This window comes from Podarcis melisellensis, assembly GCF_964234715.1.
Source record: "Podarcis melisellensis genome assembly, chromosome: 2".
Lineage (NCBI taxonomy): Eukaryota > Metazoa > Chordata > Lepidosauria > Squamata > Lacertidae > Podarcis > Podarcis melisellensis.
The window spans coordinates 4050434-4194069 of record NC_138529.1 but is presented as its reverse complement, the minus strand read 5'-3'; the positions used below and the strand labels follow the sequence as shown (position 1 = coordinate 4194069).

Sequence of the window (143636 nt, the reverse complement as noted above, 5' to 3'; positions counted from 1 at the left end):
TTCAGGTTACAGACTCCGCTAACCCAGAAATACCTTGGGTCAAGAACTTTGCTTCAGGATGAGAACAGAAATCATGCTCCGGCGGCATGGCAGAACCCATTAGCTAAAGTGGTACCTCAGGTTAAGAACAGTTTCAGGTTAAGAATGGACCTCCAGAACGAATTAAGTTCTTAACCCGAGGTACCATTGTATATTTTTCACTAGCCAACTTGTTAAGTGCAGGTGACTAGTAATTTTACAAACCTTTATCATGCCTACTCAAAACTACTAGTTGCAACCTTGCAAGTCTTGCTTCATGAGGAAAATGTTCCACATGCTATCTCACCTCTCTGATCACCCCTCTGGAAGACAGCAAGGTATATCCAAAAAGAAGAAAGTGGTTGAGCACAAACCTTGAAGATGGGGAAACACGAAACTCTGTCCTTATTCTGAGAAGGGTAGAAACAGGATGGATTATTAACCTTCCGTTTGCTGCAGCTCTTAATGTTCTTGTAAACCATTGTGAGATTTACTTGACATACAGATACGGTTGTCATTTCAGTGCTGACCTCAGCCAAGCTCTCAGCAAATCCACTCTAAATCAGGGATGTGGCTCCACAATGGGGAAATAATTTCCCTACAAATGAGGCCTGAGAGTTTTAAACAATGTAGAAAATTCATTAGTCAAAGATTGAGATGGGAGGGGGGGGATCCACTTACAGCTGATCCCTAGTGGAAATGTATTCTCTTCTGATAACATTGTAGTGAATAGTTGATTCAGTGTGTTTAAGAGGATTCCCCAAACAATAGATAACTCTACTGGTGTCTTTTAATCTGGGGAACCCCATACCTTCGTCATTAAATAAAGGCCATAGCCATAAAATTGGTTAACAGCAGGGAAGTTAACTGATTGTGTCAGATGTTGGCAATGAGGACCCCTGTATCTGGCTTCTCAAGGCTCTCTCTGCCCCCCCCCCCAAGTGGTGGCATCCAGATCAGTTGTCACGGAGAATGGGCCAATCTGTCCAATCCAGTTCTCTGTCTTTCTCGTTTCCCCCCATTATTAAATTCAGTTCTCCAAAAATCCTCATGATTTTTCATCAGCATGTCAGTGCAGATTCCTCCTAATACGCATGTACACTGGTACCTCAGGTTAAGTACTTAATTCGTTCCGGAGGTCTGTTCTTAACCTGAAACTGTTCTTAATCTGAAGCACCACTTTAGCTAATGGGGCCTCCTGCTGCGCCGACGGAGCACAATTTCTGTTCTCATCCTGAAGCAAAGTTCTTAACCTGAAGCACTATTTCTGGGTTAGCGGAGTCTGTAACCTGAAGCATATGTAACCTGAGGTACCACTGTAGTCATATGCAGCTTTGTCCAACAGATACATTTTTGCAAGCAGTTTCCCCTAATAGAATACTTTTTTGTATGTTATTTTCATAAATATATTTGTGTTTTTAGGCATGTTTCCCCACCTCATATTTATGCATTTTGTACATAGCATTTGCTTTGAGAACTACATCGTAAAATTTGGAGAAGTGTGAATTTCAAAAGATACCTGTTTCACTTCGTGAAGTGCAAATTAGACGGTTGCTCATTAAAATGTAAACAAAATCCCTAGTCCTGCCAAAGTATATGTGGAACAGTCATCACCTTCACCAACTTGCCTGTTTAGCTCAATCTACCTTTGTGAAAAGGAGACCTGTTGAGCAATGCTGTGGCCAATACCTAACTTTTCTCAAGAACTGTGCCCCACAGCTCAGGGACAGAGCACACCTTTTTACATCCTTGGTTTAATCTCTGGCATCTTCAGACAAAAGATCTAAGACTTCAGGGCTGGGCTGGAGAGAACATGGGCCTGAGTCAGTATCAGGCAGGTACAACTTCTCTCAAAGCTCCTAGCAAGAGGCACATTTTTGGATGTTTCTAGTATTTACAGGGGCCTGAAGCCAAACACAAAGCCCTGCCCCCTCCCAATCCATGAATAAAATCTGACTGGGACAGCAGTAAAATCTTTCTTCAATGCTGGTGATGGAATAGCATCCTCCACCACACCTGAGGGTATCTGGCAAGCTTGAGGGATAAAGGGCAGGCCATGGGGCAGACACAGCTCTGCCCTCCAACCAGTGGCGTAGCGTGGGTTGTCAGCACCCGGGGCAAGTAATTTGCGCCCCCTAACCCGTGGATTTGCGCCCCCTAACCCTAACCCCCAGATGTTGCGCCCGGTGCGGCCGGCCCCCCCCTGCACCCCCACCCTACGCCACTGCCTCCAACACCTCACAGTTGCTCCTTGCCCACCAGCCTCTACTGCATGGAGCAGCCATACATTTAAAGCACATGACTTTCCCTCAAGAATCCTGGGAACAGTAGTTTGTTAAGGGTGCTGGGAACTGAAGTTCTGTGAGAAGGAGGAAACTACAGTTCCCAGGATTCTTTGGGGAAAGCCAAGCCTGTTAAATGTTCGGTGTGTATGCTGGGTCTGCATAATGTAGGCCAGCCCTGTGTTAAAATTCATGTGTATCAAAATGGTGATATATAACATCATTGGGTGGAACCAGAGCCAATAGCGGGTCTTTTTCTTGCTTTCTCCCACTTTGTTTCTGTCTCCCCTCTTGCTTCCCTATGCTGCTGGGCGATGGACTTGCAGGGGCTTCTTCCTCCTGCTAGCCTTCCATATGTTTTGGGTCCCCCCCCAGGTTCTCCCTTTCTTTCCCCTGTGCCTTTGGCCTCTCCCTCTGGCTCTCTCCACCCCCTTGAAAATAAGTTTGAGGGCCACATAAAATTAAGCTAAGGGCCACACACAGACTCTGAGTTGCAGGTTCCCCTGAGGTACCACTAATGCCTTTGCAGTTTTGCTGTCAGGTGTCAGTGAGAGAGTGAGTCCCAAGTATCTTTCTCTAGAGCAGGGATGGAGATCTGTGGCCCTCTAGAAGTTGTTGGGCTCCAACTCCTAGCAGCCCCAGAGAGCGTGGCCAATGGTCAGGGGCAATGGGCGTTGGGGTCCAGCGGCACCTGCGGGGCCACCGATGTTCCCCATCCCTGCTGTCGAGGGTTAGGGTCACTTGGCGCATCTTTTTCCTGACTTCTGTGGGCTGCCACACCCCACCTGCGGAATGTAGCTGTTTGAAGGAAGGAAGCGCTCCAAGCGGTGTGTTCCCACCCTCTGTCCTGCCCTGAGGAGCAACATGCTGATAAGCAGGAGGCTGTGCTGTGCGCACGTACAATCCTGCTGGCCCTCCAGTTCAGCAGGAAGCCCACACCTTTTGTCTGCCACGGGGCCCACTGCATTCCTGGTTTATCACAAAGGCATCAGATGGAGAGACATGGCCCTACACCAAGACACCCACATCTCCCCCCCCCCGCTCTGTTCACCTTTTGTAGGGGCAAAACTGCCAATTGTCCCTGGAGTACAAAAGGTCACAGGCCAATACACTCAGTTCCTTGCATGCAGGGGTGAGCCACTCAGGTCTCATCTTCAGGGATCGTTGTGGGTGCACTGTGAGACTGTGAGGTCGCTTCACAAGGCACTTCTGGGCTGATTGCAAACTCCAGCCCATTCCTGCTCCAGGGGCTGGTTACCTCCTTAGCTGTCTCTTTGATCTCTTCTGTGGAGGAGGTATTAGGGCCATCAGTTCAAAATGACAGGCAGAAGCATCACCTCCAGCTTTTGCAGCAGTATTTATTTACCATGTCCTCCCTCAAACAGCAAACCTTGAGGCCCTATGCTGAGCCTTCAAACAGGGCCACTCCCAGGCAAAGTAGGGTTTTTTCTTGCATAATCGAGGGACTCCCCAGGTATGTGTGGAATAAAAGAAAAGGAAGAAAAAATGAAACCAAATTAGCTCATTGGCCTCTAGGAGCCATGGGCAGTTGAATGTCAGGTTAGCAGGGAAGGCAACCAGGGGAGCAATATCTTTTGGAGTGAATACTGTGGATCCCCATCATATGCTCAGCCTGTATATATGTGTAAATCAGGAGTGAGGCATCTGTGGTCCTTCAGGTCTTGGTGGACTCCAGCTCCCATTAGCCTTGGCCAGCTTGGCCAATGGTTAGGGATGATGGGAGATGAAGTCCAGCAACATCTGAAGGGTGACAAGTTCCCCACCCCTGGTATATATAAACCTTTTAATATAAGGTTTATATACACCAGAGGTGGAGAACACCCTGGGCTCTTTTGGGAGGAAGGGTGGAGTATAAATTTAATTAACATATTACCCAAATGCCATAAGTCACCAGTGATCGCATTCAAAGGGAACCAACCCAGGATATGCATTGGAACTCCTGAGGTCCCGTTAGATATTAGCTTGCTTGTAACCGTATCATTATCTTCATCTTCTTAACACAAAGTGGGCAGGCATTAGATATCTCAGTTTGGGTGCCAAAATGTCTTGGGCTGGGGTGAGGATGTGCTACTCAGGAGAAGGACAGGAACTGGCAGCAAAACCATTGTTGTAATGTGGAGGCTGGTGTTTTATGTATTGATTTGATTGTTCCCATTTTTATTGGTTGCACGTTTTTCGACTGGGTTGCAAGTCACTCAGAGATTGCCCTGTGATAGGCAACTGACTGACGATATTGTGGTTTCACAATTTTCTGATTCTTTTTGAGTATTTATTGCTGTCATCTGCACTGAGCTCACTTGACAACGAAAATAAGCAAGCAAGCAAGCAAGCAAACAAAAACCCCTCGGATTTGCTAAGCCCTCTCCAAGGTGACCTGGCTGGGGTAGAACTGGTTTTCTTCTTTGGGACGCAAGAACTGAGACACATGAAGCAATAAGGAAGAAAAGTTAACACCTGAGTGTGTGCAGAATGCTTTCCCCTCACCATCAAGTCATCAAAGACATTTTCATACATTTATTTACTTATTTTCATTTATTATTGCATTTGAATCCCAGCTTTCCTCTAAGGAGTTCAAGGTGGTGTACATTAAGGTTGCCAGATGTCCCTGTTCCCCGGGGACAGTCCCCGGATTTACAAACCAGTTCCCATACAAAACCCATTGAAGTTGAAAAATGTCCCCAGATTCATTGGAAAAAGTCTGGTAACCTCAGTGTACATGCTTCTCCTCCTCCTCATCTTCTCCTCACAACAACCTTGCAAGGTAGTTTAGGCTGAGGCACATCCCCAGTCTTCCCTGGCTGGATTTTTTTGTCCAACATCATCTGGAGGGCCGATAGTGAACTACCCCTTCCTTGCCTCTACATTTTAGACCTTTTGCCTCTCCTTTTAGAGACTGAGCACAGCAGGGCTCTATATTGCATAAGGTGCTCCACCATGAGAACCAACACAGGAAGCAGAAGCTGATAAGCTTATCAGTTATGACATACTAGATGGGAGAACTCACCTTGAGGGTGCGCCCCATAGAAAGGGACTAGAGCTGAAAGGAGGGTTTGTGAATGGGGCCTTAATTTTGTGCGCGCCTGGGTGTGGACTTGCACTCCAGTCGGAGTGGGTGGCTGGGGGGGGGGAGGAGTGGGGAGTGGTTGTCAGAGTTGGCAAGCGGAGCAAGCAGGGGCAACAACCCCTAGTAACGCACAAAAATAAAGCCCAACCAATCAAGAAAACACAGCAAGAATAATAAGCACAACAGCATCAAAACATACAAAATTGTCCAGCGCTAGAGAACAACAAAATGAGAAAAATTTAAGGGCAGCATCCAATATCACTAAAAAGCACAGTCCAGAGGAGTGGTCTTTACCTTCTGCCTGGAAAGTAGAGCCAAAGCAATCTGGGTCCCATCACTGAGGAGGCCTCTGCACACGTCCTTGCGCCCTGCACTTCACACGACAAGTGCGAAAAGTCTCCTGAAGTTCTCAGAAGTTCATACGGGAGGGAGTGGAAACAAATCAGGGGGATTTTAAATTACACAAATCTTTGGGAAGGGCCGAGGCTCAGGAGTGGAGAATCTGCTTTGTGTGTAGAAGGTTCCAGGTTCAGTTGCTGGGTTGGGCTGGGAGAGTGACCCCTGCCTGAAACCTAGGAGAGCCCTTGCAGACAATACTGAGCTAGGGGGACCAGCTTCCTATGTTCCTGTAAGTTTAACATACCAGGCCAGCTTCCATGGGCCAGACTCCTCTTTGCCTCATGCATGAAGTGGTTGTCCTAATGGACAGTAGGGCTGGTTCTAAGTTAACCCCCCCCCATGTTCCCCTTGTATTATTGGCCCTCTCCAATGTTGGTGTCCTTACCTGGTGGTGATGGAGGAATCAGTAGGGGCAGTGCTGTGATTTGTGCCAGCTTGCTGCAAGCCGCCTGCCATTTTAAATTTCCCACAATGCATCTGAAGTAGCCTCTCTCCAAGGCGTGTGGGGACTTTGAATGGCAGGGGCTGCAGATGTCAGCAGCAGGTTCTTCTGGCACACTGGGGCTTCCACCAGCAGCTCCCTGAGAATACTGCTTGTTGATGCAGGTCCTGGCGAGTGTACATATACATATATATCTCCTGAGTACAGAGATTAGAAGGGGAGTGGAAAATGTATGTGTGCATTTCTAAGCCAAGTAAAGCCAAAAGGTCGAGCAATACAAGTCATAGCAATAGGTGTGTCACACTACTGTGCAGAGCATTCCATGCTAGTGGCCTCTGAAGATGAATAGGCAAGCAAGATCAATATTGTAAATACATACCTAAAAAGGGACAATGACTTTCCATTGGGAGCTGGCCACTCCCAGGATTTGTTGAGCCCCAAAACCAGAATATATGACTTGCTGGCAAGTTCCAATGTGACACTTTTTTGAGGTGTAGTGTGGGTTAAAGTACGACAAGGTTAAGACCTTGGCTTCTCTCCCCCACTCCCAATTTCTGAGTGCTACCATTTTTAGATCCCTATAGTGTCCACTAATCCTCTTCCTTGCAGACAGTTCCATTTAGCCGCTGGCAAGACAAGATGAGAATTGTAGTCCAGCAACATATGGTAGGCCATAAGTTCTCCATGTCCTAAAATAGGTGTTTGTTCAGATTTTTAAAAGAAATGGGTCCCCAAATCCATATTTGGATTAAAGGCGGTTTCTGGGCCTGAAATGGTTTGAGGATGTAGAGCAGGGTTTCCCAACCTTGGGTCTCCAGCTGTTTTTGGACTACAACTCCCATCACCCTTAGCTAGCAGGACCAGTGGTCAAGGAATTGTAGTCCCAAAACATGGGAAACTCTGATTTAGAGGGCCACAGGCTCCTCACTTCAGCTGTATGGGAACCTTGCCTGGTATCAGGCTCTTTACCCTCAGTAGTAACCCGCACTGCCTTCTGCAGCTAGGATAATATCCTGCTGCCGCATTCCTCTCTTCGTTGTGAGATGGTCTACTTTGCTCTCCCCTGCTGGATTTTGCAGTCTCATCACAGATCTTCTCCACCACTTCCCTCACCACACCCATCACGGCCAGCTCCACTCCTTTCTGAGTGTTTATACTGCAAATATTTGCAATCTCTCTCTCCCTGGTCAGCTCCTTTGTGCAACCGGACAGATTTGTTTCTTGATCTTCTCATCCTTTGAGCATTTAAAAATGCATGTTAAGCTGTTCTTCTTTTGGATAGCCCTACAGGTTTCAGAGAGGTCAAAGAGTTGCTGAGAATAATGCATAGTATTCTGGGGTGCGTCCACAAGCAATGTAAAGAATAAGGCTTGACCTCTTGTTTCTGGACAGCACAAATAATGGAAAGTGCCCAGAACTGTATTGTTTTGTTATATTTGTTCTCTTCTTAAAAGGCCACGAGAATTGCCTTGCCGTTTATCCAGCAGCTCTTTTCCAACAACAGCCCAGCCAGGTGCCCTTGGGAAGCCTCATGGCCCCTCTCCAGGTGTTGTTTTTTTGCCCCCAACAGCTGGCATTTAGAGGCATTCTGTGTGTGGTACATGATGGGTCATTGTAGTTTTCTTTTTTTAAAATAATAATAATAATATTTATTAACAGTTTAAAGATTACAAAAAAGAAGAAAAATTAAACAAGACAAAACAATACATTACGAAACATAAAACACTACAAAAGACATTAAATTAACAAAACAAAACAAAACAATTAAAAACACATCCAGTAATTTCAATATCTTATCTTTCATCACTTGTTTCAGCGACCTCCTCACACCTCCCTTTTTGTATTCCACTTCAATTAACTGTTTCAGCAATTCCTTCCTCTATTTTATGTACTATATTTATCTTAACATATTCTAACCTTATTCTTCCCTTTAATGCATTAACAATCTATTTGTACTTAGTTCCTTATAACATTTCTGCTAAAGCCATATAACTTCATTCCAACATTTTTCGATTTTACATTATTTCTGTAAATAATCTTTAATTTTTTTCCAGTCTTCTTCCACCAACTCTTCTCCCTGGTCTCGGATTCTGCCAGTCATTTCCGCCAATTCCATATAGTCCATCAACTTCATCTGCCATTCTTCCCGTGTGGGTACATCTTGTGTCTTCCAATGCTTCGCAATGAGTATTCTTGCTGCTGTTGTCGCATACATAAAGAAAGTTCTGTCCTTCTTTGGCACCAATTGGCCAACCATGCCCAGGAGAAAGGCCTCTGGTTTCTTCAGGAAGGTATATTTAAATACCTTTTTCATTTCATTATAAATCATCTCCCAGAATGTCTTAATCCTTGGGCATGTCCACCAAAGGTGAAAGAATGTACCTTCAGTCTCATTACATTTCCAACATTTATTGTCAGGTAAATTATAAATTTTTGCAAGCTTGACTGGTGTCATGTACCACCTGTAAATCATTTTCATTAGATTCTCTCTTAAGGCATTACATGCAGTAAATTCCATACCTGCGGTCCATAACTGTTCCTAGTCAGCCATCATAATGTTATGTCCAACATCCTGTGCCCATTTGATCATAGCAGATTTCACCGTTTCATCCTGAGTGTTCCATTTCAACAGCAAGTTATACATTCTTGACAAGTTCTTAATTTTGGGATCTAACAATTCTGTTTCCAATTTTGATTTTTCCACCTGGAAGCCAACTTTTTTAGCCAAGTTATATGCCTCCATTATTTGATAATAATGGAGCCAATCTCGCACTCTATTTTTTAATTTTTCAAAACTCTGCAGTTTTATTCTGTCTCCATCTTGTTCCAAAACTTCTCAATATTTTGGCCATATGGCCTCCATATTGAGCTTTTTCTGTGCCTTCGCTTCCATTGGTGACAACCATCTTGGGGTTTTATTTTCTAACAAATCCTTATATCTTATCCAAACATTAAACAGTGCTTTTCTAACAATATGGTTTTAAACGCTTTATGTGCTTTTACCTTATCATACCACAAGTATGCATGCCAACCAAATACGTTGTTGAAACCTTCCAAATCCAACACATCAGTGTTTTCAAGAAGCAGCCATTCTTTCAGCCAGCAAAAAGCAGCTGATTCATAGTAAAGTTTAAGGTCTGGCAGGGCAAATCCACCTCTTTCTTTAGCATCAGTTAATATCTTAAATTTTATTCGAGGCTTCTTGCCCTGCTAGACAAATCTAGAGATATCTCTCTGCCACTTCTTGAAACAATCCATCTTGTCCAAAATTTGCAATGTTTGAAACAAAAACAACATCCTTGGCAATACATTCATTTTTATCACAGCAATTTGACCTAGCAATGATAACTTCAGATTTGACCATATTTCTAGATCCTTTTTCACTTCAATCCAACATTTTTCATAGTTATTCTTAAACAAGTTCACATTCTTAGCAGTCATGTTAACCCCTAAATATTTCACTTTCTTAACCAGAGTTAATCCTGTCTCCTCCTGAAACTTCTCTCTCTCATTCACAGTTAAGTTTTTCTCTAAGACCTTAGTTTTTGTCTTGTTCAACTTAAAACCTGCTACCTGTCCAAATTCTTGAATCAGTTCTAGTACCCTTTTGGTACTAGATTCTGGCTCCTGTAAAGTCAATACTAAATCATCAGCAAATGCTATCAGTTTGTACTGTTTAGCTCCCACTTGTATACCTTTAACCAATTGGTCCTTTCTAATCATATTTAGCAGAACCTCCAGGACCGGGGTCATTGTAGTTTTCAGTGGGATAAGCTTCCGTCTCCCCAAGCCTAATTGCTCCATGGGAAGATGGCAGAATCTTCCTGGATATTGCAGCTGGGAAGTCAGTCTGGATGTGTGTGTATTGTGAGTGAATGAATAAATGGGAATGGATGTGGATAAATGGATGTTTATATGCCTGTGTGTGGTTGTGTATGAATGGGGGGGGGGGAGCGGTCGCTGGCCACTTTGCTTTGGCCCTGCTTCCTATTGTCATGTGGCCTCTAGCAGGTTAGCCATGAGGGAATTGAGCTCTCAAGCAGAAATAAGAGATTGCTCATTCCAGTTCCAGGAAATCTCTCTCTCTCTCTCTCAAATCTGCCACCAATCCATCTTGCAGTAATGAGTTCCCCAAATTAACCATGTATTACAGGAAGAAGTACTTTTTTTGGTCTGTCCTGAATCTATTGCCTATGGTCTTCATTGGGCTATATTATTATGAGAGAAGCAGAAAATGGCCTTCTCTCCATACTGTACAGTCATACCTTGGAAGTCGAACACCTTGCAAGTTGAATGTTTTGGCTCCTGAACACTTCTGCAGCTTCCAATTGGCTGCAGGAGCTTCCTGCAACCAATCGGAAGCCACGCCTTGGTTTCCGAACATTTTGGAAGTCAAACGGACTTCTGGAGCAGATTCTGTTCGACTTCTGAGGCATGACTGTAATTTTATAAACTTCTAGCATACCCCCTCCCCCACCATGTTTGTATTCAAATGATACTCATAATCATTCCCCAAATGGCAACTTACCATGTTGTATATTAGGGATGCAATCATATACAGTTTCCTGGGAGTAAATCCCATTGAACTCAATGGACTTATTTATGAGTAGACATTCATAGCATTGTGCAGTAAATCACTTAGCAAAATGGCAGCATTGTCCCAAGTGGTGAGGAGCGTTTGCCCTAGTTGCTTGCTTCTTTAGATTTCTGCCAGTGTCTTTATATGGTGAAATTGCTCTGCTTACACGGCAATGTATCACTGACCACGCACATTCCACAACAGTGCTGAAGTCTGCTCTTAGTTCTTTGTTTGCACAGAAGCCTGAAACACAGCACCATCAGATAAATTCCAAAAGAACTCAAGTGTATATGCCCTTGAACTTATTTTATACGTCAAAACAAGCATTAGGCTATTTCATATCATATATCTGCATGACTGCAGGGCTGTCCTCTTCAGGATTCAAAAATATTTTCTCTACACTTGGTAATTTGTCATTTGAGTTCAGCAGGGATGACCAGTTATTCACCATTTTCTGGTTAATCGTCACATCTGTCTTGGTGTTAAACTCTTTCCTACATTACCCATCAGCCATCACAAAGTTTCTCCCTCTCATTCAGTGGCAGCCCACCAGTCTTGAGTGCTGGATGAGTGAACCTGTATGGTACAAACTTCTTCAAGCATTGGTACATCATATTTATGCTTTACATTTTGAGGTAAATACATTTACAATACACTTACATATTGCCTTAGAGACAAAAACAAGGCACAGTTCCCTTAATTTCCCCCCAGACACACACATTTATTTGGGTCAAGGCAGTTGGTGGAAGGGAGCTGTTTGCTTGTGTTTTAATTATGGGGCGGCTATATAAATGAAGTGAGTAAATAAATAAATAAATAATCCCACCAACCACATTATTTCCCTGATCGTTGAAACCTCCCTCCCAGAATCTGCTGCTAGCCTGGCAAATACCTGTATGGTGCCATACTTTTTAAAATCTGCTGTGTGTATAATATCAGCTTCAGAGGGGCAATTTTGATCAGGGAGCCAGTGTGAGGGCATGGGTTGTTTTGTTTATTTCATTTCATGGATTTAGGGTGGCCTTGTAAGCAAGTCAACTGATATCATTGAGTCTACTCTTAACTTAGGTGGACACCACACTTCTATTCCACCCTTCATCAAGTTCTGGGGTGAAATGCTCCCTTCCCCAGTGCTCTGATACTGAGCCCCTGCAACCCACACGCTGCTTTAACTGGAGGCCAGGAAGGGAGCTCTGATCACGGACCTCCAGACTTGCATCACTTTTAGCCCTCAGGTGTGCATGAAATAGCTTTCACTCAGACATCCCTCCCCGGAGAAGATCTCTGGCAGATGCCTCTGGGGTTAATTCTCTACATTTCCTTCCTTGTAGCTTTGCACAACCAGTGACTGTGGTTCTCCCTGATTTATGGTCTGAGTGGAAGCTGGGACTTCTCACTCTCATTCCTGGGTGAAGTCATGAAGCATTCCAGAGAGAAAGCTTTATCAGTTCAGCAACCAGCCCCCAAATTCTACAAACCCCTAGATGGAAATGGCAGAATCTCACCTCAGTGAATACTGTCAAGAGGCAGCATCTGGCCATAGCAGTGGGGGTGCAGGGTGAAGCCTCCCTCCCAGCGTGGGTGGTTTTGCTGCAGAGGCTGAGGCGGTTGCAAGGTTGGGCCGTTGGGCCATTGGGCTTTTGCTAGTGGGATCATGGCCAGTCTGGCACTCCCTCTGGGGCTCACTGCCATCCCTCCCCATCCCAACAGGCAGCAGCAGATTATTTCTTTATATAATTTACTCAAAACATTAATAGGTAAAGGTAAAGGTACCCCTGCCCGTACGGGCCAGTCGTGACCGACTCTGGGGTTGCGCGCCCATCTCGCTTAAGAGGCCGGGGGCCAGCGCTGTCCAGAGACACTTCCGGGTCACGTGGCCAGCCTGATGAAGCTGCTCTGGCGAGCCAGCACGAGCGCAGCACACGGAAACGCCGTTTACTTTCCCGCTATAAAGCGCTACCTATTTATCTACTTGCACTTAGGGGTGCTTTTGAACTGCTAGGTGGGCAGGAGCTGGGACCGAAGACGGGAGCTCACCCCGCCGCAGGGATTCGAACCGCCGACCATGCGATCGGCAAGCCCTAGGCACTGAGGTTTAACCCACAGCGCCACCCGCGTCCCAAACATTAATACCCTGGCTTTAAAGACCCAAGAACGACTCCCACTGGATCAAACCAGAGGCCCATCTAGTCCAGCATCCTGTTCCCACAGGGACCAAACCACAAGCAGCACCTGAGGGCAACAACACTTTCCACGTTCCCTGAGCAACTGGTGAGGTCACTCCCACGCCACCTGTTTGAAGCACATGACTTACAACCCTGGGAACTGCGGTTTACCCCTCACAGAGCTTCAATTCCCAGCACCCTTAACAAACTTACATTTCTCATGATTCTTTGTGGGAAGCCATGTGCTTTGCATGTAGGATGTGGATGTGGGCCCACTGCCTCCGGTGGTGAAGACATCACTGTTAGCCAACAATCCTTCTCCTCCATGAATCTGTCTCATCGTATTTTAAAGCTGTCCAGTCTTTGCTGCACGGCAGCTTACAGCATCAGTTAAATATAGATCTATATGATAGAATAATGGTAACATATAAGAAAAGAACAATAGCTTCCATAACTTCATCCAAGCTGCTGCCCTTTTCTGATAGGAGCGCACAGAGCAAGAGCTTGCAGAGGAAGGAGTTGTTGGTCGCAGCACCACGGAGAGCTCCAAAGGTCAGAAGCAAACCAGTCCCTTCTGAGTCCCTGCCTTCAATTTCCCTCTCCTAGGCTGTGCCCTGGGGAGCCAGCCCTCTGGGCACTTGTCAAGAAAGGGCATTTGTCCTGCATTCCAGGGCCTCCTGGCTGGTGCGTTCTCTGCCTAGGTGGACTAATTGTGGGAGGCACACAGTTCCTCTGGTCCAGGGGACGGCACCCACCGGGACCCTGGCTCCGGCTCTATGGGTCCTGGTGTTGTAGGAGGTGGTTCAAAGGGCTCCTCATCTTCCAGTTTCAGTACTCTCCTGATGCTATTTGCTCATTTGCTTAGAAGCCATTGTACTTCTGCAAATTTGCACTGTTCTCTGCTTTGACTGCCCTATTTAACTCTAAGTAGGCTGCTGTCCGTGTTCCCCCACCCTCTTTCTCTCTGTATTTTTGTTGGAAGCCACTCAGAGTGGCTGGAGCAACCTAGGCAGATAGGTGGAGTATAAGAAATATGTTGCTGTTGTTATGTCAGGAGGACTGGGTAAAAGATTGGCCACCCTGTCTAGAGTCTCTGATTATTATTATTTTTAGTTTCCCATCTGGTGTACAGAACCAGAGAGATTGTAGAACCTGAACTTTCTTTGATCTTTGTCGCAATGGGTGGGGCAGAATCTCTCTCTCCGATCTAGCCTCCTTTGTTTGCACATTCCTGTCTCTTTGTTGCCTCAGCCTCAGATTGCAGCAGGCTGCCAAATAAAACAAAACAATAATAACAATTATATTTAGAAAGTCTTTCCCAAACTAGAAAACCAAAAAACTTGAATGTGATCAATCCAGAATGCCCTGCTGGTTGACGAGGGGAAGGGAGACTCTTGGCTCCTTAGCCTTTCTCTTTTGTGTGTGATTTGAATGTTTCAGCTTCTGGTTTTGAATGTGGCTTTTTTAGGAGTTCAAAGAGTCTTTATGTACCCACGGATGCTGCTAATACATTGCTAGCAGATGCATCACCCTTATCCCAAAGCTTTCATAGTGAAATACAAGTTTCCTTTTCGTTTTCTTCTTTGCAAGTTACTTTGCTTCCCCTACCACGTTTTCTCCAAGGAGCAGGTAGTTTGCCTGTCTTCCATTTTATCCCAACAACAACCCTGTGAAGTAGGTTAGGCTGACTTGCCCAAGGTCAACACAGGAAGCTTCACAACTGAATAAAGATTGAATGATAGTCTCAGTTCTAGTCTCTCAATCCACTCTAATGTGTCTCCTGATCTACCTGATTTGGGCTTCATTGAAAGGGGAGCAAATGGCTACTATTTAAATTTCATATTAGTGTATTTTTACTGCTCCAGAGGGGCACATGTTGGATTTTTTGTCAAAGGTGCCAAAATAATTTAACTGGTCCCTGGGGGAGGACACAATTTGTTGCTTTACCTCAAGCTCTGATCACTCTGTGGCCACATTTCACACCATACATTTAAAGGACTATGATACCTCTTTGAACAGTCATGGCTCACGGCTTCCCCCAAAGAATTCTGGGAGCTGTAGTTTGAATTTCTTGGGGGAGGCATGAGTGTTCCAAGTGGTCCAAGTGAATCCAGGCTCTACCCAGCATTGCCTCTTTCCCATCTGGTCACCGTGTATGTTGTAGTCTACCATTTGTGGTTGTCAGATGCTGTCCAGAGGGACGTGATGGAGATGCCAGACCTACTGGTATATGGCAGAGAGTGTCACATTTAGTCCATTGACAGCATTGTGCCATATGGTGGACTAGGCCACTAGGCCAAGTGTTGGGAGGGTGGTGGAAAACTGAAGGGGGGATCCATAAATCACAGGCGGCCCATCCCAGCTTGTTAAGAGGAATGTTTCCATTCTTCATGTCACCCATAAAGTTTATCTCTACACTCTCCAGGTCACTGGAATTTATTTAGAGGAAGGGTGATAAGTCTTAGAGAATTTTTTTTCTTTAAAAAATTGCCTGAACTCAGCATTGTTCCCCTAGGTGTGGCTGGAATGCATGGAGGGGGGTAGCCAGGGGCTGTTTCGAGAGAGAAAATGTGCTCTGCTGAAATGCAATGCTTGGCTCAAAGACTAGTCTTTGCTGGTTGGTGTGGAGAGGAAACAGGATCCATTCCCCAGCTCTTCTAGCCTGCAAGGTTCCTCTCTGGGACCTGTGTGAGCAGGATGAGAAACAGATGCAGGTGATGCAGCACGTAGCTTTGGCTCAAACCATTTAAGGCTTTAAATCAGAGATGGGGATCCTGTTGTTGTAAGATGCTGTTGGACTCCAGCTCCCACCATCCCTAACAATGACTGAGACTGATGGGAACTGGAGTCCAGCAAAATCTGGAAGGTCACAGGTTTGCCATCCATTCTTTAACTTTTAAAACCAGCACTTTAAACTGGGCTGGAAACCATCGTGGCTTGTGCAGCAAAGGCATTCACAAAACTGCCCACCTCACCTCCACCATCGCGGCCACATTCTGCACCAAATGAAGTTTCTGAACTGTCTGTAAAGGTAGTCCCAGGTTGGGTGAATTACAATAGCCAAGCCTGAATGAACATTCTACGGACTAAAGATCTGCAAGACAATCAGCCAACACACACACACACACACACACACACACACACACACACACACACACACACAGAGGATTATAGGGGGGGGGTAGTAAGAAGGCAATAACCAACATGACTGCAAAATGTTGATGACATGTCCACCCCCAACCCTGTCTTTGCACATAGAAAACTATGTTAGGTAGAAAGCTAAAGCAGACCAGTGTAAGAACTAAATAGTGGACTAGATGAGCCTTTGGTCTCTTTTCCCCTTCTTCTGTTCTTATATGCATGCCGGCTCAGAAGTAAGTTCCATTGCATGTAATAGGGCTTATTCTAGGTAAGTGTATATAAATTGCAGCCAAAGCTGAGTTCCCACACAGAATTGTGTGTTGTTGTTTTTTTTTTAAAAAAAAAACACTAGGATTTTTTATTCTGTTGGGCTGATAACTGCCTTTTTGGGTGTTTCATGGACTAAAGACAGTATATCAAATCAATAAATCAACTTACTCAACAAAATGTGGAGTGATTGGTCTTGCTTTCTGGAATGTATGTTCTAATGAAAATGTCTCTTTGTTGAGTCTTGACTTTTGAGATATATAAAATAAGTACATTGTTGTACTCAGTTATAAACCTGGCATGGAATTTTCTGCAATCCAAGAAACTTTCTTCCCAAGTGTGCATTGGGATTGCAGCCATATAAACACAAAAATAAGTCTCAGTAAATAGCCAGGATAATTTTCTATCCTTACCTGCTGCTTCTCCTGGATCTCCCACTCTAAGGGATGCCAACAGAGGCAGGGGAGTGGACAGAGGCTCCATAGGGTGAGTGCTGCAGAACAGCAATAAAATATGGATGGAGAAAGAGGCCAAGTAGGCACCTGGGAAGTCAGAATCTGACTTCAGTCCCATATGCACCCACAACAATGAACATGCACCATGGATTATGCTGAATGCTGTAGGGCAGTTTGCTAGTGTGGTGTGCACGTGCAAGAATTCAGTAATTTGCAAAAACTCTGCTAATTTAATGCACCTTCTAAGCATCAACACTAAAAAGTATAGAACAAGGATGTGGTCCTCTAGATGTTGCTGGGTTCCAGCTCCCATCAGCCCTGCCTCAGCCAGGGGAGAACTGCAGACCAGAGAAGCGGGTATAAGTTGCAATTTCAGCTGAATTTGGGGGGACCACTTGAGGCATCTGTTGTGTTGAGCTATTTCAGTTGCTTTTGTTTGATTTGCAAACAGCTGAAAGTCTGGAAATTTTGATAATAGACCCGATTTGCAATGGGGGTTGAATAATATTGATTGCAACTGTATATATATGTTGTGTCTGTGCGTGCGCGTGCGTGTGCTCTGATTTTGGTTTCCATTTCTTGTCACTTTGCTGTTTGCCATCCTGGGTTCCTTTGGGAGGAAGGGTGAGATACAAATTCAACAAACAGACATGTACACTTACCTGGGAATAAGTCCCACTGAACTCAATGAGACTTAACTTCTGAGCATAGGCTTGCACATTAATGGTCCTGCTGCTCTAGAGCATCTCTATGCCAACCAGGCATTTTGCAAAGACATTTGTTTTTCATTTGTATAAATAAATGCTTACGCTACCACAGTGTCATGTCACACTCAAATGAAGTCAAATAACCTTCTGGGTGAGTGCAGAATAAAAACTCAAGTTTTTAAGACAATATTGACAATACCGGAATAATCAACATCAAAATGCCCTGCTGAAGGACTGACATTTTGGAACTATTTGCAACAGTTCTTTAGCCTAACTGCAGAGTGTCCATGTTGATGGATTAGACAGTGAGCCCGTTAAAAGGCCTGCCTGGCTATGGGCATGAATGAAAGGGTGTGACCTTGGCTGGGATGCATGTTGACTGGGCGAGGCAGGTAAGTAAACCGTCTTTTGCCAAGCTGAAAGTTGATCTGTCAACACGGCACGTTCCAGTATTTTGCATTTGCTTTTGCTTAAGCAAATGAATGAGCTACCTATGAGAAGCCAATAAACCATATATTACTCATGAAATGACATTATTCAGTGTCTCAGGAATAGGGATTGCCACTGGGGTACTTTGCATTTTCTATGTTGGTTTCATCAGCTGGAGTTATATTAAAAATTAACAAGTCACTGGGTCTGGGTACATACCCCCACGTCTAGCACCAGCCCTTGGTCAGATTGGGCACTAGCCAAGGGCCCCAGGACTCAGAAGGGGGCCTCACCAGCTCAACCTGCCACTCCCTTGCTCATTGCCAGCTCCTTCCTCTCAGAGCCTGGCATCCAGGGTGAGGTGGCTGAGGTCCAAGTTACATGAAATACCATATTCCCTCATACGAGTATGTTTCTATCTAGAGTCTGAGATGCTCCGGAGAGGCCCTTCTCTTGGTCCTACCACCTCTCAGTCATGCTTGGTAGGAATGCAGGAGAGGGCCTTCTCAGTGGCTGCTCCCAGACTTTGGAACTTCCTCCCTAGAGAAGCTAGACTGGCTCCTTCTTTGTCTTGCTGCCAGCAGCTAATGACTTTCTTGGTAACTGATTGTTTTTCATGAAAGGTCTGGTGCCATGCTGTTTCACATTGGTATGTGTCAGAGATACCATCAGCTCAGAGGCGAGAGGTGGAAGGGTTACAGGGAGCCTCCAAAGATCATGAGAAGCAGGACGTCCTCTGTGGAGGAGGGAAGCCACGCCTCTAGTTGGGAAGGGGTGCAGGGCTTGGAAGATGCAAGGGAGAGACAGAGCACCGTGCATGAGCAAAGCAGGGGAGGAGGCAGGTCCCCCTTTGGCCATGCCCTCTCTGTGCAGTCGGTTTACGTGCAAAGAGGGGAGGCGTAGGATTGGGGTCAAGAGACTACTCTGCTGGCGAAAGTTTAAGGACAGCCCACTCTCAGATTCTGCTAGTGACTGAGCAAGACATGGAATTGGAACGCTCTGCACTGTGAATGTTTTTGCACTGATAATAAAGCCTTTGAAAAGACCAGTGGGAGTCTTGCCTGTTCGCCCTCGAGCAACCACGCCAGCAGGCATTACAGTATGGTTTTAATAGATTTTATACAGTGGTACCTCAAATTACAGACACTTCAGGTTACAAATGCTTCAGGTTACAGACTCTGCTAACCCAGAAATATTACCTCGGGTTAAGAACTTTGCTTCAGGATGAGAACAGAAATTGCACGGTGGTGGCAGCGGGAGGCCCCATTAGCTAAAGTGGTGCTTCAGGTGAAGAACAGTTTAAGGTTAAGAACAGACCTTCAGAATGAATTAAGTTCTTAACCCGAGGTACCACTGCATATGTATACAGTTTTAATTCTAGCAGTTTTATAATGATTGTTTTTTCTTATGTTTTTAGCGGTTCTTATTTTTATCTGTAAATTGTCTTGAGTTCTGTCAGAGGGAAAAGGTGGATATTAATCATTCCCTGTGCCACTACGGCAGTTTAGTGTGCTGGCTGGAAAGACTTAAAACAGGTATGAACATATACATTCTAATTAAAAAGTCCTCCTCGGCTCTGCAGAAAACCCTGGTGCCAACCCAGGCGCTCTCCTGGCCACCTTAACACCTGGCTTCTAAAAGCCTACTGCCTTGGCCCTTTCTCAGAGTCCAGGTGCTGAGGGAAGTGGCAGAAAAGTCACCATGGGAGGAGGAAGAAGAGGAAGAGGATTGGTGGTGCTGCCACCACAGATATGACAGTTGTTGGCTGGGGGTTAAGTGGTGGGACCCCATTGGCTGGACCATGCACGGGCCTCATGTGGTCTGGTGCTGGGCCTGAGGTGGCAGCCTGTGGCATCAGGTGCTAGGAGCCAGCAGCGGCCACCCCTAATTCCTCCCGAGCCACCCAGGCATTACCCTCTGTTCCCACATAACCTGTCCTGAGCCCCCTAACGTGCCCAGATGCCTCCCTTCATGTGTGGCGGAGGACCCCATTCCATCCCCTGTGTTGACCTAAGATTCAGCTGCCAGTGCAGAGGGCTTCTCTACAGGAAACATGAGAGAGAGGAGGGATTGTGTTCTTTGTTGCCTCAGGCTAGTTCTGAAACAAATGCTGTTCTCATTTGTAGTCCTTTGCCAATTATTCATGGGGTGGAGAGCGGGCTCACCTTCCTTTGGTGGTGGAGGTGACGGGCGGCGACAGCAGGACTCATTCTGACGGCTGCTCTGGGTGGCGGCTTTTTCATTTCCCCAGAATTTATTTGATTTGATTATCTGCCTCTGTTGGTTGAGGCAATATGCTAGTTACTGGGAATTGCCAGTGGGGAAACCCCCCCTCTCCTTCTCCCTTCTTTCCCAGTGGTATTCTGGTGGAACTATGTTAAACTAGGACCTGGGATGTCAGGGTTTGAACTCCCCCTCGGCCGTGAAGCTCACTGGGTGCCCAGGGGCCAGTTGCTCTCTCTCTCAGCCTCACCTTCCTCACAAGGTTCTTGTGAGGATGACATGGGGAGGAGGACAATTTTCTACACCACCTTGAGCTCCTTGGAAGAAAATTGGGTATATAAATGTAGGAAGTAAGTAAGTAACCCAAAGGCCTGCTGCTACCCAGCTGAGGGGAACTGCAAGTGGGGAGTGCATTGGTGCACTTGCATCCTGCTTGGGGTCTCCCCACAGGCATCTGGGTGGCCTCTGGGAAAATGAGGTGCTGGGCTGGGCTGGGCTGTTGGCCTGATCCTGCAGGGCTCTCCTTATGTTCTTACCTATATCCCACTTTTCAAGGCACAAGCAGTATAGCAAGGCAATACAGATACAGTTTGCAAAAACAAAAATCAGTAAAAATAATCAGTAAAAATAAGGGCAAATGCATGATCTTGCTTTGCACCTTCCTTGCCTGGATGGAATGAGTCCTTGAACTCTGATCATGTCTTTGGCTTGCCAGGATGGAGGACAGAGGCGTGTGTGTAGAAACTAGCCTAGTGTCCAAAAGTAAATTTTACATTCATTCTGCAGCCTGCTTTTCCCTCTAACCCTACCCACCACTGGTATGAGGCCCCCAACAGAGAGAAGAGAATGTGGCCCTAGGGATGGAAATGATGACCCCCTCCTGCATTAGAGGCCAAAATATTAACTGGATAATTCCATTTCATTTTTAGTTGCAAAGAATATTGGAGCATATATGGGGAACACTCCTCCAGTCCCGCAATGCACACCTATTCTGAAGGGCTGCTTGGAGTAAATGTTGTGTAAGAGATCTTTGTTAGGGGCAAGGACGGGAGCAGTGATCCTGATGACTGCAGGACAAATCAGATGTGACAGTGCTGGTGTTTTCCTCAAGGGAAGTTTTTATACAGAGGGAAAGACCCTATTGGGGGCCTTCACTGCTGCTACACTTAAGTCAGTGATAACGATTAGGAGTTGTCAGCTGATTAAAACAATTTTAGTGGGCTCACCTTCTTTATAATTAGGGCTGAAACCCTTTCCTCACCAGTTTTCAGACCCATTTGTGTGTGGTGAAATGGGATGGTGGCAGCGGTGGCGATGGTGTCACTGAGTTTCAGAGTAACTCAAAATCCAGGGCTGCGGAGGCAAAGCACACCCACTGTCTCTGGATCTCCTTCTGGTGGCTGCCATTTCCCCCCATCTCAAAAAACTTCTGTGACCAATACTGATCAAAATTTGACCCCCCCAGCTGATATTTCCTTCCTATCAATTCATCAGCAAAAGCTTTCTGCTCCTTTCTGTGACTATCTAGTGCAGAACAACTTACTGACAATATAAGCAAACATATGGAAATAATTGGCTTTGCATAATTGATTTGCATAATGTCAGCACACAGCAGGACCCATCGTTCCTTGGTGCAGAACTTGTAGTATGTTGGCCAAAGTCTGGAGGTGAGCCGCTAAAGCCTGACTCATTGCACTGTATCACCAGAAGACACTCCAAAACAGTGGCATGGGCTGTGCATGCTGCCCTCAGATGTGGTGGGTGCTGTGTTGACGTAAAATTCTGGTTTCTGTGTGTGGAATAGAGGAAGGCATCACTTTTTCCTCCGACAGGCTCAAGCGGCAAAATGCCTTGGACCAGCCCTGCTTTCATGATACCCTAAAATCAAGAGCCAGAGGCAGCTACTCCACTCTACCTAATGACAGGACTGGCTCAGAGCCATTGTTGGACAAGTTTGGAGAAAGGAAGAATTAATAAAGCAAAGAGGGTTGGCCATGGTGGTTTCTAGCATGGAGGCCATTGGGCTCTGTCTATTTCACAGGGACATCCTTAAGAGCATGATAGGGTTTGATTCTGGAATCAAGTCAAAAGTCCCTCTCCAGTAGTCACTGAATATTCTTGAAAATCAAATCAGTTGATTTTACTAAAGAAGACCAATCCAAATCAGGCGAGGCGGGGTTCACCTATCACTGCTTACAGGAACATAGGAAGAAGCTACCTTGCAGCTTGTCAGACAGCTGGTCCATCTAGGTCAGTACTGTCCACAGTGTAGACTCCACACACTGACTGACAGTGGCTCTCCAGCGCTTCAGGCAGGGGACACTCCCAGTCCCACCAGGAGATGCCAGGGATGGAAGCTGGGGCCTTTGGTAATGCAAAGTGGATGCTCTACCCACTGAACTTGTGGCCTTCCCAAAAATGGAGCTGGTGAGGAACACCTCCTTACAGAGGCCCATTAAAAACCATGAGCCTAACGCAAACATGGGGGTATTTTGAGAGAAGTCCTTGTCAGTATATCCAACTTCACAACAGTATAACGAAGCCCCCAAAGAAACAGGGGAATGTATTCAGCAGCCAGCCCTTCCCAAGTTCCCATCACCTCTCTCACAATGCAGAACATTCCTCTGTCCGCCCTGCCTCACTCCTAACTGCCAAGAGAGCCTGTCTGACTATGTCAAGAATAACAGGCACTGTCTTTATCCCTCCTAATAGCCGCTGTGTAAATATTGCTTCTCCTCATATCTTAATGTCTTCAGACTAAGCACTGTTAAATTTGACAAGCTTTATGAAATCTTGGAAAAACAATTGGAGGAAAATCCCAGAGCGATGGTCAACAAGGATAGTCTAATCTACAGAGCTATAAGGGATACTATAGCTGATAGCAAGTTGCAAGTCCATAGAAGCGTCTCTGTATCTTCTGGGTCAGAATGCTGTGGACGTGATTTTAGGCTGAGAGCTACTTGAACAGAAGCTGCTGTGTTGGAGTCTTTAGTGCACCTTCATTTAAAAAACCTCAAAAGAAAGGTCAGAGAACCTTCATCTGCCAACAGGGCTGTTCTGTTGCAGGAGTCACTCACCAGGCTCATGTGAGGGGCAGGGCTGGGAGGCAGCTTCTGAAATGTTGATGTGTGTGCCTGTCTGCTTGAGGCAAGCTGATCAGTTTTTTAAACTCTTGAATTTTATTCAAGTAATTTATATACCACTGTATATTTCAAAGAAAATTTCAAAATGGTTTACAACATCCTAAAAAAGACCATGAATAAAAGCCTTTAAAATTAAAAAACCCACATTCTGGAACACCACAGTTAGACAAGATCAATTTAAACTGAAACAACTGGCATAGGAGGAGCATAAAACTACTAGCAGATCCAAATTACAAGAGACTTTCAGCCCCACCCACCAAATATACAAGCATGCATTTTTAGGTAGTGGCAGGGCTTTTTGTGCAGAATGCACAAAAAAGTATACACAACCACACCAAAGTCCAAACGTTGCAGTGTGACAACATTCAGATTGCTGCACCAGCAAGATGGTCTTGCATGGCACTGGCCCAACTGCCCTACCAGGAGGGAAGAGGTCTTAGGAGAGTTAACAGCACCCCCAGATCCTTCCTGTTCATGCCCCGCTTCTATGGAAGGCTTTTCTCATCATTGGCCAGAGCAGGACGCCTCCACTGTGAAGTTTCACCACCAAGTTTGATCCCGGGTGGCTACACAGGCTGGTTAATTAGGCAGTGAACTACCAGGGTGATGTGGCTATACTTCTGCACACCATGTTCTGTCGGTAGGAGGGATTCAAGCAGGGCCTGCCCAAGACATTTTGTGACCTGAGGGGAAGGACAAGATGGCATCCTCCCCCAGGGCACATACAGAAGCCAATTGGATTGGCACTCACAGCTGGGTTCATTCACTGCACTTCAACACCTGCAGCCTGAGGCAGCTGCCTCGGTCTGCCTCATTGCAGGACTGGCCCTGATTCAAGTTCCTTGGGTTTGCTTGGCCTGCCAAAGCTCCTCATTCCCAGAAGGGCAAATTGCCCCTCTGTTGTAAGTCTCTCTCTGTTTATATTGTTCTTCAGGGAACAGAATCGGGAGAGTGCAGTCTCTGCAGCTGGCTTGCCCTGCCTTTCTCTTGCCCTTCATTGTGTGTTGTGGCTATCATAGTTGAACGGCAATTCCGAAATGCTCCTGCATCACCCCACCCAATATGGTAGAATGAATGAATGAGACATGTTTTCCTTTTGTGCAAAGTGGAGAATGTCTCTAAAGCTTTGCATACACCACCAATTTAAAGCACATTTAAAATATTCCCCCAAAGAATCATTGGAAATTTAGATTACTCCGATATAGCTACAATTTCCAGCACCCTAAAAACACCACTAGTCCCAGGATTCTTGGGGGGGGGAGGGGGAGGGATGTGCTTTAAATGTTTGGTGTGTATGCAGTCAATTTAAGCAAGAATGGGGAACCTGTGGGTCTTTAGATGTTGTCAGACTCCAACTCCCACCATCCCTGATCACTGGCCATACTGGCACCCTGAGCACATCCAGCCCGAGGAGGACAAATGGCCGGTTTCATCCTTAATTGACAAAGCAAAGTGCTTACAGTAGCTCCTAAGGTGCACTGAACACACACACATGCAGTTGGCAAGTAAGTAGCTGGCATCTTCTCGCCAGGCTTGCACTCTGAACTGGATTGTTGAAGCAACAGCACGACCACGTTGCCCCCACCCAAAATTAAGTGCCCTTGTCTAAACCTGCGACTTCTCCACAGAAGGTGCTGTTGTGCCTGCCTCCTCAAGACCCCCCTGGTCCTTGGAAACAGCAGGAAAGAGGATGGCAGAGATTTTATGGAACTGCCCCTGGATCAGCCTCTAACCCCCCTGCCTCTGCCACCCGCTCCTCAGAGCCCTGCCAGACCCTGACAACTGGCCAGCGCTGAAAGGAGTTGAAATCCAACAAATATATGGAGGACCACAAGTTGCCCCTCCAGCCTTAGACACTGCTCGGACCTTTAATTTATGGGAGATAATGGGGATTGCTGTTCTATCAACTTGGAATACATATCACACCTTCTTGCTAGCATGGGGGACAGGATCTGTTTTTGTCTTGAGAGTGGACACAAAAAAGCAGCAGGGTGAATTTGGGCTCCAGTGTGTTGAGGTTGCTTTGAGGCAGTATGGCTGCCTGCCCATGTGCTTGCCTCTCCACTCCCATAATTCCTGCTCAAACTGGTAGATTTGTAAATAAACAGAAATCAAATTCACCCTGCTGGTGGGAAATGCACCAGAACTCTAATGCAGCCTAACAGCCTTGCCTGCTGTTTGCTAAACACAAGTTAGACCACACCTTAATCCACATCTAGTAGCAGAAAACCAGGGGTGGCTGCCCTCTTCTCGTTCTTCCTACTTACTCTTCTGCCAGGTGAATAGTTATCTGCACAGAAGGACAGAATTCTCACTCCAGGGAAGCTGGAGCTGCTTCATAAGCTTTGGCTGAGAAGTGGAGAATACATTCCACAAATAAGCTGAGTTCCTTGTTTCGACCATTTGCCACCAAGTGTACGCTCAGAGTAGAGCTGCAGACAGACCTGCCTGACAAGTGTGCAGCTGTGTACACAAATGGCAGTTTCAGGTGGACTTGATGCATCCCAGGTGGGCATGTTTTTCCATCCACAGCTGCTGCCCTCATCCAAGTGGCAGATTGTACTTTCCCTCCAGTTAATTTTCCCAGTCCAAGGATAATCAAAGGTCCATCTCCCCTTCCTTGCACTTCATAGCATCTGCCCTGGCATTCTCCACAGCTGCTCATTAGCGTTATCACCATTGCCTGCTGAGCAATGCTATTTGGCAAAACACAGGCCTAGGGGAGCTGCTTTTATCCAGCTGGTGCCAGGCTCCTGTTTGGTTTGGTTGAAAAGCAGCCCCACGCCTCCTCTGCACTCCATCTCTCTTAACAAAGAGATGAGGAAACTGATGGACTTTAAGAGCAAGCAGTTCAAAGCAGGCTGATCAAAGCAGCATTCCTTTTGAAAACATAGAAATAAATCTTAGCTGAAGCTGGAAATTCCCTCTCCATTAATCCAAGGCTGGTTCAAGTTTGTGAAGGGAGCATCCCCCCCCACCTGCTAGTACAGAATTAATTTGGGGTGTGGAGAAAGTGGGGAGTAGATTTGTTTAATGGGGCACAGAAGCTTCTTGGTCCCAATTTGATGCAGGATTGTGATGTTATTTGTAAATTGAGTTCTTTTTCTTTTTAATGGCTGCTCATGTGAATTACATTTTCCATGCCTGTGGAGCTATGTTGCTGCCATTGGTGTGGACTGAACGTAGCAGGATGTGTCCATCAAAAAAGTGCATTACCTCCAACAGTGTGGGAAGTCCACTGCAATTCCACTTGCAGTTCACAGCAGGAGAACAATTCTTAGGAAGTTCTAGGAGCTGCCTCTCTGGAAGCATTCCTAGCTGCAAATTGTTCAAGGAGATGTACAACTCAACACAGCTCACCTAAGAAGGCTGTTGGTGCTCTACAAAATAGTCAATGGGATGAATGAAGTTGGTTTAGTTCTGTACATGACACTACATAAAACTATGGCTTAGCATGAATGAGTAAACGTGCAGGTTCACAGAGTGAAGATTGCAGCCACAGTGCCCCTATTCTGCTCCTGCTGCTGCTATCCTCCCCAGGGATAAGCCATGGTTTGGCTTAGCATGTACATCCCAACCTGGGCCCATGCAAATAATGAGCTTTAAGAAAGGTTTGTGTTTGGTTTACTGCTCATGATTTGTCTGGAGGAGACAAACCATAAGCCTTGGTTCAGCTATAGTTATGTATACTTGACTTGCAAAGGAACTATGGTTTGCCCTCTTAACCGGAGTCTGTGCCAGTGCATGATTAATTATTAACATTTAGAAGAGAGGGGAGAATTGCTCTAGATAGAGTGGGAGGACGGGGTGTGCATCCATAGGTTGGCTCCATGATTTATAGGGAATAGCGATGTGGGATAGATTTGTTCATTTGCATTTATTGTGAACCTGTCTAGTTTGCACTTCTGGAACCAGCCTGCAAATTGAAATGGAGCTAATCTTTGAAATTTTCAGTTCTCCAAATTTTGTGATGGTTATGATTACCGGTAGTTACATTTATTAACTGCCCTTCACCAGCAGGTTGCAGGGCAGGTTACAACAATTTAAAATTCAGAATTAAAAAGAGTTAAAAACAAATTCCAGTCACAGGAATCGGGTGGGTCTTGAAAACACACAGTGGTTACAAAAAAGTTTATAGGGACACAAAAATGTGTATATTAGTTAAAATAACATACAAATTTGCATCATATTATGACAGTGTTTGTGCTCAGTGTAGCATATGAACAAATTTGCTGAAATGGACAGATCCGTCCATCTATTCCAGTGAACCAGAATGACAACTACGTCAGGCCAAAATGTCATCATGACCAAACCGGCCCTCAGCTTCACCTTGAAAGCATGCCTCAGTCAGATCAGGGTGCAGGCTTAATCCTGCTTTATTTTCTTCAGATGTAATCTGGATTAGCAAATCAAGATTCACTCAACACAACCCAAATGTTATTGCAGATGAGCACTGGCTCCTTCCCGGCTGGGACAACCCTGGTCTGATTAGGTGCTCATTTATGAGCGAAGGCTGCACAGTCCTGCTTCCTTTTATTGGCCTGTCAAGCCTAAACTGCTGGGACCCATCAACTGGATGAAACCCAAACATCAGATAAACCTCAGTGAATCTCTTCTGGGTCTGCTTCTGCTTCAGTGAGCCATTTGCAAAGTCAAACAAGTATGTCCCCAAACAAGAAGAAAGGCAGGTTGAGAGTGAGTAAAGCCACCCTAGAATGAATTTATTGGACCTTTGTTTTTATTGCCAGGATGTGACTGAAGTGGTTTGAATGTTTGAGTAACATCCCATCTCATATGTTTCATAGAGAGGAAAGCCCTGTGCAGATAATTAGATCTATTTTATTTTATTTACTTAAGAAAATGATAGTGATCTTTGGTCTTAACAAGCTCCCAGCCCTGGCAAAAAAGTGGTTTATATAAAACCGCAATGTAGCCTTACCTGTAAATCTTGCAGGAGCTGCTGCTTAGGAGGCCTGGAGACAATGGGGATTGTTTAGGAATTTCTCCCAGGTTCAATTTTTTTTACTCTATTGGTATAAAATTTTGTACCTTTATTGTTGAACCCTATTGTGAATTATGTGAGGATTGCTTAATTTTATTGCTTATTCAGATGTTTTTGTTCATTGCTTATGACTACTTAAACTTGGTTCTGTTTTTGTAATCATGTAGATCTTTCCATGTTGTGAGCTGCCTTGAGCAGTTTAACTATGGAAAAGTAGCATACAAATAAATAAGGATGGTGGTGATGATTACATTGACAAAACCAAACTCCATCAAGAAACAAAAACTAAACCTTAAACAAATGGAGCAGAGTTCAAGACAATGACAAGAATCGACCAATGATGTAAGACTGGGAAAATGAGAAACAGAGTGAACCACACAGATCCTTCACAGCAAGCAATCTGGCTGGTGCATTTTGCAGCAGCTGCAGTCAGTGGCGTAGGAAGGGGGGTGTGGCGGGTGTGGGCCACCCCGGGTGTCATCGCTGAGGGGGGTGACCGTGGGGCCTGACCTGCAACGCACCTGAGCCACATGTCTCTCATGGGGAGCGATGAGGTGGCTCAGGTACCTGCAGGCTCCGCACTGCCCGAAATGGCAACATGGGGATTGCGGACTCCGTGGAGGTTCTGCGCAGCATGCTCTGCCCCGGCTTGCCCCACCCCTGGGTGCAGGGCATTTGCACCACCCCAGGCGCTTGAGCAGCTAGCTACGCCCCATGTCAAGCTCATCACAGTAATCAAATTGGAAGTTGACCAAGGCATGTATCACTGTGACCAGATCTGCCATTTTAGGAAGGAGCACAGACTGATGCACCAGTCAAAGCTTTTGATCTCTATGCATTGATGAGGTTTTAGGCACACATGCAGGTTTATGTACATGCAAGTTATATGTACACAAACTCACTCTGCATGATCCTTACTGTGCACACTCCTCTTGTTGATTATCTCCCAAAATATTTGTGCAGGGAGCCAGTGCATATTGAACAAGTTTAATGGAAACTTGAAATTGAGAATATAGACCCTCCCCCAAGAATCTACTGTTGCTGCCTGGCCAGATCCAGCCTATGAGATTAAGCAATTGCCAAAATTTGGCCTCTTCTTTCTCCAGATTCTGGCATATCCAAATAATTATGGAACATTGGAGCGGGACTCCATTGGGGCAGTCTTAGACACATTTATGATCCATGTCTCATGGAGTTTTTTGGTTAAAGGTTTTGAACATTTGTTACTCCCACTGACTTTATTAGCAGCTAGGTTCTAAAACTTTTGCATTTTCCCTGCACTCATATAGCAGGTATCAGGGAGGCCCTAAGCTTGCATTCCGTGGCCATACTTCTTTCCAGCTTAGTGTGAATCAATTAAACATAGCTGCCAAAGAGCATCTGAGCAAGTGGAGATCAGTAAAAGGTGTCATACAGGGTTCTAACACAAGAGAAAGTGTAGGGTGTCTTCAGAATGTTGCAGCTACTTGATAGGTTTTTGAGTCATCCCAAGAAAGGGGCCTTCTTACTTGGGCTTTGAAAAGTTCTCTGTTCGCAGGGAGATGGCTTTGCAGGTGGTTTTCTGGAGGCAATTTCCATGTTGACATGCCCACTGAAGAATCTTTACATGTATGCCATGGAGCTTATGTCCATTGCTGGATTTGGGGTGGGAGGAGATAGATGCATATCCTAAGGCAGGGATGGGAAGACATCACATTTCTTTGATCTACTTGGTTCCCACCCCCACCCCCGAATCTACCCACCACTGTGTAGAACCAAATGGTGAAAATGTTCCAGGAGGCCTGTAAACGCCATCTTGGTAGTCAATTTAACCCCAAGACTAATTGGTAGTTGCTGCAAGAATGAGCTCACATATCTTTATGCCCTTGCTTTGATATATGCTAATTGGCTTGCTTTGATGTGGTGCCTATCTGTGGGCTTGGGATGCTTGGTTATTGGCATAGGGAGGGGAGCTATCCATTAGCAGGTGGACTAATGAGAGGCTCTGGCCAAACTGATTTAGCTGTTTTTGGCATAAGTAATGCCTAAATGCTTTCCCAGGTGTGGACAAGTCATGACAACTACTTGCTGTTTTGGTGTTCACACTGAGTCTGTAACTACAGCAAGACTTTGCAGGTTCTGTTGTAAGATGATTCTTCTAATTAAGCACTAGAACTGATCACTCTGGTGTTTTTGACATCCTTCTTTGGTTTCCCTGCATGAAACCACTCGCATGGGGCCTGTGGATCAGGACAACCAGGAGAAATAAAGAGCAGGGTGCTTCTGAGCACATTCAGAGCCTAGGGCTTTGTTTTCAATCCCAGAAGTGCACTGACTACTGCTCACCACCTTTTCACACAAAAGTCCACTCCTGGCAAGTGTTCCTCATTTCAGCAGCCTAACTTAGGTGTGAAAGGTCATTTTGTTCTTGCTGTTCTTAAGCAGTTGCTTTTATTCTGATTTTCTACTATTGTTTTTTAAAAAATGATTTTTATTAAAGATTTTCTTGGTTTACAGAAGTACTGTATGTGCACTGTCTCTTTTTTCAGGTTGTAAAGTTTTTTACAGATCAGTTACATTTGTTATGAGTCATTAGTGTTGAGTACAGTACAAGGTCGGGGAAGAAGGGGAGAGGAGGGGTGGTACTGAAATTTATACTATTTTTTACAGTGTATGTGTGGGGATTATCTACTATTGTTGAAAGCTACCCTTTGCTCTATGCTGTGGAGTGAGGGTGGGATTTAAATCTATTTTTAAAAACAATATAATAAAACAAATAATCTAAACAACTGGGAGTCAGACACCTTTTCCGACCAGCCTTGCAAATCACCTAGAGCGCCAGTAGACCCCAATCCCCTACCTGCCTGAGAACGCTGTGTGCTCTGATGTGCATGTCATGTGCAGTTTCAAACCTACCATTCTAAGCAACTCCTTGCTCTTTGTTTGTTTGTTTCATCTATTAGGAATTGCTTCCTATGAAGCATCTTGAAGCGACTTCAATGGCTGTGCTCAACCTACACTATCGGAGGCAGTGTGCTCCTGAATGCCAGAGGCTGGGGATCCCAAGTGGGGCAGAGTGTGGTTGTACTCAGGTCCTGATTGCGAGCTTCCCCTAGGGGCATCTGGTTGGTCACTGTGAGAACAGGATCCAGCAGGGCTCCTCTGATGGAATTTTGCAGTGCAATGAACACATACACAAAACACCATACCTGAGTATGGATGCCAAGTGATGGACGATTCCACCCAACCTAATTACATCGTCAGTGGGTTTTGGGCAAATCATGCCCACCTTTCCTTTGCCTGATGCCATATCTGATGTCCAGCATGGGAAACTTGGCTTGGAATTTCAAGCTGTGGCTAAAATGAAGAAGCCTACAATATGTGTGCTCCTGATTCTTTGCATCAAAAAGATGTGCTTAGAGTCCGCTCTTGATTCTTCCTTTGAAGTGCTAGTTTGAATTCAAGCTGACAATATAAAGGATCTACCTTTGCAAGCATATCTTGAGCAGCATCTATAAAGGATCGCCCCCCCCCCCAAATTAGGAACTCAAAGTCAGACTTGTTGTGTCACCTGACATCATGGTGACACCAGGTGATTGACAGGGGGGCAGCCCTGCCCACTTGTCAAAATGGCCCCAGGGGGAGCTCAGGATCTAACCTGCTAGCTGGTTCCTATTCTCCATCTTGGCTGCCTACACTTACCTTGGAGTAAACTTCATTGAACTTGGCAGGACCTACTTCTGAGAAGACACTGGTTGTATTTTCAAAGAGTTAAAAAATCAGCTCACTTTAAATCAATTATTGCATTACCAGCATCATAATAGAGGCCCCTTTTTGAGATACTGAATGATACCCAACGTAGCTTAAAATGTTATAAATGAAAGCTATGGCTCATTGCTAGACTGTAACATTTTGTTCATCTCAACATTTTGAGTTTCATCTGGGATCCCCAGATGAAGGACGGTCTAGAAACTTAATAAATAAGAAAATAAAATCTGAAACAAAAACATTCCTTAAAAAATGGGCGCTGAATATGTAGCTCTCCTATTTACAATTTGCCATCAATGATTAAAACTGAACCTTGCCAATGAATCAACTAAAGCTGTAGTTGGTTGATCTACAGGTTAAAATTCCCGCAAGCTTTAATTTAGCTTTGAGATATGTTTCCTAAACCCAAGTGTTCAGTGAGGTTTACTCACATAGAAGTGTGAATAGGATTGGCAGCCTCAAACTTTGTGGCTATGAGGTCAGTCTTTCTACATCTCACCCCCCTGGTTCCCACCTTCTGAATACAGTCTTGAGAGATTAGTCACATATGGATGGCCTCCTGTAAGTTTGTTCATAGTTGCAGGTGTGGTCGGGGTCACCTTTTAAGGCCTTTATTACAGACTGATTCTTTTCGCAAGAAATTTGGCTTTGGAAGTGGTGAGACGGACCTTATCTGGACTCATTCCATTCAGACAAATAAAATGGTGATTAATTCATTTACAGAAGTACAGATGTAAGCCGTCTACAAAGGCACCAAACTGCAAAAAAATATATAAAATCTTTTTGAGATAGGACTTAGGAAAAGTCAGCAAAGGTTTAACTTTCTCCCCCGCCCCTTGAGGCATGAATTAGGGAGAGCTAAGGAGGATCCCAAAAGAGATCAAGGGTGACTTGTTCCAAGAGTAAGAGTCTTTCACTGCAGTGAGCAGAGAAGTGAGCATTGTCAGAATCTCAGCTTTCATTTAAAAAACAGTCGCATTTTTAGCCCTTAAGGGTGCAAAGACCAGCTTTTATAGGCAATCCCTTGGAAAATCTTAGAATGAGGGTTCAGCATGACTTCAAAGGGCAGGAAACCAGAGTTTTCAGTAACTCCTTTCCTACCCCTTCCATTGCCAAGCAGAAGAAATATTGTGTCAAAGGATATATGCAAATTTGCACCAATTATGTAAGTCACAGATTCCAGCCATTTGGGGGTAAATTTAGAGCAAAGGTGCGTGCGCGTTTGCATGGAGTAAACCCTGCTCCAGTTATGATCTGTCTGTGATCAACAGTCAGTCCTTCATTTGCAACTAAAACCTTTGCTTCTTACCAAATGGTTCTCTGTGCACACAGAGTCCTATTAGGAGGCAGGCTGCAAAAGGCCTTCTGCACTTGTGGAGAGGGAAATCTCCGTATGGAAACCTAGTTCACACCCACACTATACATTTGAAGCACCCTTAAAAGGGCGCTGAGAGTTCTCCAGAGAGCCCACCTCTTCAAGCTACAATTCCCAGCATCCTTAACGAACTACAGTTCCCATGATTCTTTTGGGGAAGCCATGTCTGTTAAAGTGATATAAATGAGTGCTTTAAATGCGTGATCCTATTTTTTCATTTAGATCTTGCGAAATCCAAGTCAGTGGCCAAAGGACCACTTTAAAGCCAGACATGATAACAGGCTGTCCATATATAGCATTCTAATGTGTATACACCTTTGTACATGAAAACTGCACTGTGGTACTTAGGAGTATTATTAGAAATCGCCACTATGATTATTGGTTGTGTTTATACTCTCAGAAGACATTGGAGATATTCCAGCTTTATTGATAATACCCACCCAGGACATATTTCCTTCTATTCTTGTACAGTAGTTTCTCCAACCTCTCTTTACAATCACAGTGTAGGCTAGACTATTTTAGCATTTTTTTCAGGCTTAGCCTTGCACATCTAGCTGATGATTTGGGAAGGTCTTTCACTCCCAGCAAATGAGGCTGCTGCTTGCACTGCACGGCCAGCCAAGTCATGGACCTTGACAGGCTGGGTACAATCCAGGTTCTTTTGTCCAGAGAACTATTGTGGCACAAAAGCTTAATTACCCCATTCGTTCATTCTCTGGCTCAGTTGCTCAGTTTTACAAGGGAAAAATGGATCACATAAGCTCTGCATTGTGGTTGCTTTAGTTATAAGCGTTACTGACCTGGCTCCATAATTCCAGAGGGGTAACCCTGTCAAGTCCATTGCTACAGCCAAATCTACAAAGAGTCCTGCAGGCAACACCTTAAAACTGAATGTGGGACAGGAATAGCATAGAGTTAAAAATGGTTCAGATCTAGGGATTAATTTTTCCTGTTACCCACAGTGGGAAGGAGCAGTGGTTTCCCAAAAGGCCTGTGAGGCTGCCTGTAAATTATTCGACTACATGGGCATTGGGTCTTTCCCATTCTAATTGGGTTTTAATTGCACTGCTAGGTTTTAGATTTGTTTTGTGAGCCACCTGGAGAACGGATGTTACCGGATAGCTATATAAATTCAACTATTCACAAATTGGCTCCCTACCCATCTGTCCCCCTCCAATGTGCTTAAGTCCTTTCCCATGCAACACACAGTCATACTGGATTGGACCACATGAGTGTCTCCCATGCTGCAGAAGACACACAAAGCTATGCAAAGTGGGGTGCTGGGCCCAGAAGCCCTGTCCTGTGAATTAGATTTGTGTTGGGAGTCATGTATCCAGAGTCAGTCTAATAGGAGACTAAGCCAGGGGGAAGAGCTCTACTACGCATACCGATCTAGAGTGACTTTGGGTCACATCAACAACAAACATTTGAAGGGCACAGTCCCCACCCCCACAAGAATCTTGAGAACCAATGTTTGCTAAGGGAACTGGGAATTGTAGCTCTGTGAGAGGTAAACTACAGTTCCCAAGCTCCTGGGGGGGGGGGAGACCATGTGCTGTGAAGGTGCTTTAAAGATATGTGTGTCTGTTTATTTGCCACATGCATGCAGTGTGTGTGTGTGTGTGTGTGTGTGTTTGATGAATTGAGTTTATGAATCTACTGTACTTGTTGTGCATGATGCATTTTAAATATTCATCTGGACTAATCAGAAAGATTTTTGCCAGAACAAAGACACATTACCTAATTTATGGCCTTGTGCATTTCAATTTGACTGCAGTTCCTTTCCTTCTGCTTCTTCTTTTTCCTAGTGGCATCAAGTTCCCCTTTTTGCTAGTGGATAAGAGAGAACAAACAGCAAATAGTGTCTTCATGTGTTTGAGGAGAGGGAAGGTGCTGAAATGGTAATGTTCTATCAACCATCACCCTTTATACTCAGGGCTTTAGATTCTGCAATGGAATCCTAGAACCTGAAGGGATAGGGGAACCTCTAATCTTGACTCCCTAAAATACATTTTAGTCCAAGAGATTTTGCTACCTGTGCTACCCTGGGCTCTTTTAGGAGGAAGGATAAGAGAGAAATGTGGTTATCAACAAATAAAGGCATCCCCTCTCATTAGTTCACATGGGGCACAACAGAAAGTTTGAATGTGGAGTTTTAACCCCCACGGGCCACAGATGCACATGCTTTGCGGTTGTTTGGTGACCTGGTGCTGGAACATTAACTGCCAGTCAGGTAATTGGCCCAAGGCAAGTGAAATTTGAAGGTGGTACTTGTAGGCCCCAATCCACCCTCCTTTCACTCAAAGGTAGTTCAACTCTGGAGCTGAAAATCTGAGGGGTGTAATGGCAGTGGCTCCTTTAAAAAGGGTCTGTGTGGTGTTGCAACCTATTTGCTCTTGGCAGAGCTCCCCTTTGCACTGAAGCCTTCTGAGCTAACGTATTAGATTTTAGGATCTTTCTGCTAACATAATTTGCGTGCTTAGGAGTTAAGCACTGCTGTCAGTTCTGACACAGAAGTGACATATTGCACACTTGGTTGAGAGCAAGCAGGAGAATTTGGTACAGCTTGCTTCCAAAGTGTTTGCTGATGCTTTGAAAGTAAATGAGGCGTGGGAAGCAAAGCAAAACCTTCATGGTACAGGGCAGTAGACAGTTGCTTCACAACTCAGGAATGCCGAGGGGCACACAGGTTGAGGTGCATTTTTCCCTCACTCAGGTCCTTAACCCCTTGGAAACCTCCCGCACTAGGCATAGGTTGATGCCTGACAATAGACAGACTCCAACATGTCTGCATTTCCAAGCCTCCCCCCCCCCACACACTTGGTATCTGGGTCCTGGGATCCATAAAGATTAAGCCAGAAGGGGCCTCCCCCATTGCAGTGGTCCATGACTTGCAAAACATGTCCCAACCACCACTAGTATGTGTGTTTTGTCTTGGGTGTGATCCTCCTGCAAGCTCTTCTAATTCTACAGACAGATCACGCTGACAGAACATAGGTGAAATAATGCCTTTCTCAGGACTGCGCTAAACTTTGGGAGCTCCCAGTCCTGAGTTGTCTTGTAAGGGAAATGCAGAGGCAGGAGTATTTTCAGGGGAGAATCAGTGGGCCTGGGTGGGTCCTCAATCTGCAGACCATTTTAGACCCAGGTGGGAGGTAGTGAGAATGGCCCATGGTGGGGTGGGGGGTGAGTTGTAGGGAAAAAATGGTTGGTGTAGGAGGTGAAGGGTCTTGCTTGCAGGCTTCATAGAGGCATCTGAGTGGCCAACTGTGAGAACAGGATGCTAAACCAGATGGGCCTCATCCAGCAGGGCGCCCCTTATGTTCTAATGTTGCTTATATTTGCATTTCCTAGGACTATAGAATGCCACCTTAAGCCAAGTCAGACAATTGTTCCATCTTGGTCAGAACTGTCTCCATCCCTAGGGTTTCGGACTCAGCGACATTCTCCATTTTACCTGAACTTTCTGCATGTGAAGCACATAGATCAAGGCTGGGGAGCTTGTGGCTCTCCTGCTGCGGTTGGACTCCAACTCCTATCAGACCCAGCCAGCATGGCCATGGTCAGGAATGATGGGAGCTGGAGTCCAGCTACCTCTGGAGGGGCACAGGTTCCCCAGCCCTGTGTTAAATGTACATTTCTGCTGGAGTATCTCAAAGTCACAATCTCTACCAAACATGAACAATTGTAAAACTTTTTTTTCCTTTAAGAACAGAACTTTTTTAAAAAAATGTTCAAAATCAATCTGGGCAAGGAACATATTGTGCACACTCAGCTGAGTGCTGGCATTAAAAGCAGATTCTTTCAACCTGTGATAGATCAACAGCTAATTTTGATATCTACATTGTGGTGGAACAGACACCCCCACCACCAACCAAAGACCTCCTAACCCTTGAAACCTGCTTCATTTATTTCTTTTCATGAACCTGCTGCTGTTGGCTTGGCATGAATGTCACATTGACTTTGCAGACGCTAGGGGTACGTGCCAATTCACATTCCGATGCCTAAAATACTTTCTTTTCTTAGGAACATAGGAAAAGACTTGTGTCCAGCTAGTCAAGTATTTTCTGCATCCAGCTCCCCCAGCCTAGTGCCTTGGATATTGTTGGGCTACAATTTCCACTGACCATCTGCCATTGGTGGCGAGGGCTGATGGGAGTTGTGGTCCAAATGGCTGGTCTGCACTGGCTGCCAAACAGCTCTCCAGGTTTTCAAATGGGAAGCCTTTCCCAGTCCTGCCTGAAGATAGCAGGGACCCCCTCCACAAAGAAACAGGTGCCCCAGGTTCTGCCATGTGCTTGCATCCCTCCCACAAAACCATGGCATGGTACAGAGAGCTCCCTATCCTGACACTGTATCTCCCACTTTATTCTTTCACATGGCAAACCTGCCAGCTTGGAAGTAGGCCCAGATTGCTGCTTCAAGAAGCCACCTGGAGCCCTCCTCAGCTAGCAGACCTGGAAATGGACAGGGCTCCTGGTTATATCTGCTCTTCAGGGCTGACCCTCCTGTTTCAGAGCGTGAGGCAGCAACCTCAGGTGGCAGGTGCTGAGGGGTGCAGAGCTGTGCATGCCTCCCTCCAACTTTTTCTGACCAAAATCCGGGACATCTTCCCCCACAACACCCCCCACTATGCTGCTGCCATGGCCCACCACTCCCCCCTGCCTGCCCAGGCCACCTTGGTCCACTCGCACGCATGCTGCTGCCGCACTTGTTGTGGCAGAAGGAAGCCACTTTCTCCACTCCAGGTGAGACCTACTTACGGAGTTTAACACCAAGTAGTTTGTGGAGGAAGCTGTGTTGGGCCATTGGCAGCTGAGGCTCCTCCACTTTGCACGTGCACACAGACCCCTCTCCTGGGGGCTGATGTAGGAAAGAGAAAGGGTGCCGTCTTGGTAGGCACCAATGCCACTGCTGCTCCAGGAACTGCTTCTGTGACCCCCCCTCTGCAGGCTGTGCAAAATCAGGTGCCCAGAGACAAAGGCAGACCCCATGGTGCCTTCAAAGAAAGGGGAGACGTCCCGCTTAAAACGGGGCACTTGGCAGGCATGCTACCAGCCTTGCAACCTCTACACCAGCCAGATGCCCTCAGGGTCAGCGGAAGAGGCCCCAGGCACAGTGCCAGTGTTGAAGGGAGATTCAGCTACCAGTCCAGGCAGCTTCGGCAGGTGGCATGAGGTGGCACAAACCATCCTGCCCTTTGATTCAGACAGCAAAATGTCTTGGGCCAGTCCTGCTGCTTTTGCATTCTGCACAGAACAAGTGTGAGGAACAGTTTCCAGCCTGAGGGTCACACTCCCTTCTGAGCAACATCCTGGGAGCCACAAGTGGGTCGAACAGCAAAGGTCCAATTTGTCTTTCTGTTGCAAGCTGGCTTCTACTCATGTTCACACACACCTCTCCATTCTCCATCCTGGCAAGCAAAAGGTATTGTCAGAGTTCAAGAAAGCAAGTAGCTTGTGCTATTAAATATGTTTACAGATGATAACATGGACCTGGCAGATAAACCCCTGATAGGATACGTATTGATATCCTAGCTGCACATATAGCTATTGCCACTTTGGGAGGAATTTTAAGGAGCTAATTTAACAGCATAGAATAAAAGGGTTTGGCAGGCAGACCTAGCAGAGAAAGTTACACGCCAACTAAGAGTTACTAGAGGAAATGAGCACAAAGATACCTTTGCGAGAAACTGGTGAGGATTTATTGCTTATGCAAATAGTTCAGGCATCAAAGGGAAATCCCTAGGGTGGACTCCAGTAAGCGGATTTTTGAAAGATTTTCTTTTTTTATTAATTTAAATACTGTATCTCTGCATTTTGTGTGGGGTCTGCACATAGATGCCTCTTGGTGGTTTAGTTTCTGGTTTTGTCCAGTTGGTTATGTTCTAGCTTTTGTAACAATCTTTTCTCCTTTATTAATTTTTTTAATTGGTTATATTAGTTATATTGGTTATACAACTTAAGACAATAGTATAAAGCAGTGTTTCCCAACCGGTGTTCCGCGGCACACTAGTGTGCCGCGAGACGTTGCCTGGTGTGCCGTGGGAGGGAGGCGGGCGAGTCGGATCTCCCCCCAAGAGCGCAAGGCTTGCGGGCGGCAGCTGGCAGCGCGGAGCACGGGGCGCCCTTCGGAGGACGCCCCGTGCTCCGCGCTGGTGTCAGCAAGCCTTGCGCACCCGGCGGATCTCCCCCCAGGAGCGCAAGGCTTGCGGGCGGCAGCTGGCAACGCGGAGCACGGGGCGCCCTTCGGAGGACGCCCCGTGCTCCGCGCTGGTGTCGGCAAGCCTTGCGCACCCGGCGGATCTCCCCCCAGGAGCGCAAGGCTTGCGGGCGCCAGCTGGGAGCACGGGGCGCCCTTCGGAGGACGCCCCGTGCTCCGCGCTGGTGTCGGCAAGCCTTGCGCACCCGGGGGGTCTCCCCCCGGGACGCAAGGCTTGCGGGCGCCAGCTGGCAGCGCGGAGCACGGGGCGCCCTTCGGAGGACGCCCCGTGCTTCGCGCTGGTGTCGGCAAGCCTTGCGCACCCGGGGGATCTCCCCCCGGGAGCGCAAGGCTTGCGGGCGGCAGCTGGCAGCGCGGAGCACGGGGCGCCCTTCGGAGGACACCCCGTGCTCCGCGCTGGTGTTGGCCAGCCTTGCGCACCCGGGGGATCTCCCCCCAGGAGCGCAAGGCTTGCGGGCGGCAGCTGGCAGCGCGGAGCATGGGGCGCCCTTCGGAGGACGCCCCGTGCTCCGCGCTCGTGTTGGCAAGCCTTGCGCACCCGGGGGGCGCGTGGGGCGCCCTGAAACAGAGGGTTCCCCATGCTGCGGACTGTAGCCTGCCGCCCGACGCCGGGGCGCCCTGAAGCAGAGCGCCCCTTGCGCCAGGCAGACATGGGCCAGCCCCACAAGCTCGGGGGACAGCGGGGAGGTGCAGTTCCCCGACCTGGTTTGGGGGGGGGGGAAATAAAGGAAAAAAATTTTTCCTTTATTTCCCCCCCCCCAAAAAAAAGTAGGTGCGTCCTATGGGACGGAGCGTCCTATGGGACGAAAAATATGGTACTCACTATTTCATAATAAAGTAATTATAAAATACTTTCTTTGTGTTTATTTGAGGCCTATTAAAGAGAGTTACTTTATATATAGTCAATATAGGGACAGAGTTAATTTTTTAAACATTTTCTAATGGTGGTGTGCCTCGAGATTTTTTTCATGAAACAAGTGTGCCTTTGCCCAAAAAAGGTTGGGAAACACTGGTATAAAGTATTTTTTTGTGTGTGTTTTAAGGAGACATTCCAGTCAGGCAAAAGTATTCAAGGAGTATGCAAAGCAAGGCTGTTGAGGGGTGTGGCCTGGCAAGGAGAGGCTCAAGGACCAGGTAGGAGGCCTGCAGGCCTGCAGACGTTCCTCACCTGACATAGAATACCATGGGGCAGTGAGTCCCCCTTAAAAAAGGACCTGCCACATTAAAGACCAAAAGTGCAGCATTGACACTATAGTAGGTTTGCAATGAAATTGCAGCAGCGTTTATGGGGACATATCCTGCAAAAACAGCTGGAGTGAATACACCCCAGGATCTTTTTTTCCTCACCCCAGACTTTACAGGACCCCTCTGATTCACACAACACAGCTGATAAGGGGCAGATACATAATGTGGCATGTTTTGATCTCAACTTCCAGAAAGCTTGTGGCAGGCTGGAATGCAGATCTAGTCTATCAGAACCTCTTGCCTGGACCTGCATAAGGACACAACTCACAATAAATCTGGCTCAGGGGACATATCTTTACCATTTTATGATTCACCATTTTAGCAACCTTCAAAGCTCTGAAATGTTGTCCTGGTCTTGCTCAGCACATATTTTATTTTCCCTCTTTCCTTCCTGCACATTTTACTCAAGGCAATTACACAATGCATGGCCAACCTCAAGCAGTGCTGAAGAAGTTCCACCAACGTCCAGCACTTCAGTGAAACCATCTGTGTGGATACAAAGATGCCCGTGTTGGAAGGAACTGCATATGCAGCAGCTGCAACTTCATAGGCTGTTCGTGGTGCAGCAGCTTGAAGAGCCAAGCCACCATTCGCTTGTTTGTAAACAGCTAATTTCTTCCATGTTGGGCAGCGCTGCAAAGAAACCAAACCACAAGACTCCACTTCTGTGTGCATTGTTCCCACCTGTGTGTATGCGCATCCTTTGGAGCCCAGCATCTTGCTCAGAGTCAAGCCCAAATAGATTTTCACATAGCAACCAGATGAATTTGGCCCTGAAATAATCATATCTTCTCCCAACAAAATCTAAGAGGTTGAGCCTTAAATAGAACAGAACAGTCATTAAAAGAACAGAAAAGTCAGTTGCTGTCTTTGGGCTTCCATATCTACTGAACTACCACCACCCCAAGCCCATTTTACCTGGGCAAGGGGAGCATTCCTTCTTCCCCACAAAGCCTAATTCCCTATGGGGAGGGGAGTAGTATGGGCCACATACTGGTGGTAGGCGGGGCTTACACACACTCACATTAGGAAGAGAGGCAGGGCCAAATTCAGGGGTCTGGTGGGTCAGATTATGCCCATATTCTAGAGGTCTCTCACCCCTGTCTTAGAGAACCCACCCCCTGGAGTCTGAGGAAGCTTCTAGGCTGGGTACACACTATAACTTTGCAAAGCACATTGTTTCTTTCAAAAATTCTGAGCACAGAGGGTCTACCAGTGTGTGTCATGGTTTGACTTGATCATGCCTACTACTGGCATGAGGGTTGGCCAAGTAGTCTCTGGCTGAAAAAAGGTTTCCCATCTGTGCTCTTCACCTCCAGCTGCTCTTTAAGACAGTGGCCAGTTGAGATGCAACTCTGTGCTATACAAATGGTAGACACATCTCTGCAACAGCTGCTTGAGGCTGAAGACTATGGCTGTGTACTATAGGTGTGTATTATAGGTGTTCAAAGCTATTTATCCCTGCAGAGAATTCTGGGCACCATAGTTTACCCCTCACAGAGTTACAACTCCCAGCACCCCTTAAAAGACTACAGTCTTTGGGGGGGGGGAGAAATGGGTTTTGAATGTGCTTTTAATTTAAGGTATAGTGTGCATGCAGCATTAATATAGAAACATGCAAGAAGGAAACATTTAATTGTCATGCAATAATCTGAGTACAGGGGAAAACAGCCCTCCACCCCAGTAACAGAACATACCCCTTGTTCCCAGGTGTTGCAATTAGAGCCTTTGCAACCATCAATGTTTGCAGAGTGAGCTGTTGTTTGTGTGGACACCCAGCTTTGCGTGTGTGTTGCATTCTTTCCCACACTGAGCCTGCATTGGACTCACAATCTTTCTTGCTGTTTGCAGAGACTTTTCCTAGTCATGGCAAGAGATAAGCACATTCCTATCTTCTGTGCTCAAGTTCCCAATAGCAAGGGGTTCTGGGCGTGGCAGAAAACAGCAAAGGAGTGAAGGTGGAGTGGCAGAACCCCCAGTGGTAGGCCCACCCCATTTATTTTTTCTTCACCACTGTTGTTTTAAATGGGGAACCTGAGGAGGGAGGGGTGTCCTAAGGGAACCTCATTCCTCACTTTTGGAATTTTCTGCCACAAGGCAGATCAGTGGTTCAGGTGCAGAAGTGGCTGGTACCTGATGCTGGGGCTGATAGGGCAGAAGGCAGGGAGACCAACAGTAGGTGGTGTCAGAGCCAATGACAGGCAAGGCCACCTCTTGGCCTGGTTGTAAATATGAATGCAGGCAGGTGGCAGGCTGGCTGAGAGCAGACTGAGGTTGCTGTCCTTAAGGCGACAAAGGGAGTGGCTCTGTGCCTCTCTCCCCCAGCTGTCTGTTAGCTGGAAAGACAAAAGGCCAACAAGGAGACTTATGTGAGCTGGAAGCTGGATGGCAGGCTGGAAAGGCAAAGAGAGCGTCATGCTTCCCTTCTGCTGGAATCCAAGGCTTTGGCTATGGGATAAGCAGGACCCTCTTGGGGTTTTGATGCTGTGAACACCTCCATCATAGGCTCAGGTTGTATATATGTGCAAATAAACCATATATCATAAAAACACCAGAGTCTCTGCTGTGCCACATTCCGAAGGAAACACGGACCCTGGAACCCCTGGAATCTTGCCCTGCTTGGAGACTGGGGTGGTTTGCAACATTATATACATCACATGACTGTTATATACAAGCACATCTGTTATTATATGCAATAACAGAAATCAGGAATTCAAGTAATACTGTATATGGTCATACCCACTCATTCAAGAATCACACTCTCATTGCACACAGCGCTGCACCCCCTCCACTCTATTCTCACTTCAGCAAAATACTCAAAACAGCCAACAACCCCAAATCATGGGCAAATCCTACAGCTGAAAAAACAAAAAGACCAGCCATTTCCTCCCCATCTTTCACCTGAAGCAATGCAAATGCCCTCCCACTATCCCTCACCTACCAACAGAATCAAAGCTGATTCCCAAAACCTCATAGGGAGCATCCCAGTTCATCAAGTAAAACAAAACAAGTCTCCCTAAAAAGAACAAGTATGCCCCAAGAACAACACATTGAAAAAAGGACAAATCATAGCAGGACTTATCTGCATGCCATTTGGCTAAAGACCATATTAGATATCACTTTGCATTTTGTTGCTTAACATTGCTCAAGATAGAGCATCTGATGCAGTTTCAGGGTTGAGGGACTGGAGCTCCTTGTTTAGCTTATACCCTTGGGATACAAAGAGAGATGACTGCATGCAAATAGCACAGATCAGTGAGTTAAAGAAAACTAGATATCTAGATGCCTTAATTGGCTAGATGTTGGTCATTTGCAAAAATCCCCTTTCATTCCAAGGCTCCTACATGTGTTTAAAGTAACAGATTACTCCTTTCAGATTAGCTTTCTTGTCTGGTTTTGGAGGAAATGGTTTCCAGAACAAGGGGTCCAAACACAGCTGGTTAACTGCTTGCATTTAAAAGGCATACCAGGAGCGATGCCTGGAGGTAACCAGCCTCAGCCACTGTTTCACCTCCTCCTGCTGCCACCAGATAAACAGACCATTAGCATTTGTAGCCTCTAATGGGTTTGTGGATTGTGTTGTTATTGTTTTTATTATGTATTTTGTGTTTTTATCTTGTATTTTTATGTTATGAACTGTCCTGAGATCTACTGATGAAGAGTGGTATATAAATTTTAAGAGCAATAATAATAATAATAATAATTATACACAGAGCCCAAATAACATGGGCCTCTTCCTTCCTCTGTACTTCCTCTAGCACTTGCTAAGTTTAAAAACTGATGGTGAAGGCAGAAGTAATATTTGCACAAAGAAAGGGGCCAAGTTCACTGCATGTATGATGTTAAAGGAAAATATAATGAAAATGCTGTATAGATGGTATTTGACTCCTGTAAAATTAGCAAAGGTATACCACAACAGTGATAATTTATGTTGGAAATGTAAAGAAAAAGAGGGTACTTTTTATCATATGTGGTGGGCCTGTCCCAAAGTGAAAGACTTCTGGGAGAACATTTATAATGAACTGAAAAAAATGTTGAAATATACATTTATTAAGAAACCAGAGGCCTTTCTTCTTGGAATAACAGGTTTGGAATTTCCCAAGAAAGATGTTAAATTATTTTTGTATGCCACAACTGCTGCTAGAATTTTGATAGCAAAGAAATGGAAAACACAAGAAGTACCAATAGTGGAAGAATGGCAGATGAAGATGATGGACTTTTTGGAGCTGGCCGACCTGACTGGAAAAGTCCGCGACCAGAAGGAGGAGGAGTACCAGGAAGAATGGATAAAATTTAAAGACTATTTAGCTAAATATGTTAAGATAACCTAATTGGAAAAGCTTGCAAATACAAGATCGGCCTAAGATTTAAAAATGTAAGGATAGGAATTAAGATGTCTTAAGCCAGACAGAAGGAATGAAAGATGTTAAGTGACAAAGATAATTTTTCTTTGAGAAGATAGATTTGGGAAAACTGTTAAAATGATATATAATGAAATTCAATCAGGGGGATTTGAGGAAGTCACTTAAAAATGTTACCAAGTTTGGTTTAATTACAAACAGGATGTATGTATGTATGTATGTATGTTTGTTGGGTGTGTTTTTTTGGAAAAGTAATTAAAAAATTGGAAAATTGGAAAAAAGAAGTAATATTTGCACAGAACGATTGAAACTATGAGACTGCGCCACCTTGCATAGCTGCTAGGAATCCAAAAAGCACTGCACTCAAACCCCATTCAGGGGCAGCTTGGAGGGGTGTTAGCCGGCCGACAGCTCCCACATGAGTACTTGCCCTATACTTATGGGGAGCTGCTGCTGCTGTTAACATCTGCCCACCAAAGCTGGCGGTGGACTGTGGCTCTGATGTGCACTAGTGATACTCAGTGTAGAGTTACAGAAACACCATGTTAGAACCTTTCAGACTCTGGACTTAGTAGTTTAGGTAAGATGCAAAGCTGCCCCATAGTGAGTCTGACCACTTTTCCACCTAGCTCAGTCCTGACTGCCAGCATTTCTCCAGGGCTCCAGAGAGGGAATCTATCGCAGACTTACCTGGAGATGCCTGGGATTTGAAACCCATACTGGAGGAGGGGGCTCTTTAGCTAGTAATGTGTTACATCAAAATGTGGTGAGCTGGCCCACTCCCTGCTCACTCTGCTGGGTCTCTGCCCCCCAAATCTTGCCCTGATGGCTCCACTGATAGGAACTATACATTTGTGCCATAAATAAGAATCTTTAGCATTTGTACAGTGCTTTCAGCTGTAAGAATCAAATGTGCTACATGGTCACTAAGTCAGCTTCACAGACTATGACTGTACAGTGGTACCTCGGTACAGGCACCAGTGGTACTGTAATTCGTTCCCACTGCCACTGCGCTGCTGCTACACAATTTCTGTTCTCACCCTGAAGCAAAGTTCTTAACCCAAGGTACTATTTCTGGGTTAGCGGAGTCTGTAACCTGAAGCGTACTTAACCCGAGGTACCACTGTATACTGTACATGCCATGCATTTACAGCATAATTAAAGTCCATGACTCCCCCTGCCAAAGAATCCTTAGAACAGTAGTTTACCCCCCACAGAGCTACAGCCTCCAGCACCCTTAGCAAACTGCAGTTCCCAGGAGTCTTTAAAGGAAGTCATGTGCTCTAAGTGCTCTAAGTGGATGGTGTGTATGCAACCGTGATCTCAGTCATCCTCATGACTGCTCTGTGAAGTGGGTTCCCCATGCAACCTGGGGACCCCATGTAATCTGCAGGGGGAATTCTCCCATCAGTGACTTCAGCAGGGAAGGGAGGCGTCGGCTTCCTTCAGCCCTTTACAGTGATCCCTGGCAGGGCTGGCCCACTCATGAGGCAAGGTGAGGCAGCCTCAGGTGGCAGGAGCCACAGGGGCAGCAGATCCCAAGGTTGGTCTTTCTTCCCTGGCAGGAAGCGGGTTGCTGTTTGGGGGTCTGCCTCAGAGGCCCAAATGCCTTGTGACCACTGCGGAAAGGGACTGAGGCTCTGCAGTGTTTCTAAGCCCATGTTTGCCACAATCTCTGGTTGCTTAAGGGGGCAAGGGGCATTCAGCCAACCTCTGGCACCTGTGTTTGTGTTGTCAATGCAGCCATTTTGTATTGGCACCCTCAGCATGTTTATCAAAATATTAGTATCAGCACCTCAGTTTTTACAAAAAGCAAATGCTGCTTACAGGTAAATCTGCAAAGGATTGTGTTGTAAATCTGCAATGCTGCCTATGCTCTTACAAGGTACATTTGTCAGAGCTGGTAATTAGCAGCTAGATTTGCACATCAAAGAACTTTCTGGACCATCAGTTTGTAGCACAAAAGACAAGCGGGTCTCTGCATTGAAATAAATTTGAAGAACTAACAAGGGAAGATCTGCATACAGAAATCCCACCTCATATCTGTTTTAGCCCCTAATTGGCTCTTTAAAGGCAGTAGCTGGCGATCTGAAATTGTGTTTGTCCCCTCAGTAATTTTTGGGGGTATTATTATTAACGTCAACTTTACTGTAATACAGAAAGTATGGTGATTACAAGGAGTTACTTCCATGAAGAACAAGAATGGGGAGAAAACCAGGATAAAAGCAGAGACAAATATCAAAGCTTTAACTAAAATTGTCTTCCTTCCTTCTAATATGGTCTTTATGGGGGGGGGGTCTTTTGTACTTGTATGGCTATTAACACCGGCAAGATATGCCTTTTTTATCTTGAACAGGTGTTTTGCTTTGCTGTTCAGGAGCTTATTCCTTTTAAGTTGTTATTTTACTTCCCAGTGGAAGTTGAATATTGACAGTCTTGCCTTGCTCCCCTTTGCAAGTCCGCGCAGACACCCCCCCCCCCCGGTCTCCACTTAACACAGCGGGGCCACGCCTGAAAACGTTCCTCGCAGGTGTCGAAATGTCCGGGGAAAGCCGCGTTCAAGAGCTCCAGCTGCAGAGGCCCTTTTTGTGCAATTCCCCAAGAGCGAGAAGGGAGGGTCCCCTGGACAAACTTGGGCAACTGCTGCCCTCTTTGGGCGTCTCGGCCGCAGGGAAGCCTCGAGCGGGGGGAGAGGGCTCTCTTTTCTGCTCTCCAGCGAGAGAAGGGTTAAAACAGGTGCGCCCCCGCCGTGGCGCTCCGCCCCTTTGCTTTCTCAAAAGCCACTCAGGTGCTGCGAGTCCGCCCTCGGCCGGGACCGCGCCCGCCCCCTCGCCCGCCAGCGCATATAAGGAGGTGCGCGCCCGCCGCCGCCCGAACCGCCTTCCTTCCTTCCTCCCGCTCCGCTCGACCCCGACGGCGCCACGATGAGGAGAGCAACCACGACGTCCACCTCGTCCTTCCGCAGCGCCTCCGCCGGCCCCGCGCGCTCCTTCAGCAGCCGCTCCTACACGGCGGGCCCCGTCGGCGCCTCGCGAGTCAGCACCTCCTATGCCTCCTCCAGCTACGGGGGAAGCCGCTTCGGCGGCGGCGGCGGCGGGGGCTTCCGAAGCAGCTCGTCCTTGGGCGGCGGCGGCGGCGGCATCACGGCCGTCAGCGTCAACCAGAGTCTGCTGGCGCCGCTCAACTTGGAGATCGACCCCAACATCCAGCAAGTGCGGACCAAGGAGAAGGAGGAGATCAAGACCCTCAACAACAAGTTCGCCAACTTGATTGACAAGGTGGGGCCGCGGGCGGGAGAGACCCGCTGGAAGCAGGGGGCGCGCGGAAGAAGTGAGGCCCAGTGGTTTCAGCGGGGGGGGGGGGGAGGCGGGACTAGAGGACTCCCTGACTTGGTTGTGTGTTATTGGGGGGTTAATTGCCGCGGCTCCACCAGCGCCTTACACAGGGAAAAGGGGTCCCTGGCTCCGAGGAGCACACAATCCCAGATAAGATGGGGGAAATTAAATGGTGCATGGGGAGAATGGAGGTGGAAAGCGGTAGGGGGGCAGCCCAAGCAGTCGGTTAGAGTCGACCTGTGAGGGAACCTCTGTAAAAGTTCGCATCTCTCTTCTGTCAGCTGATCTGTCCTTAATGCAGGAGGGTGTGTGTGCCCAGGTGCGAGATGGAGGAAAGGGAGTTCGGCAAATGGCAGTCATTACAGTGAAGGAGAAGCACGAGAGAGGCCTTTGCTGTGCAGGCAAAGAAAGTGAAACCTGGATTCTACTCCTGGGTGGTGCGCAGGAATCTGTGTTGGAAACGAGAGGCTAAAGATCGCTTTTAAAGAGCACATTCATGGGCTGAAAGTTTCCTGGACTTTGCTCACCCCCATGGTGGGGGAATCGGAGCTGGTCCGGTGTGTGATCAGACCAGTTGAACAAGCGAAGGCTCCTCCTACAGGTGTGAGAGCCGACTACACACAAAAAGTTCTGTCTACTTTCCTGGTTAAAAAGGACGTGGGTAGGGAAAGAGAGGAAACCGTAAGGTCCTCGATCACATTTTCTATCAATGACTCACCATGTATCATTGAATGCCCTCCCTGGATGGAAGGGCAAGCTGCCCCCTTCTGCAGAGACCTTAGTCAAAGGTTATGAGCAATTTTGTTTGCCAACAGATGGGGCTTTCCTAAAGGAGCCTTTTGAGGCTGCAAACCTTTATGCAACCACCTGGGAGTAAGCTCCGTTTAACTCTGTGCTGCTTACTTCTCAGGAGCTATTTTGCCAGGTGCTGCCATAATGTTTCCACTCTCTAATTATAGTCTATCTGTCAGGAGTGGTTGCAGGATTGGGCTGTCTCCCGCTGCTGCCATTCACAATTCCCTCTGTGCTCCCAACCTTGATCAAAAGTTTCATTCTCACTGACCCTGACCCTGGGCTGACACTGAGCAGGCTAATCATTAGAAGCAAGCTTTGAAAGGCTGCCTGCTAACCAGTGGTGAGGGTCCCCTTTAGACATCCATTCCCCTGTGGATTTTTCTTTGGCTGTTTGCAGTCTTGGGGACCCCAGCATGCACTCTAGGTAGTGGGATTCCTGTTTACCCTCCCCTGGTGCTTTCTCCTTTTGGGAGTGAAAATGTAAGAGGACTGCCCTTGGTCCTGCCCTGGGGTCTGACTCCTATTGGGCAGCTTCCTGTGAGCTGGGTTTCCGAATGTCTGTTTTGAATACTAGTGGGTAGAAGCCCTCAGACTTCCTCAAAGGAGGAAGAGTAAAAGCATTTTCCCTAGTATTAACTATCCTCAGCCTGATGGAACCAATTGCCAAAGTCAGGGCCGTTGCAGGAGCAGGTAGGAGGTAGGAGCAGGTAGGAGGTATGAGAGGTGAAGCTGAGGAGAGGGAGCTTACAAACTTTGGTCCTGCAGCCAGCTTCTGAACTCTTATAAGCAGAGTTAGAAAGTGGAAGCCTTATTTCTGTATGGCACCACTTACGTTAAAGCAGAATGGGAAGGGGGAGAGAACCACCAACTTGAATTCCATGTGCATTCCTGGCTATGCCAAGTTTTTAGTATAGAATATCAGAGACTGGATTGCAAAATTTGGAAGTCCTCCTTGCCTATAATAGTTTTCTGCAAAAGTTCCTGCATGGAGTCTGTGGCAGGCTCCTTGATACACCTGGACAGGGCCCTTCCAATTTTTGCATTGTCTCTGAATTTCCAGGAATGCTTTCAGTTAATTGGATTCCTTTGCATTCAGTTCATGTCAGGCCTCTGTTTCCTACAAAAAGATGCAGAGTTTGAAATCGGGTGTATTAAGAGACCAGGTGTGGTGTTTGAATGTGCACCAGATGGTACCTGAGTCGAGCCAGACAGGACTCGGGTAATTATTAGTGTTAATAATAAATCATACAGGAGTCACCAATTGGCTCCACACCTTTCTAGCTCGAACACTGCTGCAGCTTCTCATGTCTGGAACCTACAGAGATGAAGGGCTCCATAAGGTTAGACATGAGGGCTTATCCACACTTCCTCTAGTCCCACTGCTCCCCCCCCCCGAAAATATCTCTTTAGCACTCAGAGCAAAAGGTAATTTCCCCCAGATTGAAGTTTGGTGTAATTTAGAGCAAGAGAGTGGATTTTCCCTGAGAAGGGAGCAGGAAAACCACTTGAACCTGTTTTCTAGGAAGGGCTCAAGCGGAAGTGTGGATGAGCTCAAATACAACTCTCTCCACACTGAGGGCTGGACTGTTTGTGGTTAGAAGGTATACACAAAGACACTCACTCCATTGTTGTTACTTCCCATCTGACGGGGCTTCTGCATTCTGCCTGTAAAAATGGCTTCCAGGTCTAAGTCTTAGTTAGCGCTGCCTCAGATTAAGTACACAACCTAAACACCAGCAATGCCAACTCACCTGTACGTCTTATCACCTGGGGTAGTCTTATATGCTTAAATCTGGCTTTAATAAGCATTTTGCCACAATAGCCATGGAACTGTAGTTCTTTGACGTCGGGGCAATGAACCTCTAATTGAGAATTGATTACTCTCAACAAACTACAACTCCCAGAATCTTTTGTGCATGTTAGGGCTGCTGGAATTTCCCAAACATAGCCAGGATTTTGCTGTTGGAAACGGTGCCTGCGCGTAAATCGCTTTAATGTCCGGGAGAATCTGGACATATGGCATCCCATGTTGGAAGTGTAGATTTTGACCAATTTCCTTTAAAATAGCTCAAAAACTTTTTTTAAGATTTTGCAGAAAAAGCCCAACAACTTTTGTGTCTAGATTTTCACTTTTTGAAATATGGAAACCCTAATGGTGGTGGGGAAAGAAAGCGAGGCTTGTAGAAGTGGTGTAGAACAAATAGGAAGTTTGCCATTCTTCCTTTGCTGGAGAGTATGAAAATGGTTGCCAAGTGGCAGTTGCTTTTAATTGTTTCCTCTGGCAGTTGTTGCTATGTGGCTTTGTAGCTTCTAATATTGATCAGATCCCCCCCCCCCTTGTTGGGGCTGCTGCAAAGTCTGCCTTCATAAAGTTCTCTGATACATGATAGTGGGCTGAACTTTTGTTGTGTGGAAAAAAACTTTTCACAGGGAGCTTTGAAAGTGGTCTCCATTGGTAGTTCTATTATGGGCCCACACTCTTCCCTGCAGGAGGATGGGGTGAGGGAAAAGGAATGATAAATGCAAAGCCGAAGGTATAAAAGGGGGAAGACCTCTGGCAAACAGTAGGCACTCTGAACTAAAAAGCTTTCTCCTGTATCCTGGACAACCTTTATTAACGCACACATCTTAGGCTGAAATTAGGCTGCTTTTATCGTCCATCTGTTTATAGTGTTTGTTGAACCTGGGCAACAGCTGTCAAACAAGCTCCTAACCAGAAGCCTGCTGGTAGTATAAAGGTCTTTTATTTGGCCCGAGGCCTTTTAAGAATGTGCCCTTCAGTCATTTCTGACCTGCAGAAGCAGCAAGATCCTCTGAGTCACTGGTGTTTCAACAACGGCTAGTAGCCATTGGTGGTCTTCCTTCCCCCTGCAAAAAAGAATATTGGGAACCGAAATTTATTTAGTGTGGTTGGTAGCTCTGTATTGGGGGTAAACTTCCAGGATTCCTTGGGAAGCCATTGCTTTAAATATATGGTGGGGGTGTGCCAACTGTGAGATGATAGAAGATTGCACCATTTTGGCATCTGATGAAACAGAAGTGAGCTTTCTATGTTGAGTATTTAACTGGATGGAATCCCTTCTGTTCTCCCCCCTTGCCTCCAGGTTCGCTTCCTGGAGCAGCAGAATAAGATGCTGGACACCAAATGGAGCCTCCTGCAAAACCAGAAAATCACCCGAAGCAACATGGACGGCATGTTTGAGGCCTACATCAACAACCTGCGCCGGCAGCTGGATGGCTTGGGGCAGGAGAGAGTGAGGCTGGATGCTGAGTTGGGCAACATGCAGGGCCTTGTAGAAGAATTCAAGACTAGGTGAGTGGGGGGCAGCTGGGTTATTGCACCTTCATTATTCAATCTTCCTCTGACTAAACCTGAGTCACGCCTGTTGTCAAGGCTGTGAAAATTCTATAGTTGCTCTGGAATCAGCTCTACTATTTGGCTTCCTGAAGTTACTGCATTTCTTTTAACATAAAAGTTGTTAGTCCACACCAATGATGTGAATGGCTCCCTATATTAAAGTTGACAGTGGTGTCTGGCTTGGGATCTGTTTTCCTGACAATGACCTTTTGCTGCCCATATGTCTGATTAATGCAGATGTAATAGTCCCAGTCTCTGGGTTGCACTCCGTGCTAACCAGGTTCCCCACTCCAATCGGGAATGTTAGCAAATGCTGCCGAAGAAGGAACCTGATTGGTGCTAATATAATTTTAAGATGGGAGGAGAGGAATTCGTTCCAGGGAGCAACTGTGTTGGCGCAAATAAATGCTCTTGTCATCTTCTTCCCCCACATTCCTCTTCACACACCTGTGGTCACTCTGAAGGTGGAGTGGGGCTCTAGAAACCTACAACATGAGAAGGGCAGATTGTATGCTGACTATTTTACTGCTTTAAGATCTTCAAACCTATGTTTCTAAGATGCTTCAAAGCTTCTGGAGAAATGAGAATTAAAAAGCATACAAAAAACAATATCTAAACAATGCTATACTTGAAATGAATTGTTCCCTTTAAGAGGAAGTAACGGGTGGAAGACATTTTTGCAGAATGTTAAAATGGTTGGGTCATAAACCTGCACATGGTAGCTTTACCCCCCCTCCCCGACTCTTCAGTCAAGTGTACACACCATGTTACCGGAGTGTGCTGTTCTTTTTCCTTGTACCAAGCACAACTACAGCTGCTGCAGTGCACGAACCAGTCTTGCAAGTGTCTGACTATTTCCAAAATGAGGCTGACACATATGGACACCCTGCCTGCCGCCCAAGACATACTTGACAGTGAAGGGAATACTGTTCATTAGGGTTGCAAGCTCTCCTGGGACTGGGAGGGTGCAGGGGTGTGGTACCTGGGAGCTCCAAGGAGACATCTCTGACCCAGAGGAGGAGCCGGGCAGCCTTTGGTGATTAGACCACAACCCACTCCTGAGCAATCTCCAGAACAGGATTAGGATCTCCGTCTCCATGCATTTTTGGCATATATTATGTCTGGTGGTGGTGTCTACCACTCATGCACCTTGCCTCACAAAAGAGAAAGAGAAAACAGACTGGAATAACATGTTGAAAAAAGGGGGCGGTTTATAAAGAGGAACACAGCTGGGATTGGATTGCACCTGAAGACAGAGGCTGCAATCCTATGCACAAGGGGATGGAGATCATGTGGTCAACCGCATGCGGCTCTGCTCGTTAACTGAACTGGATGCTAGCTGAGTGACACCTTAATTTTTGTTTGTGAATTAAACCAGCTAAGACGTAATTTTGTGAAGTGAAAGCTGTTGGGACTGAGCCTTGGTAGGAAGTTTATGAGGTCTGATTCCTCTGTTTTAGAGGTCCTTTGGGGTTGCATGTGGGATATTTAGAGTTTCTCAGGAGAAGGCATATGCACACTCTGCACATGCTCAAATACAGTGTCTCCAAAGCAGTCTTTGCACCAAAAGCATGTGGCCTTGGTTTAAATGAAGCCATTCTGGGCTCACTTGTCACCTAAACTAATCCATCCTGTTCCTTTTCCCATTAGGTATGAAGAGGAAATCAACCATCGTACTGAGAAGGAGAATGAGTTTGTCCTTTTGAAGAAGGTGAGTGATTTCCTAGCTAGTGATTATTATGCTTTGTGTCAACTTTGGACAGGTCTTTATTTATAATGGTGGCTTGTGCTCTACCTCCTTAGGACGTGGATGAGGCCTACATGAACAAGGTTGAGCTGGAGTCCCGTCTGGAATGCCTGACAGACGAGATCAACTTCCTGAGGCAGCTGTATGATGAGGTAGGCATCACCTTTAAGGAAACAGAATGGCCAGCGTGCCAAGGCTTCCAGGTTCAATCCCTGTCATGTCCCTGTGGCTGGTCAGCATGGGCACTACTTAACTAGATGGACCCAAGTGTCTGGTGCAGGACAAAGCAGGTTCCTATGGGCATTCCTCCTATTCTGCTTGGAAATACCAGGGGGAACCTGTAAAATAAGAATAGGCAGCCCGGACATATCCATGGACTGAAATTATTACTAGTATTTATTAAATCTGTTTACTGCCCTATACCCACAGGTCTCTGCACAGTGCACAGGATAAAATCACAATATAAAAACACAAAATACATAAGCAAAATAAAAACAAGAACAACCCAATATCCCTCTCCCCAAAAGAAACCCCACACACTTTGAAAGGGCATTGCATGTCAATCAGCCAAAGGCCTGGTTAAAGAGGAATGTTTTGCCTGGCGCCTAAAAGTGTATAATGAAGGTACCATGCGAACCTCCCTGGGGAGAGCTTTCCACAAACAGGGAGCCACTGCAAAAAAGGCCTGTTCTTGAGTTGCCACTTCCAGACTTCTTGTGTAAAGAGGCTATCAGGGTCTTTAAACTTTATAGCAAATCTTTTTTCTACCTCCATGTCTAATGCTGAAAATCTTTTTAGCTTCCTGGGCCCTGGTCTTAATAAGGTTTTAGCTATTCTTACTAGTGTGTTGAGACATGAACAAACTCCTTTCCAGTGGCTCACGTTTAGCAAAGCTTATCTTATTGGGCTGCATATGTGAAGGCATTGTTGGGCAAAGTGTTTCGCTTTCTTCCAGGAAGCTGGACTCTTGGAAACGTTGCTCTAACCACTAATAACATGGCCTAGGAAATCTCAGTACAGGTGATGGAGTAGAACCAGGATGGGGAACTTGGGGCGCTCTGGATGTTATTGGACTCCAGCTCCCATCATTCCTGACAACTGGCCATGTTGGTTGGATCTGATAGGTGTGGCAGCCCAACATCCCTGTCCCTGACCCTAAGTGTTGAAACCCCTTGCAGAGAACAGGGCTGTGCCTTTGTAGCAGAGCATGTACTTTGAGGCCTTTCTTGGTTCATTGCATAAGAATTTTTTTTAATTTAAAGCTTGAAAAACAAAAGATGGTGTACAGATGTTAACATCCAAGTACCAAGCATTTTTTAACATAAAAACTGAGAGGAAATAAAGAAAAAGAGGAAAGGAAAGGGCCAGACTTCTGATTCTGTATCAGCTGCATATAGACTTACGCAGAACACTTGCTCCAGAATAACATCTAATTCGTCTTTCCATAAACCAACCTTTTTTCAGTCTTCAAACCCAGATATCCAGACAAGTTCCATTTTCCTTTTCACAGTAAAAAGTCCCTAAGAGGTTCCTAATGATTTATAAATGTCAACAATGACTTTTCTCCAAACACGTCAACTCTGCCATCTCTGACAAATCCAATAATTTCAATAACCATTTTTCCATAGTAGTTAATAGTAAGTCCTTCCATCTTTGTGCATATAGCATAATCTCTGCTGTGAACAAATATTGAAATAATCTTCCATAATCTTTTTCTAGTTGTGTATCCCATTAGTCCCAGCAGGAGGAGTTCTGGCTTCAGTTGAATATTAACCCTCAAAATCTTCTGTATTAATGTATTTGTATCAATTTTTAAAAGATTTTTAAAGATGTCCACCAAGCATGATAAAATGCCCCTTCATGTTCTTGAAGGCCTTTTTGGTTCCTCATGGCTGTTTGCTTCTTGATCATGATTAATGATGGTAATACCAAATTGCCTCCAACTTTCTTTTTAAAAAAATAATATTTATTAAAATTTTACAGACAAAACAAAATTACAGAAAAAGAAAAAATAATAAAAAGTACAAAAATACAAAGAAAAAATACAAAATACATAAAAAATAAAAAAATAAAAACAAATCAATCTTTTCATGTCTTGTATTTCATTTACTTGTTTCCTGACCTCCTCACACCTCCCTTTTTTGTATTCCAGTTCACATGGTTAATTCAGCAAATCCTTTCCCTCTTTGTTTTTATCTTAATTCGATATCTTAACATATTAAAACTTCGTATCTTCATCTGATTATCAATCCATTTTTACATATTCTTTTTAGCCTTGTTGCTAAAGCCGTTTCATTTCAATCCAACATCGTTTTAACATTCATTAATTTTACAATGTTTCTGCAAATAGCCTTTGAATTTCTTCCAATCTTCTTCCACCAACTCTTCTCCCTGGTCCAATTGCCTCCAACTTTCTCTCCATGCAGGAGCTGCGTGTAATGCAGTCTCAGATCAACGACACCTCTGTGGTCCTGTCGATGGACAACAACCGCAGCTTGGACTTGGATGGTATCATTGCTGAGGTCAAAGCACAGTATGAAGAAATAGCTGCCAAGAGCCGGGCTGAGGCAGAGAGCATGTACCAAATCAAGGTGAGCCCCCCTGCCTTGCTTACTCCTGGCTGGGCTAGGAATCCTTCCTCTTTAGGGTGCAAATTGGCATATTACGAGGGGGGGGGACCTTTTGATCTGTGTTTCTCCATGTTTTTTGTTAGCATGTCTAGCTAGACATGAAACCCCAGTAAATTGAGAAACTTCATGTGAATGAGCTTGAGGATTTTCATATTTTTTTGCAATAGGTTGACTCGTTCACCCCCAGTACTCTGCAAACTATTAACTGTTATCATCACAGTCCTCACATCACATTCATGCCATGTGGCCAGGGAGAGTGAAACTTCCCACAGTGCCAAGGATGTAAATCTTTGCCTTGTAAACCCTGAATTACCAACAAGTTTACATCTGTTCTCCTTAGTGAAAGACGGCCAGTGTCAGCTAACATAATTGTAATGGCGTGACTATATTGAAACAGGATATTTCCACCCTTGTTTTGTGCCACCTTTATGGTAAATTGATAAACACTGCCCCATAATTTCAGATTAAAAAGCAACAATCCTAGCAAAATTATATCTGCTTGGACTCAGGGTACGGAGGAAATCTGCAACATCTGGAGGGGGAATGTATGTATAGACTTCTGGCAAGAATACCAAGGGCTAGTGTGCTTCCAATAGGTTAGCTAACTTTGCATGTGAAATGTGTTAGAAAGGATCCTGAATTTTGTGAGTTTTTGCATAAGGTAGGGTTTCCAAAACAACTGCCATTTACTGGCATGACCTGCATAATGGTGTTCTGACAAGGGTCGATGTGTTCTATTCTGAATTGCCCCCGAATTCCATGTGCTGCATCTCCTGGCTTCTGTTGTCTGATGGATTTATATTTTTTAATGGGAAGTGAGCTGCCTTGATCCTAGAATCTGCAAATGGGGTGGGTGATGGGGAATGGGGCTGCCAAACACATGCTGGTGAGCATCAGTATTTGAGATGATGATGGGTGGAAAGTTGCCCTTTGACATCAATCACATTAATCATCATAATTTGGCATGAAGTATGAGCAATGTGCATAACATATATATTATCTCAGTGACAACAACCCTGTATTACTACGATCATCCTTGTGTTGCAGACGGAAGCAGGTGAGGCTAAGAGATAATAGCTTGCCTAAGGCCACATGAGGAGAGTTTGTGGCTGAAGTGAGATTTAGGAAGTATTTGTGCATTGTGACTCATATTCTTAGCCACTCCAGTGTACTACCAGTTTTCTTGGAAGTTGCAGAAGGCATATGCAGAGGACCTGCCCCATTCATATTGTACCTGTTCTCCAAGAACTTCAGGGGCTAATCCTAGTTTAGCCCTTCCAATGGGACGTCTTAGGTAGCTTAGGAGACAATGACTTGGCCACTCCCTCAATTTGTTTTGTGCCTGGGCTGCATTACACACCGTAACATTTAAAACATCCTGGCATGCTGGGAACTGTAGCTTATCCCGCTCAGATCTACAATTCCCAGGATTCCTTTTTTAAAGGGGCGGGAGTGCTTTAAATGTATGGTGTGTATGCTATGTTAGACTCATGTCTGCTCTGAAATGTCAATAGGCCTTTCTCAGTCTTTGGTCCCTAGACGTTGTTGGGCTACAGCTCGCATCATTCCTAGCAAGTGGACAGGGGTCAGGGGTGATAGGAGTTGTAGTTCAAGAACACCTGGAGAACATCTGGGGAAAGTTGCTCTATTCCCTGGTTGGTGGGGAAGAGAAGGGCCCCACCCACCCAACCTGCAGCATCCCCTCTGCTCACCAGTGGAAGACCCCCCCCCCCCAGTCTTACTGCAGCATTAGGGCACTGGGGGAGGGTCACAGCTGTGGAGGGTTAAATATCTCCATGCTTTAAGAGGTTGCCCTTGTTTGTGCGCTGTGTGTTTTAAGTGTTTAATCTGCCTGTCATGGCAGTAGTAACAGGGCACTCCATCTGAGTGTCTGCAAAGGTCTTCCCTTGCTGGATTCTTGAGATTCTCTGACCCTCGCCTTTTACTGAGAGACACCTTTTTGGAAGCTGTTCCCAACACATGTCACATTTGTCTCTTTTTATCTCTTCCCTGTAGTATGAAGAGCTCCAGTCAGTGGCGGGCAAGCACGGAGATGACCTCCGCAACACCAAGAATGAAATCAATGAGCTCAACAGGATCATCAACCGGACACAGTCAGAAATTGAGGGTCTGAAAGGCCAGGTCAGGAGGCAATGTTTGTGATTGATACAGTGCCATATATAATAACATTAGCCAAAGAGGCAGGCCTCTGACCTCATGGAACTCAACCACCCACCTGTACAGAGGCAAATGATTTTGATTGCTCCAATATCACATTGGTTGTGTTTTTCTTCAAGTTCCATTGCTCTTGGTAGAACTTGCAGCACAACATTTCCCTTGAAACTGAAGCACCTAGTGTTTTCAGTGCTCCTAAATGCTTGGTTTTGGAGCAGACAGAACAGCTCCTCCTCAGTGTTCTTTTCCAGAGTGACCCTAGGAGCCAGTCCTCAGTGGCTGTCTCGCCTCCTTTCAATCCTGACTGTGTTATTCTCAGTGGTGAAAAAACTCCCCTTTCTTTCATGCAGACTGGGCAGCTCCAGGTCACTGGAGACAGCAGGGACCCAGAGGCAGAAATAGGACTGAGTCTTTGGCATACACACATATGCACATACCTATATGCACTCTGGAGCACTGCACCGCTGCTTCTGGCTTTGGGGATTTTAACAGGCAGTGCTGAATGTCTCTCTTGCAAATGGGAAAACCATTGGGCTCTTCCTTTTTTCCTCCCCTCCCCAGCGTGCTAATCTAGAAGCTGCCATCACTGAGGCTGAGGAACGTGGGGAGTTGGCCGTAAAGGATGCCAGCAGCAAACTGTCTGAGTTGGAGGCTGCCCTGCAGAGAGCCAAGCAAGACATGGCCCGCCAGCTGAGGGAATACCAGGAGCTGATGAACGTCAAGCTGGCTCTGGATATAGAAATTGCCACCTATAGGAAGCTTCTGGAAGGAGAAGAGAACAGGTGGGTGCCAAGACAGGGCTCTGACATGTGTACTTCAAAAAAAATGGCTCTTGGTGGCATTTGGGTGGTCATAGGGGATCTAGTTTCCAGTACTGCTTGTGCCTGCAAAAATTTTGGGGGCTAATGTACTGCTTTGTTTCCAGTTTGTGCATGTCCCCTTCCTTCTGTAGTAACTATACTGCAATTCCTCTGGGATGCCTTTTCTTCGTCCTCCTTTTATTACACTGATTATTAATGCCAGAGTGCCCCTCCTGAAAGCGACAGTGGAACGATCAATAACGCAGAATGGACTGGACTGTCCAGTAGAAATTCACCACTATTATTTTGTCAATGGCATGTTGCAGAATACACCTGCAACCCCCCCCCCAGCTCTCTGGAGCCCCCTCTCCTCCCACCCCCCACAACCAGTAGTGCATTCTGGCAGCAGCATATGCTCCAGTGCTGTCCTTGCATGGGTGTGCAGCAATTGGGATTGCCGGCACATAGACAAATGCTTCCACTTCCACATAGACTTTTGCTTTTAGCAGTTCCATTTTTTGTCCCTGCTTCTTCTGTCCCTGCATGCTGATTTTGTTTTTGCTTTGTCTTCCCCTCCACCCACTTTGGCAGGCTGGAGTCAGGGATGCAGAACCTGAGCATTCAGACCAAAACAACCGGCTATTCAGGTAAGCAGACTATGCAACTTCATTGAAATAGAGGCATAGGATGAATCCACAGGGTTATGTTTTGAGGCATGGAAGAGTCATGGCAACTAGATTTCCCTTTTCTATATCACAATGTTTTGCTGGTGACACACCAGTTGAAAAGCTGATATAGCCAGCGCTACCAATGAGAGGCAAAGCCAACTCCTTCTAGATTGGTCCTCATCCTCCTCTGAGTTCTACAAGGGCAACCTTGAAACTGGGCAGGAAGTTGACAGCCAGTGCAACTCCTGGAATGGCTGAAAGGGGCTGCCTGGCAGGTTGAGCAGTGGGCAGGGCACTATTTGTCCCAGTTAACCAACCTCCATTGATAGGTGGAAATTTTGAAAATGTAGCCACCATGTTGGATGTATCCACCATCTATGCTATTCCCCAGTTACTGCCAATAATAGGAGCAGCAATATCACCCCGGGGGGGGGGGATTAAGGCTGATAATTCCGCAATGCAGATTGGAAATCAGTTCTGTCCCAGAGTCCTGACCAAGGGGACCCTGGGATGCCCAGAGGAAACTTTTTAACAGGACTGCCCCACTGTTGCATGGATGACTCACATTGTTCTGGGAACAGATTAAATGTTAGTTTTCATCATTGTAAATGGCTGCTAGCCATGATCTGCCTCCACTTTCAGAGTGATTGCTGATTGTTAATTGCTGGGAATTGCAAGTGGGGAGAGTGCTCTTGTGCTCAGGTCCTGCTTGCAGACTTCCCACAGGTGCACCTGGTTGGCCACCATGCAAACAGGATGCTGGGCTAGGTGGGCCATTGGCCTGGTTTAGGAGGGCTGCTCTAGCCCTATGTTGTTAGCTGGGGCAGCTTCTTCCCCTGTCTAGGGTTTGGAAACACCACTCTGTCTCTAATACTAAACTCCTTTGTTCCCACCCAGGTGGTCTGTCCAGTGGCTTCAGTAGTTATGGGGGTGGCTACAGCTCTTCATACTCAAGTGGTGGATACTCCATGAATTCTTCCCCACTGGAGAGCTCTGCAGTCACCAAGTCAAGGGCCATTGTCATCAAGAAGATCGAGACTCGGGATGGGAAGCTGGTGTCCGAGTCCTCAGATGTGCTGTCCAACTGAGATGCTGTTTGAATCCAAAAAGAACCACCTCCAGCAGTTTAGAGTGCCTTAAATCCAATGAGCCTTCTTTTATCTAGCCAGGTCAAAAGGTCAATGGGAGGATTGTGGAGGGAAAAGGGCAGGAGAAGGGGTAGTTTTCTTCTTCTCAACCTTTGCTGGGGCATCAGATATCACAAGGGGGTGGTTGCTCCTACTCAGATTTCAAGCCATCTCCCCCTGTTTTTCCATCTATTTTTCTCTCCCCTAGTTTCCCTACCTAAAGAGCTGAGATTCTCCTTAATCTGTTGTTAAATCTCTTCTTTGTGCTGTTTAGGCTATGCATATAGTTTTTTGTATCCCTTTCTTTCCCACCATATACACAAGTGACTTATTTTTAAGTACCCCCCACCCCAAGTCTGTAGACACTCCTGTTTTACTCAAGAACTATCGGTGACTTTTTGGGTGCAGGGAGAGAAGCTAGGACTGCTCTTATACCTTCAACTGCAGGTTGAATGGTAGAAATCAGCAGGCGAAGCTTCTCATAGGCAGGCAGGCAGGGCTTGTGGCCCATCAACCCCAGCCTGCATGGGCAACAGCCAGGTGATGGGAGTCCAATAATGTCTGGAGGGCTACTTGTTCCCAATCCTGCTGTAAGCCAAAGAGAGAACCTTGGGCAATATAGAGCTGCCTTGGTGCCTTATACCCAGGGGTAATGAAGCTTGATGCAATGTCCTGTCTCCTACATGGAAACAGCCCCAAAGGTAGTTTTCTCTGCCTCCTTGGAGTGTTTTTCTACATAAACTTCCAATGCAAGGACTTTTGTCTTTGCTTTGGGATTGCCCCTTTGTGGAATCCTTGATGAGCCTCTGTAGAACCCACAGGAGATTTCAGTTGGATCACCTCCCCAATCCCAACTCATAGGTCCTACCAACTCATAGGTCTAACACAAACTTAGAAAGTGTTGAAATCTTCCTGGTCCTAACCTTCCACAGCTGACAAGTTAAAGTGATGCTGAATCGCCCACCCAGCTGGTTTCTTTTATGAAGCTGCTGGTGGTGCTTCCACTGTTGCTCCTCCTGCAGTAGACATAGCTGAACTTCTCAATGAACCCTGTGCATTTTTACTAGGAAGGAAGTTCTACTTGAATTCAATGGGGCTTGCTTTTTTAAAAATATTTTAAGTAATAAACACACACACAAATAAAAATAAGCATTGGTAGGAACTGTGGCCTTAAAAGTACTGCGTGCGTTCACTCCCCCAAACTAAGAGAGGGAATGAATGTGAGCAGCAGTATTACCCAGTCTAGCTGGATGAGGGTAGAAATGTGTGCATTTCATTCTTAAAACACACCTTAATTACATTTTAGTTGCCTCCAGCATGGTTTTGATGTGGGAGATGGCTTTGTAACTCCCACCCCCTTTGCAGGGCACTAGACTGGGGCACTTGGTTAAGCATTCAACAACCCCAATAGTCCACATTTAATGCAAAAGTGAGCCCCAAGTGACCCTCCCAAGTTTGTAGAGCTAAGGCATGATTACTTGGGGGGCTCATTCCCATGTAAGCACCCATAGGATTGCAGCCAGGCAGTCGTCTTCATTCCTATGGGACTTGTGGAGTAAATGGGTCGGGAGGATGGACTGCATTTCTTTTGTTTTTTTTCTCCCCTCAAATGGTGTCTGTGCACAGCAAACCTCTCACCTCAGACCTTGTTTAATAAAAGCATTAATTACACAAATATGTCGTCATTCATTTTCTGCACCCAAGAATCACTTGTTTTGTGTAGGAGGTATGCAGCAACGCAGAACCAAAGTAGGTGGTGATCAGGAAGCAAGGCCCTTGGTGCCTTGTTCATCTGTTAGCTTACAAGACACCAGTTGACACTCCTAGGCAATACTGACATGATATGTGGCATACAGGTGGAAGACCTGAGTCTCAGATCCAAATTCATACTACATAATCACTCCTGCTTCTGTTTCTAATGGAGTCTAGAAAAATGTCCACAGCCCTTGAGACATCTAGGGCTGGGTGTTATTTGGTTTTCATCATATTGCCAGCTAAATGATGTTGATGTATTGGTTGGCTTCACGATTTTTCCCACATTGTGATTTTTGCATAGCACAAAAATGATAAACAGGCAGAAAATGATGAAACCGATGTCACAATACGGATTTTAAGCTGGTTTTGAAATAACACGATTCACCAAACAACCAGCTTACACTGTACAGTGGATGCTCAGGTTGTGAACGTGTTCCGTACGGGAGGCAAGTTCGCAACCCGCAGTGCCGCGTCTGCGTGGGATGAGATTTGGTGCTTCTGCGCATGCGTGACCGCCAAAGCCCAGAAGTAACCCGTTCCGGTACTTCCGGGTTTCGGTGCGTCTGTAACCCAAAAAACGCAACCTGAAGCATCTGTAACCCGAGGTATGACACTACGTGTTCTTCATGGACGTTAGTGGGCCCTGTCTGCAGGAGTGAACCCTTTTCACCCCCACAGGGCCACAGCTGCCACTTACTCTGGGATTCTTTTTTTGGGGGGGGGGGTGTTTCTCCTTGGTTATTGGACTCTTGCCACAGCAGTCAAGCAAGAGGGAGCTTTTATACACACACTCAAAATAAGAGTGCTATTTTTTCAAACAACTTGCAAATAAACCTGGAACCTGGTCACTAAGTCCAGATAGGGATCTTAAAATGCTGGGAAAATAGAAAACTTCCCCAACAGCCTGAATTGCAGTGGCCACAAATGGCAGCAACACCCCCACCCCCAAACAGGGCCTTCTCTGTAGTGGCGCCTGCCCTGTGAAATGCCCTTCCATCAGATGTCAAGGAAATAAACAACTATCTGACTTAGAAAACGCCTAAAGGCATTAATGTTTGATGTTTTATCATGTTTTTAGTATTCTGCCCTTATTATTATTGCCCTTACTAGGGGTGTTTCTCACTGAACCCCTTCCTGCATCTCTCTCTTCAGGCTTTTTTTCATCAGAATTCCCACTCTCACCTACAAGAACGAACAGTGGAATTTTCATCCATTCTCAACCCCTTGCAGTTCGTCATCCTTAGGGGGGGAAAGAGGCATTGTGGAAAATATGGAAGCATTTATTGCACATGAACATTTTAAATTAAACTCGGCAACCCCTGTCTCTGCCATGAGGCAGCGGCACCTTCCTCATTTCTTCATTCTCATTTCTTCATCCTCTTTTAATTAAAGTGGCATCTGAAAAATAAAATCTCTAGCGGTTTCTGGAGATCAGTGCGAAGACCGTCGGCGAGTCCGGGCCGACACCGGGTGATGGCTTGGCTTCCAAACGTGGCAAATCTTTGGCATTGCGGGAGCACCTGGCTATCCCAGCTTAAGTCTCTGTCCCACATCATCCCCCACAGGAAGCAGGCTGGGGGGAAGACCGGAAGTGAGAGCCCAGGATCCTTTGTTCCGGCCTGTGGCGGAGAAAGAGCTGGACTCGGGAGGTGATTGTGCTTCTTTTTCTCTTTCAGCCAAGCTGTGGTTATTATCAGAGGAGACTGGCAGCTTGGAAACTGTCCAGGGCACGGCGCCCTTCCCCACATATGGACGGAACAGACAGCTTGACACTAGGGGGCCTGAGATCAGACCAGCACCGGCCGCTCCAGCGGCTTCAAGTATTCCCTTTTTTGCTGGGAGCAAATGCCTTTGCTGCAACCCCCCGTCAGGGCACGATGGGTTTTGTAGAATCCAAGCCCCAGGGAAATCGGGGGAGAGGGAGGGCGCTGGGCCTTGAGAGCCTGCAGCCTCTTTCTCTGTGAGGAGCAGAGGTGCCTGGCCTCTGCAGCAGTCTGTGGGGCCCGGTGCCTGTGGCCCTTCCCTGCTGGTGTTGGCTGTGCTCCCCTTCTCAGTGCTCACAGCGGACGATCCTGGTGCCTCTTTGCAGGGCAGCAGCGGCAACACACCTACATGGAGGGCGAGGCTGGGCCTGCTAGGCTTCTGAAGCTGCTTGTGGCTTCAGCTGAGCTTTCTCCATAGCCGTGCCATAAGGAAGTGAGCGCTTGAAAAAGCCCAGCTGTGGAGGAAACACAGAGACAAGATCAGTGCTTATAATGTAAAAGGTACAACCCGGGAATCTTCTCCGGGGCAAACACCACTGCAGTGAACGTGCCTTGTGCACATCTCTAGATACCTTCATCGTGATGGGGAGACAACCAAAAGAAGGAAAACTCCCCCAGGAGACATTCCCAGCATAGTTTACCCATAACAGTACAAAACAAGAGCGGGACTGCTCCACCAATCTATCCAGTGAGTCTTGTAACACTACTCTAGCCCACTGCATCTTATAGATCCTGCCTGCTAGTTTTCAGACAGATCTCCAAGCTAGAAACACCCATAGGGTAAAAGCAGAGAGGTTTTTGCACAAGTCACAGAAATTAGGGTGGCCATATTTCAAAAAGTGAAGATCCGAACACAAAAGTTATTGAGATTTTTTTTTGCAAAATAGCAAAAAGGCAGGAAATAAAAATAAACCAAAACTCTGCAGTCAGAATAAATCATGAAAATTAAGCACACTTAAGACTCCTTCACACGAGTGTACAAATCACTAAGTCTCTGTTGAATATGTGAACTGACTACATCAAAATGCAGGGCAATCACAGAAGTTGGACTTGCAGCAGCGCATTCTCACATGCAAATTGTGACTGCATGTTGTAATCATCAAGCGACCAAAAATGGATTTACACGTGTCATGCTTTTTTCCTTCTTGTTGTTGTTTGCACTAAGTCTTTCATTTCCACAATCCAAGAATTAGGAACGTTAGGGACTGAGGGGGAGGCTCACACATTACAGCTGCTCCAGATTCCTTGTGGCGGCAGCTACATGTGAAGGGCAGAATTGCATTGCTCCTTGCTGCCTGCATCATACATGACCTCACACATGACACTTTTAGTTGCACAGAAAGCAGAAAACACACATTTGCAACTATTGGAGGTGCTTTAGCCAGGTAACTGCAGTGTAGCTGCAACTCTCAGTTGAGCATGCAGGCGATGGCAAACCTGAATTTAGCTCTGTGCAATGTGCAAAAATGACTCAAAGTGTCTATGAGGGTGCGGGGTGGGTATTGCAGGGACTAGAAATAATAGAGAAAGGAGGGGGCTAGGAGCTGTCCAGAGTGCTGAAGCCACACCCCATTATTACCACTTGAAATCCTGCACAGTGTTCATCTGGCATTTGGAATTTTATTATTATTTGTTCATATTGCTCTCTGCAACTGTAAGGCCAAGAAACTGCTGTTAAAAAGCATTTGAAAGCAAAGCTTTTTAGCAGTCTAGCATAAAAACATGGAGCATCCTAAGCTGATGAATTTAGTCATTACAGTCCTACTTGCAGCTGGTGTGTCGGAGATTCTAACACCTTATCCCCAACTCTGAACCTCGCCCCCCCCCACTTTCTCCCAACTCAGTTATCCCACCTTGTATAGAACATAGATGAGCAGCGCCAAGAGCAGCAATCCAATCAGAATGGCTAAGATGATGATCCAGAGAGGAACCCCCTGACTGGTCTCTGCCTTGGGCCAGTGCAGTGATGTTTGCACCTGTCAGCAGAAAGGAAGCAGGAATAAGGTTATCACCTGTCTTGCATCCAGAGGTTAAGTGGAAGCCTCATGTACAGGAACAGTCTCCTCAGTATCAGGCACAGGGAACGAACACCAAAGGTGGCCATTCCTTGGTTGTGAGCGTCTATCTAGAGGTATCTGGCTGCCTCCTATTGGAACCAGAATTCCACGGATGGACCCTGATCCAATCTAGAAAGATGTGCAAAACACTCTCTTTGATCAACAGCATGATTCAACAGCTTGTTGAAAGAAGGCCCAATTGAGTTCTATGGGACCTCTTCCCAAGTAGGTGTGTGTAGCAGCCCTGGCTGGTGGGCCTAACTGGGTCCCCAGCCCCCCAAGTGGCCTGCAAATCATGTCCCCTGATGTCATATATGATGGCAGATGTTGGGCAGGCAAAGGCATAACTGGCCCAAAGGGAGGTTGCAGGCACCATAGATCAGCTAACCATCAGCATCTGCAAAGCTCCCTGAACAGTGCTTTGCAAGCATTGACCATCATTTGATCACTGGGGCTTCTGCAGCACAGCACTATGGAAGAATGAGTCACCCAGTGTCATTGTGACATCAAGTGATTGACAAGTGGGAAGCCGCCCCCCCCCGTCAGGCTTGGCCTGATGTCATAATGATCCGGCCAATCTGTCAGATCCAGTTTCCCACCTCTGTAGTACAGGACTACAGCCTAATTTTTACTTGTTTGAAAAGCAACAAAATGTATTCCAGCTAAACTGTCCTGTCCCCCTCTCCATCTATCTCCAACTGTTCTGTGGTTAGGATCCTGAAGACATGCTAGGTTTTTGTGATTCTAATGCTATTTGTAAGTTACCTTGGAAAGATCTGCATCCTGAAAGCAGGATACTACTATTATTGTCACCGCCACCAAGGATTTATAACAATAAACATCAACAATAGTTAATGGTAATGAATACTGACCTTGAGGTAAGCGGTGGGTTTCTCTAGAGGCTGGATTTTGTAGGGCACTTTCTGCACGTAGTAGACAGCTTCGCACTGTATGGTGTGGGGATTATTCTCTTTCTGCAAATGTGTAAAGGGGATAAAATAAAAGTGAGGGCCAGATCCTGGGATGCCCTGGGTTAGTATGTGGCCAGCTGACTCTGAAGAGACCTAGTGTGGAGTCAAACATATCCTCTTCCCAAAGGATGAGCCCGCAAAAGTAAATGTATGGGGAAGGGAAGGCCATTGGCTTCCTGCAGTGACTATTTTATTTAGGCAAACAACATTTCCATGTGGAAGAGAGAGTCAGACAGACAGACACCAGCTGCATGCCTCTCTTCATTGCTCCACCACCAAGAAATAAGTGCTTTGATTTTTGTCATCAGCTGCAAGTCATTCTGGGGCTTGTTTGCTTGGAAAGCGGGATATAAGCCTTTATCATAAATAAATAGATCTCACGTGGATCGGCTGAGCCAAGTCAAGAAGTGTGGTGTGTGTGGTGTGTCCTTCCAGTGGAGGCAAGAAGGTCTGGGAAAGGTGGAATTGCTGCAGGGGTTTCAGCACAATACACCAGATGCTGTGAAAGCCAGCCAGCAGCCAGCAATCTCTTCCTCTCTCTCAAGTCGATTCTTAACCCCGAAATCAAATCTGCAGCAGCTGTAAAGTGAGGCCTGGAAGAGGCTCCAGGCAGGTGCTGGGCTTACCAGCTGGAAGCTCTTGGACCAGATGCGGAAGTAGAGGCGCAAGCTGACACTTTTCTGTCTCTGCACCGCCCCCATGTGGCAGCGGAGCTGGAAGCACTCCTCGTCATTGCATTTCTACAGCACAAGAAGGAACCATAGTCAGAAGAGAGCCTGAGGCTGAAAACACCCCCAGAAACCCAGTTAGGCCACCAGGGCCAAAGGAAGCGATCGGATGCAGCAACAGTGCTTCTAACAACTAAAGCGTAACTCCTGGGGAAAGTCATTATGTCTAAGTGATTCACAAACTTTCTCCCTGACCCACGACCCTTTGAAAATTGTTGAGGGTCTTGGCAGACCACTTAATGATTTTTCTGCCGGTTGCTTAGGAACTGCAATGTGCTGTGCAGGTGCTGTCTCTCAGCCTTGCCCCCTTTTTCTCATGGCTTGCTTCCTTCCCATGTACTGACTTTCCACTCCTTTCAAGTGCCTTGTCGGTCTCTTCGCCCCATCTTGGCCCAGCTGCAGTTTTCTTCCTCCTCTGAGGGCAGCAGAGCCTCCTCTCCTTGCTGCTTCCACACTTTGGGAACCCTGTTCTAAAGCTATAACTGGGAAGGGAAATGATAAGGGCTGTACACAACTTTTCATACCGACGGAGATCTTAGAATGACATGAAATCATTATGTGAGCAAAGGCTGCGGAAGAGCATGAGGAAGGGATGCATTAGGGCAGCGTTTCTCAACCTTGGGTCCCCAGATGTTGTTGAACTACAACTCCCATCATCCCTAGCTAGCAAGGCCAGAATTCAGGGATGATGGGAGTTGTAGTTCAACAACATCTGGGGACCCCGGGCTGAGAAACACTGCATTAGGGGCTTTGTCAGGAGAAAGAAAAGGGAAGAAGGACCACTCCATCAGCTCAGCTGGACCAGCAACTTTTGGCTTCTCCTCTCGCATTCCAGGTGGTCATTGTAAGCGCTCTGTAGATAAGAGCAAGTGCTCAAGTTTACATTTTTCTTCCTACATGTTATGTATTTTAGACTAAAAGTCTGAGGGCAGCTAACTGATTGCTGTAGGTCACTCTGGGTGATTTTTTTTTCCAGCTGAAGAAGCTACAAGGCTTACCAGAGTGTTCAAAACTCCATCTTGTTTCTGCACATAGTGCTGCTCTGGCCAAGGTGAAGCTGCTGAGCTCTGCTCCAGCTAAGAGAGAAAGAGAGAAAGAAAGAAGGCACCTTTCTAAATAAGTTATCAATAGTCATGAGCCCACTATACAAGCCTTTCTATAGTTAGCTGTGACCCAGTGATACAGTTGACATAGATGCTGCACTTCTGCTCACTCCACTCACCGACCCCACTGCCATTCCCCCCCCATTAAGCTCCCTCTGCAACAACTCCTTCTGCCTCAGATGATGGAGGCATAGCCTTAGCACAGCACCATGGCTAGGAGCCACCGATAGCCTCCACCAATTTGTCCGATCCCTCTTTAAAGCCTTCCTTGCTGGTGACTGTCACTGAGTTCCATCCTTGAACTAAGATTCTGCTTCTTTGCATGTCCACAAGTTCTGCTGAATCAGACTGAGCAGGAGTGCCACAGGAGATGCACAGAATTTATAAGAAAACAGCTGATTCTTTCATTGAGGTTTAGCAGTCTCCTTCTCTGGTAGTCAAGCATCTCTCACTTAAAACAAAAAACCCTCCCCATCCCATTGTTCAAGAGAAACTCAGCTCCTGGGTCTGTCTGTGTCAAGAAGCAGGCATGCAGTGACTCATGGAGACACCGTGCTTAACCGTTTTTTCTTTTCCAGCCGACCAATGGAGGCAGGTTACAAAGGACAAATATATGTCGGGGGCAAGAGAGGCTATTGGAGAAATGTTGGGGAAGGGGCAAAGCATTAGGGTTCCTGGCACAGAACAGGATGGGGATGAGTTACAAAGAAGGTTCAGACCCTGGAGGGCCATCAGATTGTCAGAGTTTTCAGGAAGGAGTCAAGAAAATACCAAGAAGCTTGAATAATTAAAGTGGATCAAGGCGATCTGTCTCTATGGCAAAAAATCCACTTTAAAACCCCAGAAACTGGATTTTTGCAGTTTGGAAAGTAATGGGGAAATGCACTGAAAAGTGTAAGATGAACAAATGACTAATAAAAAGATGTAGAAACACCCCAAAGGCAAATTAGGATGAATGCTCAATGTCATAGAACCTCCCTACAAACAAATTAAAATGAGTGCCCAATAAAGGATACACATAATCTAACTTTTCTGCAGGCTTCGTGCAATCAAATCAGGATGAATGCTTAATAAATAGGCTTGTCTGGAGGAGAGGCTGGCATTCTGCATTGTGAACGCTGAGTTCCCCCACCCACCTAAAAATGCTCCTACTCCTCAGCATTTTAATCCTGTGCTGATAGGGAATTGCACTGTCCCTGGTTGCAGAGGCTGAGCTCCAGGCCCCAAACTCACATCCCAGGCCAGGCCTCTGCAGAGTCGCTTCTTTTCCCGCCCGCTGACCAACCATTACCTGCAGGCGTGACGGGTTGAGGAAGTGGCTGGAGGTGCAGTTGGCTTGCGCCACGTAGCGTGTCATGTACATCACAGCTCGCCCTTGAGTCCGGAGCGGGCAGCTGATGTCCAGGATCCCCTCGCTGATGGCGCTTGGCCCGTCATTCAAAAACTGCAGGACAAATGGGAAGAAAACAAATCGCAGGGACATCGGAAGCTGCATTACATCACCAAGTCAGATTATGAGCCCATCTGGTTTGGAGTGGTCCGTTATGACTGGAAATGGCTCTCTGGGGGTTGCAAGGACTGAGAAGTTTCCCCTCACCTGCATGCAAAGCAGATGCTCCAGCACTGAGCAGCAGGGATGGGGGTGGGGGAAAAGCACAATGATCTAAACATGGTGGACAGGCCCAGTGGTCACAGAGAAAGGAGGAGAGACAGACTGGTACTGTTTTAAATAGTGGCAAGACACGTGCTTCCAGGAATGAAGCAAACACTCTCTCCTGCAGTTTGCCCTTTAGCACCCATTATCCAACGATACACTGCCTCTAATGCTGGAGGTTCCATTTAGTTATCAGTGCTGCCAACAGATTTCTCCCTTGTGAAACCTTGAAAGCTAAGAATATGAGATAGTGTGCATGCCATAATTCTTCAGGAACACAGAAGAAACACAGAATACAGCACTGGGCACAGGATTCAGAATTTCACCTTTTCCCCTCCTTGCTTGCTAAGCAAAGGTATGGTTCCAAAAGCAAGAGTGATCCTGCCCATGCATGAACTGCCACCACCCTTGCACTCTTGTCGTCCGTGGACAACACCCACCTCATAGACATGGCACACACCGGGGCCCACGTCTTGTTCTCGTTGCAGCGCTCGACCTGGGAGCAAGCCAGTCCCTGGAAGGGACACTGTCTCTGGCATGGATGCTCTATAGAAGGGGAAAGGAAGGCACTCAGACATGCAGAAGAAAAAGCGATTTTAAACAGGCTAGAGCAAAATCCTTATGAATTATTTAGGCTATTCAAAATGGCAAAAAACGCAAAATTACAAAAACTTTACAGAATTGCAATAAAACTAGTGTTGCAAACCTGAAGGCCAAAGCCCTCATCAGTTGCATTGTATTGTTTTCTGGTGTAACAGCGGATTTTATTGCAACTTTTAAAAAATCTCTCTTTGGTAATTTCAAAATGAAGATCCTTTTCCTAGCCCCTTTTCCTCAGCAATATCAAATTGTAAGATCTCTGGCATTGGTATCATTTATTTATTGAAATATTTTTATTGCTCCATAAATTGTTCCAGGCAGCTAACCTAGATTCTTCAAAAAGGTGATAACAACATCCAAGAGGGAAAAATAGTAAATTAACAAGAACAACAACATGCTGCCCATCTGACTGGGTTGCCCAGCCACTCTAGGTGGCTCCCAACAAAATATTAAAAACACTATAAAACACCAAACATTATTGTTAATATGCTTCATGTGTATTTGGATTTATCTACTTACTGAAACAAAAGAGTTTCTGATGCAGAAGCTACAGCTCGTGTGGCTCACAGAAGCAGATGAAATGAAGTAAATAAGAATTACTGGCAGCACGACCCTCTGCTGCTGAGAGAACTGTGCTGGTTGCCAATTCACTGCAGGGCAGCTTCAAGGTTCTTGTATTAATTCACAAAGTCCAAAGTTCCTAAAGGACCACCTGCTCTCTTATGTCCCCCCCCCCCCCCGATCACAGATATCCTCTGACTAGCTTAGCCTCCCGTGGGGAAAACAGATTGAGTGTGAACCAGCTAAACTGAAGCGTCTGGAGTGTTGTCTTAGTGCTACTTCAGAGACAGGATTCCTAGACCTGCTTCTTGGGGCTGCTACAAAGGATCTGAGCATCGGGTGAGATTCAGCTAACTAGTCCTGAGTGCAGAAGCCAACGCAGGGGCTTCCTCTAGCTCAACCAGGGCTTTCCCCCCTCTCCTCTCCCCACACCACCCACAAATATGAGCTAGAGGGTTGAGGGAACCCCCAGGGGGAGCAAAGAGGGAGGCAGAGGGGAAAGTCTCAATGAACGAGCAGACCTCACTTCATGAGTGTATATCCCTCCCAAAGAGAGACAGGGGTTCACCAGGGAAGAGCTATAATTTACCCTTTGGGGACTGAAGAGGAGATGTGGGGGCCTCACTCACACCTTCTTATTAAAACTATTAATGACCATGCCAAACACTTTGCTTCTGGCGTCACACTCACCCCTGGGCTTTGAGATGAACGGCAGCCTCGACACGCAAGGGGAACGAAGCCACCTCACTGTGGGAGTTGTTTGCGTTCTTGCTGTAGTGAAAGAGACATAGTCATATGTGACTGTATGTAGGACTGGCACTGCACAGAAGAAGAGTACACAAGCAGCAGCTAGGAAAGGGGTTGTGGACCCTCATTCAGCCCAAAGGCAGGTGGGCCCAGAGACAAAAGTGGGCAGAGCAATGGGTGGAAATTGTACCTCTGTGGTTTTTACACAGACGCATGCACACCCCTCTGTCATCAACCTAGGGAAGGAAGAGGCATGACCAGAGTGCCAGGACACATTCCACTTGGGCAAAAAGCCCCCGTCCCCCGGAAAGGATTAAAGAGGCGCAGGGGGAAGAGAGGGGGGAATTCCTTTGCACAAGAGGACCGTGTTCTGCACTTAGTTGAATCCTGCCCTGGGGAATCCTGCGGTTCCTCTGTCACAGGGGTGGGGAACCTGCAGCCCTCCAGGTGTCATTTGGCTCCCAGCTCCCATCATCACCAGCCATCTTGGCCAACGGACAGGGATGATGGGAGTCCAGAAACAGGCTGCCAATCCCTGCTCTGTCAGCAATGGAAGACAAGCCTCCCAAAAATCAGCTCACCCATTTAGCCCTGGTCCTTCCTTGCAATGCGCCGTCCTGGGGCAGGAAACAGGGGCAGCTATGGGGAGAATTTGGGGGAATTCTCTGGCTGATTTTTACCTGTGAATCTGAAAGTCAAATTGGATGGATTTCTTCGCATCAAGGTGAGGCACAGTAAAGCGTAGGCCACCCCAGAGCTAGGCGAGAGACGGAAAAGAGAAGAGTCAGTATCTGTGTCCCTCCCCCCACTGTCAATGGCTGTGTGTCACCTGAGGCAGCGGCCTCACTCTGCCTTATGGTAGAGCCAACCTTCCTATTCTGGGTGAGCTTAGCTAGCCCTACCCTAATTGGTTAATCCTCACACACGGGTGGGATGAATGCCCCCCAACAAATAGCTCCCACTTGGAGGAAAAGGCACTGTGCCCCATATATACGCTCCCCCCATTATTATGAGTGCCATCACTCTCCCTGCTTGCAGCTTCCCAAAGGACACAGAAGCTCTCTCGTACTTTGTCATTGAGTCCCCTATCACAAATAGATTAAAGTGGCTCTGATCACAGCTTGCTAGTTTTGCCTTGCTCCAATGAGCGGCCCCTTCGCACCATAACCATAGATCCCTTCACCACAGTTGACTTCTCATCTTATGGTATCCCAGGCTCTCCCAGCACATCCCAAGCGCCAGGGAAGTGGCTCAAAAAGTCCTCCAACCACCTGCCCCTAACAAGACCCCCTTGCCACGGAGTGCAGACACTCACACTGGCGCCTGCCTTCATTGGGTTGCCGAGGTCACAGAAAACCATGTTGGTGTCATTCACCGTGTCATAGTGGCAGCTCAGGCTGGAAAGGTTCTAGAAGACAGAAGGGAACAAGGGTGAGAAGAGGAGGGTGGACTTGCCTCTGCTTGAGCTCAGGGGCTGGTGCATTGCCTCACCCTCACGACAGATGCTTAAAGTATTTGGGTCGCATCAAATGTAGCAATTTCTCATGTGGCTATTGCAGTAAAATGTGTTTTTTCTCCAGAGCATGGCATTGATGCACCTCCTTGCCAAGGGTGCAAGGGACCACACTAGCTGGGACCGCGGGGAGCTGTACCCTAAAACATATGGAGGACATCCGGTTGGCAGAGACTGGGATGGTGGGTGGAGTCATCATCCCAGCCCCACCCACAGGTTGACTCAGAAAGTCTGCTCTCTGAGGAAATCAGGGACATTATTTTATTTTTTAAAAAAGAAATTTGAGAGCATTTTAATATACCAATCTAAGCAATCAAGCATTGCAGCCTCACCATAACCGCATTCTCTGGATCCCTCAAGAGGGGGCCATGATAGTTGCAGCTGCAAAACCTATTATCAGTTTCACAGACCTTCTACCCCATGAGGACTAGACCTTTTTGCAAAAGCACTTCCTATGTTATTTCAAAAACCCACAAAGGATAAACTTGCTGCCTCTTCTTCTTCTTCTTTAAAAATGATCATACTCAGGAACCCACCATCATATATCTGCTTTCCCAAAAATTGAGAATTGTGCTTGTATCTCAGTTCCAAGCTTTGGGAAAGGACAGCCTCTTCATTAAGTTCACTCCCCGCTGGCCAGGAGGGGTTGCAAGGCAATTTGCCTGCAGAAGGATGAGGTCCCACCAGCGGAGGCACATACCCCATGATTCCGCAGAACCCCCATGTAGTCTGCTTCCGGTGGGATGGTAACGTGGAGCTCAGCCTCATAGGCACCACCCTCACCGCGGTTCTGGGCGTGGAAGGTGAGGTTCAGCGCATTCTTGTCTCCCAGGTAGACAACAGTGTGGTCCCTGCGACAGACCCAGCAAAGAAGGAGAAGGAGAGCACACACATTATCAGTGAAGATCCAGGGATGCCCATTTTTAGGAGGTACAATATAGAGAGCAGCCATTTCAGGCCATGCAACTCTGGTTGTTTTCACACATGAAGCTTCTATCACTTTGAACTTAAAAAACAATGGCAAAAACTGTATTCAGTTTCTCCTCCACCCTTCATTTTGGACTGACATATGGAACAAAGAGAGTCCCAGAAGTGCCTCAGGTAGATTCAAAGAACTGCAGAGTTGGAAGGGACCACAAGGGCCATCTAGTCCAACCCCCTGCAATGCAGGAATCTTCCACCCAACATGGGGACTGAACCCACAACCCTGAGATTAAGAGTTGCATGCTCTACTGACTGAGCTATCCAACTATGCCCCCACCCCTCTGGGCAGCTCCCATTATACACAGGATTATAAATGAAAATGGGCCTGTATGTTCAGTGTGCATGCCAGGCACAGATCTCTCTGCGTAAAAAGGAGTACCTATTGTGTCCTTAATACTAGTGCCACATATATATATATTTCCCATAACAAAGGCCTCCAAGAGCATTCCTTGAATGCACCCAGTACTGAGTGTTTAGCATTTGCTTAACTGAGATCTCAGGTCTCTGCAGCCTGGAATGGAAACCTTGTGAAGGTAGGAGAAGGGCACTGAATGTGTTCAGCAGGATCCCTAGGAAGGTAGGAAACGACCTTCTACAAAGTCAGGTGACTGGCCCAGGTCAGCAACGTCTATACTGATTGGAAGCAGCTCTTCTGGGAGTTTCTCCCAGCCTTGCCTGGAGACACCAGGGGCTGGACCTTCTGCATGCAGAAGAACATAAGAAGAGTCCTGCCGGATCAGCCCAATGACTCATCTAATTCAGCTGTTCTCACAGTGACCAACCAGATACCTGTGGGAAACCTGCAAGGAGGACGCAGGTGCAACTACACCCCCCCTGGAATTCCCAGCAACTGGGATTCAGAGGCATAATGCAAAGCAGATGTTCTTCCATGGAGCTACAGCCCCCCCCCATTGATTGCAGACAGATTCAGATAGGAAAGGATTGTTGGTCTGGATGAGCACATGCCCTCCCCTTAATTCATAGCTTGCTTCTGTTTATGTGCCGCCTTTTGCAATTCTTACTCTTTTACATTACTCTATTATTAGAAAGCTTACTTTTTAAAACATTTACATATGGGCAAGCAGTGTGCAAGATGCTGCTGACACAACACAAGAAGTGATATAATCTATGCCCATGTGCTATTAGATGGGAAAGGCACGAGATCAGCTAACAGCAGAGAAGCAGGAGCCCTTGCTGTGGGTAATAAGAAGAGCGTAGCTTTGGCCATCTTTTTATCCCGTCCAATTGCACTTCCGTTTTACAACAGCAGAGGGAGCCAAACTGCTGAAGGCGAACCCTTCCGAGGGAAATCACTGCTCCCCAGCCCCCCAAAGGTGTGCATGTATTGTATTGTATGTTCTGGTGTTCCCACATGGCCGTGCTGGATGCAGATGCGCTGGGAAGAGGGAATATCTGATTAGCAAGAGAGTAGACCCCTGGAAGAAAGAAGGGAGATCAGGACTTCTGCAGAGGGTGCCAACAGCTACAATCCCTTCCTGAATCCACGAAAAGCAGAGGGTTCAACATGTGTAACAAGGATGCAAGGGGGAGTGGGGATCTGCCTGAATATTCTGGGTGGCGGATAAAGCAACAGAATGCAAACATCACCCAAACTGCCTGGCTTCTTCCATGTTTGTGGTGCCACAGAGCGAGGCAAGAGAGCGCCTTACCCAAAAACGTCAAGCTGGAGGTCAGGGACACAGACATTGTCTTCACCACAGTCCAGCTGGATCTGGGCCTGGTGGGCAAAAAACACAAAAACACCTCTTTGCCTGTTTGCTGACACTAAAAGGATCACGTTAATCTATTACTATGCTGACATAACCTAAGCTACAAAACTACAAAAGCTGCATTTGGTTGAACAGCTAAACCATGGTGTAGAACTATGTTCATAAGCTGCAGTGAGTCTTGGGCTTGCATGCTTCCCATCTCCTCCCGTGCAGGCAGCATTTTCTTGCCGAGTCCCGGAATTCTGGCTTCTTGTTGTGTCCAAGGCTGAGCCACTACTTCTGAGCTGTCGTGTTTTGAAAGTGACCATTAACCGTTGGATAGCCTGCAGTTCTTCTAGACAAAGGGCATTAGGTTTCCCTGTCTTGTAGACCTTACATGCTTTGGGGTTATTATCTTTCCAGAAAGGCTGAGTGTCGCTGCACTGCAGTCTACCCTGCCAGGGAGGAGAGAAGCCCTTTCTGTATCCCATAGCACCAAACATGTGTTCATGGAATGCTGGGAGCAACTGCTGAGTAATCCTCCAACCCGAGAGTACCTTCTGTTCAATGTGGTTGTGTGTGAGGTAGTTGAGGATGGGCTGCAGACCATGTGCGTCCTGCGGGGCCTCTGGATCCAGCGAGAAGTTGAGGGACAGGTGGATGGGGGAGAGCTTGTCGCGGAATTCAGTCTCGTTCTGGAGAAAGAGACAGAGGGGGGATAAGGCACCGAGGGCATGGATCCCATGCTGCAAAGAAATGCTTGCTGCGCCATGGGGTGACGGGTGCTCCTCTGACTCTTCAGCCAAACGGCGAGGGCTGCATGGAGTTGCAGGTGCAGTCACACACCAGCCACTGTGGGAACCCTTTTTAGATCCCTGGATATGGGTGCTGGGAAGCAGAGTCCAGCACATCTGGCAAACCCACAGGTTACCCACCCCTGCACAAAGCCGCAACTTTCCTTGCAATGAAGTGCAGAAATATGCTGAAGAACAGCCACACCCAAGAGAAGAAGGCAGAGCTTGTGGGCACAGACTGAGACTCACCCTGAGGTAGATCTTCATCTCGCGGCACTCAGAGTTGGCACCGTTGCGGATTTGGAGGGTCTCGACTAGGTGGGGCTGGCGGGAACGCAGGAAGAGCGCTCTCTTCACTGCCCCTTTCTGTTTGAGGTGGTCGAGGTGCAGCTCCACATTGAACCCTACGCATGCAGGAGAGAAGAAGATGGGGTCAACTGAGCTGTGATAGCACTATGCCCCAGAACGCAGCCCAAGAGGGGCTCCCACACCCACAAGATATAACTCTTGGTTTCTTAGCAAAATGGCAGTCAGGGAGGGCTCAGATTGATGGTTGTTTCCAGGCATATTCTGCAACATTTCATTGCTTATGCAATAATAGAGGTGGAGTTCTCCCAGACCACCCAAACATCATTCAGCTTTATTAATTGTTCTGCGATGCTTCCTCAGAGTTACAGCATTTTTGGCATGTGGAAGGGACACTCTTGCACTGTACTCGGACCATTGGTAATTTGGGGCCTATGGGTCACTACAAGTGTGGCAGATGCTCTTCCTGCCCATTTTCATTATAACTAAAAGAAATTTGTTACACGTCAATTTAAAGGTAAAGGGACCCCTGACCATTAGGTCTAGTTGCAGACAACTCTGGGGTTGCGGCGCTCATCTCGCTTTATTGCTGGCCTCCAGTGCCTCTCTCAATGTTGCTGGACTCAATCTCCCATAATTCCTGAGCATTGGCCATTCTGCCTGTGGGGTGATGGGAGGTGGAGTCCAGCAACACCTGCAGGGCCAAGGTTCCCCCTCCTTGCTGTGTAGCCTTCTGCTTTCGCCATGCTTTCTGTCCCAGCTTCTGGGTCCCAGAATCTGAAAACGTGGCTTGACCTCCAGCTGATCTTGACCTAACTCCAAGGCCTCCTTGATGCTGAAGGTTCATAGGAACATAATAGGAGCCCTTTGGATCAGGCCAAAGGCCTCCTCTAGCCCAACATGCAGTTCTCCCAGTGGTCAACCAGATGCCTGTGGACGACCAGCTGTGCTAGACTCTGAGACAACTTCTTGATGCCAGCACTTGTCAGTGGCATAGACGCCACCCCTTCCCCATATTACTCACCAATGGAGTCGGGCACATGTTTCCCAGATGCATTCAGACAAAAGCTCAGATTGATGCTGTTGACATGGGAGAAAGGGGGGAGCAATGAGTCATTGTAAGAAATGAGTGAAAGGCAGTGCAGTCTAGGGAGGGTCAAACTGGAATGTGAATGCCCTGGGTTCAGATCCTTGCTCAGTCAGGTTCTCCCCTACATCTCCACTACAGTAGAATGACATTATTTAAGGGCAGGAGTAGTCAACATGGTGCCTTCCAAATCCCATCAGCCCCAGCTGGAATGGCCAATGGGCTGATGGGAGTTGTAGTCCTGAAACCTTGGTTATTCCTTGTCAAGGGCCTACCTCAAAGGATTGCTTGCTTTAATCACTGTACAGCACTATGGTGCTATAAAAATGGAAATCGCTGCCAGGAAAGGAGGCTGGTGCTCTGGACAGGGTGCCTTCTGATGCAGCTGGAGTTGAAACAGAACTTCGGGGGGAGGAGGATAGAGGAGATCCAGTGGCACGCAGGAATGCCACCTATTTAAAAAAGGAATGGCTATGGAGATAGGAAAGATGTGCCATGTTCTGTCAGTTCTGCCAGGAAGGAAACAGGATGGGGCAGCAAAGGAAATCTGGGCCTTGTTCCCAGAGACACAGGTGTTCCAAGGCAGAACAAACTGAAATGCAGAGAAGAGGGTAACAAAAGGCACCTGGCCTCAGGGCAGCTGTTCTAGGTGTGGAACGGGAAGCTCATTCAAGAGGCAGATTCTCTTGATGCAAGAGTTGGGGTGGGGGGAGAGCGGCTAGCATGTGATGGTGGGGTGGTGGTGGTTGGGGTGTGTGTTCCTGTCTGGATGACTCAGCCTCTCCTCCCAGCCATGTGGTCCCAGCCGGGTCACCAGCCTATCACAATCACCCATTCATAGTCAAGTTGGGCAGGTGGCCAGGGCAACCCCCACTTCTCTCCAGTTGCTGAGCAACTGAAAAACTCAGTTCATAAATATCCCCCCAGGCCCCTTTCATGGCTAGAGGATCAATACAGCCCCTTCTTAGCTGGAGCAAATCTGGAAGGCACATGCTATTTTTGTCACATGGAGACCACATGAAACCGATCTCCATTGTGACAGCTTATTTCACCTCTGCTGTAAAATGTCACAAGACTATCTGCTTACTGGTTCTGCTTTGCCTGGAGTGAATGAGTTAGTGCAAGCATGGAGGTAAGGGCTCCTAGGGGTTTGTTCATGCAGGAGCCTGCGAATGAGGTTCCATGTGGTGAGAAGCCTCTAGGTAACAGTAGAAGCTCTTTGGTTATGACAGCTGCTACAAGCACCCACAGGGGGGCTTCCTTCCAGCTCCCAGCACTGCTGCCCACTAATATGTAGATCCATGGACACTGTTTTTCAAAAAGGACAGCCCCCCACATTTTAAGCGTTTCTGGAATTTTACAAACTGTTGGGTTTTTTAAAACACTCCTACAGCAGCATACCATTAAAAAAAACCACACACACACAAAAATGCAGAGACCAGGATGCACATGCTAGTGCAGGTTTAATAGTAAAAGGCCTCCTGTCCTAAGACTCCCTTACTGAGAGATAAGCCCCGGCACTGATCTCAGATGGGTCTAACAGTCACAGCTCTCTTAGGGCTTGTCCACATGGGACTCTTCTCTTTCTCCCATCGGGTAAACACCAGAAAGTGTCCTGGTGAGAGGTGGGGAGCTTTTGCTCGTGATACTCCTTTACAGTGTGGAAAGACACTGTTTTTGAAATGGCTCACCTGCCACAGGAAGCTACCTGACACCAAATCAGGCCACACCCCCTCGCAGTGTGGTCTACACTGACCAGCAGGAGCCTATTTCAGAGTTTTGCACAGGGCTCTTTCCCAGTCCTACCAGGAGATACTGGGGGTTGAACATGGGACCTTTGGTGTGCAGAGAATGTGCTCTGCCACTGAGCTATGGTCCTTCCCTATGGCTTACCCCAGAAGACTGGGAATTGTAGCTCAGAATAAGGCCAACTGAGCTACAGTTGCCACCGTCACTTGAGGACCATCAGGACTGTACCTTCCACTGTGGTTTCCTTCCAACATCACTCACCAAGCAACGGGGGTTCCAGTGCCCTCTAGGGTGCAAGCTCTCTCCTCAGGGTTAAACATGGTGGGGAAGATGCTGAGAGTGGCGCTTGCATGAACAATGGGGCGGCCCCTGTGAAGGTAGGCAAGAGAGGGAGGGAGAGAAAGAACTGTGATGTGTTTACCATTTCACCTGTCTTTCTGAACCTTTCAAACTCTTCTCCCCCAAATCGAGGGGTGGGGAGATGCATTTGTCTGCATCCCCATCCACAGTCCTTATGCACAGGGCCTACCTGTAAACCAGGGCTGTGTCCATTCCAAAGGCTCCCACAATCAGATCTGAAGGGTGGAGAGAGAGAAAGTAGTGGACAGGCAGTGAGCTCTATCTTGTTGCAGATTTTGATACCATTTTCCAGGGGTTGGTTTCAAAAGAGAAACTTAGCTCAAAGCTGCTTATGTGTCACATTGCCTATTGTTTCTCAGTAGTTATGGGGAAAACCACTTAGCACATGCTCAGAGGAAGCCTCCTTTATTGCTCTTCCTTGCAAAACCCTCTGAGATAAGGGCAAATCAACAGCTGCATGGTTAGGGGCAGATAATGCTCTTATGTCCAAGTTTTGCGAAGATAAGTATCAATGGACCACTTGAACATAGACAAGGGTGGTAGCCTCCTTGCATGACTGCTGCCCTTCAAGTGAGAGTCTCTTTGGAGACCTGATATTAAATGCTCATGATAAAGTGGGTGTTTATAAATGCCATTGCAGAGGGCTTTTACAATACCACTGGGACACTTTCTTGCTTTCACTCTGCCTTTGAGAGCATTCTGAGGGTTGCCTCCCTGAAGACCTATATTTATACCGGATGTCAACATGCTCCTTAGGATACAAGATGCCCAAACCGGCTGATCAATCATCAGGAATATAATAATTCCCTCTATTTCCAACATGCAGGGTTTGAGTGCCGCTGCCTACAGAGCCAAAATGGCGCCATACATGCACGAGGGAGGTATCAAGAGCACAAAGATCTTAAAATAAAAACCACTAAAGCTGTAAGAAACCTCAGAGATTTCAGTGAGGATTGAGCGTGCTCAGTGGCCACAGAATGCTGAAGGGGGTGAAATGGGAACCCGGGTGGGAGGAACTGCCTAGCATCCTAGAGAGGCTGGCTGGCTGGCTGATACAGTGAACAGGAACACTCCACATGGCAACGTTTTCTTGCAGATCCCACTTGTGTATAGTATTTGGACTTCCTTAAGCTGTTACTCAATTGCACAGAGAACCATATTGCCTCTGTATCAGGGTCAGGCAACAGAGTGCCCTCCAGATATTGCTGGACGATGAGTCCCATCATCCCTGGCCAGTGGGCGACACTGGCTGGGGCTGGTGGGAACTTGGGAGTCCAACAACTTGGCTAAACCTGCTCTATAGGATAAAGAGTTTGCTGGGTCCCCTTTGGATTTCTGCCTTTAGCCAGAGAGAGCTGGGACAGAACCTGGGACCTCATCCATGCAAAGCTACCAAAGATAACCTATGGCTCTTTGATGCTTCAGATGCCCCATTGCAGCCTTTCTTGTGGTTTCACACTCAGTCCTCACCTGGGTAGCCATTTCCATCCAGGTCCTTAGCCCCACGCATGGAGAAGCCAAAGAAGTCTGGAGTCTGGCCAGCTGGCCAGTGGCCCTGTAACACCTGAGAAGGCTTGGGGCTCAGTCCGCCAGGCCGGCCATTGTACACATAGACCATGCCTTGCTGCTCCTTGCCACCAAACGGGGCCCCAATGGCCACATCTGCAGGAACAAATTCCAGCGTCAGCATTCATTCAGGTATTTGACAAGGCGTAGATGCCACTCGATCTACAAACACCTCTTAAGTGGCCGGCATGAAACAGGTGCAGGTGAACTTTGGCCCTCCAGGTGCTCTTGTACAGGGGTCAGCAACCTTTTTCAGCTGTGGGCCGGTCCACCATCCCTCAGACCATGTGGTGGGCCAGACTATATTTTTTTGGGGGGGGGGGGGAATGAACAAATTCCTATGCCCCACAAATAACCCAGAGATGCATTTTAAATAAAAGGACACATTCTACTCATGTAAAAACACGCTGATTCCTGGACTGTCCGCAGGCCAGATTGAGAAGGTGATTGGGCCGCATCCAGCCCATGGGTCTTAGGTTGCCTCTCCTGCTCTTGGAGTTGAACTTTCAGCTGCCCCAGCAAACATGGCCAAGGGAGTTGGGAGTCCAGCAACCACAGGAGGGCCAAAGGTTCCCCACCCTTGACATTAAACAAAACACTCATTTAAAGAAATGCCCATGTGTTGAAAGCAAGTTGGCCTAAAGCATTTCAAAACAGAAGTAAAACCAGCAGTTAAAAAAAACAACAAAGCACAATTACCTGTTAAAAACAACATGTCAAATGCACATCTGGACAGGCTTGATTAAAGAAAAGAATTTTTAGCAGGGGTTAAAAAAAGCAATGGAGTGACAATTGGAATAAAGAAAAAAGAAGGACAGACTAACCACCATCAATAAGGCCCAGTTCTTCCTGTTTGCTTGAGACTGTTGTCATGCTAGCGCCCTTGAGCGCATGCACAGCCAGCTGTGACTGACAACTCTTGCCTGTGCGCAAGTTGGAGGGTGAGGGAGAGAAGGGTGGTAGTTAGGTGGCCAGAGGGGAACTGCCATCACCACTGCTGAGCTGTGAGCTGAGCTGAGGGGAAGGCCAGAAAGGCTGAGAGAGAGGAGGGCACACTGGGTTATAACCTCCAGAACTGGAAGCAGTTATATTGCTGGCATCTGTCTGGCTCAAGAGATAATGGAGTGCACCTCCAGGGGTGAAGTCAAACTACTGCATTAGCAGCACTGAAATGACATCCCTGGGGAGCATGCCTGGGCAGGGTGGATGGAGGTCCTGGGCTGCTCGGACATGACCCCACTCTCAGCCTCACTGATGTGGTCCAAAGAAAAGCAGAGCAATAAGTTTGGCACCAGCTGGGCTGCAGGAGACTCCACTCCAGATTTGTGTAGGTTTTAATCCTTAGTCTGTTCTTTTCCTGAAGATGCCCCACAAAGCAGAGGAGGTTTAGGACCAGAGTGTTCCTTCTCCTAGATGGACTCCCTTCCCAGGTGGACAGCCCCACCTGCCCCTCATTTTCCTCAACAGCACATGCAGAAGCTGTTTTTTTGACCCACTCTTGGTCTTGCCCACTCATTCCGCTGGAGCCTTTCTTGGCAGTAGTACAGTTAGATAAATTGAGTTGCTGGTCTTGGTCCTACAGAGCCCCCCATCCCTCCCCACTTTAGACAGTGAAGGGTCTTACTTCACTTCTTTCAAAAAGGAGCCCAACTGGATTAAGGGACCCTCCTTCTCTCTCTGCTGAGTTGTCCCCCAAATTCCCCAGGCTGCCTCCATTAGTACTCTAACCAAAAACCACACTGAGAACCAATATGGTATAGTGATTAGTGTGTCAGACCAGGGCCTGGAAGACCAGGGTTCAAATTGCAACTCAGCCATGAAGCTTGCTGAACAACCTTGGGCCTGACACTGTCTCTCCGCCTGACCCACCTTACAGGGTTGTTGTGAGGATAGGAAGAGGAGGGGGGAACCAGGTATGCCACCTGGAGCTCCTTGGAGCAAAGGTGGGGAATAATGTAATAAAAACACATAGTAACCTCTTCTCATTCCACACCCTTATCCCTCTAACTCCTGTGCCCAGGGAACCCCAGTACAGGAGCTCAGAAACAGTTTCGCAGGATTTGTACACAAGAATGCACACTCCGCTCCAATTAGTTTTAATTTTTGCTGCCTTTTCTCTCTTAGCTGCTTTAGAAACTTCTGAGTTAAAAGGTGAGACAAAAGGAAATATTTTAACACAATAAATTAAAACAATGGAGAAGAGGAAAAGCACCAGGCCTTCGCCTCTTGTGCAGGACTGTAGCAGAAACCAGGAATTTCAGTACCTGCTTCAAGGTGTGCCCAGACATACATAGCACGATGCAAATGTGCAGTATGAACCTCCTCCAGCAGATGGCAGCCAAATCACATGTAGGGTTTTCCTATTTGGCTACATACACAAATATGGGTCACAAATACCTATAAAACTTTTGTCCTGGGTTGCGTCTGGCTGTGATCAGAATCCAGACCTTGCTCATAAATGTATTCTGAAAGGGCAGGAGGAATCATTGCTCTTTAATGATTTTGGAGCCCCTCTGATTTGCCTATGACATTAAAGGAAAACTAATCTACTGTATGCTATCTTGAGTATGCACACTATGTCTAGGGCGGGGAACCAAGTCAGACACACATTTTCTGCTGAACAGATTGCTGCCTCCTCTTTCAATGTACCACATTAAACTTGATCCCCACTTTGCTTTGTTATTTTGTGGGACACTTGTCTGGCAGGTTCAAGAGGGTTCCCTAATGGGAGCCTGTGTTGCAGGGGGAGTCGATCACCAAGGGTCCAGCACCTATAACAGCTGAGTAGAGAAAAGGGGAATTCAGTAAGTGCACACTGCTTTGAACAGCTGCTCTTGCCCAAATTATCCCATCTACACAACTGTTAAAGGTACATGAGCTCAAATGTCGAAATGATGGGCTTGACCCTTCTGTGCTTTTAGTTATATAATGGCTCATGGCTCAGGACTCTGCAGATTCAAAACTACCGTATTTTTCGCTCTATAAGACGCACCAGACCACAAGACGCACCTAGTTTTTGGAGGAGGAAAACAAGGGGAAAAATATTCTGAATCCCAGAAGCCAGAACAGCAAGAGGGATCGCTGTGCAGTGAAAGCAGCAATCCCTCTTTCTGTTCTGGCTTCTGGGATAGCTGCGCAGCCTGCATTCGCTACATAAGACGCACACACATTTCCCCTTACTTTTTAGGAGGGAAAAAGTGAGTCTTATAGAGCAAAAAATACGGTACATCCCAGGGCTTGCTAGTGGGCTGCAAGAAACCAAACAAGTTAAAGCTGTGGCTCTTCAGATGCAGTTGGACCACAATGCTAGTGTGCTGCTGCATCAGGTGAGATGCGATTGTCCAGTCCCACTCCTTGGAAAGGCTCAGCCATTTTCAAGGGGGCTGCCTCTTGCGTCTCTGTGCGCACTGCTACTCTCCACTGGCCTCCTTCCATTCAGGAAGCATGCCCTGAACAATACAACATGCAGATGCAGTTTGGCATTGATTGGGGTGCGCTTCCAATTTTAACTCTTAACCTGCCCCCCCCCAAATCAACCAGAGTACCTTAACCTCAGCTATGAAAAATCTGGGAAGGGCGGGAGAACTGCTTTGAGTGGAACAGGGATCTGGCATCAATGCCCGTGTGGCACTGTGAAATAAAGGGAGGGTAGAACTAACAAGCTGTTGGTTAATCCTGCTGTCAAAGTGAAAAAGTTCAAGAAAGGGCAGATATTTAGCAACAGCAATAAAATGAAAATGTCCTCATGGATGCTCACAAGTTGCAAGAAAATTGTTAGGAACTTGGTAACTTTTGATGAAAGGTGGGATGCAAATATCTGGGGCAGCCCACCCCTGCATCTTCTTGTCAAAGATCCCTACCATTGTAGCCGTCCTGGTCAAGGTCTCCCAGGGGAGCAATAGCACTGCCAAAGCGACCAAATTCTTGGTGACCAGTAAGTGCGGCCGACGCCACTGGCTCCATGCCGTACAGCTGTTGCAGGAAGATGTAGACTCTGCCCACCTCCTGCACACGACCATCTTCTGTTTTTTCCATGTATAAGGGGGCACCAATCAGTAGGTCATCTAGGCTGCATGGTGGGGTGGGAGGAGAAAGAGCAAGAGCCTTAAAATCACCAACTCTGGATCCAAAAGGTACAAAGAGCTCACTGCCGGGGTTCAGAGCAGCACTAGTGGAAGTGGGAGAGCAGCAGGGACTAGAGGCACATAGCCTCCCTCCTCAACCATGGCCAGAGTATCTCCAGGAGTATCTCCAGGAGTATCTGCCCCTTCCCTCTGCTATCCATGGCAACTCTCTTCCTCCTTCCTAGACAGAGGCCACCCAAAATCTCTCAAACTCAAACATAGTCAAACATTCCCACAGCTTCTTCTAGTGTGAAGAAAAGCCCCTCTCTCTCTCTCTCTCTCTCTCTCTCTCTCTCTCTCTCTCACACACACACACACACACACACACACACACAGAAAACAACTAGTGATTGCGGTCACCCTTCCTCAACACTCACCTGTCACCGTTGAGATCAGTGGCAGCCACAGCATAGCCAAAATAGGCAGCCATCTGTTGAGGGAAATGACAGGCAGCTGGTGAGGCTGAAGGATGAAGGATCCTGCAATCGTGACAGACTGTCTGCTCAGGGCGGGACTCTTGACTCCCCACAGACTACTCCCCACAGACCCCTCAGACCCAGGCCACATCTGCATTGTACATTGAAAGAATCTTCAGGGTCGCTTCCCCCCCAAAATCCTGGGAGGTGTGTTTGTTAAGCAGGCCAAGAATTGCTAGGAAACCCCTGTTCCCTCCCAGAGCAACAATTCTCACAATGGAACTCTGGGAATTATAGCCCTATGAGGGGAATTGAGATCTCCTGAAAACTTGCAGCGTAAACTACACTGTTCAAAGTGGCATAATTCTGCTTTAAATGCATTGGGCAGGTGTGGCCCCAGACCCATCATGGTACCTGCACACCTCCAAGACAGGATAGTTCCAAAACTTTCTGGGGTTCTCCAGGGCAGCCTTCTCCCACTGGGAGCCCTCCAGTTGCTGTCAGACTACAACTCCCATCATCCCTGACTACCAGCTGTGCAACAACACTTCTGTTCAGACAGATAAGCACATACAGGGTATACTCTGTACGGAAAACCAAATTTAACACCCTGCACCCAATCAATCCAAATCCTGTACTTTTGATACACTGAATCACAGCACAGACAAAGTCCTGTCTAAGGCCCCAGGTAGCCTGAAAGCTTGGGGGGGTTGAGAGTGGAGGAAACAGGAATAGTAAACACAGTGGATCTCAGGAACCATCATATGCCTCCTATTTCTTGCTCCTGTGCTTTCCTGGAATGAACCTCAGACCTTAACGCAGGTGTGGCCTGCAGGTGTCCCCCTAAGGGATGGCAATGGAGCCTGGCATGAGGGCTCTGGGGCCTCTGTCAGAGGTTGGGCATGGCCCAGCTGCAGCATCAAGACCCTCCTTCCTGGCTTCAGTGTGAACAGTGCTGCCATTTACCTGCTCTCCAGAAAAGTTGTACAGGGGCCGAATGTCACTTCCATTTAGAATTGTGACCTGGAAAGAAGGAAAGAAGAAAGGAAGAGAAAATAAGAGGTCTTCAGTCTCATTAGACTGATCCAAAGTGATCCAGCTGGAATCCTCCACTAAGGCACTGCTGGATTACAATTCCCACAATCCCCAGGCAGGACGACCAATGGCCAGGTATAAAGGGAGTCATAGTTCATCAGTACTCAAGGGACTCAGCTGGGAAAGGCTTGTTGTGGCAAAGGAGCCAGCCCAACTTCTCCTGACAGGGATGAAAAGGGAAATGAGGAGTCTTTGCTCCCAAGACCCGGGGTCTCCCTTCTGGCCATGTACGCATTCTCCTTCCACAGCTGGGGAGTCCTGGCTACCAAAATAGAAACCTTTTCTTTAAATAATACTAATAATTTATTCAAATCACTGTAATTAATTGCTCTTATCACTAGGACATTTTCCCTTCCTTCATCCACATAGGCAGGTTTTTCACAACACTGGTAGTACTCATATATGTGTGTGCATGAGCTCATGTTTATGTTATGTATGTGTGCATGATTAGAATTTTCTTGAGTCATGAGTCAGTTTAATGATTGCTTGTATTGTATTGTATTGTATTGTATTGTGTATTGTATTGCTGTACACTGCCCTGATATTTTATGAGAGGGCAGTATGGAAATGCTATACTGTAGGGGATGCCAGCAGGGAGAGAGAGAACAGCCCTGAGGTAAAAATATCTGTTTTGAGTCTGGATGCCTCCTGCACTACAGCCCCAAAGGATCCCACAGTGAGGCAGAAAATGAGTTGGCGGATGCTGTATTGTGGGAGCTTTGGGAGGAGGGTGCCCTTAGCCCCACTTCCGCTCAAGAAGTGGGGCTGAGGTTCCTCTCAGACTGCTCTGTGGGCGACTAAGTGTCACAGCAAGGTCACCGAGAGAGAGGCAGCGCCAGGAGGAAGGAAGGCCATGTCACATGTTAGAGGCGAAGAGAATCGCAGCCCAAAGTAACCTCTGCAACAACATCATGGGGTTGGTTCTTGGCCGCAGCCAAACGGCCGCAGGGAAATCAGATTTGTTTGGTTTCGGGCCTCTACATTTCCCTCATCTTTAGAAATGCACCTGTTACCATAGCAACCCACAGGGTCAACAACAAACATGCAGCTAGGTGGTGCCGAATCAGGAGAGGGTGAGGAGGAGAGACAGGCTGGTGTGTCATGTGTGAGGCAACGTCTCACTGAGCTCACCGTGAACTCGTGTGTCCCGTGTCAGGGGAAAGTCACAATGGCAAGGGATCACGGGAGCCAAAGAACACACCAGCGTCTCCAGGTGGGATGACACCCACTTTTACCTTGCACCTTCCTGTGAGTGGGGCCCCCCACTAACCACACAGGAAGGGGAAATGCGAAGGGGCTACACCCAAAAGCACAAAAACTCCCGCAGGGCTCCCCAGGCTGTGGATATCTGCCCGGCGCGAGGGGCGCTTTGCTTCAGGGCGCCCACATGCTGGGCAGCAGGCTGCTATCTGCAGCCTAGGGAGCCCTGCGGGAACTCCCGCGGGCTCCCCAGGCTTGCTGATAGCTTCCTGAAGCCTGGAGAGCGAGAGGGGTCGGTGCGCACCGACCCCTCTCACTCTCCAAGCTTCAGCGAAAGCCTGTATTCACCCCATAGGACGCACACAGATTTCCCCTTCATTTTTGGAGGGGAAAAAGTGCGTCCTATAAAGCGAAAAATACGGTGTTTCTCAGGCAGCCTTCAGCAACCTGGTTGCAAAACCTCCAGAGATTTCTGGACTCCACCTTCAAAGCCAGCGTCCTCAGGGATTAGGGGATTGTAGTCCAGCTACATCCCAGAGGTTATCCCGTTGGTTTAGGCCAGTGTACTTCAGCCTTGGGGCCTCAGATGCTGTTAGACTACAACTCCCATCACCCCTAGCCTGGCTAAACTGGCTGGGGATCATGGGAGTTGTAGTCCAACACAATCCGGGGACCCAAGGTTGAAGAGCACCGCGTTAGGCTAGCCAATGAAACTGCTCTGTTTCAGCCCCTGGAAAGTATTTTTGGGGGAAGGACTTTCCAGTTTGTGGATCAGGCATTAAGAAGGTCTCAATGACTTATATCAGAAGTTGTTAAGAGAATGTTCCTGGTTATGAGCAGAAGTGGAGATCTAAGGTAGTTGTTCTTTTAAGGTCCAAGCTGTATAGCAATTTTTTAAATAAACACTCTTGTAGATTAGCTTGCAGCTGGAAGAACCTCAGGCAGCATCTTGTGCACCTGTTGAGGAGGGTGGTGAGGGGCATCTGGAGCACATTTACAGAAGTTCCTGACAACCCACCCGCCATCCACAAAAGGTCTGCTGCCAAATTCTGTGCTAGCCCCTAGAGCACATTTTCAAGGGAATTACTGTATGGCCAATGTTCCAGCTCTACAAAGCAGGCAGGGGGACAGGGACACTCAGCCAAATGATGCAAAGGTTGCCAGGAAGACTAAGAGTTACAGTACACACAGAGAGTGGGGAGAAAGGAGGCACAGGTTTGGCTCTTACATATCCATAAGTCAGGTTTCCTTTAGGAACGCCAGCCACAAAGTCTGCAAGAGAGCAAAGGAACACAATGCAATCAGTGGCAGAAAATACATACATACAGTATGACCTTTAAGAAACCAGATAATAATACAGTGCACTATTTACTAACCCCAAGCCCTTACTATGAGTCCCTGCCATGGGTAAAGGTGGGTTATATAATAATAATAATAATAATAATAATAATAATAATAATAATAATAATAATATGAACCCCAATCTCTCTCCTACTGCCCTCATAACTGCACTCTTATTTTGCATTCCAATATTCCCTCCACACTTTCTAACAAAAAATAGAACTAAAGTTATAATTTATTTGAAAACCTATTTATTGTCTTGGGGGGAGGGGTAGAATTATACAACATTTTAAAATCTTGACGTGTGTTATTTACTCAGAATGCAATGGAGGTAAATATTTTTGACACAAGGTACACATAAACTCGACTTTCACATGGAAGATGGAGCATGCTTGATTTCTCCTGCCCTGGAGGGTAGGACTTGTACCAATGGATTCAAGTTTCAAGAAAGGAGATTCCGACTAAACATCAGGAAGTGCATTCTGAAAGCAAGAGCTGTTTGACAGTGGAATGGTCTCCCTCAGGAGGTTGTGGACTCTCCTTTCTTGGAGGGTTTTTAGGAGATTTTGGATGGCAGTCTCTCGTGGATGAGATTCCTGCATTGCAGGGGGGGTGGACTAGAGGACCTCTACAATTCTAGATTCTTTGCTCTCCAAATGATGCCCACAAACCAGCCCTACCACCCATGCTGAAAGTATCTTCCCTTACTAATAAGCCCATTGGTACCTTCAGTGGCATCTCCGCTAAATTCACCGACCGCCACAGAGTAGCCTAGGGAGAGTGAAAGGAGAAACAACATGATTAAGGGGGGGGGGATGCATGCCATTCTACACCTACCAGGGCCATCAGGAAACGCTACTGCCATTTCCCAGCATGCCATGCGGTACCACAGGTTGCCATAGGTCCCATAATGCCAACTAGTTAGTCAGCAATCTGGCCCCGGCTGAACATTGCTAGGAGGCAAAATCCTTCCCTTTGGAGGAGATGGGATAAGCCCCTTCTGGGTTTCTCTAAAGGTAAGTGCATGTGGTCATTTTTGCAGGGAAATGGAAAAGGACAGGTTGTGGGCTCAGTGGCAGAGCCTCTGCTCTGCATTCAGAAGGCCCCAGGTTCAATCCGCCGCATCTCCAAGTAAGACTGGGAAAGAGCCCCCCCCCCGAAATCTGGGAGCACAGCTGCCACTTGGTGCCGAGAAAAGTGTGCCAATAGTCTGACTCAGTAAAAGGCAGCTTCCTATGTTCCTAAGCATCAGCAGGAGGTGAAAAAATTCTGTGACTGGGTTGAAATAAAGGACATGGAGTGACAAATTTCACCATCATAGTGTGGTTACACTGATGTAACCACATCTGTCTGTTAAGTAAGATTAATTCCAGAGCATTTGGGGTATCCCAGAATGTCCTTGTTGACCCTGAAGAGATGCTTATGCATCATTCTCCTTACTATTTGTGAATCTCCAGCCAGAGATATCAACACTTCCCATGAACACTACTCACCCCCACCTCATGGATGAAACAAGAGGTGAACTCAAGAACCCTGGATCTTGCAGAGATCTGCTGACTCTGAAGTTCAGGAAACCTCTGATCCACTGCCCATTGACAAAGGCTTGATCAGAGGCCACCCCTTTCTAACAGGGCCCAGATTCTGAACTGAGCAAGTGCTGAAGCGCCAGAACCACCTGCTCAGCCAACCATGAAGCACAGAATGGGCAAAGGCAACCAGCTCCCAGGAAGCAAATGCTATCCCCCTAAGGCAAGGATTAGAGAACCTGCGGCCTTCTAGGTGTTCATCTCCTCCCTTAACCTGGACTTCTGGGCTGTTGCAAGATCAATCAACAGCCTCTCCTGACCGTTGCTCTTATTGTGGGAAAGGGAGGAGCACAAGGGATGGTAGGTCAACTGATAAGAGAGATATGTTCTGATTGTATTTTAAAAGAATTTGTAAAATTTAATGTCTGTCTGTCTGTCTGTCTGTCTCCATCCAACTCCTCCATCACTCCCAGGCAGCACAGCCAATGGTAATGAATGACAGGGTTTCAGGACCCCACCTCCAGCACTGTCCTAAGACAACGATATTCTCTTTCTCCAACCCTTTCCTTCCATCCAGCACTCACCAAGGTAGCTGTCATCAGCCTTGAAGTTAGCCTGACCCGTCTTGAGTTGCCCTCGAGCCTCCAGGACTAAATAATTTGGGTCATATACCTCCACAATGGCATCCTGTGCTGCTGAAAGCACCTGGCCTGAAGGGAAAGGGGGGTGGCAGTTAGAGGGTTGGACTAGGACTGAGAAGGCCATGGGTCAGATCCCCCACTCCCTCAGGAAGCTCACTGGGTGACTTTGGGCAAGTCGGCTACATCTCAGCCTAACTTACCTCACAGGGTTGGTGTGAGGATAAATTCATTTATATAGGGTGGCATTCCAAAAAGCTTTGCAAACATACAGCTCAGTCCCTTCTATTAATTTCAGGGGACCTACTGTGAGTAAAACCTAGCCAAATAATTTCTAAACAGTCCTTCATCAAAAGAGATCTCAGGACTGTTTACATACAAGGACATTTTTTAAAGAACATACTATATAATAAACACTGACAATAAAACTACAATAATAATAATAACAACATAACAGGAGGTTATTCTGTGTGCCACCTCTTGCTCCTTGGAGGAGAGACCAGATAAACATTAAATGGATGAATGAATGAAGTTATCCTGAATTTGGGGGACAGGAAGGTGGGAGATGGGGGGAGAAATGGGGATGTTAATATCCCCACGTGAAAGGAGTCTGAGGCAGTGACCAGCTTTATGGATATGCTGTGATTCCACAGGAACACAGAAAAATTGCACTTCCTGGGAATCTCAAGCTTTCATTTTCTTTTCCTTAAAAGAAAAAAGAACAGAAAAGAGTATGTTGCTAGCCCTTATGGTTAAGAAGGTGCGTTTGAAAAGGAGCCGTTTGATCAGCTGGACCAGTGAAATAAGGATCAAATAAATATTGCCAAAATAGTAATATTTTTCATAATAGTAACAAAGAAGCTGGGAGGGGGTCACCTTGCCAGTAATAGCTTCCGGGGCCACCAAGGAGAACACGTCCAGCCTGCCAAGACAACGAAAAACATTAGTTTTCCTCAGAGGTATCTGAGCCAGTTCACCTGACCTTTGCCTTGAGTTTTCCCCTTGTATCTTCACAAGCGCCCTGTGAGGTTTGCTGGGCCAAGAGATGGTAGCTGGCCCACAATCACCCAGCCAGCTTTGTGGCTCTTCGGGGGATTTGAACAACTCCACTTCCCGTACCTGCTACATCACACTCCCTCTTGACACCCACCCACTGACATCCCCATCACTTCAGAGATCACCCTGGTCACATTGGACCACCCTCAGCTCAGCACCCTCTCTCTTAGCAACCAGGGGGTGACTCACAACGGTCACACAGGAGCCATCAATGATGCAATCAGAAGACACCTAAAAGCAGGGGCTTTAGGCACTGGACCAGTCTCAGGAGGTACGTGTTGGCAAGCCTCAGTTGAACATAGGTGAGGAGCTGTAAGACTGGCAGCAATACTCAAAAGCATTTTTGAAATTGTCTTAGAAAAAATATTTTAGGTAACATTAGATCTGCTTTGTAGATCAGAAGTTACCAGCCTTTTACAAGCCCTCTCACTCGCCTGCACGGAGTCCGGGGTTGCCTAGGGTGACCAGGGGAGCTGTCAAGTACAAGGCTGATGCAGAATATCCAGATGGCTACAGGTAATGCATGTATGTGCACAGGCTTGATAGGGAAGAAATTCCCAAACAGCACCCCGCAAACTCTCAGCACGTCTTTCCCCTGTTCTATATAACCAGAGCATTACTAGCAAGGAAAATGGCAGCCAGGTGTCCCATAGAGTTGGGTTGACAGAGAGGGAAATAATTGGCCTTCTGCCCTGCCCTTCAGATGTTAAAAGGTAAAGGTAAAGGGACCCCTGGCCATTAGGTCCAGTCATGGCCGACTCTGGGGTTGCGGTGCTCATCTCGCTTTATTGGCCAAGGGAGCCAACATTTGTCTGCAGACAGTTTTTCTGGGTCATGCGGAGTGAAGAGCAGTGCACGGAAACGCCGTTTACCTTCCCGCTGGAGCGGTACCTATTTATCTACTTGCACTTTGATGTGCTTTCAAACTGCTAGGTTGGCAGGAGCAGAGACTGAGCAATGGGAGCTCACCCCGTCGCGGGGATTTGAACCACCGACCTTCTGATCGGCAAGCCCTAGCTCTGTGGTTTAACCCACAGCGCCACCCGTGTCAAAAACACAACTTCCCTGACCGGGAATCGAACCCGGGCCACGGTGGTGAGAGCGCCGAATCCCAACCACTAGACCACCAGGGAGCTTCAGATGTTATTGGACTCCAATTCCCATCATCCCCAGCCGGCATGGCTAAGGAAGATGGGAGTTGTACTCCAGAAACCTATGGAGGGCAGCAGATTGGGGAAGGCTGACCTAAGCACAGGAGCATTTACCCATACAACTCATACAATTCACCCTCCTGTGGGCTTCACAGGCTATACTGTTTTCCAGATTGGCATTACAGCTGGGGCAGCAGACAGCTGCCATGTGGATGCGTCTACAGTGCCTGTTATGTATCCACAGCCAGCCACCCTCATGCCAAGGAGACTATCTCTGTCCCAACCCCCACATACAGGAACCCATGTTCCGCCCATGTTCTTGGCAGCGATGGAAACTCACCTTTGTGAATTCAGCACTAAAGCCACTTTGGCAGTAGCCTTGAAATCTGAGCCCGCTCTTTTCTGGCAGGAGAAGGAAAGACAAAAGGGGTGGGGGGGGGGTGGAAATGGAAATTCAGAGGTGCTGGAAAAAGTTACAGTATAGAAGCTTGAGGATACAAGAGAGGATCATGCCTTTTGCAGCTGAATTATGCATTGGCAATCAGAGTTTTTGAATATGTTCTGGTAAGCTTCAGATTTGCCTGTTGCAAATATTTATTCATATTTGCATGAGTAATAAATGTGTGACGCATGGTGGGGTAGAGGGCCTACTGCAACCAGCATTCAAAATGATCCCTTCCAAATACAGGGTCCTATTCCCCTCACCCACCAAACTGAAGCCACCCTTTAATTGGAGCCAGAAATCACCAAACAATAAATATGCTATTAAAAATATCCCAGTCCATCAGAAGGTGGTCCTGTCCACAGGCTTACAGATGAATTATTGGAGAACCACCAGATCAGTTCTCTTGGAGGAGAGAGAGAAGGGGGTGAAATGCTTGCACTGACAGAATGATTGTGAGTGTGTGATGCTGATTCCTCCCTAAATAAACTGTTCTGTCAGACAACACATGAACAGGAAGCCAATATGCCTCAGGTTGTGACTAGCTTCTAACAACAGAACTGTTACAATAAAATAAATGATCCAGCCTTTCACCTCCAAAAAACCCTCACAAAATATGGGCAACCAAGACAGCATTAGGGCATGGGCAAAGTGCCATTTGCCTGATCACAGCCAGACTTTCAGGCATATACTTCAGAAGGAGTACTACAGCTGTGATGAAGCACCAGAGGTCCAGCAGGGAATCCCAGCCCTGATCAGGGAAGAGGAATCCCCATTGTTATTATTCACTCTCCATCAGCTGGCAAAGAGATAAACAACGATGGCTTTCCATTTTTAATGTCTGATTTTTGTTGTGTTTTTTATATTCTGTTGGAAGCCACCCAGAGTGGATGGGGCGACCCAGTCAGAGGGTGGGGTACGTCTTCTGATGACATGTGAATTATCCACCAAGTATGGTCTCTGGAGATGGGAACAGTCTTTTCCTTTGGCAAAGTGGGGGTCTGGGGCTTGAAGCTGCGCGTTCAGCATTCTCTTTCCGCCACAGGCGCTTCTCCTTTCAGGCAGGCGCCCCCTAGCTTAATTATGCTAATTATCAAGAGGCCACAGCAAATAATAATAATAATAATAATTCCTTGGGAAAGGATTCTCATCTTAAGAGAACAGCTTGGCCCTAGGGGGAATATGACAACAATAAGAGAACCCAGGCTGCTGTGCCCACCCTGCCCTGCTTTAGCCTGTTATCCCTTTGCTTCACAATAGCAAACCCTCAGCATCAATAATTTGGTGGGTGATGTGGAAGATACAACACAGCAAGGGGCAAATTGGCTGTACAGTGGTGCCCCGCAAGACGAATTCCTCCGCTGTCCCGGGGCGATCTTAAAATGCTGGCGGGCGGCAGCGTTGCTGCCCGCCAGCATTTTAAGATCGCCCCGGACAGCGGAGAAGTCTCCGCTGTCCCGGGAAGGCAGGCGGGGGGAAGCAAAGATTTTCGCCCCCCCCCCGCCCGCCTTCAGAAGAGGTCGGGAGACAGACTGTCCCCAGACCTGGTCTGAAGGCGGTTTCCATAGGAACGCATTGATTGATTTTCAATGCATTCCTATGGGAAACCGTGCTTCGCAAGACGAAAAACTCGCAAGACGAAAAGACTTGCGGAACGAATTAATTTTGTCTTGCGAGGCACCACTGTATTCTATTACTATGCTGTCTGTTATTGTTTTTATTATTGGTGCTCTGTAATGTGTTATGTTGCACACTGTCTTGGGATCTTTTGATAAAGGGCAGAATATAAGCTGAACTCATCTTCGTAATCCTCCTCCTCTTCATTTCAATTCAGCAATATGACTTCCCTCAGAGCTCCGAAGGACAGCTCTTGCTTGTGTGCATCTGTGGGGGACCAGGAATGCTTTTGCCGGAAGTCCCTCTTCCAGAGCTGAACTCAAGCTGTGAGTAAACTCAGCAAGAGCTGCTTCTTCTGGCTCTCTAGAGACTGGAGTGGCCACTGTGAGAACAGGATGCTAGACTAAGTCTTTGGCCTGATCCAACAGGGCTTTTCTTATGGGGGGGGGCTCTGCTGGTGGCACAGCAGCCTTCTGGTGATCACTGTATGGGTCTCCCCAGGGAAACGCTCCCAGCTTTTCCCACACCCACTTCCTCCTGCTCCAGATTATGCTTAGGAAGCAGCTGGCTGGCCGGCCCTTCGGTTCATCTGCCGTGTTCTTTCAGCAGGAGGGACTAGTACAAGGGACAAGGAAGGGACCTCTATAGTCACTCACACTTCTTCCAGCTCCCTAGTCCAGTGGATGGCAAACCTTACCACCACACAGCTAAGGCAAGGTAAAAAAAAAAAAAGCCTAACAGCACACTGATGCACCTCCATGGAGGAATAGTTACAGATCAGGGAACCCAGAACCAAGACAGCAAAGACACTACTGTGTCCCCTTCCTTCTTTCTCAAAGACTGAGGAAATCATAGAGAACTGATTTAGACATCCAGTTTAAAGATGAACAAGGGGAGAAAATGTGGTCAGCCCCTCCTTTATGCACATTCAATAAGTTACCTTAAAGATAATGTTCCATTAGTTATACAGGCGATGACCAATTAGCACGTGTCAGAAAGACATGTAATCACACACAGCACCAAACTTGGAAGTGACTGAAAATGTCACAAAAAGTCATAAAAGGGGTGGACTTCCATGCACTCAATGGATGTGCACAGAGGCCAGGAATGGAACCTCTGCATGAAAGGGTTGCCAACTGTCTTAATAAACCTCATGGTCCCCCTTATGTTTACCAACCATTTATTTTATTCAGCAGATGTGCTGGTTGGTTGCTATGGTTTTATATGTATTTTTTGTGGTGTCCAGTGGAATCTTCTAATGTACTTCTACACAAATTCAATGCAGTTTTCTTAAAAGGAAAGAAAGGCTGAGGTCCTGTGCAAGGGCTGAACCCCTGCCAGAGCCCCTTGTTACCTGAGCGGCAAGGTGCGTATTCCACAAACTTGGTGAAGTTGTTGATGGACAAGAAGCAGGTGCCCACAACCTCATGCTCAGGCTCGTCATTGTAGGTTCGCCAACTGTACAGGGGGGCGCAGGCCTAGAGGAAGAAGATGAGCCTGGTAAGCAAATGGAAAGGGCTCCACAGTCTTCACTCATGCAAAGCATTTCTACCCCCACACTTCTGATGGAAAAAAACTCCCAGGGCTGCTTACAAATCAATATAAATAACCCAGAACTCTGGCCTATGGCACAAAAAGGAAAAGGGGTCGGGGGGGGGGGGAGATGAAAACAAGCAACCTCATGCATGGACTCTTAATGTTACAAAGTTCTTACAACCACGAGCTTTCAGTTTTAATGTACAGAAGCTGGGAGCGAGATGGTCTTCTGACTTATGGCCAAAGCTCTCACAGCTGGAGTCAGACTAGCCCTGTACAATTCAAGGGTCAAACACTGCAGCTTCAGCAATGCCAACAACCTCTGTAGAGATGTGCCACCTTCTGCAGATGACTGCCCTGCAACATCCAGGCCTATCTTGCGGCCACCACTCTTTCCAGCATCTCTATCCACATGTGGCCAGATCAGGACATTGCTCTACATTGTAGAGTCTACAGCAAAGAGTCCCAAACTGTGTCAGAGCCATGAAAAAGGTGGAAGAATTCCTTGGTGATTTAAGGCACACTCTTTGATACATTCACCAGTCACTCTCTGCACCAACACAAGCACTGGCATTGTCCCAAGGGAAAGAATCCAGGATGCATTAGAATTTCCTAAGGTAGCCTCTGCTGTAGTTAACCAGCATAACAGAATCCTAGAAGCCCCAACACTGGACAAAAAGCAGAGTCCCATCTCTAAGTAGGAAAAGAGGAGGGACCAGGAGGCAATGTTGACCCAGGTGCCCCTGAGTTGCAAGGAGGATGCCTTCCTGCTGTCCTGGGACCCACCCACCATTTGGAGAAGCGCCATAGATCACTGGTAGATCATTTACTTGGCATGTAGAAGATCCCAGGTTCTCTACACCAGCATCTCCAGGAGGGACAGGGAAATCCTGGAGAGCTGCTGCCAGCTGGTGTAGAGAGTCCTGAGTTAGCCAGAGCAGTGGGGGAAGCTGTCTACGTTCCTGTCACATACGCACTGTTTGCATTTTGTACTTTAATTGATTTTGTTCTGTAAACTAACCTTGTATTCAAATAGGATGAAGGGTGTCTTTTTTTAAAAAAGGTTTCAAGCAAAATAAAGTAAGGTTGGAGTGAAGTGTGCCTCTCATTTTAATTTAGAAAGAAAGCAACAAGGTATGTCCTAGATGTCAAAAGACTGGAGGAAGCCCTGCCCTGCAGCAGGCTAGTTGGAAAGGACTACAGGGAGAATCTTGGGGGAAACCAAAGAGAAAAACAGGGTGTCCTAGTGAGGCCACAGGGTTGCTTGAACAACGGCCAACACCCGCCTGCCCGCCCACACACACACACACACACACCACCACCACACTTTGCATTTCCTGCAGTTCTTACTAGCTGCATCCTTCCTGCCCTGCCCCCATATGACAGATTTTGGAAAGTTGAGGAGTTCAAAGCACAGTTTGAAGTTCAGCAAGGTAACTAATAAACTGCAGGGAAGCACCCCCCCAAAAAAACCTCTGGCAACCCTAAAGCAACACCTGGAAATGAGCATCTGACACTCTTAGTACTGGGGAGATTGGGGTGTGCATTTCAAAAGGGACATTTTTTTTAAGAAGAAAGAAAATAAAACTTGGTTGGGAGGGGATTAATAAGGAGATCAAGTTCCCCCTGCTCACCCATCTCTTTTTAGAGGAGCCAGACAGCGTATTTAGACAGAGGAAGATCAGTATTATTGTATGACATCCTCCTTCAAGTCTACATCAGTTTGTCACAAACTTTATCAATGGACTTTGATCACAACAGGACACAGCATTGCAACAGTAGCCAAAACAGGGGTTTCTGACACTGGGAATACCTGGCCTCTGTGTGTTTGTGTGGACTTAGATATGCAAGAAATCTAGAAGGGAAGAAATGGCGTTGCCGCATTGGAGATTTCTGGGTTTCTTACACTGCAATCCTATGAATGTTTACTCAACAGTGTAACAGCATCTTGTTCTCACAGTGGCCAACCAGTGGCCTGCTCTGAGAAATCTGCATCCATGACCTGAGCACAGGAGCCTTCTCCCCTCCTGTGGTTAATGGCAGCCTTAATTAAAAGAACTCAGCGAAAAATTGGGAAAGTGAGTTTTCGCTCTCCAGTTCAGAGGGATCTGGTTTCACCAGTCCCAATACAGAGGCACCGTTAGCCCTGGTTATCAAATATTCAAGAAACATGCGACTTTGGGCCACTGAAGGCACATAGATCACATCTGTGTAGCACACAAGCCAGGAGTGCCTAGAACTTAGCTATGGCAGCTCCAGAAGCCACTGAGGCAGGAGCTCTCACAGCTTCCATGCTGCAGAGGGGTCCTGTGATGAGAAGGAAGAAGCAGCTAAAGACAAAACCTGAACCGGCATGGGCTGTTGTTACTGAGCCCCCCCCCCCCACCCTGGCGACAAGCTATTTGCTCATTCATCCTGATGTGTTTCCACAACATTTATGCAAAGGCTAAATTATATCCGGTCTTTATTGAGCCTGCATGCTGGTTTGTTTGCAGCGAGGTTATAGGGCAATGAGCATTCATCTCAATCTTCTTGTGGGGTCTTTTAAACATCTTCCCATTATTCATTCATTTATCACACATTTTTCAACACACTTTTCTGTCATGACCCAAACTGCAAAAAGTTCCCAAAAGCAAATTTGTTGTGCTAGGGTGACAGAGCACTTCAATCCATTTCCAATACGCAGACCTAGAATTCTGGTATGCGCTTAAATCTTTCCTGCAAAATTGTGACCACCTGGAGATGGTCCGGGTTCCCCCGGTCAACCAATTGCTTATGCGCTTTGCCAAATTCATGCCACGACTCCGCTCTTACCAGGATGGAGCTGCCATGTGACCGCACTGTGGCTCCAAACCACTGCAGCGATTTGAACTCCATTTGCTCCACCATCCCATTAAAGTCCTCCATGCGGGATCCTGCTGGACAGAGAACACAAAGGGGTCTGGATCAGTGTTCCTCAAAGGCTTTTAGATACCCGGGACACAGCTTCCTTCCAGCATTCTGGATAAAATTTTACTCTCACTGTTGAAAGAAGGTGGATGGGCAGAGACAGAGGATGTAAATCATATACACTATCATTTCAGTCAGCCCCTAGAACAAGGATTGTAGCTTGGTGACAAGAGCATCTGCCTTGCATGCAGACAGTCCTAGGTGCAAAAGACTCCTGTCTGAAACCCTGAAGTGCTGCTGCCAATCAGTGTAAGCAACACTGAACTAGATGGATTAATGATCTGACTCAGTACAAGGTAGCTTTCCGTGTTGCTATGCTGCTTTCCTGTGTTTTCTATGGGATAGCCCAAGGACTATTGGCCCCAAGTATCCTGACCTCCCCTTTGCCCAGGCACATCAGGATTCTGGGACTGGACCATTCTTTGGGGGCAAGGGGGATGTTTCTGGGAATCTCCAGCATCCATCAGGTGCAAAGCAATATGGCGAGACTGAGTTGATGCCACTACTCACATACAGTCGTACCTCCGCTTACGTAAACTTTGGGATACGTACGCGGCAAACCCGAAAGTATATTTCTGGGTTTTTGCCATGTGTGCATGTGCAGAAGCGGTCCCTCTGGTTGCAGAAACCTCAGGATCCAACTGGAGGTACCACTGTATTGGCAGAGAAAGAGAGTGAGAACAAGAAGCCTAGACTGATGGACGCATTTAAAAACAGCCTTCCCCTTCCCCACCGAGGCACAACTCAGCTCCTCTCAGAGCACAGCATATGATCTGAGAATTCCTGGCCTCTTGGTGGGAGAGTCAATAGGAAGGCACCTTATACCAAGTCAGAGCATTGGTTCTTTGACCAGTGAGGAAGGCAAGCAGGCCCAGCAAGCGCTGCGTACCACAGTGGTTCTGCACTGCATTTTCTATCACTCCCCACAAGTCTGCACTTGAACATAATGGTTCAGAACATGCGCTATGAGCAGTTCAACTCTCAGCTGATCTGTGAATTTGCTGGTTGGCTGTTGGTGAACTGCTGACTCTCAGTCTTGGAAGCCTGTCCCTTTTCTATAATTTTGGGAATAACAATGCTGGCCTGCCTTACAGGGATGTTGTAAAGATTTCAAGGTAATGCAAAGCCCTTTGAACACTACGCACTATTGTTACCCTGATATTGTCCTCAGACTGGTAGCGGCCACCCAGGAATTCAGACAAGGAAGGAATCTTTCCCAGACTTAGCTGGAGATGCTGGGATAGGAACCTGAGACCTTCTGCACTGCAGCTCCGGGTCTCTTCAGCCTCTACTCCTCCTACATCTTCCCCATCTGCTTGACTTGTTGCCTTCTCTGGCTCCATCCCACCACCACAAATACTTCCAAAATCTCCACTTTTTCACTGTGATCATTGCCCCATTTGGTTAATTCCCAAACTGCATGCCAGAACACACTACTTTTTATTTAAATCATGAAAATCAGTGTTAATGGTTCTGTGTTTTATAGGTCATGGTGTCAACTAAATAAAAACTTAATATAAAAAATTGAAATACATAAATAAAGCATAAGAATAACCAACATATTGCAATATGTATGTTGTTGGCATATTGTATTGTATTTTTATATTTACTGGGTGGCACTGGGAGGAGGGACTATAAAAAACCATAACCAATACAACAAATACTGTCTTTCACAAGGCAACTGCCAGAAACTAACTAAATGAAGGTGATTTGTGGTCACCCTCAGATCTGGCAGCCCATACACCCCTGCACTAGTCATGGCTCCGGCCTCCGAGGAGAGCCTAGGAAATTCTAGAAATTCTGCCCCATCTCAGCCTCAGGTGTGACAGGATCCTGCCATCACTCCTGCTGCAGAGAATTGCCCACCCACAGAAAGGTTGTCCCCCTACAGCCCTGAATGTTTCTCCACTTTTTCCAATCAGGTCCAGATCAGCAGCTTATGCAGAAAATGTACTAAATCCATGTGGAGTGCTAAGAGGGAAGAGGGCTTCCCGTTTTCATTTAGGGGGTGGGATGGAGCTTGTGGGAAACAGCCTGATCTGAGGCTGTGGGTTTGCTATTCTCCCAGCAGTTGTTGCCTTTGGTTTTGATCCAGACCAGAAGAGGCATCCCCAGCCCACTGGCTCTGGTTCATACAAGGCCCTTCATATCAATCCAATGGGATGTAGTGATAATACCCTCAGATCTTGCAGGAACGAGCACCACTTAATCCCTTTCTTGCAAAAGAAACCGTCAGGCAGTGACCCCAGAAGACCAGGTATAAAACAAATGCCAAGTCTCGCAAGCTACTTCTCGTCCATTAAGGGCATTTCCAATTCTCTCCCTCTCTCAATTTACTCTAAACTAAAGGAACTGCCAAAAATACAATTTGGTTCCACGTGGGCATTTCCAGCCCGCCCCTCCACCCTTCTTTAATTCACATCACTGCCTGAAAAATCAACAATCCCTGCAGTTTGCAATTTCAAAAATCCCACACCGCCACTGTGAACAATGCTCCAGAAATTCCTCCCCTGTTTATTCAGAAAGAGAAAATATTTCATAACATAGCACTGCTGCCCATTTCCCCCTTCAAGATTTCCCATTGTTCCCATCTGGTGGGGAAGAGGAGACTGGGAGAGGAGGAGGAGGGCAGGACCAGGGAGGGGGAGAGGTTGTTCTTGTTAATCAAAAACCACTTAGGCCCCACAACCCTCCCTAATGGTGCGATCTCCACTCCAGTGGTTCTTCAAACTCCAGTCCAGGAAACTCTGAGGTGCCTTGGATGCCTCTCAAGGTTTCCGCAGTGAGAAGATGATTGGCAATGGCAGACGCGCTTCTTTGCCATGCTGGATCTTCCTGCACTCAGAGCCCGAAGGAAGCAGGGGCCGCGATGAGAGAGAACAGGCTGACCAGTGCTCCTAAGACAGAGCCCCAGACCATTCCCCACAAGCCTTTGCAATGTGCAAGGAGTCCTCAGCTGGGAAACAGATGTGGAAAGGATTCCCTCAAGAAAGTAAGTTTTCAAAAATCTCATTTTGAGCGTCTGCGCATGCGTGAGAGGCAAAACCCGGAGTAACGCATTCCGTTACTTCTGGGTTGCCACGGAGCACAACCCGAAAACGCTCAACCTGAAGCTACTTCAACCCGAGGTCTGACTGTAGTGCCTACACTGAGAGGCAGTGACTCTCCAGGACTACTCCTGTCTGGAGATATTAGGGACCTTGGCTCTGCCCCTCAGCCGCCACTCTCCCGCTCACAGTGAGCCAGGGGGGTGGAGCGTTTCGTGCTGCTAGCGTGCAATGGATCAGGTCTGAGGAAGCCCGGGCTGAAATCCCTACTTGGCCATGGCTGACCATGAGCTAACTATGGCCTCTCGCAGGACTGTTGCAAAGATCAGATCACTGGGGTGGGGGGACGGCACAGTGCTTCAGCTTCACGGAGGAAAGAGGCAGGGAATAAAAAAGTAATAAACAAAACATGAAACAAGGAGTCCCTAGAACAGGAATCTTTCCAGCGCTACTTTGACAGCTGCTGTGATACTTTGGTTTCATTTGTGAATGCAGTTCAAAACAAAACAGAATTGGCAGCGCAGCCTTCTCTCCTCCCAAACGGGCATGAGATCAAACCCAGGAACACATATCTCAAAATGCCATGACATACTGTATATATAAGATTTTGGCCTGTGTTTTTGTCACCGAACCTGCGACCCTTACTGTTTCTTTTAAGACATTCAGTCCATTTTGCTTATTCAGTTAACAAAGTTCTTTGCCTTCCAAGGATTATGTGGGCTCCAAATATGGATGTCAGGGCTGCAGTTCAACAGAACGATAGAATCGTGGAGTTGGGAAAGGACCACTAGGGTCATCTAGTCCAACCCCCTGCAATGCAGGAATCTTTTTGCTCAACGTGGGGCTCAAACCCATGACCCTGAGATTAAAAGTCTCATTAAGAGCTATTCTGCATACTCAGGTACTTGAGCATAGGCTTCATTTACCTCACTGAGATTTACTTCTGAGAAGACTGTGCAGGAAAACAAAAAGCCTTACCAATCAGTTGCCCCAGACAAGGGCTGGTGGACCTGTGGCCTTCCAGAGGTTGCTGGACTGCAGCTCCCAACATCCTTGATGGCTGGCCGTGCTGACAGGGGCTGATGGGAGTTGGAGTCCAACAACATCTGGAGGGGGCACAGGCTCCCCAGCTCAGCTGTAGATTTTCCAGCTCATTTTTTTTACATTGCCCTATTTGTAGTTTCTGGGGAGGGAGGAAGTATTCAATTTAAAAGCTCCAGAAATTAGTATCCTTGTAATGACACATTTTTTTGCTTTCAGCAATTCTGCCTGGGGAAAAATAAACCTCTGTGGAAATAAAATGCTCACTTTGGGGAGGATTAAAAGAAAAGTATTGTTCTCTCTTGCTCTCAGCACACCAGCCACCTGGAGAGTAGTTCCCAGATTCAGGCCTATGCGGACGTAGGGGCTCCCTGAGCAATGGCCTGTTTGGCTCTCTGGCTGGAATCTGATCTCTTGTTCTCAGCTGAGCCAAGGAAACTCTCTCTGGCCCACGTCCACTGGGGACCAGCCAAGTCAACACAGAGCCATGCGGCCAGACAGGAAAGCCCCAGGCCAGGCCAGGCCAACTAAAGTCCAGGCCTTTCTGAGCCACAAAGTTACAGGGGTGGGGCAGTTTAGACCATGGGTAGGAAAACTAAGGCCTGGGGCCGGATCTGGCCCTATCGTCTTCTAAATCCGGCTGGCGGACGGTCCAGGAATCAGCATGTTTTTACATGAGTAGAATGAGTCCTTTTATTTAAAATGCATCTCTGGGTTATTTGTGGGGCATAGGAATTCGTTCATCCCCCCCCCCAAAAAAAATATAGTCCGGCTCCCCATAAGGTCTGAGGGTCAGTGGACTGGCCCCATGCTGAAAAGTTTGCTGACCCCTGGTTTGGACCCTTTTCTTCTCCCACAACACAGAATGCCTTTGAACCTAAAGGGAGACTGTCAACATTTGCACTTTATTCTGCCTGTGGGCGGCTTTTGATCTCTTTATTCAAGATTAGTTCTGTGTTTTTGTTGTATTTTCACTCCAACCTTCCTGCAGAAGTTCACAGTACACCATTCTGCCCCCTGCCCACAACGGCCCTGTGAGGTGGGATGGGTCGAGAGACAGTGACCAGCCTTTCATCAGCCCAGCTTTCCCAGCTGAGCGGAAGGGGAGCTGTTCGAAGGTAGCGTGCATGCTCTCGATGCAAAAGGTCTTAGGCTCCATCCCTAGTGCCTCCAAGTTGAGCTGGGGAACAGCCCTACCCGAAAACCTAGAGAATCGGTGTAGATCAGGGTTTCCCAAACCTAGGTCTCCAGCTGTTGTTGGACTACAAGTCCCATCATCTCTAGCTATCAGGACCAGTGGTCAGGGATCATGGGAATTGTAGTCCAAGAAACAACAACTGGAGAAACCCTGAGATAGAGAATACTGAAGCTAGATGGAGCACTGGTCTGACATGGTGTAAGGCAACTTCCTTTGCTCATCCACATTTGCCTTCATGGCTGCAGGGGAATTTAGAACTTGGGTCTCATCAGAACTTGGGTCCAACACTTTAATCCAGGGGTTCACCCCCGTGGATGCCCATGCTGCCACAGAGGCACTCCCCCTTTCTCCCTGCTGCTCCTGTTGTAGTCAGTCAAACAGGCTGCAATGTGTGCTTAGCTACAAGGTGTGTGTGGTGCTCACCACAGTTGCTTTAATTTGCAAATGTCTGGCTCTCCTAACCACAACATCACCCCAGCTCTCTAGGGACTGCATGACTCTTCTACCCTGTGACTTGAATAAAATATTCTGGGGGGGAGGGGGGAGGTAAGGCCTGTCCTGATCACATGTCACGGTGCACACACACCATTTGAATGGCAATGCCCATCAACCTCAAATATTTAATGGGGGGGGCAAAGGGACCTTAGCCCCTAGGATTTGGCTCCTATGCCTTTAATCCAGGACTGCACTCTCACACTCATAAGCTCTATGTGTCAGGAATACACAGGTCCCCCCTGACAACACACTCGCAAATAAATTCATGAAGAATCCCTGCACAGGGGGGTGCAAGGGGTGCAGGGCACCTGGGCGCAGAATTCTGGGGGTTGCCAGGCACCCACCGCTGAAGCAGCCTAAGCTCTTAACTATCTACCTGTTATGAAATAATAAATAATTTTGATTGAGCTAGAAAAACAAAATACATATATACGTAGGTATTACGGAAATGTATGGCTACTATTTCACTAAAGGACTTTATGCACTCATTTACCAAAGATCACAATGGCAGCGCTTGTGGGGCGCTGGGCGGATCTTTGCACCCCGGCAGCACGTATGCTAAAGACTCCCCTGCCCCTGCAGTTGCCTGATTTGAGTATGGAGCTGGGCTTTGGTGTTTCTGACAAGGGGAATTTGGGCAGGCACCTCTGATCACAGTCTAACAAACCTCTTAAGACCGTGACCATAAACAGAAGCCGGCTGCATTCCCCTGTTCACCATCCAAGCCAATGAAGCATTCTGGGGAACTCAAAAGCTTGCATGCAATTCTGGTTGGCCTAATAGAGGCTTTGTCCTACTATGGATTTTGTAATTCCTCTTATAGGCTGACACAGTTGCCTTTATTTTCTGAATTAAGTAGGGAAGAAAGAAGAAGTGGGAATCCGGGGAATCTGGAGTAGCCGATCTGCCCAGACACTGAGGTCCAGTGCCGATGGCCTTCTGACGGTTCCTTCACTGTGAGAAACAAAGCTACAGGGAACCAGGCAGAAGGCCTTTTTGGTGGTGGCACTCTCCCAGTGGAATGCACTCCCATCAGATGTCAAAGAGATTAACAACTACCTGACATTTAGAAGACATCTGAAGGCAGCCCTGTTCAGGGAAGTTTTTAATGTGTGACATTTTAATGTATTTTTAATCTTTGTTGGAAGCTGCCCAGAGTGGCTGGAGAAGCCCAGCCAGATGGGCGGGGTACAAATAATAAATTATTATTATTATTATTGTGACTGAAAATCAGAGTAAAAATTGGAGGTGGATGAGGATGGGCAAGTAGCCAGCCAGTTAGCCAGCCCTTACCATTGGCACCTCCCAACCCCACACATCCCGCTTACCTTTGCTGCTGTCAAATTCAATGGGTATACAGCTGCTCTCGCCAAGGGGCCAGGGACAGTAGTAGACAGCACCCCCCTCCGTAACGTCCACCTGGCTTGTGTTGGCCTTGGGTGCTCCCACGAGGACACTGGCACTGTGGAAAGAAAGGGAGCAGGAAGCAAAAGGATGAGTCTGAGCCAGATGCACCTGGAGCCTGGCTAAGCTCCTCCCACCCTTAAACTCCTGGTCCTGAAGGGGCTACCCACAGATTGCCTCAGGCTCGTTGAGCTTCTACCTTTGGGGCCCACTTTCCCCTCCCATAAATTGGAGCCCCACAACTTGCCTTTTTGTGCCCCCGCAAAATCCCTTCCAGCTGTCACTGTTTCCTTATAGGTTTTCCCTTTTTCTCATGAACACTCAGGTGAAGCATCATGTATACATCACAGATACATCATAAATATGTCACAAACAGTGAGGGGTTTTCTGGTAGAAACCGGTTCATCAGGTTTGCCCCCAACCTCCCTTACCCACCACCACACACCCATCAAGTGATACAGTAGGAATATTTACAAGTTCCTGGTTTTCTGGTCAGGTTATCACCTAATCCATTCCTGGGTGGTTTGCCATTGTCCATGGGATGACTGCCTGTCTGACACCCACCTGCCAGGATGCCAGTGATGATCCCTTGTGCAAGAGGCTGCTGAGTACCTGGTCTCAGGCTTGAGGGATTATGGCTGCTCACATCCCAGACTCCCCCCTTGGTAGCCATTCATTTCCTGAACAGAACAAAGTTGCAATGGTGCAAATCCATACTGGAGCGACTTTATATGACTTTCTAAAGTTTTCCCAGTGAGCCAGTACATAGACACATTTATCAGTGAATTGTTGGATTTGCTAATGTGCAGCAGAGGCCCTTTGAATAGACATAGGAAAAAACTGTGATGAAGTGTTTTGCGGGGACATTTGCAGGAGTGATTGTGCTGAGTTTGGTAGATAGGGTGTGTGTATGATGTCTGCTGGAGGGGCAACCCCCCCGCAACCTTTACATAAATTCCTGTAACACTCTCCTGGGAGGACAGTGTCATTTTGGCTACAAATGGAATGACACTCACACCTGAACCTGAACACTGGGAATAGATGGAATGATAAGTTTTTGGAGTCCAGAACAATGTGGGCTTGCAGTAAAGAAATGCTGTGAGCTACTGGCAGTTCTGATAGGAGAAATCTACTCCTTAGTAGCCTTTCTCCTTGTGTTCTGTAATGATGCATCTCAGTGGTCTTCCTGAGAGCCCCCAGCCCACTAGCAGGTCTGTTTGTTTTACCTGCAGGCTCAAATTATTGCTTCCGGCTTATTTAGCCTGGAATGATATCCATGCCAGGTTCCTCTCTCCCATTCTGTTCCCCAACTCCTGGCAGCCTCCCTATTCTCCCTTTCCCCTACCCTACCCCCCCACCCCCTCTTCAGAGCTCCCTGGTGCAGGACAAAGGGCCCTTGTGTAGGCAGCCAGGTGTACAATTCAGCAGCTGCAAGCAGGCAGTGAAGCCACCCCTCCTGGGGCCCAGAAAGAGGCCTGGGAAAGAGCTTAAGATACCCAGCAGTGGCAGCAAGAGCCCCACAAGATCGGAACAGAGGGGGCGGGTGGCACACAGCAAGGAGAACATCCGCAGCACTGCAAACCTGCCAGACTCATCCGATTGCTAGGAGGGAATCGGTGGGAACCCAAAACCACCTCCCCCCTTTCAAATCTCTGCAGGGAGCCGACTGCTGATTCGTAGCCCAGACCAAAGTAACTGGGATAAAGAGAAGCCTGCCAGGATTCCCAGCCCAATTTCAAAGTCTGTTGGAGAAACTCACACCAGTGAGAACCAGCAGAATGATTTAAAAACAACAACACCACTCCTGCCTCGAGAACCAAAGGAGGAATGAAAGGGAAGGAGAGACAGCAGGGGCACATCTACTCCCAAACCACCCCCACAAAATCAGCTGAGCATTCTCCCTGGCAGGCATCCATGCAGGGAGAAGCCAAACTGCAGCCACAGGACAAACCAAATGTCCATGGAGAAACCTAACAAGAGAATCTGCCCAGCTCAAGTTCGACCACAGCTGTGAAACTTGGGTGCAAGGCATCTCATGATTTCTCACAGGGGGCAGCAACCCTTTTCAGCCATGGGCCAGCCCACTGTCCCTCATGTGGTGGGCTGGACTATATTTTAAAAAAAAATATGAATGAATTCCTATGTCCCACAAATAACCCAGAGATGCATTTTAAATAAAAGGACACATTCTACTCATGTAAAAACACACTGATTCCTGGACTGTCTGCAGGCCGGATTGAGAAGGCGATTGGGCAGGATCTGTCCCACGGGCCTCACGTTGCCTACCCCTGATTTCTAACATGGAGTGTGGGCTTGTCCTGTTGTTGGGGCTTGGCCAATAAGCTCTTGAGACCTGGAGATGCTAAACTGAATGGGAACGTCTGCAGAGTTTTGATGAAAACACTAATGCACTGTGTGGGGCTTCTCTTTACTAAAGGAAAACCAACCCCACTGGGAGCTAAGACCTCTACTGAAAGGCACCCAAAACTAGGGCTATTCTCACATTGCATTCAACGAGTGTACAATCTATGTGCACAATAGCTGAGTTGTATGGCTGTAGTTATTCACATGTAACTTTCAACAAGTTTGCCATTTACACAAATAGCTGAGCTGTACAAATCTGGAAGTGTTCGCCCTTCCACACAAACACTTGTGCAGAGACAGCTTGTACCTGCATTCAGTGTGAAATTTGAACAAGCCACCTGTGTTCTGCATCCAGGGATATGTTTTCAGTGAGGGCAATTTTTGCAGGAAAAATATAAAGGACATCAAAATTCAATCTCCCAACACATCAGCAAAAGAAACCTAATGGTAAGTCAAACTAAGGAAGGTATTTTTTTTCTCCACGGAATGCATAAGAAAGAGACTGGAGCTCATTATATCAGGAGGGTGTAGTCATGGGCCCTAAGTCCTGTGGATTTGGGAGGAGGGAAGTTACAAAAAAAATAAAAAATGGAAGAAGATCATGACTGAGGAGCTTTTCAACTGTCAACTTAGTTTCTCTGGGTAATAAAACTGGTTCAGTCCCAACAACCCAGAACTTTTTCTCTCAAGTCTGTCTTGGTTCATTTGCATATTTGTTCAACCATGCCCCACAAAATCCAATAATTTCACCCCAAATTCTATCAGGGATTTGCCTGTAGGGTCTGTGAGTACAGACCCCAGGAGTATTAACTATTTCAGATTAATTCATCTGGGAGTAATGACCCATGATCCTGTTGATAAGTATGAATGAATTTATTAATACGGTCACAGACCAGCATCAACACACACAATATCACAGATCATAAAAAAAATCAGAAATACAAGGGACAATATGAATATAACAAGGCTTTAAATATAAAAATTAAAATTAATTGTTAGCATGTCCCCTGTAATTAACATTTAGGGGTTTGAACATTATGGGATACCACTTGCTTCCTGCGATTGATTGCAGACGCACAGAATTTAGCTACATTTAATGTAGTCTTGGGATTCTTGTCCTCTAGCAGTAGTTTTAAACTATGGTATTCAGATTCTTTCCTGGACTTTTGCAAAACAGGTGTGATAAAAGTCAAACATATATCCTCATAAAGACGACAACGTAATAGTACATGTGAAGCAGTTTCAAGTTCCAACGAGCCACAAGGACAGACCCATGCTGTGTATGGTTTACCCTCAAATCTGCCCCTGTTGATAAGTATTGCAGATCACTAGTTTACATAGTCGCCATAATTTTTTTGGAGCAGGATTGCATTAAAGGGGGTTGCATTTACAATGCAAACATGCCTTTTGATATATCTGCCCCTGCCATGAAGTTGCAGTCCCATAATGAACAGGGAACCCAAGGATAATGGCTAGGGACACACTTGAGTCTTCCCTTCCTCAAGGAGCCTCTCTGAGGATATTTTCACAGGTAGATAGGAAGGCCTTTATCTAATCTCTGTTTGAGGAACCTGCTCCTTTTTATCCTCTCAGCAACAAAATAAGCACTGGGATATGTTAGTCCAGAGGTCGTCAATCTAAGGCCCTCAGGCCGGATACAGCCCACCAGGCTTGTTAATCTGTCCCGCAAACCTTGCGGACCCTGCTGCCCCCTCGGTCAGTCCCCGTGCCTATCAGGCAGGGCGCAGAGGCCTCGCCGTGCGGATACTGACTTCCATGATGCGGCATGGCTTCTGATTGGCTGCAGGAAGCTACTGCAGCCAATCAGAAGCTGTGGATGCCTCTGGGCGCCCCCCCTTCCTTCCCGCTAAGGTGGTCAAGCGGGAAGGAAGCGGCAGCGGTGTGGAGGCTGCCTCTGCTGCCCAGGCCAGTGGTGTGGGTCTGAGGGACAGTGGACCGCCCCCCTCCTGAAAAAGTTTGCTGACCCCTGGGTTAGTCCATCCTTCTCTGGGAGTGGGGAATGGATCATACAAAACAGGGTCAAGAGGTGTCACTGGCAGTGGGAGCAAGCTACTCCTCAGCCGGCAGAGGGCCAACATCCAGGACAGCTCCGAGGACAGGTTTAGCTTCCTCCTGCCTTCGTTATTTGAAGCTGGGAATCACAAGGGAGGAGAGGACTGTTGCACTGAACAGTCCTACCTTGTAGGCTTCTCATAGGCATCTAGTTGGCCATGGCGGGAGCAAGACACTGGACCAGATGGGCACTGGGCTTGATCCAGCTGGGCTTTTCTTGAGTTCTAAGCTTCTTAGCAGGTGGAAAGAGAGATTTTAAATGACACAGCATTGTTTATTCCCATCAGTTGCAAGTCATTGTGTTGTCAAGTGGTAAGATAATAAAGTAGCTGCATGTGTGAACCAGTTTGGTCTGCTACACACAAACACAAAACATTCCCTCCCAACAAATGACACAACAATACCCTTTGGGGGCTGTGACCCTGTCACATCCTCAGGAAGCCAGAGAGTGGGGGGGGGGCATAAGACATAGCACTGTTTGTTTCCCTCAGCACTGTACTGCTCACAAGCCACCTGCTCTCCGATCTCACAGGCACTGCAGCTGCCTGTAAATATTTTGCAGTTCTGGGAATATCAGGCTGCATTGAGTGATCAGGTACTTCTTTCCTTAGGGATGGGGAATCTGTGGCCCTCCAGACAAACTGGGCAGGTAATGGATGGACTACATCTGGAATAGCCAACATATTGTGCTCTAACTTCCTTAAACCCCAGCCAGGGTTGGGGGAATTGTTGTCCAACAACATCCGAATGGCCAGAATATGGGCTCCCCCTGCTCTCTGAGTTACCTGATCTATGTGGCAATCTGCAGGGGTGGGGGGAAGGTTCCATCCTGCAGTTTTCAGCAACTGGTATCCAGAAGCAGGACATTTCATATTGCATGTTAACAGGGCACGAAGAGCCACCCACGGAAAAGCAGTTTGCTTACAAAGAGGTCTGGCAACGCACTGGCGACACTGCTGCAACATCCACATAAGTTCCCAGACTGCCTTCTTGACACAATTCAAGGTGCTGTTTGTAGATTTATAAAGCCACTGAAAGGCTCAGGTCTCACATTCCTGAGAGACTACTCTCTCCCTTATATGTTGTCAGAGCAATGCTGCCTTTCTGACCACATAATCCAGTCTAAGGGGTGTGTATGTGTGTGCATGTACAGACACACACACTTGAAGAATAGCTCAAACAAGATTGGTGTTGGCTGAATCACACACACACACACACACACACACACACACACACACATGCTTGAAACAATGACCTTTAGCATATGCATTTTGTACCACACCTGGGCCCAAAACATCTTGCATGAGCATCACACTCATTGGCAGCCCCCTTGCTATGGAATTTCCTTCCACTGCAGACATGCCAGGTCCCAGGCAGAACATTTGAGACTTTCAGCTGAAACTGTCTCTTTTCCCCAGTGAGTTCTACTTACAAAGCCTTTCTATCAAGTGTGGAGAAACTTCAGCCTTCCGGGTGTTGCTGAAGTACAACTCCCAGCAGTCCCAGAAAGCATGACCAGTAGCCAGGGCAGATGGGATTTGTAGTCCAGCAACATCTAGAGAGGCACGCAACTACAGTCAACAGGAAGCAAGGAAAATGCCTTGTAGCTTAGACATAACCTAGAGGAGCAAGACCCAGAGCTAGGGTGGCTAACCATTTCTGGCCTGATGGGGTAACCTTCTGCCCTCCAGGAAGCAGTACAGCAGCCCCCCCCCCGCCGTCATCCTAGCTTCACCACTGTCCTGGTAGATTTAACTTTTTGCAGGCCCAAATCAAGTTTGCCTTCAAACTTCCAGCTCAGTCAAAACATCTTGATTCAAGAGGAAGAGGAAACTGTGATGTTGCAGGTGTTAACAACAACAACACAGCCTCAAGAGGAAACACATGGGGCATGAAACCTCTGAACATCTATCAAGGATCTTCTGCACATTGCAGAGGCTTCTGGGATATGAAACCTGTGGCTCTCCACATATTGTCGGACTCCCAACTTTCCTCAGCCCCAGCCAACATGCAAAGCAATCTTGCAGCAACCTTCAAAGACTCAACAGATTGATGGTGGCATGAGCTCTTGTGGACCAAAGCCTTGTGTCATTAAATGCATAAGGTGTTACTTTCAACGGGCAGGGACATATATGCATGAGTATGGAAGCGAGCAAAACTGATAAATGGTGGGGCCAAAAGGCCATGAAATGCAAGACACATTGTCTGAAATGTCCAGCAGCAACACACAAAAGCAGAATTGGCAATAGCAGAAACCTTCCTAGCTGACTACTGCTGTAGTGGATTACCACTGTGCTCAACATGTAAGCATCTGAGCTTGGCATAGAAATCTCTATCTCTCTCCACCACACAAATGTAGCACCTTGTGCCCAGCATGGTCTAAGAATTCTAAGAAACCAAAGAGGTCAGGCCAGTTTTGAAATCAGCGGCATTTTCTAAAGGTTCAGTCCCTTATTTTCATTCAAAATGGTGCCCAGCCGTATCCAGCGCAGTTGACAACCTGTTTCTTGATCTTGGGAACTGTAATAACCAACTGCAAAAAGTTGGTTACAGTAGCTCAAGTGGTATCCAAACGCACTGCAAACAAACAAGTTTCTGAAATATAGAGTGGTGTGTGAGAGAGAGATTGCACCCCTTGCATTGCAAGATTTTCCCATCCCACCCACCCCCATTTCCCCTCTATCCCTGTGCAACACACAGATTGCTGTCAACAGAGGAAAAACAACGAATCTGTTCCTCATCCTGCTGACTCAGTGCTGTGGGTGAGTTTTGTTGCAACATGCTTTCAAGGCTACTGCACAGGTGAGGCATTATGGCTGAAGAACTCAAACCTAGATAAGGACTGCATATCTGGAGATCTTGTCTCAGAACTGCAGGTGCCGTGAGCCACAGGTGGGCTGGCTGCAGAGTCAATGGGGTGCAGGGGCAATGACCCATGGGCCAGCTGCTGGAGAAAGAACCACACTGGCCTTGGTCATTAAAGGCACAGAGTCCTTTGCTCCTGCCTCTTAATAAACCAGAAGGCAAAAAGACAACCTTCTGGCAACGTATGCAACACACGCTGCCAGCTTTGTGCAGGTAGGTAGGATTCTAGTGGCTTCCAATATACAGGATTCACTATTAAAGGAGGGTCAAGAAGCATAAGTAGGCGGCCAGCCGAAGGGGGAAATAAATCTGATATGCGGCTCTCTCTTCCTTTCCTGCTGCATGTTCCTGCTGGGGACCATTTGGTCAAATGCCAGGAGTCCAAACAAATCTGACAGTCTGGGGCTGCACCAGCCCTCAGGCCATGGCCATTCCCTAGACCTCTGAAGGCAGCCTCTATTTTCAGGTGGGTGAATCAATAGCCAACAATAAGCAGGGCTGGTTAATCTGCAACCTGCTGGAGAAGCAGCTGGTCCCGCTCTGAGGCCTTTGATGATGATAATGGAGGCAGCAACCCAAGCTGGCACTCCACATCCGTCTCCCTGGGAAAAGGAATGTGGATTATGCTAGGCTGGAGCTGTAAAAAGGAAGATGCAGGGACACTGCTCAGTGGGAAGAGTGCAAAGGTTTGATTCCCCGGCAAATTTTATCCCCAGCATCTCCTGGTAGGGTTGGGAAAGGCTGTTGTAGACAGTACTGTGCTAGATATATCTTAGAGCTATGACAGTCTCCATCACATCTTCAATTCTCCAAAGGAGCGCAGGCCCTGGTTGAGAGCCATGACCCATGGAATCCTATGCACAGCTTGGCAGGGATCAGGGTGGCCAATGGTCTAATTTTGTAGAGGACTGGCATCGTCTGTTCTTAAGGAGAATTCCTCAGTGAGATGGCCTGTGTATATGCACCACCTTCTCAATTCTCCATCTGTTTCACAAATCTGAGGAGATGAAGCCAATAAGGGTCAGCTTGTACTGGCACATATATTATTACCCTGTGGCCACAAAGTTGGATCTTTCACAGATGTGCATCTCTCCACAGCTCTGCTGCCCACCACCTCCTTTTCCTCCTGATCTTGGTCTGCCCTGCTTGCCACTGTTCAACAGAGCCTGTGCAGGCAGTTACAGAGGAATGGAGGAAATCTGCTGTGGCCCCCCCCCCACCAGCATCTGTCACCCCAGCAACTTGCTCACTGTAATAGTAAGGGCTGCCCAGCTTCCAACACCCATCAGCCCCAGCAAGCAAGGCCAGTGGTTGTGGGTGATGGGAGCTGTAGTCCGGAGGGCCCCAACTTCCTCGCCCTTGCCCTGCTCTGTTCTGCTTTGGTCAACCACATCTGGAATACTGTGTCCAGTTGTGGGTGCCGCAATTTAAGAAGGATATTGACAAGCTGAACCGTGTGCAGAGGAGGGCGACCAAGATGATCAAGGGTCTGGAAACAGATCCTTATGAGGAATGGTTGAGGGAGCTGGAAAAGGGGAGATTGAGAGGAGATATGATTGCAATCTTCAAATATCTCAATGGCTGTTCCATGGAAGATGGAGCAAGCTTGTTTTCTCCTTCCCCGGCGGGTAGGACTTGCACCAATGGCTTCAAGTTGAAAGAAAGGAGCTTCCGACTAAAACTGGAAAGAACTGTCTGACAGTAATAACTTTTTCAAGAATGGAAAGGTCTTCCTTGGAAGGTGGTGGACTCCCCGTCGTTGGGAGGTTTTAAGCAGAGATTGGATGGCCATATGCCATGGTTGCTATAGCTGAGATTCCTGCATTGCAAGGAGTTGGCCCTTGGGATCCCCTCCAACTTGACAATCCTATGAATCAGAATGTAAGCTCCTTAAGGGGAAGAGATCTGCCTTTTTGCTTGAGTTTGTCAAGCGCTGGTGGCACGGTGTAAATAAATAAATAAATAAATGGATATGGGGTGCTGCTGTCCCCATGGTCCCCGGAGACGATGGCATCCAAGCATGGACCTAAGCCCTTTGCAGCCAATCCAGACACTGAGCAAGTCAAGCCGGGTTTGCCATGGAGAACCCTTTTAAGAGACAACAGAAGGGGTCTGATTCCAGAGCAACTGAAATCTCACCGGCATGATTAGCACTGTGAGCCCAGCCATTGCCAAGTCATCCTTTGGGTCCCTCCAAAGAAGTCAGTTGGGGCCGGTGAGCATAGATGAAGCAAGCAGCCACAGACATTTGGCACCGAATAAAATACAGAAGCTGTCACAAGGCTGAGCCAGAGGGCTTGCATTTCAACCAAGAAGATGAGAATGGGTGGCAGAGGTCAGGGGCTGAAGTGGGAGAGGTCAGCCAACAGACAGGGGTCAGGAAGAGGTCCTTTCCTGACCTCCCATGCAGGCTGACCTTCGGCCGCAGCTGAGGAGTCTCTTGAGAGGCAGAAGAGATACTGCCTCTTCACAAGTCCTGCCTGTTGTAGTAGTTCTGTTTGTCAGAGTGGAGCCAGAGTGTGAGCACGTCGCAGGCATGCAAGAAGCATCAAGCATACACCAGGCCATAGTTTTGCAGTACAGTATCTGCTTAGCATGCAGAAGGTCCCAGGATGGATTCCCAGCAACTCCAGTCAGCACTTGGAATGCCCCATACCTGAAAGTGTGGAGAGCCACTGCCACTAAGAGTAAACAGTATTGAGCTAGATGGGACAGTATAAGGAAGCTTCCTACATTTCTGTGATAGAATTGGAGCAGCAGCCTAGACCATTTTCATTCCATTACGGCAGCCTTTCCTGGAAATGGACACTGATTAATGTCCCTTCTTTGATGGCAACATCTAAAACTATAAACCTTCTCCTTATTTCCTTTCCTTTCCAGCAATGTGTTGAAGAAGCACAGTCAGTGAGAACTGTTTCATCCAAGCTGCTGTACCTCTTCCAAAATGTCCACAAAACTTTCAATAACACCCACCCACACTTAGTAAAGGTGATCTGCAGAAGACTTAAGAACCTTACTGTGAGTGTTACTACCTTTCCTGGTCTCGTTCCTCAAACTCAGCTGGAGAGAGAGAGAGAGAGACAGGGCTCAAAGCTGCCTCTGGCCTGGTGCCGTCTGGGGTCCTGCCAGCTGAGCAAGGGAGGGAGGAGCACACCCCTGGCTGATGAGCAAAGAGGAAAGCTGGCTCTAGACTAAACCAGGAGCAGACAGAAAGCCATCAAAGCTCTCTTCTCTCCACCCCCTGCCAACTCTGAAGGGTTCTCCCCCTTGAATCAGAGGGAAGGAGTCACTCAACCACATTAGCCAGACTTTCTGCAGCGGGGCTGGATGCCACCAACACCAATGTGACAGTCACTTCTCCTCTCTGTTACTTTAAACTGCCCTGCAAAAGACCCCTCTGCTTCAGCCACCGCTCTTTACTGCACCTTTGGTACCACTGGATTTCCCTAGTCCCATCCCGTCTGCTCTTGGGCAGCCCCCAAAATCTACTCCAAACAACTCCATCCGTGTCTTGCTCTTCTTAAGATGGAGTATAGTATCTCAGAAACAAGTCTCATCAATGCTGTGCACAGTGCTTTGCAATTAATTTATTTCATAAACACACTGCTTGATTGCAAAGAAAACCCCCTCAAAACATTTTACAAAAGGTAAAATAGTAAAATCAAGAAAAATGTACAGCCACACTTTAAAACATACAAAAGTTAAAATACTACAACAAATTAAAATTGCCCCAACTTCCTAAGCATCTGGGTAGGCTTGTCCAAGCAGGAATGTTTTTAGCAGGTGCCAAAAAGAGGACACTGAAGGCGCTTGCTTGGTCTCAATAGGCAGGGAGCTCCAAAATGCAGGCGCTGCCACAGTAAAGAATTGAGTTCTTACAAATGTGGAACAGGGATTATGTGGCACCTGTCATAGTGCCAGTTCCACCGATGGAAGTGGTCAAATGGGTCCATGTAAGGCAAGGCGATCCTGTAGGTAAAGTGGTCCCAAGTTGTTAAGGGCTTTTGACACTCAATAACTTAACCGTAATTGTGCAGGACAAAGGTCTCCTCTGGAAATCCTTTTTATTGCACATTCATGATGCTTTGTGTCCACAGTGCTATACTGGGTTGACCACATGGACCTGCTTTCAATACTGTGCTTGCAAAGGTTTCAGGACACATTTAATTTCCAGTCTGTGCGCCCTACTGCTGAATTCCTGTAACTTTTCATATCACAAATGGTCTGGGTTTTAAGTTGATGCACTGTAGCCCCTCTGGGTGGCAATAGTCAGCATTCAAAATTAGCCGAGCGGTAGTTGCATTTTGCGACTGGCTGGCACCTAGCATCTCCACCTGCCTGGGCAGGTTATTCAAGGGGTCTGCAGGGTAGCGCAGCAGCAAAAGACACATCTTTTGCTGCTGTGCTACCCCGCAAACCAGCTGAGTCTTTGTTTTTTGCTGCTGCCGCACTGCCAAGCAAATCAGCTGTTTTTTGGGGTAGCGCAGTAGTAAAAGATGAATCTTTTGCTGCTACGCTACCCTGCAGACCCCCTGAATCATCCAGCAGCAAAAAATAAAAATACTGCTATCTGTCTTTAAAAAAGAAATCCCCCCCCCACACACAAGTGGTAACTAAACATTCTGTTTTAGCACCCGCAATCCAGGCCCCAGGAGCCATATGGCTCCTAGCTTTTGTATCCCAGTTTCTAACCCTGGCCTGTGTTTGATATTAGCCAAGCATTTTGCACCTGGCTTTTGACCACTTGCGACCAAGTGAAGATGCCTGGGCACCAGGATGGCACCTGACATCTCCACTATCTGGGGATCATTGGATCTGCACTGTTTTCACACACTAATGCCCCACCCTGTAGAATTCTATCAATTATATTTTATCTGCACAATTGGAATGAATTTCTGGAACCAAAATGCTTTTTCTGTGCAGCCTGATCAGGAGCAGTCGCCTTTAAGAAAAAGAGGTCGGCAACAACCTCCCCCCTGCAAACAAGTCACACTGCAATCAACTGAACGTAGCCAGGCAAGCTCAGGACCCCCTAACCTCTTGCATTATCAATACAAATAAATAAATAAATACATAAACAAAGGACCTACCAATGTGATGCTGACACAACCACCCTACACTAATAATACGCAATAGAACGAAAGAACAATACCCCATGTCTCCTTCCCTCAAATGCAAGATGTCTATGGCAAAAGTGTCAATCACTAAATGTGAACCAACTCTGAAAAAACTACAAATTGAAAGTGGAGACAACTGATGTACCTGCTCTTTTCTGTTTGTTTTGTAACACAAAAAAACTTTTAATAAAAACTAGGAATAGAGCAATATATATGTGTGGACGGCCCCTGGATCAAGTGACTTTTCTTCTTTAAGTTCTCAAAGCTCTTAACTGAGCTCAAGGTTGTCATCTGAACAAGCCAGATGTTTACTGATCAATCAACATCAGTCCAGCCTTTGAAAAATATGGCTTTAGAGCCCTCTTGCCCCAAAATGGAAACTAGATGTTCTGTTTTGGTGAACATAACCTTGGCTTAAGGTGCCATCGGGTGCCTAGCTTACATATCTGAGTTTCTAACGCTGCACCCACCATAAAATAGCTCAGGATTGTCTACATCGATTCTCAGCAGCTCTGCGGGGTTTCAGACCAGGAGTCTTTTCAGGCTCTACCTGGAGGTGCCAGAGATCAAACCTAGAACTGAATATTCAAATGCAAAAGACAGCAGCTCCTGCACCTTCAGCTGTTGCCCAGAAGAGGGAATTTCAAAAGTTGGAGCTTCCCGGGCAAACTAAAGCCTCTGAAATTCCTCCTTCCACAAAAATGCAGGAGCCCTGTTCACTTTTATGTCTTGCCACCCTAACCTGGCACCTTCTCCTGCAAAACAAGTGCTCTACTACTGAGCTACAGCCGTCCCTCTACCCCATGGGCCTAGAACCCACAGCCTTGTGGTTTTAACAGCAACATGCCCCTACCCTACCCACTGAACTACCAGACCCAGTGGAGCCTGAAGCTATACAGTGTATTTGTATACACAGCAGCAGCTGCCTTGCTCTGGTTTGGAAGCAGTTTCTTTGTAAAATTGCCATAGTTCCCCCACCCCCAGCTTAAATAAAAACTTAATACAACGTCTTTCAGTGGATCTGGTTGTACTTATTATTGGAATAGCTGCCACATTCAGACACATTTACTATCTGGATAGGCGCAGAAGAGAAGAAGGTAGGAAAGGAAGCAATAAACTAGATTTGTGTGTCCATGCACATACATTTACATGCATGCACACCAACTTCAACATGCACACACCCCCCTCTCAAAAGCAGAGACTTAACTTCCCCTGGACACGGGAAGATCTATTGTGTGTGTATTGCAATGTACACTCAGTGTTTTTCCGAGAGACAAAAGGAGGACAGTGATTTAGCAGGGACAGGAACCATAAAACAGGGACAGCTGGCGCTGAAGCACCAGGCTTGCTTAGCCTGCCAGGAAGTGAATGCTGCGTACAGAACCCACCCCTTGCACCAACCAACCCTTCCTGCAATAAAAAAGCTAATGCTGTCACTTTCCGCCCTGGAATCTCGGCAAGGAACTTTGTTTTGGCGATCCATAAAAAGGTCACATTTGCAAGAGCTGCAAAGAGTTTTGCACTTTTTCCTTTTTTTAAAGCTATGGCTCAGTGGAAGAATATATGCTTACCATGTATAAGTCCCAGATCCAGACCCCTGCAGTTTAAGAGACCTCAGGGAACGGAGCTGAGCAAACACCTCTGCTGGAGATATTGGGAGCGATGCTGCCAGTCAAGAGTAAATAACACTGAGCTAGACTCTGTATAAAGCAGCTTTTGATATGTATTTATGTTTGTTGTCTGTAGTTGATAAGAACCTATTTCCAATTGTCTCCAGAGTCTTGGAGGGCTTATCACATCTTGCCCTAAGTCTCTTGTTTCATTCCGACATTTCATCCTATGTTACAATGGTTGTGAACAAAGATCCACCAGTGTTTGCGGGGGGTAGGGAGAGCACAAGAAACATTTGGACTTTTTACTGGAAAAGTACCTTTTTCACTGAGTTGGGGGAGAATCATGGGCTTGGTCCTCTTTTTTCCTATAGAGGACTTCTGTAGCAAGGGGAGAACCTCTGTGAAGAGCATCATGTGTGTCTACACAGAAGATCTAGTACCATTGAGAAAATGGGTTGCCATTATGTGGCAATACCTGACATTACTGCATTTCAAGGAAATCAAGCCATGTCATTCAGGACAGCCAATGAGACCCCACTCAAAGCACGGAATGATGCTATATCACCATAACACACGACATCAGGACATTACAAAGGACTCATCCATTTAGAACACACAAACTGAAAAACAAATATTTTGAAAGAAGCAGGGGTTGGGGGAGCAAACAAATTACTTTTTAGGGCTTGCCTGTAAGCTGTTAAGAAAGCCTACATCTAAGAGGCTGCATTTGTTTCCCTACAACTGTACACAGCTGAGATCACGACACACGTGTAGAGCAGGAGCTTGAGAAGAGTGATTTTGAGCCTCTGCAGGCTGCTGTGGGTGGGCTTTTTGCTGCATATTCTGCAAGATCTTTTGGTGCAATAATACACATTATGGCTGTCAGGAAAAGTACTCCTGCACTAAAGCAACAAACACAGAACATCACCACCAGCAAAATTTCTAGTACATTTACATTAGTCCAGCAGAAACTTGCAGGATCACGCACTGATTGAAAATGAAGCAGTTTCTCCACCTTGAAACAGTATTGAAGGAGGAATTGCCTAAAACCTCCCCGATAATCACCATGAGGAAAATAACATTTGGAGGGGCCTTTTGAGGGAACAATCCTCTGCTAATTCTGAACTGCCCTTGACCCAGACAGAATGAGCATAACTACATCTTTACTAATACCCTGAACCAGAGATATTAAACATCTCTGAGGGATCCTTGTGGGCCAACTGCCAACTCTTTAGGGTTCAATGCACGTCCCTCCTGTCTCCTGTCCAAATCTAGATCCTAGACCAAAATCTTTTGCCAAGAATTTCAAGCAACAGCCTGGACAAAGACATGCATGGAATGTTCTTTGTCCCTTTCACTTTACGTAATTAATTAGTGACTGCTACTCAGATGCCAAGCCAGCCATTGTGAACTTGTGCAGTACCTGGAAAGGTTGCCACTTCTTAGCAATGACTTAGCAGAGAAATCATTTTCATGGCCCAATGTTGATCTGTTCAAATCTTGTGTCTTGTGCTCAGAATTATAAAATGCTATGAAATGGGTTGCCTGACCAGGAGACCCTCACTGAGCTCTGCAATATGCAGCAGTTAGGACCATCTTGCTGGCTGGATTGTTTCTAGGGAGCCAACCATGGTGGGTTTGTGGTCACTGCACACCTGCTCCAGCTGCTTAGGCAGACACTTCTTTGTCTCAGCCTTGATTTTCTGCAGCTTCGGCCCCCTCAAGTGCAGTATGGAAACAGAGAAGAGGGGAAGGGGAAGATCAGCAGAAAGGAGAGGGCTGTTGGGCATTGCAGTTGAATTTGCTGGTCCTTGCCGAAGAGCCCTGGAATCAGTCAAGGAGCAAAGGCTGTCTGGAAGCTCAAATGTGTGGTGTCAGTGCAAGACCGAGTGCTTGCTCAGAGACACAGAACCTGCTGGAGTCAATTCCCATCAGCCCAAGCCAACATGGCCAATGGCAGGGGATCATGGGAGTTGCAGTCCAACAATAGTCTGGAGGGCACCAGGTTTTCCCAGGGACAGGGGTGTATAGGGTGTTAGGGTAGTGTTTCTAGTGGGGGACACATTGTACTCCTTCTGGGGTGGTCTGCCCACCTTTTTTTTTTTTTTTTTTTTTCATGCATACTTTTTATTAATTTGTACAAATCAAAATACAAATCAAACTATATCAACACTCTTAATGAGTCTGCCCACCTTTGGTCCCCACCCTGCACTCAGCTCCCCTGTGGCTCCTAGAAGCTGCCAGCATGCGACAGCAGCCACACCCCAGGAATGGCTTCGACTGGCAGACTAGACCAGCTGAGGGTAGCTGATGGGTCTCAATCCCTCGGTGAGTTAGGAACTTGCCCTGCATGCAAAGGCAGGCTCTGGTGGATTGAGCGGACCAATAGTGGGTCCAACAGTCAAGAATACATGTGTTGTAGAAGGAAGTGAGGGGCAGGTGGGGCTTGTCAGCCTGGGAATCTGGCCCACCAAGCAGAAAGAAATGCTGATCCTAAACCTCTGCTGCCTTGTGGGATATCTTCAGAATAAAAGGCTAGGTTGTCCAGATTGGAATCCCTAAGGCGATTGGATGGTGCCTTGCACACCTCCTTCCAGCAACTCCTGCAGCCCAGCTGCTGCCAATTGTACTGCTCTCCTTTGAACCACATCAGCAAGGCCGAAAGGGGGAACATCATCTGGGCAGGCCAGGACCTCCACACACACTGTCCAGGCTTGCATCCTGGGGGGGTGGGCACTTCAGTGCTGCTAACACAGCAGTTTAATTTCATCCCTGGAAGCTCCCTCCCTCCGTTGTCTCACAAGACAGATGGATGCCAACAACTCCAGGGGCCTCAAAATAGCACCCATGCTCTCTCTGCCACGGCCTCATTTTATCTTCACAGGCCTGATCCTAAGCTACTGTCAGACTGTCCCCATTCCACACCTGACAGACAGCTATTATTAACTCAGATCCCTATTCTAGTCCAGGAACTTGTGGCTGTTCAGATGCAGTCCCAGCCTGATCTAAGGTGTGTCACAACAGCACCACTATCAACATACAAATATATCTCGGGGTGGGGAACTTACGGCTCTTTGGATATTTTTGCAATCTAACTCGCATCAGCCCCATCCAGCATGGCCAATCACCAGGGGTGGTGGGAGATGAAGTCTAAACTTCTGGAGAATCACATGTTCCCTATCCCTGCTCTATTCCTTCATAGAGAAGCTGCTTGGTATCTTGGGAACACCAGCATCCTACAAGGAGGTGTGAGTGAGAGAACTCATTGCACTCTCTTCTTGACTTCTGGCATGAAGAAAACCAAACAAGCATCCAGATGAAAGATCAAGCAAACTGGACCACAGAACTGTCATATCCACTCATTATCAAGAGTCGCTACAAATGTGACAAAAAAAGAGAAGCCCACGTGTGGGGTAAATAACATGCAACCAGCGCGCACATTATGGCTGGTATATGTGCAATGTGCTACTGAAGGCTGTCCCACCCACCCCTGTAAGCAGCCTGTGGCTTTCCAGTCTGCATGCACATTGTAGCCTATGTGCAAACATCACACATAAAGATCCACAAGCAGGGCTGCATCTTATTTCCTGCATGCAAATGCATCCCGTATATAGGAATGTTATCGCATTTGAGCCAGCCACTGTGCTTGCTAAGCACGGCTGAAAGATCCTCACTCCAAAGTCTGCTTTAGATCTCAAAACACCCTGCTAGTACTCCAAAGACAATCTTGTTTCCTGTGGAGAAGCCTAAACCAGGCCACGGTGGCGGAGAAAACACATCACACACAGCACCGTGCTCTGGCTTTCAGGCAGCCTTCCTAGAAAGTGGGAGCCCGAAGAATCAAGTTGCTGCACATGCCAGCCCATCCCTGCTGAGGCACGAAGGGCCAGGACTCCTGGGATCTATCTCTGTCTCTTGGGGCGAGGAGAGGGCTTGGCGGTTTCAGTGTCTGGCTCAGAGCCAGGGCTCAACACCAAGCAAGGCAGCCTGCCAGATGCCCAGGACGACTGGGCTCTTTCTGAGCAGCGTAATGTTGGGGAGGATGCTACATCTGCTTCTTGCAAGCTCACAGAGGGCAGAGGCCAATGAGAACTTCTCCAGACAAGTGCAAGCACTACTGGGAACTGCCTGAAAAGGAACATCCACCAATTCATATCTGGAATCTGGCATGATGTCACATTAAGTTCCATTTCTGCCCCTCGGCTGCGGGTGGACATCTGACCGAAGGGCGCCTCATTTGCTTCTGCTTGTGTGACAGTGTTACTGGGATGGTATGGATTAAATGGGGGAAATGGGAGGGCATGGGGAGTTTCACCAATCTGGGAGGAGCTAATTTCCCTTTCCTCCCCACAAAAAACAACAACTCGTTGACAAAGAGAATGCAGATAGGCAAGTCCTGAGGGCATGATGGGATTGGTGTCAGCACCTGGCATGCTGGGGCAGCTGCCAGGGCCCAAAGTGATGCCTCCCTTACTTGTTATTTTTCTGGACCAGCACACCCATCAGCTGGATCTAGTCACCAGGCCAATTTCCTGCTAAGTCCCCAACCTAGCATCACTCTGGGTAACCAAGCTGCTACCTTCCAGATGTTGCTGGACTCCTCCTTCCATCAACAGCAACCAGCGTGGCCAATCATCAGCAATGAGAGGAGCTGCAGAGTCCAGCAACATCTGGAGGATAGTGTTGGCTGCAGAGCATTGTGGGAAATTAAAAGAGCGTCCACACCCAGGCTGCTCAGCATTGCTTGACATTCTCAGAGCCCTTTCAGACCTGGAACCAGCCCTGGCTGCATGGAACCAGATACCAGTAAGTGATGGGAGCTGAAGCCCAACATCTGGAGGGCTTCATGTTCCCTATCCCTGACCTCAGAGAGAGGCCATTCTTTCAACAATTTCCAGCACAAACTACACAGAATCGTGCAAGGCCCTCCTTTCCTCCAGTGACCTTCTGGCTCACTACATTAGGTGGAATCTGGGCTTACAAGCTTTATAGGGTGGGGACTATGAGCCTGGGTTTCTTAGCTCTCTTGAAGCCAACACTCTCATCACTGAACTACGCTGGCTCTTCTGAAGCATCAGGCGCCATTTGCCACATTATAAGGGCGTGTCCCAAGTACCGCTCATGGCAGATTAGTTACTGCTTGCTTGCTTTCTTTTAATGCTCAGAAACCATTCTTTTGTCTACACAATCAGGGGATGTTGAATGAAACTTGGAAGGGTGGAGTTTTTCCTTCCCAACTCTCCTCTGGTGCACTTTTGTGAGCGAGGGGCAGCTCTCATCTCAGGGTATACAGCATATATTCCCTGTGTGTCAATTAGAAGAGAGTGCAAACCTAGGCATGTATACAAGTTCAGAGATTTTCAAGCTGATTGCATGCATGTTTACTTGGGAGGGTGTCCCAGTGAATTAAATGGAACTTATTCCAAGCCACTGCACACTGTATTGCACCAACATTTAAAGGTCCTTCTGGAAAGCTGGGCCAAAAGGAGATATTTGGGACTAAATCCACTACACAGCTAGTGGGCTCCTTTGGGTGGAAGGACAGTATATAAAACTTAAGAAATGATATACCGGTATTTGAATGTGTACTGTTGGTGGCACTAGTTGAAAACCTAAGAGAAGTTAGGTAACGTATTTTTCCATGTACAAGATGACCTTTTTCTGAATTTTTTGTGATAAATTGAGGGTCCTCTTAATACGGGTTAATATGCTAAGTAAGCAAGGGCTGGTGCTGTGGCAGTAGCAGGGAAATGTCAGAGAGGAGGCTGCTTAGCCGCTCTTCCCGGCTTAGAAAGAGTATTTGGTGAGTGCCACTATGCGGTGTATTACTGGGGGCTCATTGAAAAGCTGCTCAACAGCTCAGCGAACTTACAAAAGAATAAATAGGGGTTGTCTTATACATGGGGTTGAGTTATATATGGAAAAATACAGTAATTTTAGACCACAGATTTATTAGTTGTAATGGGGAAGCCCTTAATTAAACATTTCAATTATCACGTCCTGATCTAATGGCAGGGGTGCCAACTTGAATAAAATATTGGAGGGGCAGGTAAACCCTGTCCCACACAGGGCCGTCTTTAGCGTATGCAGCGCCGGGTGCAAAAAACTGCCCAGCGTCCCCAAGGAGAGCATTTCCCACAGAGGCTTGGGAGGGAAGCTTTGTGTGAGCAGCGTGCATGCGCTGGGCAGGCCTCTCAACGGCCCGCCAATCCCACGTGCGCAGGAGGGCAGCACCCGCAGCAGAAAAGCCTGCAGTGCTCCAACGGGCTCTGCTCTGCTCGGCAGCGGCTGTCGGCTGGCCTGGCTCTTCAATCCCCAGACTCCAAATCTCGGACCCAGACTCTGGGCCTGGCGCCCCTAAGAGCCCAGCGCCCGGATGCCCTGCACCCCTAGCACCTATGGGTAAGCCGGCCCTGGTCCCACATAATCAATCACATGTCATGGCACACACACAACATTGGAATGGCAATGCCCACCAATGGGTTTGGCTCTTTCGTTGAATTTTTTTTGGGGGGGGCTTGAAACCTGTCTAATGGCACCACTGGAACATCCCACCCACTTGCCCAGCAGCAGCAGCAGCTCAGTTGGGAGGTGGAAGAAGTCTCTTACGTGCACATGTGCCCCCACCTGTACTCCCCTTTGTGCCACATGACCCACCCCACCTCTGACTTGCGCAAGCCTTCCAGACTTCTGGTGTGTGCACGAGCAGGAGGAGCTGCCCTACTCAGCTTGCACCCCCTTGTCACAGACGGAGAGATATTCAGTCACAATATTCCCACTGTCTCAAGCAACATCCTTTCTTTTCCGATGACCATACCAGGATGCGGATGTGTCCTCGACACCCGACCCTCTAGATGCCTTGAACATCCTGGCCAGAGAGGAAGGAGGTCTGAGCATGCTTTCTTCTGCTAGACGCCCTCCGCGTGGGCAAGTCTGGCCGTCAAGTCCAGGGAGGATTAGCTGGATGCTCTGCTCATCAGCCACCACATAAGATGCTTTATACTGAGTCAGACCACCGATCCCTCTAGCTCAGTACTGTCTACACTGACTGGCAGCAGCTCCCCTGGGGGTTTCAGAGAAGCAATCTTTCCCAGCCCAACTAAGGATGCTAAAGAATGAACACCTGGGACCTGCTGCGTCCAAAGCAGATGCAAATAAGGCCCCTCTCTCAAATGTGGGAAAGGACATCCAGAGCAGGATCTTCAGCATTTTGCCTTGACAAATTCCTCCCCACCCACCTGCCCATTCCCCCAAAACACCATATGAAAAGCCTGAGGGGAGCAAGGAAAGTAAGTACAGTAACTTTGCTACTTCACTAAGCACACCTGTGTGTGTGTGTGTGTGAGAGAGAGAGAGAGAGAGAGAGAGAGAAGAGAAGAGAAGAGAAGAGAAGAGAAACAATCAGACTCCCACCCTCCTTCTCCGCTTTGTCCCAAGCTAGAGACCCACTTCCCTAGTCCTGGTCCCGACAAAAGGTTTGGTACCGACTGTGTGTGTGTCTCTCTCTCTCTCTCTCCACCCCCAACTCCAGCTCATTCAACCCCAAGCCGATCCCCTTCTTCTGTTCTCCCCCCCCCCCCCCAATCTCTGGAACAAGAGCGGCGGGACGGAGCTCCGATTACAGGAAATGCTTCGTTGGGAGCCTGTTGGGGGCGCACGGAGAGCGGCGAGGCGAGGGGGGCGCGCACGGAAAATCCTCCCGTCTCGCCTGCGGCGGGCTGGGCCAGCGCGCGTCTCTCCCGCGGAACAGCAGCAGCGGCGCCGTCGCCCGAGGGGAGTGCGCGGGGCGGAGATCCCGAGTAACGGGAGCGGGCTGGGAGGAAAGGCACCAGGCGGGGCACGGTGGGTCTGCAACCACTTAGTGGGGCTGGAAGAGGGAACGGGCGGCGGGCCAGCCGAGGGAGGGGGGCGTGATTTGTGGAGTCGTGCGGGGCGGGGGGGGGGAGTGGAGAGAGAGAATACACTTTCCGAAGCCAATTCAATCGGAGCCAATTCCATTTCGTTTCCCTTTCTAACTTCTTATCCAAGCTTTGCTAAATCTCCTGCACCTTGGATGATGTGCGCGCACGTCCCTCGATCAAGTCTCCCCACCTCCACTCCCATTTTCACAGACAATCCGAATTAATGCGGGGGCGTATGTGAAGAGAGTGAAAGTTGTCCCGCTGTGCCCCTCCGCAAAAAATATACACCCACCAAGTGTGTCCCCCGGCCCTTGCCTCGCCTTACCTCTGCGCGTCCGAGAGGTAAAAGTCCACCGAGAAGCCAAAGGAGCTGCCGGGGGGGCCGCGGAAAAGCGCCGGCGCCTCGGCGTCCAGGTTGAAGCCCCAAGCGCAGGGCACGCCGAAGAGGAAGAGCAGGGCCCGGGGCAACATAGCTGGGCCTGGGGGTGCGGGGTGGAGAGAAGGGGGGCTCGGTGGATGGGCTGAGAGGCCGGAGCAAAATCCCAGCCGGCGCTCCGGATGGTCGCTCGCCCAAGTCTTCTTTCTCCAACCCGCCCGGAACGTGAGTGCTCCGGAGGCTCGCCGCCTCCCCTCCCTCCCTCCCTCCCTTGCCCGAGAATGACTCACAAAAAGGAGGAGTCTCCCGCCCGCCCCCACCTCGACGGGACAGGGGGTGGGCAGGATGGATCTCATTAAACTGCCAGCGCTGCGAATTTGGGAGGGGAGCCAGGAACAGCTCTGATGAATATTTGGAAAAAGTTTGGAGTTCTAGATTTGGCTTTAAACTCCCACACACACCTAAAAACACACAAAACAACAACCGCGCGCGCGCGCGCACACAAAGCGAGTTCTCCCCCCCAAAAATTAACTGCTCCGTTTTGCAAGCGGCGGTAAAGTTCTCCGGTTTTGCAAGAACTGATGATGTCACATTGGGGTTTTCCTTGCTTGAAGGAAATCGAGCACTCTGTGCCAATTTTTTGGGGTCGAAAGGGTTTGGTTGTGATTGGTTGCCCTGCGTTACCATGAAAACGCAGTTAAGAGTCAACCGAGTGAAACGAAATTTAATAAACCGAGTCAGGTTTTAACTCCCCGCCCCTCAAATAAAAATCTAGAGGGCTGTGTTTGAATTGGACAGGGTTTTTTTTTCGGGGGGGGTGTTGCTGGAGCAGAGGGATGCCCCCAAATCCTAAAGTGTTCGGATAACCAGGAGCTGGCATAGAGGAGAGTGCCATTTGCATGACGATGGGGTTCTAGACAATCTGATCACTGTATTAAACGCATGTGTCTAATAACCAGATTTGGACAACCCTGCCCACTCCCTTGCACCAAGTTTTCTCTCCCAATGATACATTCGCTGACTTAAACGCATTTGAACGATCAGGCAGCCCCCAGTGGCTCTGTTCACAGGTCATCTCACTTCCTGTTACCCTCCAAATGTTGTTGGATTCCAGGGGCAAGGCTGCATTCACACTGTGCCCAGCTTGAAGGAGCATGTGAAGCACACCCCCCCCGAGAATTCTGGGCACTGTAGTTTATCCAGTACAGTGGTACCTCGGGTTAAGTACTTAATTCGTTCCGGAGGTCTGTTCTTAACCTGAAACTGTTCTTAACCTGAAGCACCACTTTAGCTAATGGGGCCTTCCGCTGCCACTGCACCGCCGGAGCATGATTTCTGTTCTCATCCTGAAGTAAAGTTCTTAACCCGAGGTACTATTCTGGGTTAGCGGAGTCTGTAACCTGAGGTACCACTGTAGTTTATCACCACAAATGCCTCCTTTGTTCTGTTATAACAACAATGGCGCCCACCTGAGAGGGGCCAGAACTGAGTCCGGTGAGTTCCAGCTGATATAAAGCCCTGAGATTATCCCTTGCAGAGTCACAACCCCCACCAGCCCTTCACAAACTACAGTGCCCAGGATTCTCTGAGTGAAAATGTGTGCTTTAAAAGTACAGTGTGCACACAGCCCACGGCATCCAAATCTTTCTATTTGGAGAAGCCATCGCTCACTGAGCTAGGCACCCTCTCCTTTAATCAGTGCAAGGATACGAAACCTACATAGCCCTTCAGATGTCATTGGACTACAGTTCCCATCATCTCTGATCTTTGGCCATGCCTAGTGGGGCTCATGGGAGTGGGAGTCCCAACCACATCTGAGAGGCAGAGATGGTTAACAGCTCCCAGGTTAAAATCCTATGCACACTTTTTCTGGGTATGATCTCTCTTGAATGAGGTTCTGAGGAGACATATAGTGCTGTCAGATTGTGATCTGTTTAAAATTGAGATTTGGGGATATTATTTATTTATAAAAAAAAGAACAATAAAATAAAAGCAATACACTAGCTTCCTAAGAGGTCTCCTTGGTTTAAAACTTTAAAAAAGAAGTGAGGCTTTTTCTAATGCTTCATCACACACATCATTACATCTATAGCCTTGTTATGAGGGAACTGACAATGGTACTCTGCACATGTTTAGGGGCACTCCAGGACTGAGTCCCTTTGTTCCAATTAAGTTTTACTGTATTCAGCATAAGGAAGGAAGTTTGGTCAGATTGGAAAACCCTTATTTATCTTCGGATTCAGGAATTTACCTCTTATCAAGGCAGAATTGGAGTTGGTTAAACCAGTAACTAATGAGACATCTCTTCTCCTGCTTCTAAATTCTACATCTAGGCATTTGGGGTTGGCAGGATGCAAGTTCTGTATAGTCCTGAAGAGGTGCAGGTGCCCTGTTTAAGTAAGGTGATGTCAGCGATGGAGGGTACTGCTTGAATTACAGAGGAGAGGCGGAGGATGTGCAGCCCCTTGTCTAGTGCACTGCACATCCCCAGCTCCTGTTTTTAGATAGTGTTTATACCTATGACCTCACAGTGGCAGTGGCATGCAGTGACATTTTTCATAGAGGAACAGTTAGGGCCAGAGGCTTGTGGGGGCAATGGGGGAGATGTCGTGCACATGACCACTGCACCTCCCTCCCTGGGCTGGGCAGAAGCTTCCTGGGTTTTGGGAAGGAGGTGTCAGGCTTTAATACTTTAATATTCTAATTTACCAGGAGCATTTAGAGGAGTAGCCTAGTCCCCCTAGTCCACTGACCCCATGCCACTGGTCAGTGAGTGAGGAACCTGTGGCTCCCAAGGTGTCGCTGGACTCCAGCTCCCATTAGCCCCAACTAGCATGGCCAATGATCAGGGATGATGGGAGCTGGAGTCCAGCGACATCCAGTGAGCCACGGGCTAGCCACTAGGTAGCATCAGGTAGATTTTACCCCTGCATGAGACAAACGGCTACAACTGAGCGGTAAAATGCAGGTTTTCCCAGGGAAAGTGTCAGGACAAAAAAACACACACACTACTTTGGCACAGAATCATAGAATGGAGCTTTTAAACCCAGAACCGTGTCTAGAAACACAGCACAAAAGGAAGTTTGAGGGAGCCCTGAGGCAACTAACCCCTGTCCTCCTGACCTTGTACCTGAAATATGGTGATAATAATGCTCTGCCCTACAGGACTGTTCTGGTGAGGCTGGAATCATGTTCTGCTGAGTCTTCAGCACTTTTGGAATGAACTATCTCAATGCCAAACGTTATGACTGAAAACCCAGTGTATTCCAAGTTTTTGAGAAAGGCACTCTGCACGCATGTAGGAGGATGCCTCTTCCTTCCTTCCTTCCTTCCTTCCTTCCTTCCGTCCGTCCTTCCTTTCCGAATGACACTGTGCACAGACATTCAAAGCAGAGGAAGAGCCATAGCTCAGCGGTAGAGATTCTGCTTTGCATGCAGAAGCTCCCAGGTTCGGTCCCTGCCGTCTCCTGGCAGGACTGGGAATGTCCCTTGCCCCTGCAGAGACATTCACAGCCAGTGCAGACCATTCTGAGGTAGGTGCCTGAATAGTCTGATCTGATCTAAGACAGGATGGGGGGTGACAGGGCATCAGAAGGCAGCAATGTTTTCCCATGCTGCTTTGCATCTGAGTCAGGTGTGGGGATCCATGGCACCTGTGTTTGGGCCACACAATCTGCAGGCTCTGGGAATAGATTCTCATACCCACCAGGCAGCCTCACAATGTTCCCCGAGGCTTTTGCCTAAGCAAATGTTTTGCAACATTTGGAAGGGTGTGTGTGTTGCTGTTATTATTTTCCATGATCTCAGTTAGTCAGAGTCAAATGCAGAATCCTGCCTGCTGACACCCCGCCCTGGGGCTTGACTAGGAAAGGATGGACAAGCAGACAAAGCCTCGCCTGCTGGAGCTTGGAGAACTTGAGAGGCGCATCCTGCCCTACTGGGCTGACGACTTCCTCACCTTTACTTTTCTAGCGCTAGCTCAGTCCCCCCGTTTGGGGAGATCTGGGCAACCATCCATTTCTGCAGCATTCTGCCAAGTTCTCTTCTCTTTTTTTAGTCCTCCATGAGAAATAATAATAAAGAAAATACCCCGTGTGAGCACGACACTCTTTCTCTCAATACGAAGTAACCCTTGGCCATCTCCTCACTTCTGGACCTAGGAGAGTCAAGGCTTGCGTCTAGGCTGCCCTGTGTGGTTTTAAGGAAAACTTTTTCAAAACTAAATGCAGGGCACTCCTTTCTCTACTGAAAATCTAAACAACTGGGGTCATTACTCATATTTTCCTTTCATGGATCCTATAGTATCCATGGGTGGTAGGCAAAATACAAAAGAAAATCTTTTCCTTTTTTATTTATACTTTTTAAATTTATACATTTCATTAATTTTACAATCCGTTTAACATTTCAAAATCTGACTTCCTTCCCCCTTTCTGTAGTTCCTTAATTTTTTTCATATCTTCTGCATATCCAAATTCATTTAATTTACTTGTTTAATTATCTACTGTAAATATATACTCTTATAAAACTGCAGGTTATTACAATAATCCTGCTCATGTTTTTATCTGTTTACAATTTATCTGTTTCCATTCTTTTTTAAAGAGTTTGTTATTTTGGTTTCTTATTCTTCTGGCACGTTTCACCATTTCTGCATATTCCATAAGTTTTTGTATCCATTCTTCCTTTTCTAGGACTTCTGCTTCTTTCCATTTCCTGTCATGGAGAAGAGTGCTTCACCTGTTGAATTTTCACCTGCTGTAAAGGGCCCTTGTCTACTAAAAGAAGTGACAGCAGCTTGCTCTCCCTCCCCTTGGAACTACAGATTAATCTGCAGTCCCCTTCAGTGGTTAATAATGTTAATTTAAAGTGAAGAGCACAAAAAGGGGGCTGCTAAAACAAGAGAAACAAACACCCCACACCACCTTTTGAATCAGTCAGAAACTACACCCTCCCCATTCCCTTTCCAGATACTAACACCAAAGCCAGGAATTCTGGCTCCAAGTCTCTGCCCTGCCTCTGATTGTTACTGGAATGGCCTCCATAGCTCTGAAAAATGCTTTGGCAGCTCACTTGGGTGTGTCTGTTGACATTTAGGAGAAGTGATTTCATTTGTCTTATTATTTATTGATACTGAGCCATCAACATCCCTGGCACTTTTCTTTGCATGTTTCATTGGTAAGTGACGTGCCTGATCATCCCGCTGCAAGGTGTTTGTCCCAGGGAGGTGACGGTCCGTGCCAGGGGTCCAGTATGTCGGCAGAACCAGAGTCTGACCATGAACAGACCACTCAGCACAATTTCTGACCTGCCAAGCGGGACACCAGCTGCCTGCAGGGCCTCCCCACCTTCAGGCAGGGGCTCAGCGCCCCCACCCCAAGCCTACCTTGCACTCCAAAAAACAAAACAGAAGAGGCTTCCTGCATTACAATCTCATCACCAGACATGCACCATTAAATATCTTGGTGCTACAGCATGTGGGCTGAGGGCAGCTGCTCAGTTGTAACATATAGCAAAATAATAATAATAATAATAATAATAATAATAATAATAATAATTGTATCCCATGTGAGTGTGTGTGTGTTAAACTTGCTATCTATGTAACTGAGGTGACTAAACATAGTTGCAGGTAATGCGGCCCTTGGCCTCTTGCTCTCACTACTGCATTTCCATACTTACTAATAAAGAACGACGGGTAATTCAAAAGCTTGTATGTATACCCCTACATTAAATGAAGCTGGCTCCCACACACAACCACAGGGCAGCATTTTAGCTATTTTGTGAGTTTCCCGTCATAGGACAGAATTCCCCCCTCATTCTGGAAGAGGGACCACTTCCCACCAGGCTTTGTACTTGTAGGCAATTCCTTTGGAGGAAACCAAAGTAGCAGCAACCCCTCTTTCTCTTCAGCTGCGCACACTGCTTAACGTCCTCTCACATCCGCTTCGGCTGTGGATGGCTTCATTTTCCATTTCGCCAGCCCTCCTTAATTGAGTCCAAAGGTTCTGGTTTTTGTTACTCCAACTGTCTTCTCCTCCCATCGCTGAGAGTCCCTCTGTCCTCTCTAGAATGGTTCTGGGCGGCTGCAATAAACACGCGTCATTCCAAAGGTGGCCACTAGGGGTCAGCTTCACTTGGCGCTGCAGCATGTTGACTTTCACACCTCACCCCCCATTTCCTTTGGGGGCTCAGGGTGTGGTAGATGGCATTCCACTGAGCAGCTACTCAGAGGCAGCATGAAGACCTAATCTTGCTCTGGCATCCTGGGAAACCAAAGAGAAAGAAACTGTAAGCTGCAAACAGACGTCTTTATCTATGAACCAGAATCTGAGTTAGGATTCATTTGCTTTGGAAAGCCGATACAACTGCTGTTCCTTTGATACAAGGCGCTTGCGCACCCACAAAATCATTGGACCAGTGCAGATACACCCACAGTTACCACAGGTGCCTACATCTGTGCTGGGGGGGCGGTAGTGCAGAATCAATCTGCGATGAGCTTTTATTTTTGGAAGAAAGCTGCTTTCTCAAGAAGGCAGGCGGAAATATGCAGTAGGTCTTGCCTGTGTGTTGCCTGTGTAGTGTTCTAAGAATTTAAGGTCTCAAATATATAAATTAAATGTACAAGGCAAACACGTACATAAATCCATAAACCACATATTTGAAACAGTACAGTCCTGAAACCATTTTGACTCTCCCAAAGTGACCAAATGTTTCTCTGCAAGGAGGGAAGAAATGGAAAAAAAAACCCTCCCCATTGTCTTTGTGCCCACAAATCCTGCCTTAAGGGCACATTTAAGGTGTGAATAGGGTGAGCCTGTGAACTGTGACCTAGATTCAGGAATTAAGTAGTTATAATAACAAAAGAGTGGCCAAAAGGAGAGGGCGGGCAAGATGGCAGAGAAGGCGCAGAAGAATGTAAAGACTGCTCCTGGAGCTGCTGTCTGTGTCCAGAGTGAAATCAAGGGTGATGTGACAATTGGGCCTAGGATCATTGCAGAAGCTGGATCAATAGTAACTGGGGAAGGTAACCTCATAGAAGAACAGGCAGTGATCATAAATGACTATCCTGAAAACATTACCCTTGATACAGAGGAGGTTGGAGCCAAACAATGTTGGCACCAACAATGTCTTTGAAGTTGGCTGTTATTCCCAGGCAATGAAAACAGGAGACAACAATGTAACTGAGTCCAAAGCATTTGTGGGTAGGAACGTGATTTTGACGAGCGGCTGCATCCTTGGAGCCTGCTGAAGTGTCAACACCTGCGAAGTCATCCCTGAAAACATGGTCATCTGTGGAGCTGACTGTCTTTGGCGAGTGCAGACTGAGCGGCCTCAGCCACAAACATTGCAGCTGGACTTCCTAATGGAAATCCTGCCAAACTATCACCATCTTTAAAAAGCCATGAAACCAACTGAAGAGCTGAAGACACCCTTCTCCCAGCATGCTTACCAGAACTGCAATGCTTTCAGGACTCTTGTGTCCGCAAGAACTATCTCACTTAACTTACATGCTCATTCATTCCACTGTGCAACATAATGTTATTTATGAAAATGATGAAAAACTAAAAAGAAAAAAGAGTGGCCAAAACCCAGATAATGCAATCAGGTAACTTGCCAGACAGGAGATAAACAACACACTCAGGATTCTGTTGTAGTCCACCCCCTGTGATGTGTGTATGATGTATTGGGGGAGGTGGTCCTGGGCTACAGCCCTTCTGTGATGGATGGATGTATGATGTTTCTGGGAGTGGTCTGGAGTTTGAGGGTGGGCAATTTAAAAAGTCTATATAAGGGCAGGCACACCTTTGTTCGGGGTCCTCCTCCTTTCCTGCGTGTGAGGGGAGCACCCAGTTGCAACTGCTTTAATAAAGATCAGGCTTACTAGCTGCTTTACTTCTCAATATTCTCTGGTTGGCCTCTGTTATTTTCTCTGACCGATGGAGAACCTACAAAGGACTCTGTAAGGGCTATTGTGTCCCCCATAAGGGAATCAGGGCATATTTTGTTTACAACAGTAGATAAGAAAGCATTCAGTCCCCATTGATTCTAGAAGAAAATGCCATGCAGACACAGCTTGAGTCAGACCATTGGTCCATCTGGCTAAGTACAGTGGTACCTTGGGTTACATATGCTTCAGGTTACAGACTCCGCTAACCCAGAAATATTACCTCAGGTTAAGAACTTTGCTTCAGGATGAGAACAGAAAACATGCTCTGGCGGTGCGGCAGCAGCGGGAGGCCCCATTAGCTAAAGTGGTGCTTCAGGTTAAGAACAGTTTCAGGTTAAGTACGGAGCTCCGGAACGAATTAAGTACTTAACCCGAGGTACCACTGTACTGCCTACTCTGACTGGCAGCGGCTCTCCAGGGTTTCTGTCCCACCCCAGCCTGGAGATGCCAGGGATTGAACCTGCAACTTTTTGCATGAAAGATGGTGTTCTGCCCCTGAGCCACAGCCCTTCCCAGCAGTGGGGGGGGGGGCAGATACTGCAGTGTGTGTACCTGCATCCACTGCCGTGGATCTGATGCTCACATGCCCTCACCACTATTGGGGGGGCGGGAACTCTGTTGCAATGGGAAATAAGGATCTTCTTTGCTTTTCTTCTGCTGATTCCTGCCTCCATCCATTCTTCTCTTACCAATAATGGACTTAGGGGATAATGTGTCCCTTGGAGGAGCTGGGCTGTAAAAGCCAACCCCCAATTTTTGTATAACACCACTGCCCCGCCCTGCCCCATTCCAGACCTAGTGCATGTCAATGCCCCCACAGGCAGGAGGTGGCGCAGAAGCAGTGCGCCGTTTGACATGCCACGACTGATGCAGTTTCCCAATGCTCTGAGTTTGGATGCATTTGCCTGTCACTCTGCAGCTAAGTTTCCTGGCCTGGCCATGGCTGCAGAAGAAGTAAGTCCCTCGAGGGCCACAGCTCCTGCCTCTCACAACTTCTGGCTCTGTGGAAAGTGGAGAGAGGGAGCAGCAAAGGTGTTAGACGCCACTCCCCAGTTGCCAGACTTTACAAGTGCCACCCCTCTGCTGCTGAATTTGTGTTGATTCCAGGATCACATTGCCACTGCCCAATTGAAGCCCATGGCTTCTCCCAAGGAATCCTGGGAACTGCAGTTTGCTAAGGGTACTGGGAATTGTAGCTCTGTCAGGGGTAAACTACAGTCCCCTTTAGGGCAGGTGCCTTGGCTCTCCAGATGCAACTGAACTATAACTCCTGTCATCCCTGACCACTATCTATACTTGCTGAGGCTCATGGGAGTGGTAGTCCAGCAACATCTGGAGGGCCAAAGATTCCCCACATCTGCTTTACGGGAAGCCGTGACTGCTGAAGTAGTTTAAATGTGCTTTAAATGGATAGTGTGGATGTGACCATGGTCAACAGGAAGGTTTTTTTGCAAGGAGTATCAAGCATGTGAGCCCTCAGTGGTAGTCAGAAGTGGTACACGCCCCCCAAGAAAACATTTTTACCAACTCTGAAAGAAGTAGGCCTGCAGTGGGGAATCTGTGGCCTTCCAGATGTTGAAGGACTCCCATCAGCCCCAGTGAACATGGCCAATGGTCAGGGGAGTGATGGGAGTTGCAGTCCAATCATATCTGGAGGGCCACAATTCTCCATTCTGGAACAAGGCCAAATATAGCCCCTCTCAATTATACTTCAACTCTTGTCTCACATACAGCGGCCATTTCTCACACCTCTGCAGTGGGATGCCCACCATGGTTGCTTCAAAGAGCTTCAGTGCCCTTGGGATGAGGCTTCTGTACCAGACAAATGCAGGCTCCAAAGTTTACAGAATGCAAAAGACAAGCCAGGCCTGGAGCCTGCCAGGAAGTTATGACTTATTTATTTATCACACATATATCGCCTCTTCCTTCAGGAAGTTCACAGCAGCTTATATGGCAATAAATGGCCAGCTTTTTTGGCAAGGGAACCCCCAACCAAGTCCAAAGTATGAGATAATGTAACTTCAGGGCACAAAACGTCTGCAGGGTGCCGTTTGCAATGTTATCTCTCGGCAGCTGAGAGGGAGAGGGAGCAAGATTGGAGCCCTGATTTTGATGCCACAGCCCAGGAGAAGGAGATGTCCTTCAGATGTTGCTGCACTACAATTCCCATCATTGCTGTTGTTGTTATTTATTTGTGTAGCTGAAGCCATAACAATACTTCTATAACTCCCTTCAGTCCTAGCAAGGATGGCAAATAGCTTGGGATGGCGGGAGTCGTATTTCCGCAGCACTTGGGGAGCCGATGGTCGCCCCCTCTTGTCAGAACAGCTGGCCCACTGACCTTCCTGCTACAAATCCTTTGCTCACGTGGCCCTTGTGGCCAGACACGCTCCAGGTTTGCCTCTCCTGCTTGGCCACTGGGAGGACAGGACGCCGGGCTGGAAGGGCATTGGCCTGACCTGGCAGGGCTCATTTTAGGGTCTTATAGGTGTTTGCAGAGAGTCTCCCATAGAAGTATTGATAGGACAGAGGCTGGCTGTTCTTTAAAGATGAAAGACCATGAGGAGCATTCTCTTGTGGAGGGAGCATCTTTATTTTATTCATACACCACTCTTCTGTCAAGATTGGCTCCTGAAAGTGCTCACAATTAAGCTCACAAAAATATATAATTAGGGCTCTGTGGAGGTGTTGATGGCTGGGTACAGACCAGCACCCACAGGGGGAAATGAGGCAGAGAACATCATTTCCAGCCCATGGATCCTGACTTATTCATTTATGAGAACATTTATATCCCTATTTTCATAACAAATATCAGAACGATTTAAAACAATCATTCATAAAACCAGCGCTTTTTTCTGGGGGGACACATAAAAGGTAAAGGTATCCCTGACCATTAGGTCCAGCCGCGGACCACTCTGGGGTTGCGCACTCAACCCCTAAACATTTTGTGAATCTTTGTACTTTTGTCCATTTACTGTATTTATTGTCCCAGTTTGAACCATAAAATGGTGATTTTCTTGAGTCAAAATGAGAGTACCCCTAAACATTTTTTTAGAAAAAAAGGCACTGCATAAAACAATAGAAGAAAGACCATATGACCCTTCACCCGAAGTTCACAGGGCAGATCAGGGCTTTGTAAATTAATACAAGGAGATTGAACCTGACTCTGTAGTAGTTGGA

At 47.2% G+C, this 143636-nt stretch overlaps 2 protein-coding genes and 1 pseudogene across 5 annotated transcripts; 2 read left to right on the top strand and 1 right to left on the bottom strand.

The window, feature by feature from the left end:
* Positions 1-48155: 48155 nt before the first annotated feature.
* On the top strand, positions 48156-62059 carry KRT8 (keratin 8). The gene is made up of 9 exons (XM_081898141.1): positions 48156-48565; positions 52522-52730; positions 54426-54486; positions 54579-54674; positions 56949-57113; positions 59169-59294; positions 59889-60109; positions 60719-60774; positions 61693-62059. Exons 1-9 carry the CDS (start codon positions 48212-48214, stop codon positions 61881-61883), a joined length of 1479 nt encoding a protein of 492 aa, XP_081754267.1. The 5' UTR covers positions 48156-48211; the 3' UTR covers positions 61884-62059.
* Positions 62060-64936: 2877 nt separating this feature from the next.
* On the bottom strand, positions 64937-132756 carry ITGA5 (integrin subunit alpha 5). Of its 3 annotated transcripts, none has more exons than XM_081898116.1 (30): positions 132464-132756; positions 110130-110263; positions 102886-102989; positions 99890-100013; positions 96817-96878; positions 95146-95191; positions 94216-94341; positions 92832-92876; positions 91993-92036; positions 89436-89492; positions 88431-88483; positions 87790-87998; positions 83834-84025; positions 82533-82578; positions 82265-82372; positions 80192-80247; positions 79111-79265; positions 78625-78762; positions 78029-78096; positions 76075-76225; positions 75177-75269; positions 74542-74618; positions 73805-73885; positions 72394-72499; positions 71591-71743; positions 70195-70272; positions 69095-69208; positions 68370-68471; positions 67294-67416; positions 64937-65895 (listed from the first exon to the last, which is right to left on the bottom strand). In XM_081898116.1, the coding sequence occupies exons 1-30, from the start codon at positions 132607-132609 to the stop codon at positions 65812-65814; spliced, it is 3075 nt and encodes a 1024-aa protein (XP_081754242.1). In that variant the 5' UTR covers positions 132610-132756; the 3' UTR covers positions 64937-65811. The 3 variants fall into 3 exon arrangements, with proteins under 3 accessions (XP_081754242.1, XP_081754240.1, XP_081754241.1); XM_081898114.1 differs by having other exon boundaries at positions 102886-102986; positions 132464-132743; XM_081898115.1 differs by lacking the exon at positions 132464-132756 and adding an exon at positions 110405-110445.
* A 6335-nt stretch (positions 132757-139091) lies between these two features.
* LOC309362743 (dynactin subunit 6 pseudogene) lies at positions 139092-140151 on the top strand (annotated as a pseudogene). Its single transcript has one exon. The product of its transcript is annotated as a dynactin subunit 6 pseudogene (transcript).
* The last annotated feature ends 3485 nt before the right edge of the window (positions 140152-143636 follow it).

Bases quoted from the DNA above. Each gene is read 5' to 3' on its own strand.
- ITGA5 (XM_081898116.1), bottom strand. From the start codon at position 132,609: ATGTTGCCCCGGGCCCTGCTCTTCCTCTTCGGCGTGCCCTGCGCTTGG. The intron at 74,619-75,176 runs GTGAGTGTCTGC...TCTCTCGCCTAG, and splicing joins CAATGAAGGCAGGCGCCAGT to CTCTGGGGTGGCCTACGCTT. The intron at 72,500-73,804 runs GTGAGTGTGACG...CCCCTTCTATAG, and splicing joins GTTCATCTCAAAGCCCAGGG to AGCATCCATGCCAGAGACAG.
- KRT8 (XM_081898141.1), top strand. From the start codon at position 48,212: ATGAGGAGAGCAACCACGACGTCCACCTCGTCCTTCCGCAGCGCCTCC. The intron at 60,110-60,718 runs GTGGGTGCCAAG...CCACTTTGGCAG, and splicing joins CTGGAAGGAGAAGAGAACAG to GCTGGAGTCAGGGATGCAGA. The intron at 60,775-61,692 runs GTAAGCAGACTA...GTTCCCACCCAG, and splicing joins CAAAACAACCGGCTATTCAG to GTGGTCTGTCCAGTGGCTTC.